The sequence below is a fragment of the Gymnogyps californianus genome, chromosome 14 (genome assembly GCF_018139145.2).
Source record: "Gymnogyps californianus isolate 813 chromosome 14, ASM1813914v2, whole genome shotgun sequence".
NCBI lineage: Eukaryota > Metazoa > Chordata > Aves > Accipitriformes > Cathartidae > Gymnogyps > Gymnogyps californianus.
The window spans coordinates 1,424,934-1,566,628 of record NC_059484.1 but is presented as its reverse complement, the minus strand read 5'-3'; the positions used below and the strand labels follow the sequence as shown (position 1 = coordinate 1,566,628).

Below are 141,695 nucleotides of genomic sequence, written 5' to 3'. Positions count from 1 at the left end.
CGGCAAGATCTCTGCAGCAAGGTGCAAAAAAGAAAATAAATGTTCCCAGCTGTGTCAGAAAGTCTGCTTATGTGAAAGCCCTTGCACCAGCTCCCTATTTCTTGAGAACCCCGTCTTTGCAGCTGCTGCTTGAACTCCCTCACACAATGGGAAAAAAAGAGGTCTGTGAGGACTTGGGTACAATGCTTCCCACAGTGGGTACCTCAGGTGGCTGAGCAGTACTTACAAGATTCGTCTTTCTTCACAGAATCAGCTTCTCGTTCAGACGGACGTTGTTGTGCCATGGTTGAGCTGTTTTCTGGTGTCATTATGTGGCACATGCAGCAACAGGGCATGGCAACATGCAGGCACAGTCCCACTTGGGTAGTGAGAACAGACCTGCAGCGCTGCATCCCTCAACTCAGCAAGCATGAACATTAGCAGGAAGCTGCCGGCTGCGTGAAACCAATTTGTGAGGCTAGCCAACCTCATCTGGAAGACGCTCTTCCTCCTCTTCTCCTCCTGATATCACACACGTTGCTGTTCCTCTCGTCCTGTGGCTGCTCACTGTAGATTTTGCATTAGCTTTGCTCCTGCTCCATCTCTCACATGCCCATGCAAATCACACGTGTGAACAGGTGAAAGTGGCCAGTCCTTCCTCCATCCTGCATGCTTGCTGACCACCATAAACCCTGCTTACATGGTGTAACCGTCAATGGGCCTCCTTTTGGGGATCATCCCCTTGGATGATGGTTCCATACTGGTCCAGCTGATGCTCTCCAGGGGAATATTTAATTGTTCTTTCCATGGAGCCTGAGCTAAGTTTGGCAGGAACATCCAACACTTTCAACCAGGGCTCGATAGTGCCTCTTACCACCTTTCAATGGAGGTTTCTAGTTTAACTTCTTGCAAAGAAAATCCTGTGCCTCATTAACATGAACCTTAGTGTTTCAGGTGGAAACCATCATGCAATGCATTTTCCAGTTTGCCAGGACAGTGGTGCTGGTGTGAGATGCACTTCCAGATGTTGGGGGGAGCTCAGATGACTCCCTCCTCACATCCCAAAGGCTGTGCTGGCCTAGGCTCCTTGGGACACCATGTGTTAACCAGCCCGTGCCTGGCCAGCTTGAGGACCACTGCCTAGATCAGCAGGTGTCCTCCACTGAGCCACCCCCTCGGACCTTGTCTCTTGGTCCATCTGTTGCCCCTAATGACTTGCCATGATGCACTGACCCCCAATGAGTCTGACTTAAACTGCACACCCTGAAACGGCAACCCTCGCAGCACTAGGACAGAGAGAGGCAGAGCCCCTTGCACGGAGCGGATTCGTTCTGCTGCTGCTGGGAAGAGCCACAGCCTCCCTTGGCCAAAGTAAGAGAGAGCTACTTGCCAGGGCTCAGCACTGCTCCTGCTTCTAGCCTGGGACAGCACATGAGAGGAGCAAGGCCCTCCCTTCCAGCCTGCCCCACTCTTTGTCCCTACACCTGGCCATTGTCCCTCTCTGCCCCGAGAAATCCCCCATGTGGCCTCTTTGGCAGGATGGGGAGGAGCTGCATCCTGATTTCTTATGATATAACAAGGATTAAAGTGCGGCTGAAAATCACATGCTTTCCTCCGAGCTCCATCTGCATCCCTGCTAGAGCTTTCTCCCTCGTCCTTCCCTCCTTCCTGAACCCATCAACTCTGCTTCTCTCTTCCAAATACTTACCAGTAACCAGAAAGTGCCTGGGCACAGAGGAGCAGAGGAAGGGACGTGCACGGAGCCACAGGCAGCAACCTGCACTTCCCACCTTAGGGGGTGGCAGCAGCAGAGATCGGGCTGCAGCTCAGAGCGGGGACCGTGCCTGCTTCAGCACGGGAAGCCGGCACACTGATGCAGAAGCCTCTCCATCTACTCTGGCATCTCTCTTCTCCTCACTCCCGAGCCCTCCTCCAGCCAGGAGCATGCACAGTGCACCGCAACCTCCCTCCCGCTCGCATCCCACTGGGAGAGGACATGAAGGTGAGGATGGGAAGCCGGGCGGGATCCGCCAGGCTCTCAGGGCCGGCAGGGCGGGGAGGCTTGAAACAATCCAATTTAGCAGGAGCTGCTCACAGGGACGTGAATAATGGGAAGTTGATGCTAAACTGGAGCCATAATTTTCATACCAGTGCAAACAGATCCAAATTGTGATAAAAGGTTTTCATCTGCGGAGGCTTGGAGAGGCCCCTGTGCTCTGATTTACTGCGCCTCTTAATGTCGCATCTGACAGCACTTTGCAAACAAAATGTTCTGGCCATAAACTAGCAGGAGAGTGAGTTAGTGAGGCTGGGGGAGGGGAGGGGATGAAAGGAGAGGGTGGGAGAGGGGCAAAAGGGATGCCGTTATTGCACTGTTGCTCGGGTATCGCTGCAGTGTTTGCCGATTTACCTGCGAGGGCAGCAGAAGAGCCTGCTGGAAAAGACCAAGGCAGGAGGTAAAAGGAAGATGATGCTGAAGGCGGAGAGGCACCCAGATTTGTGAAACTCAAAGGAAAACACCCGGCTCCTCCTGACAATCTCCATGGAAGCTGCATGTCCAAATGCGAATCTGGACTATCCCTATCCCTGAGGGCAGCCCAGGGGTATTAGTGCCGGCTCCTGCTCTCCCGAGTCAACAGAGACCCAGGAGCAGGGGTTCTGGCTGCTTTGGCTGTGAGGATTCATGGCTTGGCAGGGACACGTGTCAGCCAGCGCTGCTTCGCCTGCCCTTCGCTGCCACCCCCTCTGTGCCTATGGCTGTCCCATCCTCTGCCCCTGCCACCTTCCCCGTCTTCTGCCAGGGATCCTGACCCCAAGCTGAGACCAGAGAGCCCCACATCTCCAGGGAAAAGACCTCCAGACCAAGACAGAGCAAGTGAGAGAGACCACAGAGTCCACCAGGAGAGGTGGACGTCGTGCCTCTTGCCTGGGAAGGGCAGTCTCCTGCCATGATCTCCCCTTTCAGCCCCAGACGTGGCCAGCTGAGAAGCCCACTGCTGGGATAAAGCTGGTCTCAGCAAGTGTGAGACGCTTCAGGTCCTAGGCTGGAGTCTGGCTGGGATGCTGGGTTAGTTGGGAACATGGGTAAAGAAGCAGGAGCTGCAGGCTGATGGATCACAGCCCCCAGGCGTCTGAGCACGCAGGCTGCTACGTTTTGCACCAGTGGAAGCTTTCTCAGCCTGCTTGGCTCCATTCCCAGATATAATGAGCTGCAGTAATTGAGCCCGGAGGTCAAAAATGTACGGCTCACTCTTGCCAGAGTGTAGAGGGCACTGTCTTCTGCACAGGAAAGGCTTGGCAAGGGTGATGCCTTGTCTCCATGGATATTTGGATATTGAGCAGCATGGATGGTGCTGAAATGACCAAGAAACCTTCTGGGAACTGTAGTGCCAGGCGAACAGGCCAGGCCCAAAGTCTGTGTGCAGGGTGGTGCTCAGCTCTGGCCACAATGCTGCCTGGGCAAGCACCGCGTCGGAGCAGTGCCAGGAGGACCCCAGCGTCCAGCCTGTGGCTCCAAGGTGCTTGCAGGAGCTGCGGCACCTGGCTGGCAGGCAGCCTGGGTGGCAGGGAGGGCAGGCAGCCCACGCGTACTGTTTCTGTATCTTTTCTCCCTGCCAGCTCTAGGGTAAGATGGGATTTCATCCAGCTTTTGTTGTGTACAGTGCCGGGCTAGAACTCTGCTGGTCACGCTCAGCTTCCCTAGTCAGGGGAGAGGAGTAGGCGATGGTTTGTCCGACCTACCTGAGGACAAGGGATTTGTACACTCAGCAAGACTGAGTAGGTCTCCATTGGAGTCAAGTGCATGCTGAAATTCAATCAGGTGAGTCCCTTGACCCTGGATCATGGCTTTCTTTCTCCCCAAACCTTGTAACCAAGTTCGGGATGATTTGTTATGCTCTTCCTTGATCTCTCCATCACCTTTCCCTTTCTCTCTGACCTGGGCAGAACCTCCTGTCATATGCACATCATCACTTTTTTAAAAACATCTAGGTGTTGTCAGTTCTTAGTTAGTTCAGAGCTGAGGTTTCTGAGGGGGTCCCATGGCCCAGACCCATGAGATACCAGAAAACCTGCAGCACTGTGCTACACGCTCACTTAGCAAGTAACCTATCCAGCAACGACCTGACTAAGCGCTGACACATTTGTCATCCGAGCTGCCTCCTGTCCCCTGGGAAAAGTAAATGACATTATTGTAACCCAGGCGGTTTAATATCAGGCCCTCCTGCCTCCTGTCCCCCGCATGTGCAATAACCACTCCAGTGCTGAAGGCAGATGAGCATGTTCTTAATGACATTCCCAGCAGCGCATCCTCGCCCCAGAGAGGACTAATCCCTGTAGCCATTCATAATGTGGCTGAAAGCAAGCAGGCTGGGATTTGCTTCCCCATCTTTATGTGTCAGGCCCTGCTCATGCTGAAGAAGCATCAAGCTCAGCAGGGAAGGAAAACTGGATGAAAACACCCCAGGCGAGCAGCCTGCTTTGGGTCCCTCTGCCATGCATGCCCCTCCCTCCCTCGTGGTGCAGACTAATCGGCGCCAGCAAAACACTTCTCCATGTCAGACCTCGTCCCCCCTGCTCTGCAGCACGGCCGTGCTCACAGAAGCTGTGTCCCTCCATGCCTGCATCTGCCCTCTCTTTCTCAATTTTGAGGCAGGGTCTCCCCTACCCTTCTTGGGGATGTCCTCATCTCCACCAGCAGGCTGAGATGATCCCAAGCTCCTCATGATTCCAAGCTCCCACCATGATCCCAAGCTCCTCAGCTTTTCTTACCTGAACTGCTGGAGGTATCTGACCTGGCTGGAGAACTTGTATGGGCCTGGAAAGCCCGTTACAAAATGAAAAGTTTCTTTTTTGGGAGATAGCTGCTGTTGTCCCACTGAGGTTGGCCATGAGTTGTGATGTTTGTTGTGGTCAGCTGGAGGTTGCTGATGTTGCAGCTCTTTTCTCAATCTCCACTTGGTCTCCACTTGGTCTCTCTCAACATGCATTGCCCTGGAGTGAGACGTGGGAATTTCCGTGATGTTGGGAATGGTCCTGGAGAAAATCCAGAACATGAAGGAAAGCAAGGCAATATTTGGTACGGGAAAAAGGACACCAAAGTCAGGGTCCTGGAGCAGAGAGGTGCACAGCCACATCCAAGACCTAGGCACAGCCACACCCAAAGTGACTTGGAAACCAAAGCCAGGGTGAAACATGTAGGCTTCCTCTGTAGAGACCAGGGGCGAGTGGCACTGCAAATGGGCACAGCACAGAGCAATCCCCAACCCTGGCCAAGTGGAAGAGATCACGCTGTCAAGCCCTGATGTATGGCTGGGTATAATGCTTACATCATGTATTCTGTCGCCTGCACCCCGACCTGTTCTTTTCTTTGATCTAGGTGGTGAAGGAATGATGGACCCATATGCTGAGATGTTTTATGTTTCTTTCACCAGCTTGTCTCTAGCAAGGGAACCTGGATGCGAGACAGGAGTCCTCAGACAAAGATATCTTCTCTGGGTTTAGGTGGACCTCTACATGGTACCTTCTGACTGATGCAGCACTGTGTGGCTGAGCTGACAGCTAGACCACCCTGGAAAGCAAGGGCTTTATTTCAGGGACTGGAGCTTTTTAATACCCCTGAGGTATGGTTTGCTCCAAAAAGCAGGTATTCTAAGGCCAGAGATTTTATCATCTGCTGGGGCAAGGATGGGCCTTCAAAGCGAGGCCCATTAGTGGGCACACAAGAGCTGGTGGTGCTGGTAGACACGCTCGTACAGCTCACACTGAGCTCACATCCTCCTCACCTAGGGACCGGGCTGCTTCGGCTGTTGTCAAAGCAACGGCAGCTGTTCTGCAGTTTCTCCTGGCAATAAAGTTTTGCACTGAACCTCAACAACAGTTACATGTACTCCCAGCCCAGATGCTTTCATGATATCTCCTTCTCGTGTTGTTGCACCAAAGAGCCAGCACACATGGCAGCATAAAGCATGTTTTGAATTGCCCCCAGTGACAAACCTCGTGGCAGACATCATCAGGCCAGTAAAAACAACCCCATTCACCAGTTAATTCCCCCTATAAACCATGCCACAATAACACAGGGCAGATCATACTTTATTGCCAGCTGTGCTCCCCACCTGCACGCTGTTTGAAACTGTGGGAAGTCGGAGGCCATGGGATCAGTTCCTTGGAGTCAGGTCTAAGCATTGAGTTTCATTTCACCGCTGAGGGTATGGCAAGTGCATGGTGTGGGGATTTGTTTGTGTTCAGGTCACTGCTGACAGATAAAGTGGAAGGTCCCCATCACACTAGCACCCTCCAGCATTGCTAGAGATAGGAATTAAATGTCCTGTCCTCCCACCAGCACCTGCAAGGAGCTTTTGCTCCTTAGGTGCAACCCTGGCTGGCAAGGAGAGCGCCCATGACACTGGTGCCCGTGAGGGGATCTGGTCCAGTGCAAACGGCCTTTCTGAATACTCTTATACTGTAAAATTTATAACAGACAGGGACATGGACACCTCACCAAAAAAAAAAAAAAATCTTGCAGCCCCAAGTGGGAAGGGCAGCCAGTCTTGCAATGTCTTTGGATGTCTTTGGGGTCCAGCTTACCAAACCCAAGCATGCATAGCGGAGGTCCGGGTTGATGGGCTCTCCACTTCCCCCAGTCTGCTGTTGGTGTCCCCTGGGGATGGTGCGCCAGGCAGCTTGGAGCAGCGCGGAGAGCTGCCAGCCCTCAGGGCTAAAAGCTTTGCTGTGAGAAAAAGGGCATATATCTACAGGGAGCGAAACAAGCACTAGCTTGATTTTGGGGCAAAGCAATGGTTCATGCAGGTTAAACTGGAACAGCTGCCTTCTCTTGGGGTCCTGCTCTGTTCTTTCCTAGTGCTTCTGCCACTCCCTCCAGCCACCATGCCCCTGGGGTGCTGGTAAAATGGCTGGATCAAAACTGCAAACATACACTGGTGGGCAGCTTTGAGAAAGATGGCAAAGAGGCAGCCTCGATTTCTGCCAACGGGAGTGCTCGGCACTGGCCAGCGCAGCGGCTCGATAGGACAAATCCCCCACGTGTGGTTGCTCTGCATCCAAGGAAATCCCTAATCCACCTGCTCCTTGGAGCTTCTGGCCTGAGAGGGCTTAATGCTCCCGGCACAGAGAGCACTGGAGCCCTGCCATCCGCCTCCCATAGTCTGGTGCCATTGCAGCACCAAGTCCTTCCTGAGCAGCACAATAGCTCTCTACAATAGCTCTTCCTCTGCCCCTCTGAGGACAGGGCTGCAATCTTTCTAATGAGTTTGTTCAAAATGAATTTTCTAGGTTTTTACCACAATTGCTCCCCCCGCCCCCTCAGTCCTTCTTTCCAGCTGCCTGACTCCAGCACTCCCCAGATCACCCAGCACCGAGGCTGTTTCTCTCTTCAGTCGCAGTTTAATTTTATGAACTGGGGTTTTTTTCTTCCTTTTAGTTGCTATTTGGTGTGTGAATTCAATGTTCATAATGTACCCTGGGAACCCCTGCTCTGCGTGTGCTCCGCTGGGTCCCAGCACTGCTGATTAGAAAGAGATCCTTTATCCGTGCCGGAGAGGCTGGCGTGTCAAAGCAGCCCAAACTTCACCATTCACATTTCCTCCTTTCTGAAATGCCTGTGGGTCCCTGCCACGCTCGGAGTCTCTTTGAAAATCCCTGCAATTCGAATAGCCAGACCGACGCTTTCATTGCTGGGGTCATGGCTCCTACCAAGAGTTATTAATGTGCCTTTCTCTATTCTTTAAAGCTCTTTCATATAATGTCCCGTCTGTTTGTGTTTAGAAAGGATTTTGTATAGATTTGCCACCAATGCAGCTCTTTCTGTGTGGAGCTTTCTCTGGGCTGGGGCTGACGGTGCCCTTTGCTTCTCCCCGTGGCTGGAGGAATCACTGCCTGCCACGGGCATCCTCCCCGAGGGGCTGTGGGACGGGGGGCTGCTCCTCTGGTGACTTGTGCTCTGCCAGGGCATCTGTAAGCAGCAGGGATTTTGCAGGGTCCCAGATGTCCACAAGGATGTGTCAGGGCTCCTCCCAGAGATACCAGGCCAATTGGGCACTGATACTGGCAGCTACAAGGCACGGGCTCTGCAGCCCGACTTCTGTGCCAGAGGTGTTTCCATCCCCATTTAACTATTGGGTTTTCCTGTCTTTGAGGTTTGTAAGCACAGCTGCATTCTCCTGTCCACATCAGCCTGTCCCCCAAAGGGCCAAGTATCCCTGCACCACCAGGGCTCTTCCCACCCTGCCCAGAGTCCCCCTGCTTGTGACAGCCACATCCTGCTCAGAAACCAGCTCCTGCTTTTTGTTCCCTCCTCGTTTCTGCAGTCAGAAGCAGATTCCTGTTCTCCTCTCTCCACATCTCAGCCAACAACCAGTTTTCCCCAGAAAGAGGGAGCTGGCAGCCCTCGGGGTCCCGCAGCAAGGACGAGGCATCTGGTGGTTCCAGGGAAGGGGTGGTCAGGTCCTGTCTCCAGTGGGACACTCCAGCTTTGCTGCCCTTCTCCATGCCTGTCTTGTTTCCTTTCCCAGTCTCAACTGCTACCATTGCAGCCTGCATCTCCTCTTCAGGCTGCTGTCTGGCCTCGTCTGCAGCCTCCAGACAAAGTTCTGCCATATCCCCAGGCAGGGATCCCTTTCCTTGCAGATGCCTGAGAGCATGAGCAAGTGGTTGGTTTATGGCCCAAAGCATGCAGGCTTATCTCCTGGCTAACCCAAATGTATGATCCTGTCCAAGGGTGGCCATCAGGGACATCATCTAACCCATTTACAGATCTAACCCTCTTCTGATCCCTGCTAAATCCACATCCTTAGGCATGCCTTGTGGCCATGAGTCCCTCCAGCTAAGCTTTTGCTGTACATATGAAACAGTTTCCTTTCATCAGTTTTAATTAGGTTGCCTTCTGGTTTAATGGTCTGGCACTTCCTTTTTCGCTTTGAGAAAAGGCAAGCAGGGGGACAGGCTGTTCATTACATGATACCTGTAATGAACAGGTACCCTGCACCACGTCCCCACTCACCATCTCTTCCCCAAAGTGATCCCATCCCTTTCCAATTCCCTGCATGCCAAGTCCCTGAAGTGCAGCACTTCCATCGCCCTGATGTTGGCTGTTTCCTAGCATGCTTGCTTCCAGGTAACATGACAAAAAGGAACATCTAGCTGTTTCTTACAATTTACCTGCAAGAGAGCAAACCTATGAGCTTCACCTGTGATCAGCCGCAACTCAAGGAGCTTGCCTGTGGCAGCTTTTGCTGGACCTCCAACATGAAGACAGATCCATAGCACCTATTATCCCACTTCTTCTGCATCCTGGCATGGTCGGTGGGTCCCTGATCAAAGAGGGTGCAAGTGGAGGAGGACGTCCATGGTGAACCATGGCCATGGCACATGAATTCACAGTCATGCTCACCTCCTTTCTCAGATGCATGCTCTTTCTCTTGCTGGCGCGCATATTTACACTCTCAGGTCATTTTCATCGTGCTTCTACAGGCCTGACTTGCCTTAATTATTTGTGTCATATGCAAGGTCACTGTTGCCCTTTTTTCCCATGTTATTAGCTAAGGCTTTGTGCCACAGCTGATATGTTGTACCACTAGACAAAGTCTTTTAGATCTTCCCTAGCAAGTGAGAAAACATTTAGCCTTGGGAAGGCAGGCAGTGCCTCTGGAATAAGGGACACGTGGGATGGAGTGGGTGAGAGCAGGACATCTATTAGCTAAAAGCCCTGCAGGAAAAATCAATTCACTGCTCCTGAGTTCCCCTCTGCAGGTGCCGATATTGTGCTATGGTTCCTGGAAAAAGATATTGTCCTGCCTGATGTAGTGTGGGTGTGCATGTGGGTGTGAGTGTGCAGAAGGAGTGTGCTCAGATGCCTGGGCAGAGTTCTTCTCACTTGGCTTTAGATGTCTGTAGTGTACATCTCACCAAGTGGGCCACTCATTTCTGTTTCATTTGCACTCACTGCAGAGAAAAATAAACTTCCAGGCAAGATACGTCTGATGTACTCTGGCACACACCCCATATCTGCTGTAAGAGGAGCCCAGGGTGATTAACTCAGCTGAAGATGCCTACCTCTGGTCAGATTAGACTGACCCTGTGCCTAGTTTCATCTTTCCAGGAAGCATTTTGCAAGGAGGCTCAGTGACAAAAAAAGAGGCTGTACAAACACTGTGTCCGAGGAAGCTGGGAGCTCTTATTCCTAAATAGAGAGGAAGCAAATAGCTGAAGCATATCAAAAAAATCTAGGAGGGCTGGAAGGAGTTCAAGCTCTGTCTAGAGGCTTTCTAGGAGACACAGAGAGATGCCTTACAGCTACAAAGAGGTCAAAGCCAATTGCCTGGAAGTAGAAGCTCTGCTGAGGGCTCAGATGTTCGGGCATAGTTTCAAGTGCAACCTCAAACTGTCCAGCTGTGGCTGGCAAACGCGATTGAGGAGCTGACCCCCAACGGGTCTCACTGGAACCATAAGGCTTCATGGAAACAGCAAGAAGCCAGTATGCCCTGGCCTCCCTGGCACTTGCTAAGAGATGAGAGGCCCAGAGAGCTGCCTTGTGCACGAACCTGAGGGCTGGCAAAGCACAGGCAACCATCCCGCACAGCCCACATGCAGAGCCCGGTTAAGGCACAACAGCCCCTGCTCTTTCTGCCCTCTCTGCATCCCACAAGAGCAAGGTCAGGCTGTTCCCACTCAGGTGCAGGGCACCCCCTTCTCTTCCCACTGCTGCTACCCTCCCCCATGCAATAGTGGCTCAGGTCCATGTTGCAGTGCAAATGGACAAGGCAGGGAGATGAACCAGAAGGGAAGATGAACTAGGCAGGGGCAGGCAGGGAGATGAAGCAGGCAGGGGGCTGAACTAGGCAAGGGGCTGATTCTAGGCTGAGCAGCCAAGCCCTGATGCTGCTGCAGAAGTTCTCCCGGACTGACTTATCCAGAGCTGGCACTGATCCTTGCATGCTGCCTGGGACCAGATGACAGTCTGCATTGGCTGGGACACAATGGAGGTCCAGGCGAGGAGGTTCAGCAGGACCGCCACCTGCATTAGCTGGGGAGCTGAGGAGCATGGCAGGGCGGCACAGCCAGGTCCCGGCAAGGACCCAGGCTTGCATGCTGAGAACAACAGCCAGGACGGCAGCCAAAGTCAACGGAGAAGAGCGGGACCGTGGTGAGGCTGCAGGATGTGCTGTAGAGCTCGAGTCCAGCCACGCGAAGGAGAGGCCGACTTCCACGGGGCTGCGCACACGAATGTGTCTCACGTACAGCGTGGAGCAGGGAGTGCTCATTTGATTAATGGTTCTTTTGGACAGTTAGAGAAATTGTTAGACTCGGCTAGTGAAACAAAAGAGATTGGCAATCATGTGAAAAATAAGGAAAAGGGTTCAGTGAAATCCTGGCACTGTGAAATGAATGTTATTAATTCAAAGCGAGCCATGCCAGAGTGTCACAAACGTCAAGGCCAGGGATTGCCCTGCTCGGGAAATGGGCGGATGCCAAGCAGAGGGAGCAAAGACCGGTCATGTGGGCAGTGGCCCCATGGTCTTCCCATAGATGTGGGCAGCTGAACAACAGGGGTGGGAGCTTGGCCACAGCGTGCATCGGGGTGCCTGGGAGCTGCAGCTGGCGGCTCGTGGGTAACGGTGATGAGAGCGGACATGTGAGAAGTGCCGAGGGCTGGGATGCAGAGCACAGGGATGTTCGGGCAGGACAGCGATGGGGCAGAGCGTGCAGTAAAACAGCACCCTCGATGCTGCAGGGAAGGGATGGTGAGATGCAGGAGAGCTAGGAACTGCCCCAAATTTCATCATGGCTAATTTGACCTATGGGTGATGGGAGCACCTGGTTGGCAGGTGACCACCCTTGCCGTGAGCAGGCTGTCCCACCTCCAGCTGCTCCAGCACCAGTGACACACAGTGGGGACAGCAGGGTCAGGCTGGGAGCCAAGAGCTGCAGTAGCAGTATTAGCTGCTGCTGTGTTTGTAGGCTCAGAGCAGGTCCAGGTTCCCTTCTGGTCACAAAATGATTCAGTTTCACAAGCACTGAAAGAAAAGCCCAAAGCAAAAAAAAAAAAAAACATCCAGGGACAAAGAGTAGTTGTCAGCATTTTGAAAATGAAAAGGAAACCAGCAACAGCCATTTCCCAGGGTGCCTGATGGACTCCTTCTCTAGCAGAGATTTGCAAGAACAGCAGGACATCTGGAGGGTTGCACAGATGCTCTGCCCCAGACAGACACGGGGTGTGTTGGAGTGAGGGCTGGAGGGGACACAGATCTGTGTGCTGGAGCATCTCTCACACATAGCCTCAAAGCACAGCTCAGCAGGGCCTGAGGGAGCACGGGAAGCTCCTCGCCTGAGTGGGGTGGTATGGTCCCTGCTGGACTTCCGTGGAACTTCCCAAAATGCCTCCTTGGATATTACAATCCCCTGGGGCAGGTAGTCAGTTTTCAGCCCTACCCATGAGGTTATCCAAACTCTTCACAGTGCAGACCCCACTGCAGACCTACACAGATCTAATTTCCATCCACGCATGGCTGATTACAAGGGTTTACAGTCTGTGATGTAAAGCAGGGAACAGGTTTGAAGGGAAGGAGAAACACTCTGGTCTCCAAATTATGAGGGAGTTGAGGCAGAAAGGCACCTTTTGGTGTCCCTCTAAATGCGTGTGTCTTTTTGAATGTCCTTTGGACTTGAGGTTGTCAGCTTCTGCAGGAAGATGGGCACATCGCTTGGCCTGGGGAGTTTCTGGCGGCTTTGGAGGCTCTGGAAAGCAGAGCAAGAATATGAGGTCAGTTTGCAGAAGCATGCCAACCTGGGTTTAACACATCACAGCTCCTCACACTGTCCTTCATCGCTCGTGACTCAGAATGCTTGTCACCCTGAACGGCTCGCTCCTGTCATCTCACAGCTGGCTCCCCTGTGAGGGGGCTGTGCCTCCAACACAAATATTTTTGCAGCTGCTGACAGGTAATATTTAAAAAATCAAGTGTTTAAATTGATGAGATGAATACGCCCAAGACATTTCCAAGTAAGAAACTCCAAAGACATTTGTGCCACTTCTGAGACCTAGGACCACCCTGGAAAAACCAAGTTATATGGTTGACGAGGCAGTTGGGAGCTGTATGGAGCACAACAGGCAAAGGTGTCTGTGAGATTGAAGTTCTGGGCTGATGGGAAGGAGCAGAGAAAAGTGAGTCTGGAGCACCTTAAAACCTCAGATCTAAATCACAGGCAACTCTACAGATATAGGGTTTCTGTGCTGGCATCAGCTTAAGTGATTTGGAGGACTTTATGTTCAGAGTTTGACAGATTGTCATGAGGACACTCTATCTAAAATAGCTCGTGGAAGTGTATTTGTGATAATTACAATCACAAGACCTGAAGCAAGGATTGTAGGCACTCTTCTCCGTGCTTCCCAGTGACCATATTTTGCAATTCTTTAAGTGGACCGTGGGTTTTAGCAATATCCGCCAAAGAAGAATGAGCAAAAACCTCTGGAGCTTGTGAGAGCATGCTGGCAGCCTCCTGGGATGGAGGACCAGGTAGTGGCATGGAGCCAGAGGAGCCCTTTGCACCGTACCTCTCTGAGGCATGGCTGTTGCCTCCGGGCAGGATTGCTATTTCCAGCTATTGGGCTGCAAGGCTCCTCAGCTGCTGTTCGTGAGCCAGGGGACTTAGATGTCACAGATAGGCTTTGACAGTCATCCCAGAGGAGTTTTCTTTCTAAAATCTGTCGCCAGGACCTGAGCTGAGAAACCTGTCCTCTCTCCTGGGATTTGGTTGCTGCCGTGGGATTCTTCCTATGAATCAGGGTGCTGGGTCAAATGGGTCTATGGTTCAAGGAGCTTGCTCTTGTTGAGAAGGAGGCTCCTTTCTTTCCCAGGCCCACAGATCCAGCCATTTTCCCCTGCTGTCCCTGAAACTTTAATGAAACTGAGCCCTTTGGACAGACAGCAAATAGCTGCACTATCAAGCAGTAAGGCTATATGTTTTGGTTGATCATAATTCATTAGCGAAAACCAGAGAGACAAAGGCACACGGAAAAGGTTATATGAGCAGGCAGCTGCCTGTTGCCACTTGACTGAGGTTAGCATCACAGTTAAGCTGCTAGTTTTATAATAACCTCATTGGGGATTTTCGACAGGAGGAGTGCCTTGCTGGTACACAAATACTGCCAGGGAAGCGGCCTTTTATACCCACCATAGGAAACCCAAACCAAGCAAGCAAACCCATCCAGACCAGAGAAAGCACAGCTCTGCCTATGAATTGCTTCTGCAGGAGGGGCTTTGTGTGATCCCACACTGTTCCCTCTCCCAGCAGCACTCCTGCCTGCAGATGCCTGCAGGGTTTACCTGCATGAGGAGCTCTGTCACAGCTCAGTTGACAAGCTGCAGTATTGTCATCTAACACTGAGGAGCCCCACAGAAGAGCACTTTTAGTCTGACAAACCCTGCTTCTGGTGCTTGCTTGTACACTGGGCAATTGCACCAGCTGAAAAAAACCCCCGAGAGCCAGGGCTGTGCACAGGCATGCTTGGATGGGGGGACAAGACCTGCTGACACTGCCTGCTAGTTCAGCTGCATGAAAGCGCTGGTTCCTATTTGGTGGTGGCAATGGGGAGTATGAAGGAGGCAGCAGGAGAAGGCTGGAGACTGCAAAGTTGAACGTCCAGTTTCTGAAAGCTGAGGAATGGGAAGTGACAAAAGCCGGGCTCCTTTTGCCAAGGGAGGAGATGTTCTTGGCACTAACGGTCCACTCAGCATTTCTCACGGTTGCAGCTCACTGCTGGAGGCCCTGCCCTGGAGCTGATGCCACTGCGGCACAGGCAGAATCAGAGAATCCCTTTTTTCCTTCCAGCAGATTTGTTTCTGCAGCCAGTGAGGCATAGCACGTGTGTGTAGTAGGAGATCCAGGCATTGCTCGCAGGGAAAGGCAGAACTAGCCTGATGACTGTAACAGGTTACATGCTGCTCCAACACGTTTTACCAACCAGGTTGCAGAGGAGTTTTGTGTCTTTAGCCCGGAGCGCATGGTTTAGCCCCAGCACATGGCTGCAAACTCCAGAGACAAGCAAGTCATCTGGACAAACTCCAGAGATGACCAAGAGGCTGTCTGGGATCTGAACATGCAGGCTGAATTTTCCACCACTGTCCTGCTCCTCCAGTTACCCATACTGGTACATACTGGTACATACTGTGCCTCCACCTTCTGTGTTTAAACATGATAGGGGCAAGGAGGAGAAGAAATGGAAGAGGATCCACGTGGGGAGTGGGACACCAGCCCACAGATGGAGAAGTGCTCCTGGTCTGGGGAGGAGCTGCTCTCCATGAGCAGCCTCTGCTTTGGAGCTCCCTGTGATCCCGGGCTTCAGGGGCCAGGGCCTGGTCCAGTTAAAAGGTATTTTCAGGCTTTTATTAGGAAGAGCTGGCAAATTCTTAGTGTCTGAAGAGCGCATATAAGTAATAGGAGTCCAAAACTGAGGCTCTGGGGAAGCTCTAGGAACTCCTCTGACTCTTTCATTCCCCAGTTCAAACATGTGCAATGTTTTCAGCACTTCAGGCTGCTTTGGGAACTAACCAAAAATTCCTAGGCTACACCTCATTTGTATATAATCTGCATCTGAGTTTTGCTACAAGACAAATGCAGGCTGGCAAGAGGACACAGTTGTTTATACACCGGAGCTGGTAAGCACAGATCTTTGCAAACACAGAGACTTTCTGTGCAGGGCAAAGGGGTTGTCAGGGTGAACATGCAGCTTCCTGAACCGCTGAAAACAAATGTTTGCTCTCCATTTTCCCCTTGGGTCTGCACAGTGTGGAAAGATGGTCAGGCAAAGGCGTCCCTTCTTTGGTCACATTCCCATAGGAAGCATCTGCTACTAAACATATGTTGCTGGAAAAAAAACCCTAAATACAAACACGGTCTTTTAGTTTGTTTCTGGTTCACAGGCACTTCTGTCAGTTCAGGATAGGGTTCTGTGAAGCTGGGAGATGACCTGTTGGTTGTACCCTGCATAGCAATCTCAGAGTCAAGCCTGCTGGGAGCTGGGTGCAGGGTGAGTGGAACCTTTCCGTGGATCCATCAGCTGAAGGTCAGGAGCAAGCTCAGACAAGCCCTAGCAGAGCTGGCGTCTATCCCAACTGTGCCAGCTTCCCAGGAAAACAGAGCAAGAGAGTGCAGAGAGAAGGGTGAGGGAGACAGAGGAATAGGGGCAGGCACGGTGCAGGAGTGGGGGAGGACAAGGGGGGTCTCTGAGGGTCTCCAGTCTGGAGTGCATCTTCTGGGCAAAGGGCTTGTTGTAGCTGCTGCTGCAGACATTTAATGTCCTTATTCAACACTAGGACCTACCAAGAGATGAGAACACGTCTTCCATGCAAAGCTCGGGCAGGAGCATACAGGCACATGATTTTGCACCCCCAGTGTCTATGGCACGGTGCCTCATGCTGTCAGGTAACTTGTGTTTGGGAGGAGACCCAGGCCTGCCATCTCATTCCTGTCTTTGTGTGGGGACACTCAGCCGGGCACAGTGGTGGTGTGAGAGCCACCTCCAGTCACATGGGGTCCTTCAGAGTCAAGGTCATGCCATGCCATGTGGGGCACCCCTGTTCTCTCCTCACCCACCACCCATCACCACCACCACGGTGCCTCATACCCAAACCCAAATAGCTCCTTGGGAGTGATTTCCGTCCCCTCCTGGGTGACAGTGCCAGTGGCTCCAGCCCTGCTCCTCTCCCGCAAAGTGACCACCACCTCTGTCCCTCACTGCTGCACCCACTTGCATTTCAGGGGACCCCTTCTCAGCAAAGAGTTTAGGAATTTAAAATTATTTTGCTTGTCCTGATTGAACAGAGGGCCCAGCTTAGAGGAGAGTGGCTTCTAGTTGTTGCTAATAGGAAAGAAAAATTTCCCTTTTGTTAAGGAAAGAAAATCAGGAGCTGGATAAATAAGGAAAGTGCAATGTTCAGACATGGTAATTCCAGGGGTGCTGGTCCCCACAGGTCTTTTCCCACCTCTCCAGAGGAAAGCTTTGAGCCCCACGGCAAGGCACAGCACAAGCCTCCTGGGGCAGTGATGGCATCTGAGAAGGGCAGAGGGATGGGGAGGCGACAGGGCATGGTGTAGCTCCTCCCGTGTGGACCCCCGGGGTGTGGGACCCTCCCTCCTTGCCTGTTGGGAGCAGGGTGACCTGCACAACCGAAGAAGCTTTGAAGCTCTCTTTCATAAACAGCAAAAAGGCTCTTAGCCAGCCCCTCCCTGCTCCTCTCGGGAGGCTTTTCCACAGCCACCCTGATCTTCTGATGGCTTCAGCAGTTTTTCCAATTTCTACTCAAAATATATTCATGAATAGTTTATCCCATTTGCTCTTGTGCCAACACTGGCCTATAGTTTAAATAACAAGCTGCTGTGCTGATGTTTACCCTTCCCTCACTCTCTTTCTCCCCAAAATATTTATAGAGAGCTATCACATGTCTTTCAGCCATCATTTTTCTGGGTTAAACGTTATGGGGCAGTCCCATGGTTTATACATGAGCTAAGCCAGGAGAAGTCTCCTGCAGGGCCAGCGGCTCCGGTGAGCCTGTGCACTGAGCAGCCTGAGGTGCACAAAGAGGAAAGCATCCCACAACTGAAGTAGCTCAGCAGCCTCATGAAATGCCAACACAAAGGTGCAGAACAGCTTTACCCACTTTTAATAAGAACCCTGTGGGCCCAGTGCATCCCTGCACTGGTTTCCAGCAGGTGGGAGGCTTGGAGGGGGGCTCAGGCCAGGAGTCTCAGCAGGAAAGGAGGGTAATTTTGTGCTGTCCCATCTCACGTGCTGCACAAGTTGCCCTGGTTCCTCCTCCCTTAGGTTCCTTGTTTCAGTATACTGCTAACAGTCTCTCCTCTCCAAGCTCTGCAGGTCTCTGGGCCAGGTGAGACACATGGCTTTCCTTGGCAGGGATCCACCTGGGTGCTGTCCTTACAACTGTCCACACTTTCTGTCTCCTGGATGCCCATCCATTCTTCTTTTTTTAATTTCTCCCTGGGTATTGAAATCAGATGTAGAGATGATGTGGGTCCTTCCAGCCTTACTCTGGTGTCATCTGACGACTGATCCTGTCCAACAAGCCAAGCTTGACCCCATGAAGCCCAAAGCCTTCTGGTGCCCTCTGAAACCTCTAGCACAGAAACATGTCTGCAGATATGTGATATTTGCACACAGCAGCCCTAACTGGCCCCTTCACCTCCTGGGGACACGTGCTCACCTGGGCTCTGAACTCCCCAGCTCCCCTCTATGGAGACCCTGCTACCTGCACAGCACGTGGTGGGGAACCACCCCTGGACAAGAAGCTCCCTCCTGGGAAGGTTTAGATATTTGCTTGCAGTGGGTGTGTGGGCTTCGTGGTTCCCTGCCCCAGAGCAGCCACGCTCTGGGCTTTGATTGTCTGCTTTTACCAGGCATCGACCCCTCCCCAGTAAGGCTTCCAGCTCCCACTGCAGAGCAGGACACCACCAGCAGCTGGCTGTGGGTCGCAGCTGGCTGTGGTCACAGCTGGCAGTCTTCTCCAAGCTGTCCAACCTTGCCCAGACTTTATTTCCAATAACTCTCTTCTTCTAGACCACATCAGTTCTTGTGCCCAAGGAGTCTTTCACCGGGCTGAAGAGCTAGCTGACCAGAAACAGGAAAAAACAGGGTCTGGAGAAAAGATGACTTGAGATCTGACCTGAGCAATAGGCCAGGCTTTAGAATAGACTTTAAAGGAAATTGTAATTAAAAGCATTGAACTAAATAGAAAACGGGATTAAATACCACATGGATTTACCAAAGGCATACTGCAGCAGGTTGGCTTGATAGCTTTCTTTAAGAAGGTATCTGCTTTCCCAGACAAAAGAATTGAAGTAGATCTCATCTCCCTGAACCTCAGTCAAGCATTTGATGTAATGCACATGAGAAATTATTAATTAAACTGGTGAAGATGGGGATTAATGGAGAAATGATAAGGAACAAGGGTAAGATGGGAAATGGCTGGAGGGGAGGCAGCAATGGATAGTGTTAAAACAGCAAGCACTAAGCTGCAGGCAGGCTACTAATGGAGTTTCTCAAAGATCCATTTGGGGTCTGATTTTGCTTAATATTTCCACTAATGATCTTTGCACAAAAGGTAGGAGACTACTAATAAAACCTGCTGAGGATTCAAAGGAGGAAACCAACGCATGGCAGCAGTGGAATATCAAACAGAAGCGATTGGGTGACCTTAAAGACTGCAGTAAGAGACCTGGAAGGAAATTCAATAGTACAAATGTGAGGTCAGGTACTTAGGAACTGATGCAGGAACTTCAGCTGTAGCTGGAAGTAAATGAAAAGCACAAGGAGCTTGCTGGGGGAGTCAGTCACCGAAGGGCCATAAACTGCCAATTTGGTTCAGCAGCGAAAAAGGCATGTGTGAGCCGAGCTGCAATATTTCCTGGAGAGAGACACCCATCAGCGCTGCAGATGGTGCATTAGTGAGGCCCCATCAGGAACAGTCTTTCCAGTCCTGCTCGCTCCAGGACTTTCCCACTGTGGCCCCCTTCCATCTTTGGAAGGATTTGGCCTGCCTGCCCACCAGGATGGCTCCGAGGGCAGTCCACTCCCCAAAAATGCTCCAGGAAGGGTGATGGAGGAGAATCCTTTGAGCTAATGGGTGACATTGGCACAAAGGAAAATAGGTTTGAACAAGCCATGAGTCCTGGAGTAATCTGCTAGCAGCAGGGGGGATGAAAAGTCACAGCAAAATGTATTGAACAGTTTGTGCGATGGGCTAGACACTGTGGTGTAAACACTGGAAGAAGTCTGGGACCCCCCTGAGATCTCCAGCCCTGTGACCATGCAGAGCTGCTGCACACCATGCTCCAGGTTTGCATGAATGAGCCAGCTGGTATAATGCTGTTGCCCTCGCATATCACTGCTCTTTTCACTGCCTGCTGCCCAGAGGTTTGACCCAAACCGGGTGAAAAGGACAGCTATCAAAATATGTCACCTGCCACGCACTTGGCTGCTTCTCCAAACCTGACAAGACAAGCCACTATGTGACATGGTGGTCCAGTCTCAGTGTTGACAGCGGCCAAACGTCCTCCATGGCCGCTCACCGAAAGCAGGCATGTCTTGGCTTCTGCTGATGGGTGATAAAACACCAGTGGACCCGTGCAGGTGTGAAGCCCAGCCATCACCCATCCGCGCTGAAAACCCCACTTCCCTGTGCCAAGCTGCAGCGCTGCCTCCCTTCAAGATGTCATTTCTTTTGACCTCCCCAAAGCCCACGGAGCTCCGCAGCTGGCGAGAGCTGCACATGCCGCTGCTGATGCGCTGAGTTCCCCCCACGACGTGACCTGACGAGGCTGACGTGGCACTTCTCCATCCGACCTGACAGCTCAGGAAATTCAGTCGGGCTGGCAGGACTCGCACGCCACTCGCCGAGCGCAGCGGGTTCCGGCACTGGCGGCCAGCTGTTTCTGCTTCCACTTCATCACTCCTCTTGGACCAGCTCTTCAGCGCTGGCAGCAGCAGCAGCTCCTTGACTCGAGACTTCACGGACGTCAGCTCTTGGAGAAAGCCTGTGCATCTGTGTCAGGCCGGTGACAGGGATTGCCAGGCATCCCGCGGTGACATGGCACTTCTGCAGTGCAGCAAAGCAGCTGCCTGGGCGGGATGCGAGCCTGGCTGCGGGATGCCTGGAGAGGAAACTCTGCTGGGAGAGGGTCGCAGGTGCTCACAGCTCTTGGGATGCCTGCGTCTGTAAAGCCCAGCCTGGAGGGGATGGGGTGCCTCATGGCAGGTTAGAGGAATGACCACTTTCCCTGGGCAGAAGATAGCTGCTGATGCTGCTGCCTCCAGCTGAACTCCTGGAGAAAAGCCACAGGGCAACCCTCATTCACTTCCTCCAACAAGGGTCTCTCACTCCTTCTCTGAAGCGTATTTACTCCATGTTTTAGGGCTGAAAACACAGCCCCACTCCTGTACTTGTGAGCAGAGAGTGAACCCAAACTACCATCATCCTTGGTCAAAAAAAAGCACCTGCCTGGGCTCTGCTCATGGGAGCAGCCAGAGCAGGCACCTGGCAGAGAGAAGTGTTTTCAAAACAGCCCTGGGGTCCGGTTTGGTTCTGGGAGATGCACATCAGCTGGAAGAGGAGCTCCAGATACCCGCTGAGACTCATCCAGTGTCTAAGCTGTCCCTACGAGCTCCCAGCTCCCAGCTCAACAACAGCACCCATCACCCTGTGGCACGGGCTGTCTCAGCCAGTGCACCCACTGTGGGGTGCAGCATCCGCACACAGCCTGACCCCCAAACTGCCTGCAAAGGGGCATCTCCCAGCAGCTTGCCCTGCAGTTTGCTGCAGCCACTACCTCTGCTTCCCATGCTGTTTGCACCAGGGAGAGTTTGGGAACAGGTAAGGGTTGAGGGGTGCTTCTGGCCCCTGGTGCCGAGGGCGCACAGCATCCTTGTTCACTCCTGCAGCTCCCCTGGCACCCACCGCCCTGCATCCTCCGCGGAGTGACCCCAGCTGCTGCTGCAGGTGCAGGGCTCTCTCCTGACACATCAATGATTTCTCCATGTTATTGCTGTTATGATAGTATCCAGAAACCTGATTTGAGATCCTCGAAGCCTGGCTGGGAAGTCAATCCCACACGATATCGGCTTCATTACTTGCTATATATCCCCAAGTACGTGAGAAGAAACAGGGCAGTCATTCAGCGGCCAAGCAATCTCTGCCACCTTGATGTGCCTGCAAGTGCTAGAGAAGCAGGTTTGCAGCTCGGGTGAAAGGATATGCCCTGAGAGCATGCAAGAGCTTGGAGCGAGTCCTTTAAAGCCTTTAGAGCCCATCCTGCAGAGATGAATGTTTTTCCACAGGGTTAAACATCGGATTCGTGGGTTAGGAGGCACTGAAACGATGTCTAGCTGCCTGTGCCGGGGTAGGGAAGGGCTGCTTGGCATGAGGCACGGCTGGTGACGCAGGTACCTGCCAGCACCCAGGTGGACCGATGTGACACCTGCTTGTCATCTCTGCGTGTGCTCACTCCAGCAGACAGGGACATTTGTTCCTTGGGGTCAAGTGAACCATGAGTCAGCCCAGAGCAGCGTTTCCCTGTTTCTTTTGTCCTCCTGCCTTCCACTCTGAGTCTGCCGGTAAAAATACGAATCTTTGCCTGGTTCGATGGCTGCTTTTCTCCTCTCTATAATTAGATCTTCTCATTGTCTGTTCGGTGTTTGTGTGACCGTATCTGAGGTTGGCTTCTGCTGTCAGGCAACCACAGGACATTCCAGTCCAAGTGCTGTTGATTTCTGCTTTTATCCATCTGAAAAAAAATGAATGAACACACTGACATGCCAGTCCTGGCCCTGGTCCACACCGCAGCCAGACACCTGTCACTCAGCCGTGCTCAGGAGGAGCGATGGGAGGGGAAGAAGCCAAGCTGCCCTCTCGCTGCCCAAGCCACCTCTGCTGCTGGTTATGGAAATAAGAGATGCTGTGTGTTGTGTGGGGCTGTGCACGAGAGAGGGTCTTTGCCCTCAGCCTCTCAGTGCCTGTGCTCATCCCTCTCCCATTTTCCTTTCCAGGGGATGCTCTGGGAATGGGAACTGGTGTCTCTTCAGCTTCACAAGCATGGCGGGAGATTTGCAAGTGCATTGATGGCCAGTAATGAAATTACAACAGCTCACATGGGAGACAGGCTCCCATCTGGCTTCTGACCAGGATCCTGGCTGCTGCAGGGGGAATGGTGCCATCACCGGCATGGGGCAGGGCAATGCAGGCAGCTACCGGCAGCAATCAGCAGGCAGGGAGGCACAGCACTCCTGGCCTGCCGTCCTTGGGGATGGCGGGTACGCAGTCTTGGCTCCCTTTTAGGCAGGGTCTGCATTTTACAGCTGCTAGCAATTTAGATGAAAAATCTCATTGCTGCAGTCAAAACACGTTGGCTAAATATTGTGCAACTTTGAGTGGAAAAAAAACCCCAAAGATATTTTAAGTAATGTTTTGGTCAACAGACAGAAAACCTGGGGAGCCTGGAGGCAGAGAGGCATGGTAGCTGGAGAGATGGGGATTTTTAGTGCTCTGGAGCCAGGAGTGCTTGTGAGGGTGGCTGGGCCCACAGAGGGTTGAAGAGAAGACCTGGTGGGTGGCAAGGTGGCTTAAACCCAGGGAGCAGTCCTGGTAGGAAAGGCAGGGACCTAGCACCCTCCACACGGGGGGAATGGGCGCTGCAAATGCGAGGGGCTGTCACGCATGTCGAAGTATGCAGCACGGGGAAGGGCAGCTGCATCGCAGGGAGAGTTCTAAAACAATCCTGAGCAAACAACAAGGCGGAGGAGCCCCAGCTGCTGCCAACCAGACTCCATTTTGCTCAGTTCTAGCAATCTGGGAACACAATTTTGCTTTGACAGTTCACGATAATATTTTTTTCTCCTAACTTGGTTTTGCTCTGAAATGAACTGACGCAGAAGTTCATCAGTCCTACAAGACTGGAGTCGTCCTAGAGAGGCAGCTTCAGGGCGAGACTCCAGGTGCTTTCAGGGTGCCCCGCTTTCGGGCAGGCTGCGGGCATGTGAAAGAATTTAGCTGCAGCACTGGTGAAAACCTGGCAGATCCGAGGTGCTCTAAGCAAAACATGTCTTGCTCAAGAAATCAGCATTTTATGATGTGTCCCAAAAAGGGATGTTTTTTGGTTAGATTATTTCAGAGATTCTTCAGCAGCACAGCATGCAATGCCCATGCGGTCACACAGAGCTGCTGCACCCATGGGATGATACCGTGGGTGCACCCAAGACACCGTGGGCAGAGCCGGAACCTCCCAACACGGCATCCTGCAGGAGGTGGGGTGGTGGAACCCATAGCTGCTTCCCCTCTCCTGACCCAGTCACTGCTACAGCCCCAAAAGCCTCCAGCACAGAGCAGGGGTCCCGTCACCTTGCTTGGAACACACAATGCTAAATGGCTCTCTCAAAAAGTTCGGGATTTTATCTTTTATGGTGGTTTTGCCAGCAAAAAAATGGAATAAAATTTGTCTTTTCCCATCTTATTTTATTTTAATAGGATTAAATATTCTGGTGCTATCAAAATGTCTGTTTCAACATTTCCAGGCTGAGGAATTTCTCTCTTTGTTCAAAATGACATTTAGGAACAAATTTAATTTAAGTGTTCTTTCTACTTCTGTTTGAAAAAGTCCAAATTGCAACGACGTATTTTGGCTTTGTTGACACTGAACATTTGGACTGATCCAAAAGAAATGCTTCCAGAACTTCATTTCTAGAAAAAAATTCAGACTTTGATGGGCCTGTTTCATTTCCAAATGAAGGAAAAAAAAAAAAAGTCACATCCTCAGCATTTCCTGTAAAAATACAGCTCCTTTCCTTCCCTTCCCCCCATGGTCTCGGAGGCCGCGTGGGGCAGATGTGAGATGCTGTCTCCATGGGGTAACCAGCTGCTTCCTGGCTGCGGGTGCATTTGCAGCTGGGGGTGTTGGTGCAGAGCCCCGTGAGCGGTGAGGAGGGTGATGGGGACGTGGGTGCATCTGGGCAGAGCTGAGAGGCTGGGGTACTCCCAGGATCTGGGCTGGCCGGTTCCCCAGCAGTGGGACTTCCCAGTCTGATCCAAGTTGCTTTTCAGCAGAAGCTGCCCCCGGCAGATGCCATCCTTCTCCCAGCCAGCTCTTTGGCAAGACCTGGTTCCTACAAGCTTGGTGACCAGTGGATCAGTTATTGCCGTGTTTCAAGTGGTGGGGAGCTTTCGGGGCCCGCTGCTAGCCCCTAGAGCACTTCAGAGGGATTTGCAGCCGCTGGGATCTTGTGCCATACAGGGGACTTCAACCAGTGATGGATTAAGCCTAATATATTTACTGTTGCAGGTCAGTCTCGGCACTTTTCTCCTACTCTTTAAGTGATGTTTGCTTATCAGTTTACTCCATTTATCGTGTGCTAGCTGGTGTGCGCAAGCAACTCCAGGTCTTGCCTGCAGAGCACAGTTGATTAGGAGAGATTTCTTCTCAAAGTCTAGAGCTGCCTTACCAGCTCAGGGAGGGATGCACCTTTGCTGGGCTGTAATTAATAAACCAGCAAGCTACGGACCCTGCATCGTCCCCCCCGCTCCCCTGCCTGCTGGCGAGAGGAAAGGGTGTTATTTTTTGGGGTGGCATGGGGAGAGTCTGACATACTCCCTCAACAAGGGAGCAGCTTCCAGCAAGTCACCTAACAAGAAGCACACAAAGAGCAGGCAGCAAAACTGCTGGGAGATCTGATGGGATGAGACGTGAGTGTCTTGGAGACAGGGAGTACAGTGACTGACTTCAACCTGCCGGAGACGGGCAGGAAAGGCAGAGTGAACTAACGCTGCCAAAGAGGTTAAGGGGAATGAGATGGTTTTTACAAATATACCAGGGGAGTCTCAAATACTGGAGAGAAAGTAGGAGCCATTAATAAATTAGGAAGAAGATTAAATTAATGATGACTCTCAAATGGCTGAACTGCTGCACAGCCTTCTAAAATCCGCCTTTAACAAAAAAAAAAAAAGAAAAGAAAAGAAAAGCTAAAGAGCGCCTACAGACAATAAGAAAACAAAGAAAACCTTGTCAAATTGTCAAATACAATTCTTGAGCAAAGGCCGGGTGAACCTGTATGGCTCAGCAGGGCTGGGGGCATGCAGCAGGGAACGGGATGGGACTGAGCTTATGAAATAAAGCAGAGACCGACAATAGAGTTGTTTAAGTTACAGAGAAGCAGGAAATTACCAGAGGATTTGCAAAAAGGAAGTACACCAGCCTTCATGAAAAGACAGTGATCCCAGCAGCGATAACTTTATGGCTCCATCTTCAACCCAACAATAGAGCCGATAGCCAGGGAGACTTCTGGAAAATAACAAAATTGTGGCAGCGTCCAGCGGGACCATGAGGGCAGAGGGGGACCAGGCACATGACCCACAGCAACTGCAGGCTGTGCATGTGGTTTTGCCCTGTGACTTACCCCGGTACTCCTGCCCTCTCCCCACACAGTCTTTTGTGCCAGCAATCAGAGGGCTGGTGCAAAACGTACCCCTGGTAATTGGGGAGATGTGTTTTCCGCTTTCAGGCTCCTTCCTTGTGGAGCGGCCAGCTCTGGGGATCTCAGCAGCAGCTACAGTCCTGCTGCTTCGGATGGAGCCACACTGGGCTTCTTGTGCTGGAAATGCATCGACAGCTCTCGCAGGGAATCTGGACAGTCAGAGGCAGCCAGAGGAAGGTCCTAATCAGATAGAGAGGTAGAAACAGCAATTGTAGGTACATCTGTTGGATGACTCTGGGATGGAAAAGTTGAATTCTAGGTCATCTGGACAAAATGTCTTACTGCACAGGAATGGGAGAAGAGCCCCCAAAGCCCTGACCCAGAGGGGCAGGACAGGTCCCGCTCTCTGACCTGTGGTCTTGGTCTCTGCAGGGTCAGACAAGCCTTGCCAGATCAGTCAGACATCCTCATTGTCATGAGATTTTTCTCCACAAGTACGAGAAATATCACTGGGTTTAGCCCAGAGCAGAGATTTTGGCCCAAATTTTGCAGAGAGCAAACGCAGCGGCAGTGAATCCTTGCAAGAGCAGAGCCCTGTGTTTGCCCAGAAGAAGCTCTCCAGTGCCGGGTGCTCAGCTGGGGACAGAGTGGACACTGGGGCGCATGGGGGGCTGTGTCACGGAGGGGATGCTGCAGCACAACAGGCGCCAGCATGGAGTGCTGAGTGATTGCAGCCATGCCCCATGCCTCCTCCTCCTGCCCTGGTCCGGCTGGCTTTGGCAGCTCTTCTCTGCAACGCTCGTCAAGGAGCAAGCGATAAGACGGGTCTGACCAGGGTGCTGAGGACTGCCCACCACATCAGAGGGTCTTGGGCTTGCAGCAGTGTTTGCAAAGGAGGCTTCTACAGGCAGAGGGGATAGCCAGAGTCAAATGGTGCCCGGCATGCAAGGTGCCCCCGAGCATCCTTAGGGACCCTGGGTTCCTGGGACAGCACCCCGCCGGGACAGCCCAGGGACGCGGGGTGCCCAGGTACAGCAGTCGTGCCATGCACACCAGGGCTGCCAGGCGTTGTGCTGGCACCAGCAGCCGCTGCTTGCGGCTTGTATGCCTGGGCACAGCTGGAGGCACTGCTGTCCCAAGGAGATACAGACACAATAGAGAGACACAAGGAAAATGATGAAGGGGCTGAAGGATGGGATTTAGGAGGCAGATTAAATGAACTAAATCTGTCAAGCTTTGCTGATCAATCATGCAGGCAGGAGCCGGATAACTGTCTGTGAGTGCCTGAAGGGTGCAAACACTGAGGGAGAAGGAAATTACTTAGGGGACTTTGGGGTGTCAGCGGGGGAAGAGGAATGCCAGAGCCGCTGACTCAGCTCCTCCTGCTGTTCGTGAAGGGTCTTCAGGGACAGGGGATGGGACTGAGCCCCAACAAACCATGCCTGGGCTGCAAGAGAAGCTTCTGGCCTGTGGCTGGCAGGTCAAGGAGGTCTGCAGAAATTGTATATGGGATGAGGGGAGGGTGATGGTGCAAGGAGAACATGGTGGGATAACGGGGCTTGTGCAAGGAGAACAGCGGGGTGAGGAAGGTGGGATGGGACTGATAAGCAGCTGCAAAGATTGCATTTTCTGTTGCGTCTGTGTTGTTACAGACCCTGACTTTGGCAACATGGCTCCATGGGATGCTGCCATCATGCCTGCATGGAGTTTGTCCGAGTCAGCTGTCTGTCCTGGAGATCTCTGGGCAGAAGCTGTGGTGGGAGAGCCCAGCACAGGGGAAGGTGGTCCTCTGCGCAGCAGTCCATACACAGTCCCTGGCCATACCCTCGTCAAACGCCACAGGGACGGAGGTCACCCAAGTCCTCATCGTCACGGAGAGAGGTCAGCCCAGTTGGTGCTGGGGAAGGGATGGTTTTGGGTGCCCTCCTGGCAGAGGAGAACCATCCCTCCTCCCCAGTGGCATTCACAAGGCACATCTCCCAGCGCCGTGGACCAGACCTGCTGCCCTCCATGCCGCCTTCCCCAGCTGCAGAGCAGGCAGCAGCACTGGCCTGCGGGAGAGATCATTTTAACTTACCCCCCCATGCCGACCTGCCCCCATCAGCCCAGCCTGCTGGTTTATTAGGGCTTCTGGCAGAGCTCTGTCTCGTTCAGGCTCTTTATCTGTTTTCATTTTCTATGCACACCTCTGAGGCACGGTACAGATATAAAATAATCAAAATGACAGTCCCCAGATAAAGGCCACTTTTGTTAGGAACACACCAAGTTCTCATGTAAAAGCATACAAATGGCAGTTTATTTTCTATCTCAGCACCTTTTGGGTCTTGCAAGCATTGAATACCTTGTGAGTCCAAAGAAAAATATCGTGGTCAGCTCTTTCACACCTGTGAAACATGGTGCAGTGCATAAAGTTCAGAGCCAGGAGTGAATAACAGCGACTTTCATTAACTGTCAAGTGAAACCAGAGGCAGGCTGAAGTGCTAATTCCAGTTGGGACCCGTTCAATAGCAAATTAACCTGCCAGTGATCTCCCGGTAGGCTACTGAACAGAGCAGAAGGAATAATTTGAAACTAGGTTTGTAGAGGTAGGTAATATCTTTTTTATTAGATCAGCAGATAATTTGTAGCCAGATATTTATTCAATGAGCCTCTGTGTGCGTGAGTGGCCATGTGCCTCTCCCTCTCTCCCCCCATATCTGAACAAACGATGGGAGACCTTTTCAGATCTTGCCATGGACTGTTTGCACGTAGGCAAAACCCGAGCGGGGGGTCCATGATGTACCTCGCACATGGGGAGACAGGGCTGGCCACCCGCGCCTGGCAGGGTGCAAGAGCACTTTTGGTGCCGACGCTGAAGCTGGTTTCTGCAAACCCTTGCTCGCTGCACCCGTAGGAGGGGAGGGAGCACAACGCGGATCGAGGAAGGCCACAGGAACGTCTGTAAAGGCTTTTGCATTTTCCCCTCCATCGCTGGCAGGGAGAGACAGGGCAGGGCGGCAATGAGCGACGCCGGAGGAACATTACCTCACCAGTGCAGAGCCGCGTTGGCTGCGCAGCGCCCGAGGAGGAGGATGCTGTCTCCTGGCAACCCCCGCGCCTGTCACATACATCAGCATCAGCGGCGGATGCAATGCAGGACCGATCGCCTCTTGCAGCACCCCTCTGCCAAGAGGGGAGCTCGCCGCCGTACAGCAAGGGTCCTGGGGCTTCGCTGGGCGCTAATGAGGTCTCCCATCCGATGTGGCTTCCCGGCTGCGACTCAGCTCCCCACCACCCCTTGAAATGGGCTTTTCTGACACTGTGGGCAAGAGTAAAGGCAGCTCTGGGGCTGGGCAGTGACAAGGCTTCTCAGCCAGCAACAGGAGCAAGCGCAATGTCAGGAAATCAGACTCCAGATAGGATGGCTCACTCCCAAAATTGAGCACCGTGCTGGGCCCAGCTGCAGAAACCCTGTGCTGACAGGTCAAGACATCCACCCTTGCCATCCGCATGCAGCAGGGAGGGGGCTGCTGTGGCATTGAGGGTCTTTCCCGCAATACCAGCTCCGATTTTCTCCATGCTGGGAGGCAGGGACAAGGATGCAGAGAGCTTCCAGCTGCAGCCAGCACCGGGTCCTGCAGGCACCCTCTTTCTCCAGGGTCAGGGGAGGGCAGCAACTGAGCAGATACCATCTCCATGCGGAGCTGCCATCAGTCTGGGCCGATCAATTCCTCTGGGTGCCTGGGGCACGGCAGCCACTGCCAGTCCATTTCACTTTCCTGAGTCCTCCAGCGCTCCAGACTTTCACTTCCTGGCTCCCAAAGGGAGGGAGATGAGGCAAAATATTTGTGCCATCTCTGCTGGGAGATGCAGGGTATGTCTTCATCCGTCCCCTGTGTTTAGCCAAACATGCCTTCCAGAGCATCCCTCCATGCTGTGCCTTCTCCCCGTGCCTCAAAGCTTGAGCTCCATCAGCATCTCTGTTCTCTGTTTAGTCTCCATAGTCTCTGGCCATGCAACTCCATCCCACCCCATGGCCATACCCTTGCTCCGATCTCCCCCATGTGTAGTTAGTGACTGCAGGTCTGTGCAGGCAGAGGCACCCCGGCAGAACCAGCACAGGCGCTGGGATAAGAGGCAATAAGGGCTGTGAATTGGCCTGGGGCTGTCAGCCAGGGCCTCTTCTGGCAACTGGCAAGCTGCCTTCAGTCTCACAGATGAGTCCTACAGCACCAGCCTATTCAGGGACTTCTACTACTAGCTTGGAAGGGGAATGGGGATGAGGCACAAGACGAGTGCTTTCCCTGCTGGAGGATGCGTGCTGGGATGGACTGGAGGAGGAGCAGAGGGATGGGGAAGCAGGAGCAAGGCACAAGCATCCAAGAGGATCTGCCCCCTCTTGAAGGAGATGTCGACTCCTGAGCTGCCTCGAGTCAGGGGCTTAATTTGCAACTGATTCAGCAGCATAGCAGCATCCGTGCCAGTGGGGAGGCCCCAGACACTCAGCATCCCCAGGCTGCTCCTGGCAGCTAGGAAAGTCCCCAGTGCCTGGCAGTCAGGGCAGCGATGGAGACAGAGTGGGAGCACTCGGAGGGCCGGCTGTTGAGCAGCCACCAGCTCCTGGAAAAGAGCCACTATGTCCCCACGCTTCCTGACCACTCCATGCTCACAGGAGACAAGACAGGAGGGAGGAAAGCTGCGTGGAGGGGAGATGGAGAGAGAGGAGGGGAGGGAGAGTGGGGGAGGGCAGGAGAAGGAGCGCCTGATGAAGAATACGGGAATGGGAGGCAGACAGAAAAACTAATCGAGGATGATTGAGGGAGAGAAGGAGGACGAGTGAAAGATTGAGACAGCATGATAAAGAATATGTCAGACGGACAGGAAAACTAATAAAGAATAATAACTGCCCCTGGCTGAATGCAGCACACGCACCTGCCTGTGGCTGCATGTGTGAGCACAGGCAGCGTGTGCCCGCCTGCCCAGGGAGGACACACAGGGACATGCTCTGTGGCTGGCCGCATGCATGGCCCCTGCCTCAGACATATGGTCACACACAGAGCAGCTCTGCCGGCACAGGCTTGCACACACACAAAGCCCCATTGATAGCCCCACGGAGTGCTCTCAGCCGTGCGGGGAGGAGGACGGCATGTATGTGCAAACCCAGGCACCGCCGGCAGCCGCTGCCCACACGCTGATGCTGGTCACTATCCCCCAGTATGTGCTGTATGCAGTGTGCCGTGTACCCCCATGGTACCCAGGCTGCTGTGGACACCCCTTCGTCTCAGGACGGGGGAAGGATGAGGGGGCTTGGAGGAAGGTTTGCCCTCAAGGCTTTTGTCTTGCATGGGTTAGTGGGCAAGACCCAGCTGTACAGCCCAGGATGCAGGACCCCACAAAACCTGTCTTACCCCGTTCAACACTGTCTTTGCTTCAGTGGATCTACACATGTGACCTGGTCTCTGCCCATCTTTGCAGCACGTACATACACTGGCTGGTCCTGACATTGTTTCTCTGTTTCTTTTACAGCTTGAGATGCTGAGGGAGCATGGGCATGCCCTTTCTGCTCCTCCCTCTTCATAGCCAGCCTCCCTGTGCTTCCCTCAACCCCAGCCCTTGCTCGGACACCCTTCCTGCCCCAGGGAGGCTATGGGCCAGGGGAAGAGAGCTGCTCTGGCTATGCCTCCCTATGCACAGCACCAGGGTACAGAGAGATGTCCCAAAAAGGGCTGCATGCCATGTTTGCTGGCGGGGCAGGCTCAGCCTCCCACTCCTTTGCTATGTCCTGTGAGCCTTCCAGGCTGCTAGGTTAAACAAGAGCTGACAGGGTAAGCGGAGGATTGCTCCCAGAGCAATGTCTCGCCTGCATCGATCACCACCTGCCACCACTGACCTCTGGACCTGGAAAACTCCCAGAGAGTGTCCAGCTCGAGACAAGGCAGTTGATTGACTGAGTCCAGCTCCGGACCATGTGGGAGCTCTGTTGTCTCTCGTTTTGCCTTGGGGAGGTGGGATGCTGATTTCAGACTGGCTGAGAAAAGTCTGGTGCCACAGGACAGGAATGAGGAAGGGCAGACCTCAGGCTGGCCAGGCTCTGGCTGGTGACTCGTTCTAGGTCACCAGGACTGGGGACATGCTGCTGAGGTGACCAGGGCCTCTCTCCAGGCACAAGGCAGTCTCCGAGGGTCCTCAGGGGCTGGTGCTGGGCTGCCCTGGAGGAAGAGGATGGGAGGACAAACACGAGGGATGAAGAAAGACAGGAGGGAGAAAGCTGGATGAGACAGCCCACAGTTTCAGCATGAGAACTGTGGTATTTGGTGTTTCCTGGTAGCTCCCAGGCAGGGCGAGGATCTCACGGAGCAAGCGCTCAGCTTTGCCAGGAGTGGGGAAAACCAGTTCCCAGAAGGCTCAGCTGTGGCTGATTTTATTTCACGTATGCATGTGACCCATTTGGGATCTCACCGTGTCCCAAAGGCTGTTTGACGGGCAACATCTGTGAAGGGTTCAAGCGCTGCCTCCGGTGCGCTGCTGCGCTCAGCCGTTGCTGGTGGCTGTGCTGTCGGAGCGTATGCCAGCATCGCATCGGGCTGGAGGCGGAGCCCCGGAACAGCAAGTTGGATTTTATCATCTCTTCATCTCCTGCAAATTTGAGTCATAAGCATAATTCAGCAGGTTTCAGGCTACGGAGAGCTACACAAGGCAGGGGAAAACAACCTCTCCTTTGCTTTTTGGAAATGGCCAGTCCTTCCCCACCCGCCTTACCCCCAGCAAAGCATTTTGGGGTGCAGGTGGCGTCGTCAGCATTTCGGATGAGCTTGTCCACATGGTGAGGGAGCTGTGCCATGGCAGACCTACTCTGGCAGCCAGAGAGGCCCTGGGAAAGATGCCATCCTTTCCAGCAAGCTTGGAAAGGGCTGGCATGAGCACAGCTTATCCCGGGAAAGGAATGCCGTGCCCTCGCAGCCCTGCGTGGAGGTGGCTGCTGGGCTGTGATATAAATAACGCAGGGGGTGTGGTGCCACCGGGCCTCCCACGCGTGAGTGATGGGTCTGCTTGCAGTGAGCAAGCACGGCGCGTGGGAGCCGCTCAATCTGTGCATCGAGTGTGCATGGAGGAGTCTGACCTGACAGGGCCGGAGGAGAAGGTCCCCTGCGAAACCAGAGACAGCAGAAGCACTGGCCAGGACCAGCAGCAGAGCAGTGAGTGGGACGGGATGGAGAGCATGGGGGAAGGCTTTAGACCGAGGTAAGATAAGGTAGGGAAAGAAGCCTCCATCCCTCCTGACACCTTCCTACTCTCCTCACTGCTCTGCATCTCCCTCCTGCCTCGTTGCTTCCCCTGGTCATCCCTTGTCTGCACACAAGCCCGGCCCCAGCACTTTGCAGGTCCAGCTGTGCCCTGCACCTTCCCCACTGTCCTGCCCAGGCTTGGCGCAGTTAGAGCTGAGCACCGCTGGCACACAGCCGTTTGCTTCCTTCAAGGCTTTCCTGCTGGCTTCTATTTTTGTTGCAGCACAGCAGTACGCGTCGGGGGGCCGGTGGAAGTGGTTGCTCGGAGCGGAGCACACGGGATGCACCGTCAGGGTGATGTGTTTAGTGTGTGGGCAAGGCAAGATGACCCTTATTATCCATTTCCTAATGAGGTACATCCTCCATTTGCAAACCTCCACTGTGCTTGGGTAGAAAGCACTGAGCTTTGGGGGTTTCCCCAGCTTTGCGAACGGTTTATGTTTGAGTCTGCCTGGGTGAAGGATGTGCCACTGGGCTGTGGTATCGCCATGCAGGCAACAAATTGTGAGTGGGCACAGTAGCTTGCCCCGACAGTTTCTCCAGATCAGATCCACATATTCACAGGGAAACTGAGGCCTGACCCGCTCCAGCTGATTCCAGAGATGTTGCCCAAAGGCCACACAAAGTCCTGGGAGAGCCCTTCATCTGCTGGACGAGCAATGAAGGACTATCCCAGGTCTGTGTGGTCTCTGGAAAAGCTATTTAAGTAAGTCACTCACTCCCTGCTGCCTTTCTGAGTCTGGAAAGCAGCCTGTGCAGCCCTTTCCTCAGATCTGGAATTATTTCACAGGGCAGGAGGAGAAGTGAAAAGCAGCTAAGGACAAGGCTGGGAGACACAACAGCAAGACATCCATGAATTTCCCCTGCTGACTGCAAAGAGGCTCAAAGCTCGTCTTCAGTGGGTGTGGAGATGCTGCTGCAGCTCACCTCCGTGATCTGGCCATGCAGCTGCCCACAGACACCTTCTCCTGCATGACGGGAGACCCAGGAGCAGTTTCTGCAGCAGCATTCCTCCATCCTTTCCAAGCTGCAGCAGCCAGGAGAGGGTGGCTGGCACCACACCGCCAAGACACCACCCTGCCCACAATGGCCTTGTCTGACAGCCACTATCAACTTTGCCTAATTACAGCCCCCCTCCAGCTGACAGCCATCTTTGTGCCATCTCCAAGGGCTCATCTCAGCTGTAGAGTTACAACCCCTGATGCCCAGGTTCAGCCTGCTCGCAGGCAGCTGAACTTCCCAGGCAGGGTAGCTGGTGGGGAAGTTGTCTGCTTGGGGTTGTGGTTGCATGGGTTGGTAGCCTGCCCACAGCCCAGCATAAGCATGTTATAAATCACACCAGTGTGGCAATGCCAGAAAAGCAAACACCTCTGGTCAGTGTTTGCATGGTGCCCAGCGTAACACCACAGTGGTTTATGGTGGGAGCCTTGGTGTTATTGCAACGTTAACTAGTCAACAGTCGGTGCTGGTGGTCCTCCGGACCCTTCCCCTGCTGCCCAGAAAGGCAAGCAGAGCATCGCAGGGGTCCAGAGCACCCCGGCTCCCAGCAGCACTGGACACAGCAGCACTGTGACAAGGCTGCTGCAAAGAGAGAACTGAGGAAGGGTTTGGAGTCCACCCTGACATTGCAAACCTCCATTTTAAAGCCTTTTGAAAAAAATTCTCTCTCCAGAGTCAAATCTGGTAACTTCGCAATTTGGTGCTGTTTCACAAGTGAAAGTGGGACTCAACCGGGTTCTGCAACAGAAGCTGGCTGTCCATAATGAGATCAGGGTGGAAAGATAGGCTCAGGGAGCTAAGATATCTGATGCATCGCATCTGTTAATTTGGAGGAGCCCAGGACAGTGAGTTTTAGAAAGCTGCCTTTTCTGAGGAGTATGGGTGCTGAGATATCTGGTGATTGGCACTCCACTTGGAGTTGATGGACAGGCGAGGAGGGAAAGGCAAGCTCAGGGAGGGAGGGCAGGCACGCTTCCCTCTCCGCTGGAACAGAGCGTGGCTCCCATTTGTGCTAATCCCATTAGGTCTGTTTGCACTAAGCCCCCGCGAGCACTCCCTTGTCGAGAGAGTGTCTGCCTTTGTGTGGCCCAGGCTCAGCTCCACGACCGCCACAAGCAGATGGGGAAGAACATCACGGTCCAACCAACTGTGCCTCCTTGTGTGGTTAAAACACGGTGCCAGGCCATCCTGGTGTGGGAGCTTGGAGGTTCGCGCCAGGCTAAAGGGTGCTTGCAGCACTGCAGAGGGGCTGGGGCTGGGATCAGCTCAAGAAAGGGATGGGAACAGCAATGTGGGGTGAAAGCTGCTGGGGGCTGATCATCTGGCCATGGAGGAAACTGATAGACTGTCCTTGTCTTGGACGATGCCAATTCCCTGCTAGCAGAGGGGGAAAAGCTCCTGCTCTTAGATTAGCTGCTGTTAGCAGCACCCCAGCCTTCTCTCTATCAATTTGCCTATGGGAATAAACTGAGCTATGTATTCTGCTGGGGCTTCAGTTCAAGAGCCCCCTGGAGAGGGAGCTGGGCTTGCTTTAAATCTCCTAATCCCCTTCATCGTACTGCCAGACAACCAGAGACACTGCAGCAAACTGCCTGGGGCTGGGCCCCCCTGCCTCCCCTGAGCTGCTTGCAAATCCCAATCATCCTGCGGGCGATTACAGGGGCTTCTCCTGTAGCACAATACCCAATCTCCCCCAGAGGCCACCGCAGCATATGCAGGGCCAGGCTCCATGGCCCCCGTGAGCAGAGGCAACCCTGCTCATTCTATTAATGGCAGTACACGGGAGGGATGAGTGGGCAGGGGCGACCTCCCCGCAGCCTGGAGCCAGCTGGGAAGGAGGGCTTTGCAGCTTCCCCATACCATGGTCCCGCTCCTCCTGCACGGTGGGCTCTGTTCCTCTCAGAATCTCACCGTGGGGTACGGTTGTTGAAGCCCATCACTACCCCCTCCATGGCCAGCCCCCCTCTTGTGGCTCCACAGCTGTCCACAGCTGCTTGTGGGCATCGTGGCATAAAACACATCCCCTGCCAGAAGAGATGGTGTCAGCTCTCGAACTGCTTTCAGCTCTTTTTGAACCTCTACCCCGAGCATCAGGCTGGCACAACAGTGGCCCGGCATCCTGCTCCCGTGCCAGGAGTGCATCTGTGGCCACCATCACAGCACAGGTAGGCAACAAAGGCTGTGCCCGTCCCATTGCTCACCCAAGCAAGAAAGCCACCCTGGTGGGAACTCACTGTCTGGCCACTTCAGCCAGCTCTGTGCAGAGCTCTACTGGCTCACTTTGTCATCCCACCAGATCTGCTTGGCCCAGGAACCGTCTCAGGATCATTTTATTTCTTTAAAGATTCAGTGAAAATAGATCAGGCAGTTCTGAGATTTCCACCTGGTTCCCTGGTTCTAGCTTGCAGAAATGCCCATTACTCTAGGAGTGAGGAACTGAGACAAGGAACTGAGTAAGCACAGATCTTCTGTGGTTACTGACAACACTGCTTTAAACTTCATGGTGCTTTTTCCTGAGCAAAGCCATGCTGGGAGAAAGCCTCAGCAGAGGCAGCCTCCATGAGGAAGACAGTGCCGCTGCACCTGGTCACTCCTGGTCAGAGCCAGAAAGAGATCCCTAACCTCATCCACTTTACCATGCAAGCACTGAAAATGAATCTGCCAGATCTGTGCAGGCAGCTGGACAGCCAAAGCTGCAAGGTCAGGCCCTCAGGAGACATGAGAATTAAGTTTTCTATCAAAATGGATGTCCCTGGCCTGGCACATTCCCAGTTCCTGCTGTAAGCCGAGGACCCTATTAAACCAGATGTACTTGAAAAACCCAGGTCAGAACAAAGCTCGTGCAGCAAGCGGTTCCTTGCCCAGCCCATCTCCCTTCACATGCTGTCCCCAGCACACGCCATCCCCCACACAGACTGGCAGCCAGTCTGACCATCGCCCCTCTTTGCAGATGCCCCCACCCCAGGGGAGGCTGCCAAGGAGCAGGCAGGAGGAGCAGCTTCCCATCTCCTCCACCTGAGGCTAGGAATGATTCTTGTGGAGCCCCAGGCTCTGCAAACCTCCAGGGACCGGTGGACTTGGCATGGACACTGAGGCCATGTCACTCAGCTCCATTTCGGTTGCTCGTGCACAGCCCGGTGGGGCCATCCTGGGCTGGATGAGACCTTTTCCACATCCACCTGCGGGGCTCACTGGGCACTGAAACCCATCCCAAGGGCAGTACTGACCGGGGAGCCTTGCATCCAAACCTCAAGCCATGCCAGACAGCAGCAATATCCTCAGCAGCAGCATCTGCGAGGGCCCTTCCCACTCGGGTAATTGATGCGTGCTGCCATGGAAACCAAACAGTTTCCAGACCAGCACATAGCTGGCTGGATGTGATGCTCAGGGCTGTGCCGGAGGACTGGGAAGGCTTACTGCACTGGGGTGGGGCGAGGGGAGGGCAGGGGGTGCCGGGGGGAGCACAGTGGAGTAGGGGAGCAGAGGCAAGGAGGGAATGGAGGAGGTGGGGGAGTGGGTGGGATGGGGCATGCTGGGGGGCAGAGAACGGTAGAGCAGAGGAGAGCACAGGGGGGTCTGCACAGCCTGGGCTGACTGGGGAGGAGGAGGGAGCATGAGGAGCAACTGTAGGGCATGGCACGAGACCAGGCATGTTCAAGAGGGACAGGAAGGTCCTGGGACTGTGTCTCTGCTTAGGAAGACACTCTTTGGTGATCCCGGTTATCCCGGGGCAGGTGGGTGCTGACAGCTCTGCGTGGGTGCTACCTGCCCCCCTGCGCTAGCTGTGGGAGTCTGGCACCATCCTCAACATCTGGATCCTCTTTCCCTGGGATGGGGCATCAGCAGGCAGCAAGGCCACTTGCTTGCCCAGGACCCCTGGAGACACATCCCTGCTGCCCAGCTGGCGTGTGCCTGCACAGAGGGGCAGCTGAGAGCCCCCCAACTCCTCACCCATGAGGACATGATCCCTCGGGAGTGGGGGGCATTGGTTCCCCTCTGCATGGCCCAGAGCAGAGCCCAGGGAGAAGGGGATGGTAGAAAAGGAGTCTCTACAAAACCCTACCAAGGGGACAATGGTCTGCATCTTCACTTGGAAACTCTTCCTTCCCAGGGACACTTGCCGGTGTCTTCCAAGCTGGGGGTGAGTCTTGCCTTTGCCTGGTGCTAAGACCATGGCAAGCCCAGTGCCTGCAGCTCAGCAAAGAGAGAGGCGTGGTGCTGTGTGTGAGCCCAACACAGCCGAGACAGGTAGCACCCGTATGTAACCCGACTAATGAGGGAAGCATCTCTACTCTGAGCTAAGAAACTACCCTGTATAGCTGTTGATCTTGCCTAGCACAGTCCTGTGCAAAGGCAAGCAGGAAAACACAACAGCCACAGCTGAGCAAGCTCCCTGCAGCTGCAGTAGGAAGCAGCCGCAAATGTGCCCTGATCTGAAGTGGCCCAGCTGTTTCCAAAGGGTCTAAACCACCTAAAAAAAATCAACTACACTTGGTAAAGGAGATGGTGAAATGGTGGGAAATGGCATCAGGTCTCCAAGGAGCAGTGATGGAGGTGGGAGGGAGTCTGGGGATGGTTGGTGGGACTTTCCCTGGTTCCCACCTTAGCTGGTGACAGGCACAAGTGCAGGCAGCCTTTGGGCTGAAGATGTCTTTTCACTGAAACATTTTGGTTTTAAATAAAGGAGACTGGTCTGTGGCAAACTGCTTTGTGGGGCTGTCTTACTCATACCTGTGCAGAAACATCCTTAAGCTGCAAAACAGGAGCAGGGAGACAAGAGCGGCCACGCAAGGACTCCTTGCACCCTGGAGGAGGGCAGCAGGAGCAGGTATCTCCCCACAGCCACCAAGGCTCTTCACACAGCCTCCATGTGCTTTCTTCCCCGAGGATGCCCGGGGCTGCCCCCAAGGATGCAACACGTGGGAAGAATCCACCAGGCACAGGCACCCGGGTTTTCACACTTTTATTGTAAAGCTTTAGGAAGGGCTAATTACAATGGAGTTGGTCATCTGACAGCTCAGCAAACAAACAGAACAGGAGAGAACGGAAAGGGGATCACGACGGTGTCATGCTCACTGCTCTGAACAGAAAGAATTACAAGGGAATCAATTGTGCTCACAGCGCCCGGGGAAAACCAAGCCCAAGGCCCAAAGCCTTCCCCGCACAGGGAAATGCATCACACATTGAGAGCAATACAACCTTAGCAAGAGGCATTGCCTTAGACATAGGTCACCATCTGAAAAATAGTTGGGTACTTTACTCTGCCATAGGATTTCTCCTTTAAAAAAGCTACACCTGCATGTACATAAAACTGTACAAAAAACAAGGCATCACAAGCAAGGAAATGAAATCTCGTATAAATAGAACCAACACTGAAGAGCTACAAAGGGGTCGCTTAGATCCTTCCCACGCAGCCCGCCTGCTCCCTGGCTCCCACCTTTGGTTTTACCCCTGGCTTGTCCTAGTGCAGTGTGAGATACAGTGAACCCCTCCGCAGAGGCGTCGAACCTCCCTCCTCTTCCCTGTGCTTGTCTAGACTGGAGCCCGTGGGGAGCTTCCCACCCCCACGTGCACAGAGGCTTTATCCTTCTGGCTTATAATTGTGCAAATGAGCTTCTTTCCGACAGCACCTCTTCTTCGCCCTCCCCCAGGACTGATCCCCAGTGACACTGTCAACTTCACCCCGGGACAAATCCCCAGCACCCCCTCTCCCAGGACCGATGTCCAGCACCTCCTCCTCCCCAGGGACCCATCCCCGCTGCACCCCACATAGCCTCCCGCCCCTTGGCACCCCACCAAGGACCCACTCCCACTGCCCCCTCTGTTCTTCCCCACAGACCCGCCCTCGCCCCCCCCCCCATGCTCCCCCAGACACTCATCCCCTTTCCACCCCCCAGATACAGATACCCATGCCCTCTCCCCACCGTGCTCCCCTCCAAAAACCCAGCCCCACCATCCCTCTGTGCACCCCCACAAGACTCATCGCCCCCACCCTCCCTCCCCATGGCACACATCCCCAGCACCCATCCCTCCCACCCCTCGGGGACCCCCTCTGCGTTCACACACCCCCCTTGCACCATGCTTGCACTGAGAACATCGCCAGGTCCTCCAGGAGACAAGACAGCAACTCCAGTCACAGGGCTTCAAGCTTCAGGGTCCCTCTGGTGACCCCGAGCCGAAGGTAGGGAGCCCACCCGTAGGCGAGGGGCCGGGGGAAGCTGGTCTTGGACAAGCACCCCTCAGATGTGGCTACGTCGCTCTCCTGGGGGGTCCCCAAGAGGGGCACCGAACACTGCCACTGCCTGAGCCAAGGGGAGGCGTGAGCAGTCGAGTTGGCAGTGGAGTTAAAGATCCTGGCCAGCGCGGCCAAATTGCACATTCTGCCCAGTTTGGCCCTGAAACTACAGAGCTACAATAAAAACAAGTTCAGGAGCGTGACCTGCTCAGGCAGCCAGACCAGGGGAACGTGGGCCCCGCCGGGCAGCCACCGTGGGCAAGGGTAGAGCAGGGATGCCCAGACGGGTGGGCGGACATCCACCGGAAGCATCGCGCCCACCTCGAGGGACCCCCGGCCGGTCGGCAGGGAGCAGCAGCAGGAGGCCGGGAGGAGGGTCCTGCCTCCTCCAGGTGGCACCCCGAGGTGCCAGGGCCGCGGGCGATGCAGTGCGGCGCGGTGCCGCCCAGGGAAGGCGAGGAGCAGGGCTGGGGCACAAGGGAGCGGGTGCAAGCAGGCGCCTTCTGCCGCCTTTCCCTCGTCACCCAGGCTCGGCTTGCACCGCATCCCCTCAGGTCAACCGGAGCCGCACCGGGAAGCTGGCCGCGTCTTGCCACCACTGCCGAAGCAAAGGGAGAGGAGCTGCTCAGAGAGAGGGATGCTGGAGGGTGGGAGGAGGCTGGGCAGGGGGGGCCCCGGCACGCTACACCCCAACAGGCACTACAGCTATGGCAGGGCAGTCTCTGACCCACAGCGGCTGGGGTGCCCTGTCCCTGCGGTGTCCCTGTGCCGGTCGAGCCCGGCAGAGCCATCCGCGAGCCCCACGGTGATGGACCGCATGGACTGAAGATGAGCCGTGGGGGGAACCGTCCTGCAGTTACCACTGGCCTCGCTCCCTAAGGAAGATCCCAGAGATGAAGACGATCAATGCGCGCGCGAGTACGGGAAGAACAACGGTGCAGCACAGCCCCTCCCCGCATCCTGGCAGGGGAGGACCGGGAAGGGCTACCCAGGAATGAGGCGCGAGTCCCCCGGATCTCTCCTGCCGGGGGTGCACATGGAGCCCCCTAAACAGGACTGTGCCCCGGCTTCCGAGGGAGCAGAGAGGCTCAGGGAAGTGCCCAGGCGTCCCCCTCCAGGGAGTCCCTTGAGGGGCGAGGGGGTCCTCTCCCCGCCACGTGCACAGCGTTGCCCCATTTGGGTACCCTGCAAGGGAGCTGAGGATGCCGGGGCAGCAGGGACCTGCTGGGGAGACTGGTCGACCTTTGACAATGGAAGAGAAAGCTGGATCCCATGAGAGTGGCCCTGTGGCCTAAGGGCAGCAGGAGTCCAGCAGGCAGGGGCTTGGTGGCCCCCGGTGTGACCCTGAGACAAAGCTCCTCCTCACAAAGGCAATGGTGGCTTACAGGCGGACGGGACGGAGGTCGAAGGCATGGCACAGCCGGCCTCACGGGCATCCCCTGTCCCGGAGGAGGCACAAGGCGATGGGCTGAGACGCCACAGCCGATGATGACCTCCCTGCCAGCAGAGTCGGACTGAGGGCTTCTCCGGACCCAGCCGGTCCCTTGACTGGGGGCTTCCCCATCCCTCCTCCACCCGCCAGGCACAGGGCCACCACCAGGGAACGCCCCCCCCCCCCCCCAAAAGCAGACCCTGCCTATGGCACCGGGCAGTCCCTAGGGACCCTGCAGCTTGTGGGCACAGTGACAACGTTCAGAAAGAGATCCAGGCTGAAAAATAGCAAATTCCCTACAGTCCGGCTAGGATGCTGCCCCTCTCCTCCAGCTCCCCAGCTGCTGTTTCAGGGACTGGTCACGTCTCTATTTACAATATAGAACATGAGTGTGGGCCGGACGCTGCGCTCCCGCGGGCTCTTCCACGCAGCAAACGATTCAAAGCTGGAACTTGCTCCCTGTGGTTTGTTTCTGTTTTCTTTTTTTTTGTGTGTTTTTTGTTTTTGTTTAAACGTCTTTTGTTTCAAGGACAATAAAAAGTTTCAATCAGGCAGGACTTGAATGTCATTCCTAAGATTCGTATTTACAGGAGTCTACAGCAAAGAGACAGGCAGCTCGCTCCCCGTGCGTGGGGACACCCCTCGTCCTATGCCCCAGGAACTCCACCAGCTCTGCGTGGACCTTTGGTACGTAAGCCCTTCTCCCCAGCCGTGCCCTCCGCACCAGGAGCCTGCCCAGCCCTCCCTGGCGACGCAGCAGTTCGGAGACATGCACCCGCAAGTGCTCGGAAATCGGGTTTCGGATGCTTTCATCCTTCCCACCCACCCCCGGCCCCAGGAAACAACGGGTTAAAAAGGCGCTCCTCTCATCCCTGCCTTTGCCCTGCCCTGCCATCCGCAGAGCCCACTGCCTGGAGAACCGGCCGCCGGAGCAATAAAGCATTGAAGTTTAAAATGTTCCTCTGGACACTGGCCTCAGAAGCGCGTCTGCTCCCTGCCCCTCATGCCCAGCCTCACAGGTATATCTCCCTCTTGGTGGTCTGGGACGAGGGGGTGGTGGCTGGCTGGAAGTCCGAGGTCTGGGTGAGAGGAATTTCCTCCATGGGAGAGTCCTTGCAGGGCTCATGGCTACTATTGGAGAAGGCACTGTACGTGGGGAGCAGGCGGAGGTTGGCCATTTTGGTGCTGCGCTCTTCTGAGAGTCTGGGGCTGCCATTCCCGACTTGCTCTTGACTCCCTCTGTCTTGGTAAGGCACAAAAGTGGAGAGTTTGAGGGCATTTTTGGGCCTGCGGCTGGGGGAGGACTGGCCGGGCATCCAGCAGGTATCGGAGTGGCCGAACTCTGTGCACTCCCGGGTACAGGTCCCAGTCATGGCTACATCGGGCAGAGGCCGGAGATCTGCAGGGAAGCAAGCGAGAGCATCGTTACGCACACCTGGGTACCACCGGCTCGGGACGTGAGGACGGAGCACAGGGACGAGCAGCAGAGCCTGGACGTCTCCGTCCTCCCCGCACCCTCCCGCGGTGGGAGGGGACAGCCGGACCCATGGCCACCCAGGGAGCCGGACCCACGGCCACCCAGGGAGCAAAGGCAGAGCTGGGAGGGGAACCCAAGGCTCCTGGCAGCCGATGCCTCCCGTCCAAGCTCACAGCCCCAGCTCCTCCTGGACAAGCATCCTCTCTGCAGCGTGCAGAGAAATGGGAGGCAGAGCATGGTGCAGAGCTCACTGAGCACACCCCCTTTCGAGACAAGCATTGCACAGGAGTGGCTCCACAGCCTGGATTTGCAGAGCAGGAGAGAGGCTGCCACCGGACTCATCACCCCATGGCTGTGGGCACCACCTGGACCCTGCTAGGCTCCAGGAACTCCCTTGGTCCAGCACCTTCGGGCACCACTGACAGCTTCACCATGCAGAGACAGGGAACTGCCCTAAACACAGTCAGGCTCTTCACTGCCCTGAGGTAGAACCATATTTCCTGAGCACCACCTTTGGGCAGCCCTGCCCTGCTCACCATCAGGCACGCCAGGCCACCTGCAAGCCTCCCCAGGCACCCATCAGCAGGAGCCCCAAGCCCAGCCAGAAGTCCTCAGACATCAGCTGGTCTCCCGCGGAGCCTGAAATCCCCGAGCGCATCAAAGCACACATGGGCAAACCCATGTCTGCCCCCAGAGAGGCTGGACGTATCTGATACTCGTGAGTCCCTGCCCCAGGAGCACCCAAGCCTCTCCGTGCACCAAACACCTGCCCCTGAGAGAGCCAGGTATCTGAGGCATCAATAGCTCCCTGCTCCTGGCATAGCCAGGGAACTCTGACCACCAGCTACACCAGTTCATGGTCTGGTGTCCTCACCTACCAGCCACCCTCTACCCCAGACACTCCAAGGCCTTCCTGAGCCTTGGCCATGCATCCTTTACACTGGGAGTACCTGTCACAAGTCTTCCAGGCTGAAACTTGTCATTTCCATGCAGAGGTGAGTGGCCCTCCAAGAGCCATCCCAGACACAAGCCATTCCTTGCCATCTACCCCAACTTGGGGCACAACATAGCCCCCCTGCCACTGCCTGGGACGCATCGCTGCCCACTACCACAGGCACCTGCTGGTAGATCAAGCCTGGTGCTGATGCTGGGATGAAAAGGGGGGCTGCGCATGACCTTGAGACTGCTCTGACTTGCAGACGTCCCTTCTGGTTCAGAGAAGTCCTCTCCATCTCTCCACTCAGGAGCTCACTCCACTGCGTTGCTGACAAACAGCCCTGCAGACTGACTGAGGGGGATACTAAGGAGCTCTGTCTCGGGGACCCGAGACATATGCAGCTTTCACCAGCTCCGGGCATGCCCCTTCCCACCAGATACACACCGGTACACATAATCCCCTCCTCCGAAAAAAGGACAGACCCACTGGCACTCCCTCAGCCCTGGGAAGAAGCAAATCGGAGCCATTCACAACATGCTGGGGGCTCTGCCCTCGTCAGCACATCCCTCCTGCCACCAGTTTGGGGCTCTCGGACACAGGCGTCCCCGAGTCACCCTGGCACAGCTTTCACACACAGGCAACCCCAGGATGAGAGGAAGGTCTCTGCAGGAGAAGGCTCCACACAATGCCGGGAACAGTTGACAAGGGTCAAAAGTGAGAGCTGAAGAGATGGGCATGGAAGAAGGTGCAAAGTTAGCAGCAAACGTGAGCATATCTTGCCCTAAAACAACCCCCAGTGACTGTATCCCAAATTCTCAGCTCCTCTGGGGGCTGAGGCCCCCCAGTTTTTCCCCCTGGTTCCTGTGGAGGCTCTGACACCCACGCTGCTCCCCGTGCTGGGAGCTGCCTCCTGTGTCCCGTCCCCTGGTGCACACGTAAGCTGTGATATCCTGGCAGAAGCCATAAGGACATACCTCAGCGCAGACCCCCTTCACAGCCTGCTCCGCTCAGGGGACTCTAATGAGGAGCAGAAAAAGGACGAGAGGGTCACATCATTGCACAGCCCCAGCCTCCACACCCACCCCTAGGATCCTCCTGGACCCTTCAGCCTCTGCCAGCCCTCCCCGTCGCATCGCACCGAGCCCCACAGCATCCCTCTGCTACCCAAGGAGTCCCTTGGCCTCTCCTGGCCCTGCTCCAGCGTCCGTGAGGCCGCTTGGCCATCACTGCTGATGTCTCACTAGTTTCTCCAGCCTTATCCTAGCCTCCCTGGAGCCCACTGGCCTTTGCAGGACTCACACGGGAACCCGAGGCAAAGCTTGAAGCCACCTGGCTTGTAGCACCCCGAGCCCCTGTGTGCAGAGGGAATGGGGCTGTGCATCACACGGCAACGTGCACGCACACACACACGGATACAGCCCAGCTGGATGCGCGCTGGCGTGCTCATGCACCGCAAACAGGCACACTCAAATGAACTCGTGCGCAGGGGACAGCCATGCTCACGCTGCAGGATGCAAAAGCAGGAGCCCAAGCATCACAGGGGACGGGATGCCCGCACAGGCCAGTGTGAGAGCATAGCTTGCCAGTGCATGTCTTCGAGGTCATTCTCAGGGCTGGCCACAGACCAGCTGCCCTATTTCCCGAGCATGTGGAAAGTTGCCTCATTTCTTTCTCCTAGCTACAGATAGAAAGCAAGATACAAAACCAGAGGCAAGACAGCTCAGTTTTCATCTCTACTCTGTGCAAGTCAAAGCAGAGACTGGAGCCTGTGTCCTAGATGATCTACCAGGTCTTCCTCTCAGGACAACAGGACGCCCCAGTGACCACCGGCTTGGTCAGTCTGAGGTCGTGTTACATTGTCTTTCACTTCTTCTGTTCAAGAGGCAATATCACTGTCTCTCTCTCTCATCTACTTTCCTACTGGACAAGTGGGACAGCTCATCATCATTTCCACTTCCAGAAATGCCTTGGTGCTGCGCGGTCCCAGGGTGGGGAGTGGACAAGTGCCATCACTTCTTGCTCTGGCAGAAGGTGCTTTGCTGAGTCTATGGAGGGTACTGGCTGGACCGAAATAAAAGCTACCTCTCCAGCAAACAAAGCTGTGGTGATTTCCTCGTGCCAATGGCAGCTTAGAAATCGCAGGATCAAGCAGGAACGCTGTGTTCAGGGTCTTTTATTCTGGTTTTCCCATTGTCTGTTTCTGGCACTAAAGTCTTTTTCCAGCGTTGTTCCTTTGCTTGCAGTGAGATGCTGGCATCAGAGCTCTGCCGCTAAAGGAGCGTATTATGTGCCATGAGCACAACCCGCTCCGCTTTAAGAGCCCGGGAACGGGGCAGGGTGTAATTCCTGAATAGCTGTGATTTAGAGCAAACATGACCCTACAGCCTAATTCTCAGCACATGCCGGTGGTTCAGAGACTTCAATGTACCACCACAGACAAGCAGAAATCTTTCTTTGGGGGTCAACACCGGTGGAAATTTTGCCCACAAAGTGCTGATTCTGGATGCCCTGCAGTGTGGTGAGGAGGCAAAGCCCAAACCTCACCTCGGGGTCGAGGTGGCCGCTTCACCTTACAAAGTGTACTCAGGATTTCAGATCCCTCCTCTACCCCAGGAATGCAGTTTTGTGACTCTGAACCCCCGAGATCTGACAAAGTTTCCAGGTGATGAAGAGGATGGCCATACCCTCTCCAGCATCTCATTCCTCCACAGCATGCTGGCCATGCAAAGTAAAAGTTATGTCTGTGCAGCTGCTGTGTTTTCCTGAGCTTTGCCCTCTCGCTGAGCTCCTTCGGAGGGCTGGTCCATCCTGTTATCAGCATTTCCATGCCAGAAGGCTGTACTTCACAGCCAGGAGGGTTGCGTGGTTGTTTGGGCATTCACAGTCCGAACAGCCTTCTGGCTCCCCCCTTCCTATAGCTTTACATTTCTCTGGCATCCTCTTGTTAGCTGCCTCGGGGCTGCCCTGCCTCAGCACATTGCATAGGAATGAATCCGGGGTAGTAAAAGTCACATCCCTTTGAACTTTTGAGATGAAAAGGGGGCACGGTTGGGGCTTTACACCGAGATGCATTCAGAGATGCATCCTAGGCCCTCCTTCTGGCTGGAGGAGGGGAAGCTCGCTCAAGCGGCGGCTCCGTTCTTGTTCTTGATGCTGGCATGGCTGTTCTTGTCTCCTGACATCCAGGGCACCTCTGCTCTTTGTGAAGGAGACTGTGCCAGGCTGTCTCCTCCGGGAAGAGGCACATATTTGTGCGGCTGCTAATTATTTCTCTCTATATATCCCCATGCAGGGCAGGAACACATCCTGTTGCAGCCACTTGCAAGGGCTCCTCTAATAATATTATTGCTTTTAGTGGGGGATTTCAACAGTGCACTTGAGTGCTATTAGACAGGAGACAAAAGCAGGCAGCCTCATTCAGCAGGCACTTCCACCTCCTGAAGTAGATGTGCAGAGGTTCACTCGCCCACTGCAAGCCAGGTAGCTTCAAGCAGAGGCTGAGAGCCAGCCTCAACCACTTTTTTTTTTGCCACCATCTGCAACGTCCGCAGTCTGGTTTGGCTCTCCCTGTCTTCCATTTGTGTCAGACATCAGCACCGTATGTGTGGTGCGCAGCGCTGGGTGAGCAGGGATGATGCAGCACAGGAGGCCAGATCTTGCGGGTGAGGGGATGTAGTGGAGCAGCTCTGGGAGGGAAGACAGCGGGACTGTGGGGACGTGACACAGCAGAGCACGGTGGAGGATGCAGAGAAGCCCGGAAGGGAGGAGGAGGGAAGCGCAGCATGCTAGGAGGGACTGGAGAGGTTCAGTGGTACGGAGAAATGGGGAATATGACAGTGTGGGGAGAGCAGCTTGGAGGCAAAGCAGGATGCTTTCCTGAAGCGTTAGATCAGAAAGACTCATCTTCCCTACCTGGCAGCACGGAGAACATCGGCCACTAATTTCAACCAGCTACCCCTGTTCAGAGCCCAAAAGCAGTGTACCTCTTCCAGCCTCAGTCAGGCGGTAGCAGGGTGGAGCATGCCCCACACTGCAAACTGGGGGCTGGGCTACAAGGTATTTCTTTCAAAATGGCTGTCTTTCAGCCAGGGAAGGATGCAGTGTTTCCTGTACAGGCAGCTTTACCATCCCTATTGCCCTGGTGTGGACACCTGGAAACACCCCTTCTCCTACACCGAGCCCTCAGGTCTCTGCAGACCACTCCTGGGACATCCCTTATGGCGGTGACCTCCCATGACATCATATCCCAGCAGCACTGCCTTCCCTGCCTGCCCCTGCAGCATCTATGCAACGGGAACGGCCTCCTTGGTGCTGCTCTTTCCAACGAGTCCCTTCCTACAGCACAGCTCCTGAAACTAGGCACCATTCCCCTACTCCACCATAGCTTACTGGTGCCGTTCTCCTGCACCATCACCCCCTCCAGGTACCACTCCCTGGAGTGCTCACACCTATGGGTACCATTGCCTACAGCGCTGTTCCCTACAGGCACCATTCCCCTACCGCGGTACTGCTGACAGGTACCATTCTCCCATGCCACTGTTCTCTATAGGTACCATTCCCCTACAGCGTGACTACCTACAGGTATCGTTCCCCTACAGCGCTGTTCCCTGCAGGTACTGTCCCCCATGGCGTGGTTACTGAAGGTACCACTCTCCCGCGGTGTTGCTCTCTACAGGTGCCATTCCCCCGCAGCGCCATTCTCGGGAAGCACCATTTCCCCATGGCGCTGCTGCCTACAGGTACTGGTCCCCCACAGTGCCACGTCCTCCAGGTGCCATGTTCTGTGCTGCTGCTCCCTCCAGGTATTGCCTCCCCCCGCTGCCATCTTCCCTCCAGGCACTGCTGTTCTGATGGTGCCATTTCCTCCAGGTACCATGTTTTACAGCGCTGTTCCCTCCAGATACCACTCTCCTGCAGTGCTGCTTCCTCCAGGCACCACTGCTTCGTGGTCTGTTCCCTCTTCACTACACCCTAACAGTACAGCTATTTGGATAGTGTGCCCCAACATCCCGTTTTCTTATACCAGCAGCCCCATTGCTATGCTATGCTATGCTATGCTATGCTATGCTATGCTATGCTATTCTTCACTTCTTTGCATCCCGGCACTGCTGGACTGAGTGCCTTGCACTATCCCACCCCTTGACTTACCCCTCTCTGTGCCTTTCCCCCGCAGCAGCATGCCCGACCCAGTAGCTTGGAGGAGCCCCCCCACATTGGCAGCAAGAGATGCTCAACAGCCCGACCCCACCTGGCCAGCTCAGCGTGAGCTTCCTTTGGTGTACAGGCGCTCGGTGGCTCCTTCCCAACACGTCTTCCCCTTGCAAGGGCTTTTGGGAGAGGGGAGCTGTGCTGTGGGTGGCTGTGGAGCCACGATCTCCTTTGCAAAGCCCAGACACAAGATCCCCCTTCAAGGTCCACAAATGAGGTGGGCACAGCCACTGCATTATCCCTAGCAGGGAACGCCCACCCTCCGGACACAGAGGACCAGAGCGGCAAGCTCACCTTCTGCAGCTCCTCAGTCCACCTCCTTTCTGGCCCCTGATTCCCACATCAGATGTGGACGTGACCAGACCCCTCTACCTCCAGAGCAGCACAAGCACAACATCAATTTCACTTTCCAGGCCTTGGGGAAGGCTGCTGGACTGCTGCCCATTTCCACAGCAATGCTCCAGAGATCAATGAGTACAGAAATATCGGAAGCTGAAAGCACAAGTGGAGAGCTCCCCGCAGTCCACGTCAGTCCCTATTTTTCCTAGACTGAGCTAACATCATCCCTACAACACCCAGGCAGACGGTTTGCAGGACCATTCCTAGCACTACAACACCCAGACAGACGGCTTCGGGGACCAATTCTAGCACTACAACACCCAGACAGATGGCTTTCCAAACTTAACACCATCACTACAGCACGCAGACAGATGGCTTCTGGTATCTGAGACCGACCCGACACTGCCCATAAAGGTGGTTACTGCAGTTCAACGCCACACCTATAGCTCTCAGGGCAATAACGAGCAACACCCGCTCTTACAATAAACACTGAGAAAGATCCTCAGACTGATGCCAGCACGCAGATGGATTTCTCCTAGGCACCAAAGTCAAGAGATATAATGTGCACAGCCATCTCCCCCAAACCCTACAGCACTGAGCATCTCTCCCCTCCTGCTAAACAATGGTATCGAAACACCAGTACAGACAGCTTGCTCCAAAGTTAATGGCCTGTCAGCCCCTAGATGCACACACGGATCAAACCATGGCCTCTGGAGTATATTACAACAGCACACACTAACTGCAGCACCAAAGCAAATGACTTCCCAGATCCTGCCAAGGGTATCACAGCAGAACCAGCACGTAATTAATGTGGACAGATGCACCCACCAGCCTCAGCCTCACCAGCACAGGTAGCGCTAAACCACTTTGTCGGCAGCGAGGGCCTGAGCCCAGGCTCCCGGAGGACATGTTCTTCCCTTGCTCGCCGTAGCTGGAGCTTGAGGGACCACCTCCCCGCTGCCGTTACGCCTGCAAACTGCAGGCAGCTGTGCGACAGTGGCAGGCTGGCTGGGAAGCGCAGGCATCCCACGGCCACATCGCCACAGCAACAGGAGGCGATCCATACCCTGCACCAGCGGCAGGAGCACCCGGACAGATGGCTCTGGACACTGACCGTGTTCCTGCAGGGACCAGGCAGGGCTCACAGGGCTCAGCAACAGGCTACGGCACCTGCGGGACTCCCAAAAGCACCATCTGCCCCCCCAGCTTCGCTGCAATCCCTGTGATACCCAGCGAAACAAATTCAATCCCCCTGTAACAGATTTTGTGCTTGTGGTGCCACTTACATGATCTCCTACCCTGGCACAGTGGGGCTTCAACCTTCGCTGGACTATAAAAAGCAGAATTATTACATTAAATTACTGAATAATTATGTTAAGAACTACCTTAATAGGATTACAGGGTTCAAAGGTTAGGAAATGCCAAAATTAGGACTGTCTATGCAGTCTTAATTTGCTTCATGAAAGTCTGCTTCGTGATGCAGACCAGAATTATGCTCTGGTGGAAAATATTTTCCCTGGAGTCCCTTTGCGCCTCCCGGGGAGGGGACAGAACCACCTGGGAGATATACCAGGATTTTTGGGAAGAAGAGGCTTTGCCAGTGAGACTCTACCTCACAGGCTGCAGAAATTGGGGAAGGTACAATGAAAGGGTCAAGAGATCACAGAAAATTACTTCTCTAAAGCATGGGGGTGGAGGATAGGGGGACTGCTTTACTATTGAGAAAAAACTAGCAATTTCCTTTCCTACCTCCTTTTGGAAGTGAAGTATCTGGACAGATTTCACTGCCACTTTTCAAAATATTTGCTAAATGAAAAATTGTATCCTTGCAGTTAAAGTTTGCCAAAACTTCAAGCAACTGAAAATAAAGTCAGGTAATGAACATTACTGGGCAATTCTCTTCACCTACGTTGTATAGAACACAGTAACAAGTCTAGCTCCAAAATGAAATCCTGGTTCCTATAATATCCAAACACTGTCCTCTGGCCAACGAAGAACTTCTCATGACACCTACAGACAACAGACATTCAACAAATAACCACCAGAAAGGTCAAGGAGTCACGCAATAACAAAACCAAACCATGCAATAACCAAACCGTCTTCCCAGTCTCATTATTTGCTCCTGCAATAACCAGTGCGGGTGAGTAACAACTCCTGTAGTACCTTCAGGAGTGCACAAAGGTCTTGACAAGAAGTTGTGGGCAGCAGAGCAGCCGCCATTCTTCCCCCCCCCCCCCGCCCAAGGAGGAGGGGCAGGTCGAAGCACAGGACTCTTCTGGCTTTTGAGTCCTCTCTTGCAAGGGCTAATGATGGTTATGTAAATATGCAGAGGAACACCACCCGCTATCCCCACAGGCTGTCAGTTCATGCATGCCTTGTATGCGCATTCCTGCTACCCAAATACCTACACAATTGCTTCTTCCACATTCCCACCTTGCCTTTGCCTCCCGAACAGAGGGTTCCTCCCAGACCGTCCTGGTGGGGGTCCCAGCCTGGGTCTGTGGGGCTGACCTGTCCCCCTATCCAGCCAGGGGCTCTCCCGGGACACATGCACGCATGGCCCAGAGCCTCCTGTCATGCCCCGGCTACCAGTGTGCTGCCAGCCGATGGGAGGGCGGTGACCAGCAAGGGCCAGGCCACCAGGACCAGGAGCAGTGCCACCCATGCCGGTGAGAGCTCTGGCTACCTGCTGACCTAGCCACAGGGTACCTACAGCTGAGGTGCCCTTGCCCAGCCCTCCACTGCAATAAATTCTCCAGCCGGGCTCTGCTGCGTCTGGGCGAACAGCAAGAGAGCTGAGGTTGTGGCCCTTGTGGCAGCAGGTCCTGGGGAGCTCCTGGTCCATATTATTATGGGTTGCTGATATACAGTGGTCCCCTTACCCCATCTCCCTCCTCCCCTCTCAGAGCATCACTGAGATGCATCATGGCTTCTGGAGGGGACTAGAGACCTGTCCCATGGCTCCTGCAGGAGAACTGTGCCCTGCACTCCTGCCACTGCTCCAGAGGCTGGGGACACTCGTCCGCTTGCACTTGGGGCAGCAGCGAGGGCAAGCGCAGCAACCCACGTGCCCCAGGCCACCCCACAGCTGCCAGGCATAGGATGTGTTAAAGCAGCAAATACTTCTTACAGAAGGAGCCTGAGTGGCTAATCCTGGAGCTTTACCTTGTGCCTGAGCCTGTGAAAGGCAGAGGTCTAATCCTCTCGGACCCAGCCCCTCCGCCCAGGCACGGGGCTCGGGGCTCGGGGAGCGCACGGAGGGGTCCCCTCCAGCCCACATCCCACACACGCTTCCAGGAGAATTGCAGCCCCCCCCATCCCTGGGGCTGCCCTGAGCACCCTCCGTCTGCTGCAGCCCACCGCTCCAGCCAGCCTCCCTCCAAGGGTTAATCTTCCTCTCTAGAGCTTCTCAAAGCTAATTAGAAAGAGCCTGGGCAAGTGTGGTGGCAGACATCGCTGCACTTATCTCCCCACTTCCGGGGCTCTGCCTTTATCATTTAATTAAAGCTGCAGTCGCGCTTCCCTTCCTGGCAGCAGCTAATCAGGGAGGGCACTGGAGCTTGAGGCAGCCTTTGCCAGCTCGCCAGGGAAGAAGCGGGAGAAGGGCAGGGAACGTGCCCCAGGAAGGACAATAAAAGGGAGAAGAAGATAAAGAAAGAGTCCCTTTGTGCTGGCAGCCCGGGGACAGGGAAGGCAGCGAGGGACCGAGCCCCAGCCCCAGTGCTAGCTGTGGTGCTGTGCATGGGGGGATGCAGGCTCCTCTCAGCTCTAGATGGAACTCCGCGATGTCAGCCTGGGAGTGAGCCAAGAAAGCTGCCTGCACCACAGGCAGGCTGGGAGGCACTACAGGCTAGCTCCATCTCCCAGCAGGAACAGGACCCTGGACCCCCCACCCTGCCCCAAAGCAGCTCTCCCAGCAAGGCACGCTCAGATGCACCCTGACACCAGAGCCCATGCGTGCCACATGCCCCAGCAGCAGAGCAAGCCACGCTCAATCCTCCCATAGGCAAGGAACAACCCGTGCCATACAGTACCCAGCACCCCAAAGAAAACTGGGGATCCCCAGAGTACTGGAGAAGGGGCACGTCCAGGAGGGATGCCATCAAGCAAGAGGAGGTATGGCCATCAAGCAACAGCAACTGCAGCAATCTCCTGCACCAGGTCTCTGGGGGAGGGCAAGGATGCATAAGCCCTGAGAAATGCTGTTGTTTGAAGGCCATACAATGGTGTGTGGGCGCAGCTACACAGGGATGCATGCTGGCATACATTCAGTGAGAGACTCGGGCATTTTGGGGCAAACAACCCCCAACCGATGCTGACAGCTTCCGTGCCAAATTCCACACCTCTCTTCCAAAGCATGGTTAAGCTAATGGGCCTTGAAAAGAAATTCTTATAACCAGTTTGTTAGCAGGGCTGAGACAGCGTGTCTTGTTCTCAAAAAAACAGCTGGAACACCTCTGCTAAAACTTAAGAAAAAAAGAAAAAGAAATCAACCTGAGGGAAACCCAGCATGGAAAATTTAAGCGTTAGTGTTGGAAATCTGCTGAAGTGATAAGCAATCAAAAATAAGTCTGTATAATACAAAACGTCAAGCAGCCTGAGGCTGCACAGTCTATATAATGATCCTCATTGCAGGTTCCAAAAGCTGCTCTGAAGGCGCAGCCTGGTTGGGAGATGTATGCGTGTGCTTGGCATGCTCCGAGCGGGAGGAATAGAGCAATTGTTTCAATCTTATGCCAACACCGTACAGTCCTTCCACTGCTCTTGAAAAGGGTGGTCCTCTCCCACCATTGCTCACCTGCTAGTTCCTCAATCCTCCTCGTGTCCTAATCATATGAGCAAGAATTAACGCACGATATTTTGATTTTTTTTTTAATTAATTTTCAGCAAGACCAGTTTTCTCACCTCACCTACAGGCTTGTGTCGGACGGGAGCGCACGGGTAGCCACAGGCACAGCCTAGGAGTGCATTGCAAGGTGCGCCAGTTCACGTGCACAGGGACTTAGGAATACTGGTCTGGTTTTATGAGCACTCTGTGTTTGCTCCTTGGTGGCTGCCTTTCACTGTATGCTTGTATTAAAGCCCTGTGTCAAGGAGAAAAGAACTGGCATACGCATGTCTGCCTTTGAACACAACCATTGTTAAGCTCCATCAACAATTTAATAATCTTTCACTAGCAGGACAATGAATCTGGGGAAATTATTCTTGCAGGGGGGCCAGTAGCCACACAGCAAAGTGCTGTTCAAGGCCTTTGAAGTCACATAGGTGTTTAACTGACAAAAGAAAACACAACTTTATGAAAAGGGCTTGCCTCAGCAAGAGGATCTGGAAACAAAGAAAACCAAGACCACTCGGAGAGAAGCAGAGCAGGGGAGAAGGAAGAGCCCTTGGAAGACAGTCAAGCCAAACCCCAAGGAAACTGGGAGAGGAAATGACAGTATGGATTTGCATGCATATGCTTTGTTTTCTTTCCACAGATCTTCCCTGGGCTGCTTAAGAGTAAAGTGAGCACATTCAGTTGTCTTTTCAGCTTTTTTACAGTCTGTTCTGACTGTAGAAACGTGCTGGTTGCCTGAACCATAATGCAGACGCTGAGGAGGAAGAGGCCAGATCCTTGCCAGAATTTGCGGTGGATATGTGAAGGACCAGCGGATGGGCACTAAATCCAGGGCTGATGCTCCTGGGCTGCCCTGAGGAGGAGATGTCTGTCTGCTGATGGAGGATGCACACATAGACCCAGATACCACACCCAGCCACAGAGAACCAAATGCACGTGAAATCCAACATACAGCAGTTTTGTGAGCATTAGACCAGGGGTATGGTCATGAAAATTTGGAGGGTGTCTGCTGATTGCTTCAAGATCAAGAGCAGCCCACGCAGGAGAGTCTGAACCTCTGAACTACCCAGCCCATTTCTCTGCAGCGAAAAGACATGCCATAAACCCAGCTGAAAATGCACGTTATTGATGCCTCAAACACCCACAGACTCAGAGGTTGAAAATCTGCAGTGGAAGCTAAATGGGGAGAGATTTTGTGGCTGGCACATGGCAGAAGCAGCATATGCACTGGTCAAATCCTCCTGTGGTGCAGCCAAAATACATGCCAAGAAATCAACCCAGGTGGTTAACATTTCTGAATTGAACCACTTGCCATCTTGCTGGCGTGATTCTCCACTGAGGCATTGAAAGGATTTGCAGCACTGATGGCCACGGCCGGGGAGAAGTCACCTCCTCATGTAAAAATAGGAGGTATCAACGCCAATGCAGCTTGCTAAAGGTGCAGCTCTGAGCAAACAGGAGGATATCAGTGTGCTGATGCAAATGGGGACGTTTAGGAACAGGGCAGACTGGTTATGGTTTGTTTGGGAAGAGCCAGGAAAAAAACCCAGATCCTGATGAATACTGCTCTGCCCTGTGTTTGTTATTAGGATGGCAGAAAGGCACTCTTGTGGGAGAGTGGGAAAAAGAAGGATAATCGCTTCCGATAGGGAATATCAACCTCCAGCTACCCCTGGGTGCTGTAGTTTACAGACTGCTGGAGGTTAGATGCAATAAAGTTTGCTCCACTCAAGGGAGACCTGCCAGAGGCAGTCCTAAAGGCGCAGAATGAATAAAACACGCTTTAAAGAACGAGCGAGGATTAAACCTGCTGCCTAACATCCTGGCAGGACAACGGGGATACATCATCGCCTTGCATTGGAGGCAGATTGGCAAAGGGGATTTGCCAGCTCTGTCACCCCCAAAGCACAGCACAAGGGAACAGCAGGATGATCATGAGAAGATTTTGATTTCACGGTCCAAGAGATGGATGAAAACTTGCAGAATCAGTCCAAGGGCATAATTTTTACAGATTACTTTTCAAAAGGGAGAAGACGGTAATAGCAGGTCTGCTCCTTATGCATAGTCCATAGCAATAGAAAATATGTGTGTGGCATTGAGCAAAGCAGCGGTGTACCTATTTGAAAGAGCAGCCCAGAACTGGACAGGTAGAGAGCTCAAAAGGACCTGTGATTTGAGAGGTCTAGGATCAGCAATTGACCCTTTGAAGGAAGCCATTAATCATCATTAAGGAGGTTTATATCCTGAGGGACCAAGAGGCAAAACAACGCGAGTCCTGTGTCTTATGATGTGGGTTAGCAAAGAGAGAAAACGGGGGCTGGAGAATGAAAAATAAAATGCATGTGGGCAGCAGGGTTTACCTGCAGCGGGGAAGTGCCTGAACATGGGAAGGGTTCGGGATCTGGCTGCTGAGGGAAACTGATAGGGTGAAAACAGCATCGAAGCAGCATTGTTTTCAGGAAAGGCAAGATATTTGCCTTCTCTCACTGATTTATCTGCATCTCTGTGGGTGCCCCTTCCTGTGTGGCTAATAAGCAGCAAGACGCTAGACAAGGAATACACAATTTCTTTTGCTTTTATTCATTTTCTTTCTAGATATAATAAGTCTTGCTTTTGTCAAGATCCCTGTTGTCTGGGTAATTTCATCTAGAGATCCTCAAGGAACAGAGATCTCCATATCCCTCAAAGTTTAATATCTTGGTTTTAGTTGGCATATTTTCAAGCAATAACTTATACAGCTGAAGAAGAAAAAAAAAAGATTGCTTATGTCTAATTGGCATTATACTAATTACCAGCAAAATACATCAGGCAAATATCACATCTACTCACTCTCTGTCATTTTACATTCCCTACTCCATCTTCTCTTTCCTCAGCAGCTATAAAACAACACAACATGCTGTTCTGACACATCCCTGAACAAAGATCATATCCTAACCCACTCCTTCTTTCTCTCGCTGCCTCCTTGTTTTTTCATTTCCAAGCAAGGTTGTTTTAAAACAGACACAGAAATATAACTGATTGAGAACTGCTGGTTTTATGAACTTGTGCCCATGCATCCTGCTCTTCTCTGTCAGATCCCTTCCCTAGCCTCTCCCAGAGTTTCTTGTACTTATGGCCACCCATGTAAGAACGTTTTACCTTTTATATCTGAATAAGTATATGAACACAGTTAGACTAAAACAGAAGCACACATCCTCTCACACATGGGCCATCTGAGCTGATTTATTCCTGACTCACAGCATTTTTGCTGGTTTACCCTAAATGATTTTAAAAGGCAAATAAGTTAAACCTGATAACACCAGTCTTACGCTGGAGTAAGGGTCCTGAGCGTAAATCTAAGCATCTCCAAGACCCACCATGAGCACTGTCCTCATCGTCTGGCTCATTTTGAGGCTAGCCTGCTTTCGCCTGGTTCAGAGCAGCTCTCTGCCAGACAAAAGCCCTGGTGCAGTTTGGGGGTGAGCACTGTGGATGAACCCTTCCCAGTGGACAGGATGGATGAAGCAACACTGACTGAAAGAGTTTAGCCTAGTAGACATGAGCTGTGCTGGGGCAGTTGGCCTCAAAGCCCAGGAACAAGATCTGGCTCTTTCTTTGTTTTTAGTGATACAGCGGTGGAAGGAGCACCCATGTAGGACTCAGTATCCATCAGACCCTGGGCAGTCCCGTTCTTTCATCAGTGAGGTGCAGCCCTCCTTTCCCATGAGGAGCAAGGCTGAAGCCCATCACAGAGATTATCTGGGAAGCCTTGTACCAGTGCAAAGGCACAGCCCCTTCTCCATCCCACTGTGGTTTCCAGTAACAACAAACATGGACAACTTGTCACTGCACGCCTCTGAGACCTGTCTAGATGTGCCTGCCTGGGAAAACGGAGCCCACCAGCCATGAAGCACATAAGTTTCCCCTATTTCTGCTTGTTGAAAGCTTCTTGTCCTGCTCAGACCAGATAGAGGGCTGAGGTGTTGGAAAGGGAGCCCAGGTCCAACCACACTGCCCAGGGAAGAAGGAGCTGACTACCATGTGGCTTCTGTACACCGCTGTTGTGTCAGCACTGGCCCTGAGCAGACTGCATGGTTGCATCAGCTCACATGAAATGAGCCCTGGTTCCTGCAGGGGAACCTCAGCTCTCTGAAAGGAAAGGCAAACGCAGGGGCTGATACGGTTAGATAACCTCTGAGTCAAAGCAGCCTATCCTTGGTATCTCTCGCCAGATGCCATGACTAATGTTAGATTTATGGAGTGTCCTCTCTGCAAGTAAAGCAAAGAGCTAGCGTTACAACCACTTAATGGAGGTGACTTCAAATCAGGATGGATGAGAGCTTGTGGGAAGGAGACAGGAAGAGAGATTCATTAATAGTGAGAGCACAAAGGATAAAATCCTGGGGAAGAGCGAACAACTGAGACTGACATTTGACCTGTCTCAATAGCAAAGCTCACATTGATTTCACTGAGGACAGGAAGGAATCCCTTATCCTCTATCTCATGTCTACGAGAGGGATTTTCCACCTGAGGGATCTACACCTGACCGATCCTTCAAACTCAGGCACATGCTATTTTGATGAGAAAGAAAATGCAGTGTGAAGTCCTCAAGAAGCTCAAATGAGAGACTTCATAAGCTTCTCTAGCATTAAGTTTAAAACCCACACTAATGCAGGTCCCTCTACATGGGAAGAGGTACTGCCAAGCAGGAAGGTTTACAGAGACATTCAGGAGCATTCAGAGGCAGATAAAGGGGAAATAACTGAGTTAGATCACACAGGAGCTGGAAATGGCATGTCAAATTACTTCAAAAGGAGCTTTCTAAGGAAGCAGGTCTTTGAAAACAACAAATAGTCTGAGACTGCTGAGGGATCCTAGTTGTCTATTGCTTTTACACTTGGTCACTTTTTCTGGTTTAGATGTATTCTAAACCTGAATGCTGACCTCATCCGGCTGCTCACTGCCCTTCTGCAAAATCCCTGCTTTCTGCAAGTTCAGCTCTTTGTGGAGCCACAGAGTAGTCAGGTTAGGAAAATTGCTCTGACTGAAGAGTAATATGGCAAAAAGAAGTGACCCAGCAAAACTTCAGCCTGATCAGCTCCCCGGTCCAGTTCACCACGCAGCCAGACAAACAGCTGTGTTGGCACAACAGAGCACATGGCACAGGGACAGGGATGAGCAAACCAAGACAGAGAGGAGAGGAGCTGCCTATTTTGGCACTCTTGCTAACAAAACACACAGGGTGCTGGCTGTGGTAACAGGTTCATCAACAGAAATGCTCATAACTGAGCTGCTGGCTCTCCCCGATGGATGTCACATGGACCATCTGCAATTGCACCAGAGCACCTGTCCAAAGGCAGGACACTGGGTCTCAAGCCCTGTTCAAATGCATATTTTAAAATGTTACAGAAAACACAAAAGAAGAGTCTGAAGGAGCTTCATCCGACCCCTCATTCTGAGGAAATGTCCTCTCTGGAGGGAACATGGTACAAAGAGAGAAGGGACTCACCCTCTTGTTCCTGTTGCGGATCTGATTCTGAAAGCTTCTTCCTATAACACAGTTTAGCGAACTTGAGTTGAACCCATGAATAGTTTGAGGATGACATAAACTACTCTCTGGAAAATAGACTTTATACCAAAGAAAGGGTGTTTAGATTTGGTCCAGATAAGAATAGCTGTGCGTGACCATGTGCATGGGCACTTGCACGGGCATTTGCAACCCTTGCCAGGCAAAAGCAAAAAACCTAAGTCCCGTGCGAACTGAGTGGCAGTAACCTGTATCTCACCTTGCAGCCACCTTGTGAAGGTGAAGAGTTCCCTGTTTAATGTCACTAAGGCTGCAGGAGTGCATGTCCTGCCAGGTGAGAGCTACAACCCAGCCCCAGGCCTGCTGAGATGAAATGGTGGTGGAAAGTGTTCCTGCCCTGGACTGGAGGAGGTACATGACATTGCTTGGTCTTCCTGGTCTGGAGACTGGGAAATCCTCCTTTCCCTGGACAGTAGACGTCGTCTTCCCTGCATAAGCTCATTTATAGTTCTTAGATAAAAATTATGTGCTCCCATCTGTTTGCAGTTGGTTCCTATAAGAAAAGTCTCAAAGTTTGCTGTGGAGCTGACCAAGCCTAGTGAACAGGGAAGAGTGGTTCCAAAAAGCAAGGTGAGTTTGGGGCTAGCTTTCAGCGTATTCTCCAAGCCTGTCGTCTCTGCAGTATTGCCCAGTAAATCAGCAAATTTAGAGCAGGGTCACCTCCCTGAGATGTGCACTCATGGTAGCGCAGGGAGAGGATCATGCTGGGCAGGGCTTCTGAATGGAAGAAAGATTAAGACAAATGACAGGATTTTCTCCATCCAGTAGGTTCAAAGCAGGAAGAATGTGAAGGACATAAAAGAAGAGCGCTGACATTCACTAATTTCCATTGTCTTGCCACAGACAGCAAGAGGGAATGGAAGATGTCACAGCCCAGCCCAGGATCGCAAGGAATAGCAGAAAACCCAAAAAATCCAATCTCGAATGCAGGAGGCACACATACAGCCATAGGGACCTACATATTCTACAAGAGAAGGCACCTTCCTACTGAAATATAAAGCTTTTTGTCTCTTGGGCATTGACTCAGAACGACTGTCCTGCCTAGATTTTTCATAATCACATAATGCAACCACAGTTCAGGGACAGAAAGAGTGGAAAAAGTAATCAGAACCCAACAGGGAAATTTGGTTCCTTCAAATAACTCCTCTAGAGATATGCAGGATCCACCAAGGATCTTCGGAGAACTTGAGGACAATCTTACCTGTGCACTACCACATAATCCTGTGAGACAAGAAAGACACTGTCAAATAAATTATTAAAGCTATTTTGGACAACGTCTGAAGCAAGTAGCATCCTTCTTAGAAGGTCTTGAGAGGATTAAAGGCATTCTCTGTAGTTAGTAGCAATGTACTTGTTAGTCTGGGGAAGAAAAAACAGCTGTACCCTGTTTACCCTGGGATCCTCGGTACAATTAAGGAAGGTGACCTGGTTGACGTGGCATGCCACAACCGCTCTGACCTGAACAGCTCTTTCGTAAGAGAGAGTTTACCCAGACATGGGTGCTGGAAAATACGGAAAAGAAGAAATAGGGTGAGAACAAGTCTGAAATTACAGCTCAGACAGAAATGGCGTGTTGAAACCAAGATGGTGTAATCCATGACCATTTGCTGCAATCTGTCGGACGTTGTCTCTCATGATAAAAATCTTTTCCCACATCTCTCTTCAGCAGTGATTAGGAAAATCAGAAGCTGTCTTTGGGGATGAACCAACATTAAGTGAAGAAAGTAGAGAAACTCACAATTTCTTAGGAAGAAAAGCAAATGCCTGTAGAGGTGAAGATCACTCAGAAACCCAGACATAATTGTAGAAGTAGACAAGATGCAGAAGACGGTCACAGAGAGTATGCATACCCTAAATAAGAGCAGGACTTGAAAACTACTAGTAATGACAGAACATCTGCAGTAAATAATTCCAGCCCTGATGTCAATAGTCAGTGTTAAAAAGGAAAGGGCTGCAGATCAGTTAAAAATAATCCCACAGTGTCTCAGCTAGAGAGGAGTCCAAGCACCAGTCAGACCCAAGCCAACGGTCCTCAGCTGCTCAGATGTGTGACCTGCTGGTTCTCAGTCAGCAAAGGGGAGATCGGTGCACAGTGCCAGCCAGAGACCATCTTTCTTTATTCCACGGACAGCAGCATTTATCCTATCCTACACCATACCCTCGGTTTTCTCCCACAAGGTGTGACATCTTTCAGTAACAGAAGAGGTCTGTGTACCAGACAACCTATCTGGGCTAACCGGCATTTGACCAGGAATCGCACAGAGCTAGCTCCAATCCCACATCCCAGATGGGAGCCCAGTCAAAAGCATTCCTCAGCGCTCTGCAACAAAGCAAAAATGCTGCAGAGTACGTTTGAAAAAAAATCCGCAGACTGAACATGTGCCTGGAACACTTTCATGAAGACAAAAGGGACATTGAAAGATAATGCAAAAAAAGAAGAATAGGTTTTAAGATCTGGAGACTTCACTCTGCCAAAGGAGGAGACAGAAAGCAATTTTTTTTGTCCCATCTGCTGGCTGGAAGGAACTGCACAACAATAGCAGTGAGAACCTTAAAAAGAAGCTCATGACCAGACTGACACGAAGCAGGAGGTAGTGGCTCCCCACTGCTGCAAATCCATCTCATCACCATGAGCAGTGAGAAGGGACCGTTGGCTTGGGAGTTCTCTTCTGAGCCACCCGCCTTCTCAAGGTGCTGTGACATTGCAGGGTGCACGCACAGCCCAGTGCTAGCCAGAAGCAGCTCTGTTTGCATGCGGTGGACACACATGCCTGTCGTGAGACTATGAAGACAAACACTAGCAGTCACATTATCTCTGTGCCTGGTGCTGCTATGGATGCCACTGAGTGCTGCTGGAGAGCTGTGGGCTATCATCTGGACACATGCACACCGCTAAAAGGTTGTTGGCAAATTGGCGATCACGCAGAGAAAAAATGATATGAAGGAACGGAAGACTTGAACTATAATCAGAAGTGTAGCAAAGGGGAGCGGGAGGAAAAAATCTCCCCAGGCTGCTTTTGCAAGGGTTGCCAAAAAGCAGCACATACATCCAAGATGTGCCAGATGTTGCTGCTGCCCAGGAATGGGGCTGCATGTCTGTGGTGGCACCATGAGCAGATGGCAATGGCTGGGAGGAGCGCAAGGAAAGGTGGGAGGAAAGGAAGAGAGACCCAGCTGCCAAAATGTCTTGCCTTGGCTCTGCTCACTGTAAGGAACTTGACTCAGTTTTTGAGTGTATCAAAAAGAACTTTAAATGTTGACTTGCTTGCATGCGATCTACACGTACGTGTCGCGTGAAGTGTCTTCTAATATTGTAAGATTCAATGGAAAGAAATGGGAGCCGGAGCAGCTCAAGCAGAATTTTAGTGTAGGCTTGTGAAACTGGGGCTGGAGAGGAGCTACCACTGGAAGGGCTCACCAGGGGTCTCACACGCTTGCCACCATTTGCAATCTGCTGTCAAAATGGGATCTTTCCAAAGGAGTGCTCCCGCTCAGCCATGGTGAGATGCAGAAATCACAGGGTGAAATTTTATGGCCTGTGTCACGCAGGTGTTAGACAAGCTGCACCTTCTGGCTTTACAATGCACCAATCTACCAATCTTTCTCGAATCGAAGAAAAATCTGGACTGAAAGGGTTTTACTAAGTCCGGCAGTCAAACCCTGGAAATGGTATCTCAATTCATTTGCTCAAGCTGTGCTGAGGTGTACAGAGGAGGTAGGAAACCATGAGAAAAAGGCTGGTCTTGTCAGAAAAGCCTATGGCTATGAACCAGGCGAGAGGGTTTTACATCTAGCTCTGCCACAAAGTCCCAAAGCCATGCTGCTCTCGCCTCGTACGTCAGCAGCTGCCCGGAGGCGGCCGAGGCAGCCTCGGCTTTGCCATCCAAGAGCAGCTGGAGACCTGCCTCGTGGCTTAGGAGCACTGGGATGCTACAGCGGCTCTCGCCTTCCGAAAAGAGCAGACCGAGGAGCTGCCAGCTCATCCAGTGGGTCACTCAAAGCTAGCAGACATCTCAGAAATACAGATTACAATTTTCTGTTTCATTCCCCAACTATGGTGGAATTTCTTCCCTGGAAGGGGAGCTGTGAGGATAAACTCATTAACATCTGTGAAGTACAGATACTACTGCACTAAGTGCATTGCGAAAGCTCATGAGATGATCGTTAATTACATATTCAACGCGGGGTTGTAATGGCATGCATTAAAAATGGCATGGGGTCCCCACTTTAAATAATGGGGATGCAACAGATTAAACATTTACCCCTGTTCTGTCGGCTGAAGAACGCAATTCAGAAATACTTCATCCAATGTATCGTCATCTCAGGTACCTTTGTACCACACAGAGACAGAGTGAAACAGCCTTCATGTAACGTTTCCTAAATTGCACGTATTTGGTCCTGTAATCTTACTAAATTCTCTCCATCGTCAATGGAGAGAGACTGGCACTTTCATAATCCAAGCTCTGCATGCATTATGGCAGGGCAGATCCTCTGCAGAGCAGAATCACTCCCAGGCTCCTTCCAACTAAAGCAAATCTGTGATACAGGGGGAGCAGATGTCTTTAGCGAAAGCAACGGGTGGCCAAGTGGGAGACTAAGCTCAGTTCCCAGCTCAGTGTACCCCACAGAAGTGGATAACAGCACGGCAAAATGTTGGGGAGGAAACAGTGGGCAGCTAGGTAAAATACCAGGGATGACAAATGCCTGGGATGACTGAGGAGCTGGCACATCAGTGCCAAGATACTGGAGAAGTCTTCATCAGAAACATCGTAATTCCTCCTGAAAAGGACCTGGCTCAGCCCCTGCAATACAGCATTTTGCTGCAGTATGCACAGTAAAAAGTGTCCAAAAAAGGAGGACACTGATATGTGTGTTAATCAAGTGAAGAACCATCTACAAAGAAAAGGCATGGATCTGTCTTCCAGTTGAAAAGCTATAAATAGCCTTGCATACTTGCTTATCAGATTGGTTCGGCTGCAGGGATAATCTCCTGGAGAAAGCAATGGAAGCCCTGTTATGTTGGATATTTATAACTAGATGAAAGCCTTGAAAATGCACAGTCGTGTCAGTCTCGCGCTCGTGCCGCGAGATAGGGTGAGTGGGATCCAATTTGTCTCTTCAGTTTAATATAAGGTCAAGAATGGCTTAGTCTTCCTAGCTTCACAAAAAACAACATCTGATCTCTTTGAGGGGCTGGTGCCGCTTGAGCAGCTGCAGAAGCCAAGAGAAGGGCCTGGTGAGACAGTCCCCAAACAGGTCATGATGGTCCCACATCACTGGAGACTCTTCACAGGAAGCAAGACATGATCCTTCTCTGGACAAACAAGACAGAGAGGTCTTGTTTGCACCACAGAGAGGTCTGATGTGCCACATCTCGGGCAGGTGGACCGTGGGAAACGCAACTCTGATGAACTGATCTAACACAACCAGTACCTCCTAACCTCCAAGTCACCTGGCCTGGTGCCAGGGTCCCCTAATAGTCTGCTTAACGGATCTTGACCCTGACCCCAGCCCCTCAAGTTCGTTGAACTGCCTTTCTTTGCTAGATTATCTGCAGAGCACCAGGACCAACTAGGGTTAATGCTGGTGGATTCCCCAGAGCCCTGGCCTGCCGTGGCCTCTGCACTGAACCTGGTTTATACAGGTCAGGACGGCTGCTGGAGGCACTGGAGCCTGACTTCCCAACCACTGCCACGTGAAGGGAGCCGAGCCAGGACAGGCTGGGGGACAGCGAGCAGAATAGGGTTACGGTTATCCCCTGGGAGCCTCTGCACATGTCTGTATCACACGTGGATTTGTTCATAGATGGGTATGTGGTGATCTCCGTCCTCCTGGGCTGTGAGCATACACAGGGCTCTTGTGCAAAGGGAGGGAGCTGCCTAATTTATAGGGCAGGTTGGGTTTTGTGATGCTGTGAGCAGGGAGCCATGCCCGGGTGCTCTATCCCTGTGAGAGCCACTGCTCCGGGCAGTGTCCCCTAGCCTTCCTCGGGTCTGCTCATCCCCATCGGGCAGACAACAAACATCCCAAGGACTACAGGCAACCCTCTCTGCCCTCCATCTCCTGCTGCAGACCCTCCAGGTTCTCTCTCTCTCCTCTTTCTACTTTTAGCCCTGCTCCTCCTTCATCACCTCTGGGTTGCCTGTCACCTTCAGGGGCTCAAACTTTCCTCTTCCAGGCCCATCATCACCACTGCCCTGCTCTATCCTTCAGCACAGCCATGTGGCATCTCCTTGCCCACATGCCCTTCAAGCCTCTCTTGCAGGCACAGGCTGGTACGCAAGGGCACTTGGGAAGTCCAGTACTGTCGTCCTGTGCCAGGACTCCAGGAACCTTTCCATACCACTCTTCCCAGTTGACTGGCTGGTACTTTTGGGAAGAAAGTGATCTGCACAACACTCCTAGACAGGAAGGTGCCTCATATTGCAAGAGCAACAAATGGATTTGGGAACCCTGCAGACCTGGCACAACCATGCTTTGCTTCAATGGTTGTAGCACAGCGAACTCCAGTGTTACTCCATGAACTAACCTGGGAAGAAGGAAAAGATGTTCTGCTAGACCTTCAACACCACAAATTACCGTGGGCTCCATGTGCTGCTTAATAGGAGGACCTAGCGGGTTTGCAGCTCCCTAGACCAGCTGAACACACTCTCAGCCATTTTCACACCACATACAGACCTGTCCCAAAGTCAAGAATGCTCCCAGAAGTAGGAGGAGACTTCGGCAGAACCCTTTGCACCTCCTTTTCTTCCCTCCCAGAGGTTTCTTTGAACTTGCCAGCTCCACTGCAACCTCCCCTCAGTACAAGAGCACAGAAGGCAGCAGGTACAGGAAAGTAGATGTTATATGCACAGCCAGAGCCAAGTCCGAGGAAGCAACTTAAGCTGGCCAGAGAAGATAGCTTGGGGAGTGGGCTCATTGAGGGTAGTCAGGCAGGCAGCACAGAGGCAGCACAAGGAGCAGAACTGGGGTTGAAGCTGCACCAGGGCAGGGGAAAGCCAGCTCTCCCATGGCGAGATTGCAGTCACCTCTGGTGGGGTTCTCAGGTAAAGGTGGACCCGAGCAGGAGGTGACCTGAAGGGCCCAATGAAGGCAGGACACGTCGCTCTCGGGTTTGCCACCACCACGCTCTCTGATCCTCCCCTCCATGTATCTCCTCACCCATCCGCACCACTAAACCTGCTCTCCCCCTCTGCTCCCCAGGAAACTCCCACGGCTCCGACACCCACCACAGCATGGAGAGCTGCATCACACCCTGACCGCCCCTACACCCCTACCCTGCCGCAGGGGCAGGCACCCGTGGGACCACCTGACTGCGGCACGCAAGCTCAGCGTCGGCTGGGCTACAACTCCCTCCGCATGCCGCCTGTGCTGCCATCTCGGACCATCCTGTTGGGCCCCCTGTCTACATCATGCCAAACCCATCTGCCTCCTGCCAAACCCATCTGCCTCCTTGACTCTTCCCACCCCCACATCTCCTAGCCTCCCCTGGACCTCCTCTCCCTCACCCACCTCTCCCCTCCCCACCATGTCCTTGCTGCTCTCTTGCTTTGAGCCTCACCTCTTCTCCAGCCTCCCAGCCCCACCAGACTTGAGCGTGACAAGCCTGTCCCAACCGAACTCCTCACCCCATCTCACCCACACCAGGGGAGGTGCGGCATTGAGGATGAAGAGCCTCAGGTGCAGAGTCCCTGGGGAGGGGGCAGGCACGCGTGCCGCGAGCACGTACCGTTCTCAGGGTGCTCCATCTCCCCGATGCTGCCATCGGGCGTGGTGCGTTCATAGTGATCCTCAGGCAGGGCTAGCGGCCCAATGCGGGGCCCCGACGATGATTTGCTGCTTGGGGTCTCCGATTCCTCCAGCCCGCTGTCGTAGTAGCTGTGCTGGGAGGGATCCTGCAGGTCCTGAGCCTGGCTGGCTGCAGAGAACGTCACTCGGCGATGAGGTAACTGGGAGAGAAGAGAAAAGCTGTTGCATCATGCACCCAGCAGATGAAGGCAAAGGGGGGTTCACCAAACCTGACCCCTAAACAGAGGCAGATCGCTCCTGCCCCGTGCTCCTGACACCAGCAGGGTCCATCATCAGCCCCCCGCAGCCAGCCCAACAGACACGGCGCCAGGCTCCACCCCAGCCAAGAGCACCCCATCAGACACCACCCCATGCGGGGAGCACACCTTGCGTGGTCCCTGCGCTCCCCTGACCCAGCAGCTCCCTCCAAGGCTCATGCCCCAGCCTCTTTTTCCACCCAGAGACAACCCTGGGCAGATGCCCTCTCCCATGACAGGCAGGCTCCAGAAAGGTACCCCGTTAGCACAGCGTCCTGAATCTTTGGCCCCCACCCGACCCTTCATCTGGGGTCTCCATTTTGCACTCAGACTCTGCATGCACCCTTGGTGCCCTCAGAGACCCAATCTCAGAGACCGACCTGGCTGAGCCCACCCGAGAGCCTCTCTAATGGGATCACTGCCCAGCACAGAGCTATGGTGACATCATCCCTCACCTTCCAGCCCCTGGCCTGACACCATCTCTCATCCTAAGAGGTTCTCCATCAAGGGTCACCATCGCTTCTTTTGTCTGCTTGTTAAACGTTTCAAAGACCCTACTTCACACTTTCTCTCCCCAGCTTTGCCTCATGCTTGGGAGGAGCTCCCTGCAAACAGCCATTAAGCTACATCATTATCCTCCTCCAAATCCTTCCATAATAACCCTTCTTTGTCGTGATTACTGAGGAGTGGAAAGGGTAGCACAAGTTCATAGGGCAAGAGCAGGATGATGAGTGCAGAGAATGAAACACAAACACCAAGAGAGAGAAAAAGACACAAAATCACCCATAAATGTAGGAAGGACCCCAAGAAAGGACCTGTTTGATGGGGATCAGAAGGCGATCAGGAGAGAGAGGAACCAACACACAATTTAGGCTGAATACCTTTTTTTGCTGATGTCTTTGCTACAACTGAGTGGCAATCAGGCATCCCACACGGCTAGCACCAACGAGGAAGGGGAAGGAATTGAGACTAACTGAGGGAAGGAACACACAGGGAGCATTTAGATGAGCTAGCTGCTTTTAGGTTGGTTGGACCTGATTAAATTCACCCCAGGTGCTTAGAGACCTGATTTAAGTAACTTCAGAGCTGTTAGGGCTTTTTTTTTTGCTTTCTTTTTTTTTTTTATATACTTTTTTTAAAGAATTTGTAGAGAATCAGGGAGCTTCCAGAAGACTGGAAGTGAGCTAGTGAGCTAAAATAGCGTCTGTCTTTAAAGATGAGAAAAAAGAAGAGCTGGAGAATTATAAAACAGTTAGCTTAATTTCAGTTCCTGGAAAAATACTGAAACAGATAAAAGAACTCTTTGTAAGTACCTACAAGATAACAAGGAAATGAGTAACAGCCACTGTAGGTTTGTCACAAACAAACATGTCAAGCCATTGAACTTCTTCCTTTGAAAAGACATCAGGCCTTGTGGATGGAGGAGGAGCAGTAAATGTTATATCTTGACTTTAGGAAGTTTTTTGACACTATTTTAGATGATATTCTCATAAGTAATGCAGGAAAACAGTGTAGGTGCAGCATAGTACTTCTCTGCTTAGGTAATATAGTGCAATTCACTGCAGGGTGGATGCAAAGCATTTAGAAAGTTGTGTTCAGAAAATAATTACTGCTTTCAGCTGGGACGATGTATCAAATGAAATTCTTTGGGTTGTGTCCTGAGTCCATCGCTAGCCTGTATTTTCATTAACTGCTTGGATGACAGATGTGGAATATATCTGTCACATTTGCACACTTGGGAAAAATAATCACCGCGCAAGCAGCAGGCTGGCTGAAGGATTGGGGGTTACAACAGATCACGGGTTGACTATCCATCAATGGTGTCAATCTCTCACCAAAAAATGCATCTATATTGGGATGCGTAAACAGGCGCTTTGTCTTTAAGTCACTGAGGGATCTGTCTGCTCTGCTGGGCTCAAGTAGGACTGCAGAGGCAAAGCTGTGTCCAGTCTGGGCACCACTTTCAAGAACACGTGCACCAGCTGAGCAGAGAGGAGTGGCAACAAGCTGCTGTCAGAAATCATGACAAAACATAAAAAGACTGAGGAAACTGGTTTGGGGAGGTGGAGGCTAAGGGTGGCAAAGGCAGCACTCTTCAAGCTCATAAAAGCCTTCTGCAAAGAGAAAGCTGCTGCTTTTGACCATGGACAGACAAGAAGGAATGGCCTTCACCCGCAGCAGGCAAGACTGAGGTTAGCCGCTGTGGAAAAAAATACAATGGTAGGTTTAGCCAAGTGCGATAAGATTGCCAAAGCAGAAGGTGCAATCTTTGTCATGAAGGGACAGGCAAGCACCTCTCAGGAGGTGCACAGCTCTGGAGGAGCTGAGGTCAAGGCAGTCCTGCTTGCAGCAGAAGTGTGTGCAGATGATGCCCCAGAGGTCATCTCCCAGCCCACTTCGTAGGCTGTGCAGCCGTGTAAAACCTGCAAAAGCCTTCACTGCACAGAAGTCACTGCCCACCATGCCAGGCAATGCTGTCCCACAGCCTCCTCCTGCACCCTGACTACCTGTCTGAAACTGCTTTCCTCCGTCACTGTGGATCATCCCTGGCTCGAAGCTTATGCTTTCACTCTGTGCTTGTAAAACCCCAGACAAACAACTAGGGCTCCTTGGGGTGCCTGCAATAATGCAAACAAACAGCCTCAGAAACCCATCCTGTGACAGCTACTATCCCTCCCCTGAGGGGTCTTCTTCCAAATAGCATCACTTTTACCTAAAAAACACCTCCTTTAAATGTCAGATCCTGCCTGGCAGCCCTTGAAAGGGCTCTTCTCACTGCAGGGCGAAGGCAATCCACACTCAACCCCACTCCCTTCCAACCCTGCACGGCAGCACAGCACTGGTGGGGGTTAGTGCCCTCCTCTTACTCTGCGCAGTCCTAGTAGCTTGTGTCTGGCTGAAGCTCTCCACCCGGAGAGCCTTGTTCTGGAGTCACGGAAAGACACTGAATCCATTTGTCTGGCACTGACTTACAGAAATTGGGTTTTGTTTGACCTTCCTCTGCTAGGTTAAAGAGCCTTTCAGCACGCAGCGTTTTCTGCACAAGAAGTTGCTTGTACAGTCCAATCAAGGCACGCCTCAATCTTCTTTCTGAGAAGTTAAACAAACCGGGTTCCTTAAGTCTCAACCTGCAAGCCAGCGAATCAGTTTTGTGGCCCTGATCTTTTCTTGCCCCAGTTTTTCTGCATTCCTCATCAGAGGCGATCCCTGCAGGACTGCTGGTGCCATCTCACCAGGGCTTTCTGCAGAGCCTTGCTTCTCCTCCTACCTCTCAGGTTTTTTCATCTGAGGACTGTATTAGCCCTTTGGCGGGAGCACCGCGAGTGCTCACGCTGAGCTACTCATGCGGTGTGACCCTTAAATCCATTTTAAAGTCAGTGCTTTCCAGGATATAAACCAGCATTCTCTATTTCTCAATGTACAGCTTTGCATTTGGCTGTGTTAAAATGCACTTTGTTTAAATGGGCCCGGTTTACCAAGCAATCTGGATCGCTCTGCATGACTGCTCTATCCTCATCATGATCTCCCACTCCACCAATCTCCGTGTCAGCTGCAAATTTTATCAGCAGTGATTTTATATTTACTTCCAGATCGTTGATTACAACGTTGAATGGCAGCAGGCACAGTACTGCTGCCGAAGAGCTCCTCCAGAGAACCTCATTCCGCAAGGACTCCCAACCAACGACTGCTTTTCTTCGCTAACCTGTTGATAAACCAGATCTTCATCTATCTAACAATGCTTAACATATAATAAGTAGTGTTAATTCAAAATAATAATAATAATAACATAATGCATTATCAACTCGGCATCTTCATCAAACTCCAAGTTGATCAGCTGCACGCTGTAATCTCACACCAGCATAAAACCAGCTCTGCTGCTTCAGACCCGCAGGTATGCCTAGAGCAGATCCTGTTCCTCGCGGTGGCCAGGAGCAGATGCCTAAGGAAAGGTTTAAGAGCTGGACCTGTCATGTAATGACACTGCCCAGTATCCCTTCCCATCAAACTGCATTGACTGACGTCAGTGCTATTTCCATCACTGAGTTTCCTGCCTCAGCTATTAATCCAGTTGCTCCCTGGGGCTGACGAGGACAGTGTGCGGTGCACACAGCATCCCCATCACTATTCCAGCTGGCTCACGGCACCACTGCCCTCCCACTCCTCCTGGCCCATCCTGGGGTCCCCAGCTCCATTAACACCTCCGGATCAGAGAGCTCCTACTCCAGCCCTTTGAAGATGCTTTGGCACAAATTATTTTATTCGATTATTTTAAACATCACTATTTCAAGGAGGTGATATTTTGAATGTTTTTACTGGTGACCAATGCATTGACATTTATTGAATACTTTTGCATTTTTCTACATAATTAACAATTTTACAGTCTCCCTTTGGAAATGACAGTCACTGGATTCCACCTAGCACATTTTTTAAAGTACTCTTTATTGTGTTTAGCTTGTCAAAATTGATTTTCCCCCAATATTTTTGGCTTTCCTTGTCAATTTTCTATACTCCATAACTACTCATTTCTACTAATTGCTATACACTCCCTCCCTTTTCCCTTTTTCCTCCTCCAGTATTTATTGCTTTTCTATTTCTAACTGCTATCTCCACTTTGCCACTGCACTAGAATGGGATTTGGGGCAAAATTGTCTATTTTCCTAGCTGAGGAATTGTGGCTCTGAAAAAAATCCTTTCAAGGGCTCCCCAGTGCTCGCTCTCATCTTCCTGATGGAGAGACCTGCCTGTGCCAGCCTGTACATCTGAGGAGCAAACCCAGCCCCTGTCCCCGACTTTCTGCAGGGAGCACCAGCACCGGCAGCTGCCTCCAGCCACGGTGGGTGCTCTGATGAAGACATTCATCCCCTAGTAAATCTTGTGGGTTTCTGTTGTGCCGCAGCTCAGGTTTTTTCCCTGAGCAAGGAATCGTTTGCAGCTCATACGTTTAATGACCCCCATCCTCTGTGAAGTGCTCTCACGCCTTTTTGAGTCCACGCCTGCTTTTGGCCTCCGTGGCATCCTGCAGCAATGAACTCTCTGCCCGTGTGCTACGCAGAAAAGCGCTTCCCTTTGGTTTTACAACTGCTGCCTGGTAATTTTTCCTTGAACTTCTCCTACCTGCAGGGTTATGAGAAAACATGAGTAATTGCTCCTCGCTCTACCCCTTTCCAATTTCACAGATCCGCGCTGCATCCTGCTCCACTGTGTCCTCTGCGAGCTGCAGCGTGCGAGTACGTGCAGCCTGTCCTCCTGCAGACGCCGGGCAGGTCGGGCCAGCTTTGCTGCCCTTCTCTGTGCCTGTTCCAGCTCTGCCACAGCCTTTCCACAACGGGGAAGCCAGGCTCACACCCACGGTTCCAGTTTTGGGACTTATCTGACAGTAGCAGGGACTTGTTTTGATGAGAAATTTTCTCGGGCTCTCCCCGACAGCCTTCCCCAGCCTGCCTGGTCCTGGCTGCACACCCCAAGAGCCTCCAACACCATTCCCACCAAGGGGCTCCTCTATCCTGATGCCCTCTACCGTAAGGGTCCCCACCCACGGATGCTGGAGGGGGACTAAGGGGACCCCCTCCCGCCTCAGCCCCGCTCTACTCCCTCCTGCCTCTTCCCTTCATTGCAAACATCTCCGGCTCTCATCAGGACCCGCACCAAGCTGATTCTCCTTGCTAAACCCAGGGAAAACAAACTCAGCCAAAACGAGAGCAGTCCTACCAGGGAACAGGGCTGCGGGGTGTCACACCGGCTCCCCCCAAATGCACTGCATCACCCCCTGCGCAGACGGCACGGACTGAGCAGCAGGAGATGCGGTCCCATCTGACGGACCAGAAATTGCGCTGTTCACAAAGGAAACCTTAAAATCGCCCCAGGAACCCTTTTCCTGCTGACAGGAATGGTGCGGTGCAACAGCCCCCCGGAGGTAAGCCGCCCTGCTCCCCCCCCCCGAGCGCCGATTAATGCTGGAGTGGTGGAAATATCAAAATTGTTAACTACCTCACTGCTGATCCGAAAGCAGGATCCGCGGCTAATGGGCTCATCTGGCAGCCTCCAATTGCTCCTGCGCCTCCCCACATGCCAGAAGCCTCAACGGCCTTTCAGCCAGCTGCCAAAGGAGCTTGCTTCCCCAACAGCCGCCACAATGCAGCAACTCACAGGGCTGAAAGTGAAAGGCAATGTCAGACCCAATGCCCAGAATATAAAAATAAGTGACAAGGGAGCCATTGTAGCACATGAGTTAGTCAACTTCAGATTAATTCATGAACCCCTCTCTTTTACCAACCAACCTGGAGCTATGCAACATCCCTGGTCACTGAAAAAAAAAAAGATAAGCCCAGGGACCATGCCCCAAACTACACTTCATGTCTGAAGGCTTTGCTGCTTGTGGGAATTATTTTGCCAGTATCACGTCTGGAGAGGAGCACGGCTCCAGCGCAATGCAACACAGGCTTCGGAGCAGGAGGCTGAGGGGAATAATTATGCCCATGGAAACCAGGGCAAGCCTCGAGGAGAGCTGGACCTGAATTGCCAAGAACCATCCAGGGCAACACTCTAGCTCTAGGACACAGGAGACAAGCTCAGCTCGTGGCCATAAGCAGTCAACCATTTTACAGCTTGTCTGAGCAACAGCATGTGCTTCTGCTGGTGTTTTGGGGTGAGGACGGCGTCAGAGCAGACAGCTCTTCCCATTCTTTCCCATGCTACCCCAGCAGCACACTGTCTGGCCGCTGCACTGATGTTTGGAGAAGAAACCCCCCAAGAGAATCCCCCCACTCCTCCTGCACCCACCCTCACGCCCGGGGCTGCCATACCTGCACGTGACGTGAAGAGCTCACAATGTTACATGGCACCAGGCAGAGCAGCACGATGAGAGAGAGTGTTTGCATACGAGCAGCAAAGGCAAATGCTGCCCTGGCTTGGTGTCAGCCTCCTGGCACCTATGGTAACCCTCTGCTCCTCAAGGCCTGCGCTTCTCCCTCCTGTGCCTCTCTGGTCTCCTTCGTGGTCTGGGCATCCTGTCTGCCCCAGAGGTTCCTCCCTGCCCTGCTACAGCATCTTCAGGTCCAGATTTTCAGAGGCACAAGGGCTAACTATCACCTCGTGAAGTGGACCGAACCACTCCAGAGCTGCAGTTCCCAGCAGTACTGGATCACTCCCTTTTAGCACAACACGAAGAAATTGAGGAAAGAGCTGGTGCAGAGCAAGGGAACAGGTGCCGGGGGCTCTGCCTGCTTTGGACAAGGGAGGGATGGAGCAACCAGGCAGGACAACTGCCTGCCTGGAGCTCCAGCCAGCACAAACAAGGGAGGGAGATAGATGGACCCAGCTCTAAGCAAAGGTGTGGTCTATGCATACTTGTAAGACCCCTCTTGCATTCCAAAAAAAATGTTCAGGCCTTCCCAGAATTTTGTCATTGAAGGTGGTGTCTCCAAACAAGCACTGACAATTCTGGACAGGACTACGAGCAGACTTAAAGGCCCAGTTTTCTGATCTACCAGTCTGATGATTTTCTGGGATCACCTCCATCACAGCTACTGTGGTTGCACAAGGCACATCAGCAACGTGGCTGACAGTTCTGGTCCATCTGATGTTCATGAGGTCTTGTTTGATGGCTGTGCTCTGCCCACTGTCATGGTTTAACCCCAGCAGGCAACTAAGCACCACACAGCCACCCGCTCACTCCCCCCCAGTGGGATGGGGGAGAGAATTGGAAGGGTAAAAGTGAGAAAACTCGTGGGTTGAGATAAAGACAGTTTAACAGGTAAAGCAAAAGCTGTGCACACAAGCAAAGCAAAACAACAATTCATTCACCACTTCCCATCGGCAGGCAGGTGTTCAGCCATCTCCAGGACAGCAGGGCTCCATCACGCGTAACGGTGACTTGGGAAGACAAACACTATCACTCTGAACGTCCCCCCCTTCCTCCTCCTTCCCCCAGCTTTATATGCTGAGCGTGACGTCCTACGGTATGGAATATCCCTTTGGTCAGTTGGGGTCAGCTGTCCTGGCCTGTGTCCCTTCCTAACTCCTTGTGCACCCCAGCCTACTCGCTGGTGGGGTGGGGTGAGGAGAAGAAAAGGCCTTGACTCTGTGTAAGCACTGCTCAGCAGTAACTAAAACATCCCTGATTATCAACACTGTTTCCAGCACAAATCCAAAACATAGTCCCACGCTAGCTACTATGAAGAAAATTAACTCTATCCCAGCTAAACCCAGCACACCCACAAATCCTTGTGTCCATTCCCATCCCAGTGTCTGAAGTGAGGGTTGTTCCAAACAACCCTTTAGCTCTTTCACTGTTGACAAATGAAGCTACAGAAGGAATCCACAACTGGAGGAAAACAGCACAGGAATCTGTGTGAATCACACCTCCCAAACCAGGTATTATCTGAAAAGCAACTGCTCACTCTTCTAAGTGGCTGTGTGCATGGCTTCCATTGCTGACAATTAGCAAGTGCTGACCTTGCAGTCAGAAGAGAGGTGCTACAAGTCCTGCTGAAATAATGATAGCAGAACAGCCATCCTAAAATGGACATCAGATCCCGAGGCACTATTTAATGAATAAATCTGGGTAAAATGTGGGCTGACTCCACATAGGTGCCCTGAAGCCTTCTGAAATTTGCATGATGCTCAAAGAAGCCGCCAAAGCCCGGTGCCAACCTGCCTGGTCAGATCGAATTTATCTAACTCATAGCAAGATCTAACGCAATTAGAAACCCATTTAGACAGCCTCAGGACAGAGATTGCCTAACCTCTCAGCCTATCAGAGCTCTGAACCCATCAAGGATGTGCAATTTGGCTTTTCTTTGGTTGAAATGAAGACTGGAAAGGAAAATATGGAAATAAATCATCTGAAGGGTGAATCATAAAATCTAAAGGGGTCATAATCTTTATGGAATAATGTCTAAATTGGACGGACCGTGGTGTCCTGAAATGTCTATCACCTTCAAGCTGATAATAGAGCCATTTTGTAGATAGTTGGTATAGAGCCAAAATTGCTTGGGACACAGAAGGAGGTCTCATAATCACATTAAAACCATCTGAAGATCCCAGGGAGAAAAAGGTTCCAGGACTGGGAGTAACGCTTGAATAAAGCCCTCAACGAATCCAACAGCTGTAGAGTGGGGAAATAATGCTGGGAAAATAATGAGCTAATCTGGTTCCCAGTTGCACCTAGTGGAGCTGAGAGATAGTATTGACAGCTCTGGGGAGAGCAGGGGCTCCCAAGCCATAGACTCAGGACTCTAAAAAAAGAGAGAGAACCAGGAATGCTTCAACAGATGACTTTGCATGGAAAAAAATGTCAATTTCTTGAAATCAGATCATTTTTCAAGTGAGTTTCTTGTTTCACAGTTGGGGCAGGGGGGATATCTTTGCTGACATGTAAAAATGAAAAAACGATGCTCTTGCAAAGGTAACTTTCACTTCAGAATTCAAGCCAAGTATTAATTATGAAGCTAAATTCAAAAAGGTCAGTCGGAATTGTGCCTTTAGAAATTATTAGAAAATATATATATATTTATACATCTATATCTGTTGATTGACTTCAGCCAAAATAAAAAAAAAAATGTCAATTCTTGCTGATTTATTTTCAAATTGAAAATTTTCCTCTGATGGCAACCCTATTTTCTAACCACCTCTATTTCCATAGGCAAACGGCAGAAGCTTTTCCTGCTTGGTCAAGGAATTGTGTCTATTCCTTGTGTCTGTGCACCAACACGCTCTAGACATCGGCAGAGTCCTCACTTCAGTGGTCTGCAACCAACCTGCACCTAATGACAAATGATGATACTGGGTAAGACACACCTTCATCTGGAGAGGTCAAACAGGTAAGACAAGTAATATTGAAAGGCTTGGTAAGGCCACTTATCTTGCCTGCGCTGCTCTGGCATTACCACTCTTACTGGCACAGGACCCCTGGTATGGATAAGCTGAGGACAGCTTTCTTTTACCCTGTCCTCAAATCCTGGGTGAGCTGTTAAGACCTTGAGCCAGACCTTGCAGATTGCAGCTCACGAAAAATTTCCTCAATGTTAGAGAAGGTTTCTGAGCTCTCTTTGGGCAAGAGACGTCCTGACAGTCCCTAATAAACTGTGATCTACTTGAAATCCTTGGAAAAAACAGCCCAAGCTCCTCCAGGCACTCCCAGGGCCTTGAATCACAACACCTTGCCCAGCCTGAATAATAACGAAGGGCTCTTCAAACATCTGAAATACTGATTTTGCTTTCTACTGGGCTTGAGTGCTTTTGATGAAGAAGCAGAAAGATTAACAGATTAGTGTAAGAGGAACATCAGACATCACATTAGCAAGACATTTAGAGCACGATCTCAGTCCCCAGCTCAGACAAGAAGCTCCCCCCACAGCAGGGACGGATATCTGTCAGAGTCTCCCCGGCAGCAGCTTTGCAGCTGCTCAAGAGCATCGGGGAGTTTGGAGCATGTGAAAACCAGGCCACACGGGAGCTAAATAGCTCCAGGCTTTCAGGTTGCTCGGGCCTTTAGAGATGTCCCAGAGGAGCTGAATCAGGGCACTCTGCTCCGACAACTTTGCTACGGAGCAGGATCAGTTCCAAGGGCGAGGTGGTGATTTGCTGCCCTCCCAAAATGACGGCTCTAAAGACAGCTTTGATGAAACCTACCAAGATCAGCGGCTGCCCAGCCGTGCCATGTTTAGATAGTAGATCAGGAGGCGGGTATTTTGCAGGTGAAGAGGTGCTCAGAAGGATGTTTACCTCCTGGGGCAGGGGCATCTTAAGGGATCCTTGGGCACGATCCACAAGGCATGGCTGTGAATGCCAAAATGTATATAAATGATGAGATAATGTACGAGCTTTCTCCTGCCCTCCTAGCAGGTCACTGCCACAAACCTACTCTCCCACCCACTCTTTCCTGTGAGCATCTGAAGGACTGAGGCAGTAAACAGCTTACGCCACAGGAAGACATTGATGCAAAACAACTAGGAGATGTTTTTAAGGGATCTTGGGGAGTTGTTTTCTTTCTGTTCCTTTGTTTGGCCTCCTCTTCGTCTTGTGCTCTTAACCACAGGGTTGAGTCAGGAACCCCACTAGGAAAAGAAACCTATACTGCTGGTGGGATACGGAAAGCAGGTCCTCAAGGGTGCAGACTGAGACCTCCAGAAAAGTCCAGAAAGTCAGAGAGAAGACAAGGTCAACGGGGACCTACTGGGGGGAGGCTGAGTGGGTCCGAGTCACAGGTGACCCTGGCTCCCAGAGGCGAAACCAAGACCGAGCTTCACCGGGTTGGACTGACGGACGCCGCAGCTAGCATCAGAAGTGACAAGAAGAGAAGGACCAAGGTGCCAGCGGTGGCCTGTGCCCCTGCAGCCAGGCTCCTCCTCACCCATGTTCAATCCCTCTCTGCCTCAGCCAAGCAGACCGTGTGCTTTCTGGGGCACTGAAGGAGCAGGGGACTGTGGGAAGAGTCCCTTTTGGAGTAATCTCCATCTACCATCTTGGTTTCTCCCAAGAGCAGAGCTTGGGTTGTGTAACTGCAGCTTGGATGGACCGGCTTGCAGGGCAGTACGTAGGAGCACAGCTCTCCCATGGAGATGGGCTGTGCCCAGGGTTTCATGGGCAGGTGCTCTCACGCGACAGGTATGCGTGGGGATGGAGGGTGGAGGGAGAGGAAGGTGCTTTGGGCTTGGCACAGGGCTCAGCTCCAGGGGCAGCGTTCAAAATAATAGGCCAGCAAGAGAGAGATTTGACAGGGTACCGCAGGGCCTGAATGTCCAAGACCCCACAAACCATGAAGGGGAGCTCCTGGTCTTTGCGACGCACCCCAGCACAGCCCCACATGAGTCAGCTGCACAGCTCTTGCACACGATTCATGCCGGGGCTCCCGGGTGGACACCAGCTCTGGGGACACAAGCACACAGCATCCACCTCTTCACTGCTGCCCCACGCCCTCCGCACCTTGAGCTGACACAGTTCCCAGGGACAGAGCCGCTCTGTGCCCCTTTGCTCCACGCATCCTCTAGCCCTCGCTCTCCCCCGCAACACCCCACCCCATCCTGCCCTACATCACGCACCCTCTCATTACCCCAGCCTCCTCTCCTTCCCGTCCCAGAACATCCCAGCTCTGTCCTCACCGGGGAGCACCCCACCCTCCACCCCCTTCAGCTGCATCCCACCCTCCCCCTTCACCCCATCCACAGCCTCCTGGCTGCTCTCTGGGCGGAGGGACCACAAAGTGCCCAGGGACACACCCCGTCGCAGCATCGGGTTTTGCCCCAGGATTTGGGTGACTGATGAAGCAGGCTGCAGGGCTGGGCCCCGCTCCAGGCTGGTCTGTGCGCACAGGGAACAGCACTGCAGCTGAGAGCCCAGCCGAGCAGGCAGAGCAGTGCTGGGAATATCAATCAGCGTGGCTTGGACCAGGCGGCTGCCCACACAGCCAGCGCTTTCTTCGTGCAGAGGTTCCACAGCTCGGCTGTCGGAGCCAGCCGGGGACTCAGCCCTGCGCTGCGGAGGGCTCAGCATCCCTCTGTACTGGGGCCAGCAGACAGCCGGTCAGGAGACTGATGGGGAGGGGAAAGCAACAGGGAAGGAGGAGGTCACTGCCCGAGCAGAGCAGGAGGAAAGATCAGGAGAGAGGGATGGAAAGGAGCAGATACAATTGTGAAAGAAAAGAGGGGAAGGTGGGAGGAAAAAAAAGGAGAAGTCTCTCAGATCCAAGCTAGGGAAGCCCGTGTTCACCACAGACCAACACTGGCTCCACGGGCATCAGGCAGGGAGAGCCTGGGGGTGTGAGAAGTGAAAGGAAAAGGAGGGCAGGGAGGAATGAGCAGCATCTGGCTCAGCAGGGTGGGAAGAGGGGAACTGGCTGGAGCTGCAAGCCATCCAGGCAGCCCAGCCCGATGTGAGGAGGCCCAGGCAGGCAGCACAGGCTGGGCGAGCCTTCAAGGGAGCAAAGGACAAGGTCCCTAGTGCTGGTGGGGCCAGGGACCGTCAGGCAGGAGAGACCCGATGCTCTCCTTGATGGGATAGGGACAGTAAGCACCACTGCCTCCTTGCAGACACGCTGCTTACAGAGGAGTCATCACCTGCCCAAGGCTGCACGCTATGTACACCCCGCTGTCACCTCCTGCCGCGTACAGGCTGTGCACACCCTGCTGCCACCGCTCCACACAGTACAGCTTGCGCACAACCCTGTGCCACCTTTCCCCGTGGTACCAGCTGTGTACCCCCCCATGCCTCCTCCCGCTGCAGTACAGGCTGCACGTACCCGGCTGCCACCTCCTCCCGGGACAGGGGTTGTAGCCCTCCCTGTGCCACCTCCTCCCAGAGGAGACACAGGCTGCACCCCCCTGCATCGCCTACCCCTGCCACACAGCCCATGCACGTGCCTCCGCCACCCCCGGCCACAGAGACCGCGCACACCTCTGTGCCACCCCTCCGTGGGGTACAGGCTGCGAGCACCCCGCTGTCACCTCCCACACGGAGCGCAGGCTGAGCACACCCCGCTGTCACCTCCCCTTGCAGCACAGCCTGCGCACACCCGCGCTGTCTCTGGCTGTACAGGCCAGGCTGTACCACGGGGTTGCTCGTCTCCCATGGCTGAAGCTCTTCATTTTGAGGTCCCAAATGCCCCACGGTGCTCTCCCAGGCATAGGCACCCTTTCCTGCCATAAACCGAAGTCCCCCAGCACAGACCTGCCAGGAGCCACTGCACATTCCTGCCTTGCTCGTGGGGCTCTCAGCATCCTCACCAGCTCCCCAGAAGCCGGCACGGTGTACGACCCACTCCTCGCCCCCTCTTGTGCTCCCCCAGTGCCCACAAGCACCCCATTGATGCTCACAAGCCGCTGTGCATTCATAGTTGTTTGGCAGAGCCCAGCCGCTCTTCCCAGCACAGCTAGGGCTCAGCCCCCGCACTGCAGCCCCCGGAACCTCACCGACACGTTCCCTCATTCGGTCTCTGCACGTCAGAGCCAAATCTGAACCAAGTGCAATTGATCCCGGGAGCGGGAGCTGATTTGCAGTGCCTGGGAACTGCTCCCAGCACAGTGTCTTTCTGAAACTGGGGAAAAACAGGGCAGGTCCCCCATGAACCCTCAGCTCCATCTGCAGCTCGTCGCTGGATCCATTTATCAGCTCATTCCACGTGAACGACCTTGAGAAAATCCACTGACCCAGGACAGTAGGAGACTTTCCCAGACATCTGCCAACACCTAAACCTGCAATTTATGGAGACTCTAAGCTAAATTCTAAAACAAGACAATTTCATTTCTGTCCATTACAGTTAAAATATTCCTCTTATCCCCCCCGCCCCCCGCAGAGAGTAATTAATACTGCACAGTGCTCCTGAGCCTGCAGGCAGGTGCAGGCACCTCTGCTGAGCTCGCAGTAGCACACTGAAGTTAACACCACTCCAGCCAGCTTCTCAGATGGTGGGGGGCTGTAAGGACCCGGGGCAATCTTGGGTTTGTGCAGCCAGGAAAGGATGTAGTATAGCCCCCTCCAGTATAAAAAAGCCCCAAAGGATGAAGCCTGGGAGACGGGCAGAAGAAAGAGATGCTCCCCACGCCAGCATCTGAGAGGTTGCGTTCTCACCCCAGGTTCATCAAAGAGCTGCCGAGGACAAGGAAGGAAGGGAAACTTCTCTCAGAAAGTTCCCAAAGGGAAGCAGATAGCAACGCTGAGCCAAGCCCCAAGACTGCCCTGCCCAGCCCTGCGGGGACTAGCTATTTAGGTGGTTGCTGGTGTCTCCTTTCCTCCTCTGCAGCCATCGCATCTCCCCGCAGGTCCCAGCCCTGCCTGCCTAGGAGGCCCAGACACTTCCTGGACGGTTCAAGATAAAACCTTATGCTGTTAGCAAAACAAACTAGGAGGCTGTGAGAGCCAAGGCTGGCACAGGGCTGAAACCACCGAAGCCAGAACCACTGGTTTCCCCGGATGATCTAATCTCTCCCAGCGCCAGAGCTCCTCTTCTCCAGCAGCCTGGTGCGGCCGGTTGGAGCCCCTGGGGAAGAGGTGAAGCTGGTGTGACGGGCACAGGGATGTCTGCCCAGTTTGAAAGAAAAACCGTGAGAAAGAGGACGGAGTGGCTGGGGAGGGGGTCCCTGAGATGTGATGCTTGGCTGGGGGGAGGGGGGTGTAGGATGGCCCCATCCAAGGCCTGGGAAAGGGGTGCTGTGCTGCTCCTGCCTACCAGGATCCATCCTCTCTCCATCCCGCTGGAGACAAGAGCCTGAGCAAGCCCCACGGCAGCAGCATCGCCCCCAACCTGCCTGCCAGGAGGGGCAGAGCCATCTTTAGGGGGAGCGTGGCTGCCTGGCTCCAACGCCCTCCCGCAGCCCCACCGCCACCAGCAAAGCCTGCCTGGGAGGACCTCTCCTTCGCTGCAAGGGTGCCCATCGCATCCCAGGGTGGGGGAGCGCCTTGCTTCAGGTGCTTCCCCCCGGCGCTGCTGACGCACCGAGGCTCCATCTGCAACCGCTTGCGTCCTCATTCCAGCACTGCGGCGGGCGAGTGGCAGGCGTCTTCCAGCCCTCACCGGCAGGATTTGGGTCATGCTAGCCAGGCACCGCGTGGCAGGGATCTGCTCCTCCATGTGCTGGCTTTGGGACATGGGTGGGTCTCAAAAGGATGTGGGGATGAACCAGGAGAAGCTATGCAGGGGGATGTTGGGATGGAAGAAAGCTGGTCCGTGGCTCAGACTGCCTCCACATCCACACATGTACATGTGTGTGTGTATGTACATGCATGTGTTCTGGAGGAAGCTGTCTCCTTAGAGGGCCAGGCAGTGACTGGAGATGGGAGTTGTCAGTCTGGGGAGGGGGGTCAGCGCCATGAGGCCTCTGGACTGGCCATGCTGGGGCACAGTGGAGGGCTTGTGGAGATGGCTGACCCACGTGAGCATCACTTCTGGGCGCTGCGGGGCCTGGGTGCTCTGGTGGCTGAGGACATGGAAAAGATGCCTGGGAATTTGCTGGGAGCAAGAGCATCTTCAGGGGCAGCAGGGAAAATAAGGCACAACGGCTCAAAAATAGAAAACTTTATTGAAGTCAAATCCAACAGGGCAGCTGAGCTCAGCCCCACGGCAGGAGCCCAGCCTGCCGCTCACCGGGGTACAAAGAAGGGAGCATGGGTCTCCACAGGGCACAGAGGGTACAGCACGGTGGGGGAGTGGGTGGTCCTCACCCACGGGGCCCCAGGAAGAAGGCAAAGCCACAGGCACTCGTCCCCCCTCTCCCTCCCTAGCTAGTTAAGGATAGACCCGACAGGCGCCAAAGCAGAAACGTGGTGCAAGCTAACTGGCCAGACAGCCTGAGGAGAAAGAGGGTCCTGCAAGCTCCGGGCTCATCCCACGACCTCCTGGGACGGCTCCAAGCTCCAGTGCACACCAGCGAGCAGCCCTTCCCAGTCCGCAGCCAAGACCTACCTCCGCCCTGCCCCGCACGCAGCAGAAACCCCTGGCTGGACCAAGAGCAGTGACCCGATCGCAGCACGCAGCAGAGACCCCAGTGCCCCGCTCCTCCAGCCCCAAGCACGAGACCCAGCCCCGGCACACGGCCGGACCCGTGCCGCCTGAAGGAAGCTCCCTGGCTGCCGGGATCCGTTCTCCCCCTCTGCAGCGGCTGCAGCACGGCTCCCGCAGAGCCATAGCTCCGGGCCCGATGCTCGCGCTAAGGGAAGCCCGGTTTTCACCGCGCCGGCTATGGCAGAGGGCCCAAGCCTGGGGGAAGCCAGAGCCTGAGCCTGGGAAAAAGGTAGAGCTTTGCTCCTCCACCCAGCCCCACCTGCCTGGGCAGCCACAGCGGGTGCAAAACTCCCTTTTGGGCAGCTTTGTGCAGGGATGGCAAAAGATTCAGCCGCACCAGCAGAGCCGGGCTGGCAACAGCAAGGCTAGCGCCTTCCTCGCTGCTCCCCGGACAGGGGCAGGGCTGGAAACTTGCTGCCCAGAGCTGTGGCAGGAGCAGGACCGGTCTCTCCTCCCCACGAGTCAGCCCAAGCAGAGGGATGGATGGGAGGGCGGGCATTGCCCTCCTGGGTGCTCTTAGAGCCGGTACCCAAAGGGTACCCGGGTGGGTGGGATTCCCTCCCCCGAGCTCCACATGCAGAGGCACACGCATGCAGCGCCCTTCACATCACCGTCACCCAGGCAGCGCCGCCAGGACCCAGCCCCGGGCGCTCTGACAAGGGCTCGGACAGTTTTTGGCCTCCCACCACCACCATCCCCATCCCCTCCCCGCCCCACGACCAGGCTCCGTGGCTCGGCTCCGGGGTAGTCCTCTGCCAGCCCCCCAGGCCGCGCATGCAGGGCTGGGGGCCAGTCCACGCTCACTCCCACACCTCTGTCCAGATGGCTCCCCGGTGCAGGGGAGGGGCCGCTGCCGGCCTCAGGATGAGCTCTCCTACCTGCTTGTTGGTGTATTTCTGGGGATTGGTGCGGTAGCTGTAGTCCGAGTACTGCTCGGAGCCCGTCGAGTTGTTGTCTCCGGTGCCAACAAAGGTGTTGGTGGCCGGCAGGTCCTGCACCACTTGGTGCTTCTTGGAGGCAGAGGGCGACTGAGGCTGCAGCTGGATGGAGGGCAGCGGCGAGTTAGAGCGGTAGTGGCGACCCAGGTCTGGGCTGCCTGGCGGGTAGTTGAGGGGCAGGTGGATTCGGGGGCTGTCGCTGACAGAGTCGTTCATGAGGTTGAACTTGAGCGATTTCTGCAGCCCCGTCTCCTCCTCATCCTCCGTGGGCTTGGGCGGCTTCGGAGACTTGCTCTTCTTCACCTTGCTCTTACTCTTACCACTCTTGCTGGCCTGCTTGGGTGCGTACAGGTCCTTGGTCTCCTTCTTGCCTGCCTGGTAGCCACTCTTGGCCTCCCGCTGCCGGCAGTAGCGCACCAGGACGACCAGCACAATGACCAGGGTGACGGCCACAATGCCGGCAATGACTCCGAAGAGGATGTTGCTTCGCTGCTTGCTGCGCTCGTATTCGGGGTCTCCGGCGATGTCTATGTCGAGCGGTGTGTCCAGGCTGTGCCCCACCAGCGTGTCCAGCAGCGTGCGGTTGGCCAGCGTCTCGTTGACGTAGAAGTGCACCAGTGCCGTGCCGTGCCGCGAGGGCTTGCCCTTGTCGTTGACACGCACTACTAAGCGGTGCAGGCCATGGTGCTTGCGCAGGATCTCCTTCTCCAGGGTGATGTCTCCACTGTGCGGGGAGATCTGGAAGAGCTCGAAGGGGTTGCCTCCTGTGATGCTGTAGGTCAGCTCTGCATTGACGCCAGAGTCAATGTCCTCCGCCTTGACCTTGCTCACCTGCTGGCCAGGGCTGGTGTGGGGCAGGATGTGTTTGTAGGTGGCATTGGAGGGTGAAGTGATGAAGGGAGCATTATCATTCTCATCCAAGACATTGATGGTCACCCCTACGTAGGCAGACCTGGGAGGATCCCCACCGTCCACTGCCTTGAGTCGGAAAGTGTATGTACTCTGCTGCTCCCGGTCAAAAGAGATGCTGGAGAGGATGGTGCCAGTGCCATTCTGGATGACAAAATCCCCGTTGTCTTGCTCCACCGACAGCTGGATGCGGGCGTTTTCTCCTTTGTCAGCATCGATCACCGTCACCATGCCCACAGGGCTGAGGGGCGGCATGTTCTCCATCACTGAGAAGTTGTAGCCGCTCAGCATGAACTTGGGGTCGTTGTCATTCCTGTCCATGACGTTGATGGCCACAGACGCTGTGCCCTTGAGGCTGGGGCTGCCCTTGTCTGCCGCCACCACCAAGAACTCGTAGCGCTCCCGCTGCTCTCGGTCCAGCACCGCCTTCACCCGTATCTCCCCGGAGTCAGGGTCAATGGTGAAGGAGCCCTTGGAGGAGGGGTCCGTCACCAGGGAGTAAACCAGCTTGGCATTGGAGCCACTGTCAGCATCGCTGGCGCTCACCTCCATCACCAGGTCGTCGGGCTCGTTGTTCTCAGGGAAGGCCACCTCGGTGAAGCTCTGGCTGAAGACAGGCGCATTGTCATTCACGTCCACCACCTGCACCTTCAAAGAGTTGGTGCTGGAGAGGGGCGGATTCCCCGAGTCCACCGCCACAATCTCAATAGTGTACTCCTTCACCGACTCGTAGTCCAGCGGCGTGGTGGTCTGTAGGAAGTATTTCTTCTTGCTGTCGCTCCCTGTTTCACTAGCCTGCCGCAGCTGGAACGGGACATCACCAGCCACCACGCAGGTCACCACGGCGTTTTCTCCCTCATCTCGGTCGGACACCTGCACCAGAGCCACTGCTGTCTCTACTGGCACGTCCTCCGAGATGTTCGCCATGCCATCCTGGTGGGTGACGAGCCCAATGCCCCGGATCTCTATGGAGGGCGCGTTGTCGTTCATGTCCTTGATGGTGACCACCACCTGGGTGCGGGCGCTCTTGGGGTTCGCCCCCTTGTCCTTGGCCATGACGGAGAACTTGAGGATGTTGACGTCCTCGCGGTCGATGGGCCCCTGCACGGTGATGAGCCCCGTGGCGCGGTCCAGGCGCAGCAGCCGGCGCACCATGTCTGAGGCTTGGTGGAAGGAGTAGTCAATTTCGGCATTGGCGCCCTGGTCCGAGTCGTTGGCTTTCACCTGCGGGATGGAGGGAGAAACGGTGAGCAGGAGGGCAAGGCGGTGCGAGCCCCTCCGCAAACCGCCGTGCTGCCCGCTGCGGTCTCCTCTGGGGATGGCTGGGGGGAAAAACCAGGATTTCCTCTTCTGGGGCCAAGGACTATGGGGCAAAGAGCCTGGGACCGGCAGAGCAGCTGGGAGTGGCCCTCCGGCATGGAGGCTTTTTCCTTGCTCTTCCTGCAAAACCGGCTGGGCCGGTTGGCCATGCTCCTCTCCCGGCCAGCTCCGGCACGCAGGGAATCCTCCAGGAACCCGTGCTGCTGCGACCCAGGCAGCAGCGGGGAGGGATGTCTCCAGCTGTGCCCCGTCCGCAAAACCCTCCCCAAAGAGGGGCTTGAGCAGCTGCCTGGCCGAGGTGAGGGTGAGGAGGGAGGCGAGGCTGTGCAGAGCTGCAGCAGCTCCATCCTGGCACTCAGGGATGCAGCCAAGCGGGGACCAGGGCTGCCTAAGCTCTGCACGGCACCAGCAGTCCCTGCCCGCCCGTCAGGAGCTCTGCATTCGCATAAACCTGCCTCTACGCCTATTATTTGCTTTCTAAAGAAGATGAGGTTTGTCTAACATTTGCCTCCCTAATCGGCTCTCCGAGCAGCCTCTTCTCTGCACCATTTGCTGCTCCGCCGTTATCTTGCTCAGCAGATTTGGATGGAGAACGAAAGTTGTTAAATGTAAATTCCACCTTTTACCTCCACTCACAAAAAAGGCGGAAGTCATTTTCCCCCTGAAAGATAAAAGCTGAGCAATGGCAGCAGCGGCGTCTCAGCCCATTCTCCTCCCGGCCGTGCAGCTCCCTTATCTGCTTCCAACTTCCATTCTCTTAACAGTGAAAAATGAATTCTTAAAAAATTCACATCAGAATTAGCAAGCAGATGAGAGCTGGCTGCGCTCCGCTTATTAAGATGGCAGCGGCAGATAAACAGATGTCGGCTACTATCATCTCAATGCCCCCTCCAAGCCAAATCCACCGAGATCCACCCCCTCGGGCTCCCTGGGCCAGTTTGCACCGCTGCCTGAGATGGGGCAGAGCCCCTGGCCCCTGCCGACAGCAAGGTACCCCGGAGTCATGGGCAGCCCCCCAGACGGGCAGCAGGGATGCTGCCTGCCCCCCATCTCCTGTGCGGGCCTGAGTTTCCATGGAGCGGCCAAGGGAATGCCACTTATGAAAGGGTCTATGTCTTGTGTGCGGGCAGCATTGAGACCGGTCTGGCATGAAGCCAGACTCCCCGTGGACTTCAGGTCCCAGCCCTCCCCGTAACCCAGAGCCTTGCTCCCGCATACCCGCCAGCCCTGCTGCTGCCCCTCAGTCACGTCCTGCAGCCCCGGCTCTGGCTGCACCTTCCCGCACATCCTTTCCAACCTCGCTTTAGCAGATGTGACATCCCAGGGACCTGCCTGCCCGCTGGCCCCGGGTGACACTGTGGGCTCCTATGGCTTGCAACCCTTCTAGGCTCCCTCCTCCTTTGAGGAACCGTGGCAGCAAGCGGCCGTATAAATGCTCCCAGGGTTGTCCCTGCTGCAGCCAGGCAGGAGGGGAGCTGGAAAGGAGAAGAAAGCCCCCACACTCACCTGGAGGACAGAGTGCCCCACGGGGCTGTTTTCGGAGAGCTCTGCCTCATACAGGGCCTTCTCGAACTTGGGTGCGTTGTCGTTCATGTCCAGGATGGTGATACGAAGCAGGGCGCTGCTCGCCCGCGGTGGGTTGCCTCCATCCTGCACCTTGATGGTCAGATCGTAGGAGTCCCACTGCTCCCGGTCCAGGTTCCCCATGACGATCAGCTGTGGCTGCTTCTCATCCTGATCCTCAGCCACCTGCAGCCCAAAGAGCTCCTGTGCCTCCGGACCAGCCGTCAGCTCGTAGGAGGCAACGCCGTTGGGGCCTGAGTCCCGGTCCATGGCCAGGGGGATGGGGAAGAGCGTCCCGATGTTGGTGTTTTCGGGTATGGAGAGGGTGAGAACGGGCGAGGCAAAGTTGGGGGTGTTGTCGTTGATATCGAGCACCTCTATCTGCCCCTCGAGCAGGCGTGGGCTGTTGTTCAAGATGAGGTCAGTGATGGACACTTCAAACTCTAGGAAGCAGGGCTGTCCGGGCAGGAGGTGCTGGCACTCACGCAAGCTCTCCCGGTCGATGGAGGTCTCCGTGGTGTAGATGTCCCCAGTCTTGCCATCCACACGTAGGTACGGGGCCCCCACTTCCAGCTTGTAGAGGTGCCCCACGTCCGGGAAGCCGTAGTCAGAGGCCAGGCTCCCTATGAGGGTGTTGGGGGGTTGTTCCTCCTGCACTTTGTAGACCACACGCGTCCCAGAGACCAGGGAAGGGAGCTGGAAGAGGAGCCACAGACCCAGGCAGGATGCCAGCGGTTTCATCCTGCGCTGCAGGGGAGCTGCAAGGAGACGGACACCGGAGGTTAGGCAGCCCCAGGCCCCTGGGATCGCTCCGCCCCAGCCCACTTCCCCTGGCGTATCCTTTTGGGTGCATCCCCTGTGCCATGCAGGACTGCACATGGTCCCAAAGCAGCCCCCCGAAGGGAAGGGGCTTCAGGGGCTCGCCTGGCAGACCTGGCCCCAGCCATGGTCTCCTGGCAGCCTCTGCAAGCAAGTGCCCAGGAGGACCGGTCCTGGCTTGCAAAGTTCCTGCAACGCCCTGCTCGAGTGAGCAACCCAGTCATTGAAACCTCAGCCCTGGCTTCCTGTCACTTGCAGGAAGGCACTCCTGCCACTGTCCACCCTCTTCGTCACCACGCAAACTGTAATTAGACCCAACGAGGCACACTAACAGGGTGGACTGCACGCAGCCTGCTGCCAGCAACCCGATGGGAGCCGGCCAGGCTCAGAGACAGCTTCTCACCACAGAAACACAGGAGCATTGTGTGCCACACAGTGCAGGGCCACTGCCTGCCACGCACAGCGGAGACACAGAGGCACTGCATGCATCTGCCAGCCCTGCAGAAACAGGAGCACCAAAAGGGGGGCAGGGGCTCTGCCTGCTCTGCAGGGCTGCAGGGCTGCCACCCATCCAGCACTGCAGGGACATGGGGCACTGCCAGGATACAGAGCTACCTCCCATCCATCACTGCAGGGATTCAGGGCACTGCCTGCACTGCACAAATACCACTCATCCATCACTGCAGGGACCCAGGGCACTGCCATGGCAGGGACAGAGCAGCACTGCCCTCCCTGCACTGCCGACACAGCAGCACTGCCAGGCTCGCACTGCGAGATGCGAAGGCACCACCCATCCGACACTGCAGGGATGCAGGAGCCCCGTGCATCATCCATCCTGCACGGCATGCGGGGCACTGCCATCGACCTGTGCCCCTCACAGAAAGAGGGGCACTGCCTACCCCTGTATTAGAGGGACACAGGCTCACTGCCCACCCTGCACTGCAGTGCAGACGTACCCCACAGGGCAGACCCTGTGCATCCCCGCGGAGCAGCGGCACTGCACAGCCCCAGCACACTGCAATGGGAGTCACAGCATCTCCCCTCTGCTGCACAGTCACTAGGCAACCCCATACCCTGCACCAGCAAATACTGTTCCTTTCGCTTACTGCAGACACTGTTCCTTCCCATTCCCTCCCACTCCAGACTGGGACACTGCACGCACGCACTGAGTGCTCACCCTGCCCCACATGGGCAGCCCTGCGCCACCCACCCAGTGCCAATGTCCACCCCACCCGCCGCAGAGGCAGTGACAGAAGTACTGCCCCCCTGCATTGCAGAGACGCACACTGCACACGCTGCACCGCAGGCACCCAGCCACTGGAAACCTCCTCCCAGTATGCACACACTGCAGAGGCAGTGCCAGGCGCACCGCCAGCCCCATAGAGACCATCCCCTTCTGCGCCAAGCCACACGCTCTGTCACCAAGCCCCTGCCTGGTGCTGTGCTTGGCCACCAGCTTTCCCGTCCCCCACTTTCCATTCCGGGAACAGACCTTCCTCCTCCAGCGTCCAGGCGCACCCACGCAGCTTCTGCTGAGCCGTGAGTGTGAAGGGGTGCAGCCCAGCTCACCGGCACCCAGAAAGCCCAGTGGCTGGGTGCCCTAAAATCAACAGCCACAAGCATCTGCCACGGCCCCACAGCAGCAACCCTTTCTCGGCACTCCCATCGCTCGCTCTCTCCATGCTCTGCACCCAGCCTGTGGGATGGGTGAGTGCTCCTCCACCATCTCCCCTCCATGGTGCCACATAGCAAGTGCCTAATTCCTGGTTACCCTGGCATCGTACAGATCCTCAACAAGTGGAGCATCCTGCGCTGTCCACCCTGGTACTTCCCGCAAGCCAGCAGCTCCCAGTCCCTCCACCCCTCCGCTTCCCCACGGACAAGTGCCTCATCGGTGGCACGGAAGAGAGGAGCTCTCCCTCCGCAGGTGAAAATACATCTCTGTTTCTGGAGACAAAACTATGGCCCTGAAGCCTAGCTTGACTCTGCTCCCTTGTCCTGCAAGCATCCTTCATGCAGAGAAGAGGTATTTCCACCTTGCTGAGGGCATGCATAACTGTCCAGACCAGCGCTGTGTGCCGATATCTCTGAGATGTACGTCCCCAGGAGGAAGGGAAGAGGCAAACAAGACTTCTTCCACCCCTGCACAGGGCTGAGGACAGAGGAGGTAAGAAGCTGAGCAGAAACACAACGCATCTCTGCATCAATACAGGCGAAACCCAGCAACGTGTGTCCGCGCACACGTGTGTGTCTGCACTGAGTGTGCATGTACCCGCGTGTGCACTATGAGCATTTGGGTGGATGTGCACCTGCACAGAGCACGACTGTGTGTCCGTAGGAAAAAGCATACATGTGCACACATGTGCACTAGCAGGGTGTGCAGGTGTGCCGCATGCGTGCATGCACTGCGAGGAGCACATCTATGCCTGCACAGGGAGAGCCTGTGCACCAGACACGAGTTCGCATTCCTGCACCGAGCGCTCGTGCGTGTGCACTGAGCAACGCGTGTGCCTGCGCGGGGGAGCATGTGCGCATGCCCCTGTCACCGCCGGGTGTGCCTTTGTGTGATGTCACCCCGTGCGGGGGTACTTGCACCATGTGCGTGTGCATGCCCCGACTGGGTCACGCGCGTGTCCGCCCGCAGCATGCGTGTGCGCTCGCACCGGACGCCCTCCACATGCCCACCTGCCTTCATGGGGTGTCCGAACCCGCACTGAGCTTCATCACCCCGTTGCCCTGCGCTCCGTTTGGAAATGGCTGTGCGGCGAGGATGGGGAGAAGGGGAAGACGGGCAGCCCCAGCCGCTGGGAAGGCGCTCCCGGAGGATGCCCCGGCCGGGAGAGGCACCCGCGCTCGCCGCCAGACTGTTTGCACAAGCCTGTTTGCATTGGGCTGGGCCGTGACTGCCGATGACGTAGCGCCGTCCTGACTAAGCCTTGGTGTGAGGTGGAAGATCTCAGGTAAAGGTGGCAGTCCCAATGCAGTGCGATGCCTCACAAGGCCCTGACTGAGCCGGGAGGGAGGGCCCCAGGAGCTGGAAACGCCAGGAGCCCTGTGCCAGCCTGGAGGAGGAAGGGAGTCACCCAAGGGTGCCCAGCACCCATGCTTTCTGCTCCAAAAAAGGGGCTGGAGCCTGAACCCAAGCCCCATTCCCACAGGTGAAGGAAACCTGGGAACCCAAGCGGGACCATCGCCCTGCAAGGGACTGCTGGCAGGCATGAGGGGCCCCGGGTTTGCCAGGGAAAGGAATCCTACTTGGTGTCTAGGGGTGCGAATGACACAGCGCAGACGTGAGAGCCCAGAGCTGGGCGTGAGGAGGAGGAGGAGGAGGAGGAGGAGGAGGAGGAGGAGGAGGAGGAAGCCTCCACCACTGGGGAAAAGCACGTCTGTGCAGGAGACAGAGGCTTCCCAGGGGCCAGTCCAAGGCATCGGGCTATTTTCCCATGGGATCTAAGGACCATCCCACACTTTTTTCTCCAGTGCCAGGCACCTTTTTCCGACCTGCTGGCAGAGCACAGAGCACTTAAAAATAAAAACCCCTCCCAAAACAACTATTCCTCCGCACACACAATTCTCCCTACGGGGAGAGTGTGAGAGAGACTGAACCACATGAGAGAGGCGTTAGTCACGCTGCTTAATGCATGACTGGGAAGCTCTCGGAGGACAGTGGCATGCAAAATCCTACAGAATTCAGCCATCCCCCCCCAAAAAAAACAAGCCCTAATGAGAGAGAGGTTATAAAGCGCCGAGAATTTAAGCAACTGCTTGAACAAGCCTGTGCTCCCTGTGATTCCCACAGCCCCTTGGCCCCGTTCCACAGAAGGCAGCACCGCTCCGGGAACGGGCACCAAAGTCCACCCTCTTGTTGCTCCCAACGGCTGATTGCATGGCTCGGAGCCATGCTTACAAGTCTATCCAAACCCTGCACTGAGCACACAAGTACTAATCCCCCACACCCCCCCAAGCTCTGCTCTGATGCTTGGAGTCGGAGCAACATCCGAGCAAGCAGCAAATGCTGATCACGGCTCCACACCGCGCGAGGGGCTGAGATCAAGGACCATATTGTCCAAAAATCGGCCACTGATGTTCAGTCCTGCATCCAAGGCACGGATGGGCTGAATCCTGGGCATTTTGTGGCACGTCCACGGTTTCCTTCGGCTCCGGCTGCCACTGCGGCTGCTCGGCATTTATGCAGGCTGGGCCCAAGTGCCCCGAGCTGGAGCACCCCGTGAAGAGGAACCTCACTTGCTTGTGAACAGCTTTACCCCAAAATCACCTCTCAGGAGTTGCACAGTGATTCAAAGAGGGCGAAACCCGGGGCCCTCCCTCCTCCTGCCTCCTTCTCCACATCCTTTCCAACTCTGGCAGCCAGCGAAGCAGAGACCTGTCAGAGCCTCCCTAGGGCGGCAGCCCCCATCCTCCCACCCCGGGGGTCCCCCACAGCCCCTCCGGAATCCTGCGGGGTCCTGTCCCATCCTGCCACCACCCCACCCGCCATCCCGGCCTGGAGGGGGGCCCTGGGGGAAGACAAATACATCGCGGGCCTGAAACACCCCAACAGGGCCGCAGGGAGTCGGCAGCAGCGGGAGCGGCTCTCCCTCAGGACTGCAGCCCGGAGAGGCTGGGGGGGACTTGGGGAGGGGAGACAGGGGACCCCCCTACCTCGCAGGGTGCCGGGGTGAGTCGCGGCTCCCGGCCCCCACCCGCCCCCGCCGGCGGGGAGGGAGGATGGAGGCCGGGCTCCGCTCCCGGCCGCTGCGGCCGAGGCTCCCCGGCCCCCGGCGGGGCTGCCCGGGCTGAGGCTCCCGCAGCCGGCAGCGCCCCGGCAGCGCCGGCTCCGGGCACGGAGCATCCCGCTCCGCCGCTCCCCGGAGAGCCCCGGGGGACGAACGGGGCGCCTCCCGCCAGCCCCGCGCACACACACACACACACGCATACACACACACATACACGCACACAGACACCCGCGGAAAACACACGGGAGCCGCTTTCCCGGCACCGGCTTCACGCTCAGCCTCGCGTACAGGCAGGGAAACGGGGATTTTCTAAGGCGCAGGCACGCACACCCCGCTGACACACTCACTCGCGCACACCCCCCGCTCCTGTAACACACACCAACGCGCACCCCGCTCCCCGCACACAAACGCAGCCCGCTCCTCGACACGCACACCACTCCTGTAACCCACACCCCAGTGGCACACGCACACACACACGCAGAGACACCCCGCCACGGACACAGGCGTGCACACCTGCCAGACCCCTTCACCCCGCTCCTCTCGCACACACACACACACACACACACACACGCACACGCACAGCCCCGCTCCCAGCACCCAGCGCTCGCCCCGGCTCCCAGCCGGCTCCCAGCTTATCCGCAACTTATCTCTCGCTCCCACGCACCAGCGCACCCCGAGCCGCGCTCACACCCCGGGCGCACACACCCAGGGCTGGAAGGGGGACACACACCCAGAGCCACCCCCGACAGGAAAAAAAAGCCAAAAAACAAAAAACACGCGCTCACCCCGACACAGCCGCGCACACCCACAGCCACCCCACGCCACCCACCCTGCCCGCGCCCGGGCTGGCCCCGCTCCGCGCCGCACAACAAGTGGCAGCGCCGGGCGGGATCGGTAACCGGGAGCCGCCCGCCGCCGCTGCCTGCGGAGCCCCGCGTCCCGCCGCCGCCGCCCGCGCACCCCGGCGCGGAGAGGCGCGGAGAGGCGCGGAGAGGAGCGGGATGCTCGCCAGCGCCGCTCCCGCCGCCGCCCGGCCCCGCGCTCCCGTACAGCGGAGGGTTCCCGCCCGGAGCATCCCGCACCGCTCCCCACCGCCCCGCACCGTTCCGCAGCTCTCCGCGGCCGCGGGCGGGGGCTCCCGGCCCTGCCGCAGCTCTTACTTGGATGCGGACGGCGCTGCGCTCCGTGCCGGCCCCTTGCGCGCTGATCCAGCGGCGTCTGCATCGCCTCCTCCCCGCCGGGACCGGGCTCCCCCCACCCCCCCGGCTCCTCTCGATCGTTATCCACGGATGAAAACCAAATTTAAAAAGAAAAAAAAAAAAAAGAAAAAAAGAAAAGAAAAAAGGGGAGGGGGAAAAAAAAAAAAAATGTCCCGTGGGAACCGCCCCCCTCCCCCGGGCCGGGGCTGCGGCTCCTCCGGCGGAGCGGCGGCGGCGGCAGGGCTGGCGGCAGCCCCGGTGGGCAGCTCCGTCCGTGCCCGCCTCCGTCCCTCGGTGTGTGTGAGGATGTGCAAGGGAAGCGCAGCGCAGGCACGGCCCCTTCCCACCCCCCCCACCCTCCCCCCCCCGCTGCCTCCGCCTCTCGCCGCCACCACGGGGAGGTGGAGCTCCGGCTCCTTATCAGATCCCGAGCCCGGGACGAGCGGGCATCGGCTGCCGGGCAGAACCCGCCCGCCCGTCGCACCACGCACCGCCCGGCTCCGGGCTGCGGGCACCGCGCCAAGCCCCGTGGAGGTGGAGAAGTGGGGGTGCCCGCAGACCCCCTCCCCCCCCCGCCCTCCGGACCCCCGTCACCCCGGGGACTCCTCCACTCCTCGCCCTCAGACGTGTGGGACGGGTCTCCCCTTTCGCACCCCCCCCGCCAGTGCTCTTATTTATTTATTTACTCATTTATTTTTCCACCCGGCGCTTCACACCCCCCACAGCCCCGCTGCACGGGGACAGGGGGCTCGGCCAGCAGTGCACCCCGCTGTGCTGAGGGGAGGGTCCCTCCGTGAGAGCGAGCACACCGGGATCCCCCCACAACCGAGCGGGGCTCCTGGCATGCTGTAAGCAATGGCTCCTGCAGCCCTGCCCAGGTGAGGTAGTGGGGCCCGGAAAAGCAACTGTCCCCTCCCGTCACACCTTGGTGAATCATGCTTTTATTGCAGGGTGTCGGGACTCGGGAGCAGAGAGCACCTGTGAGCTCCCAAAAGCACCTGCAAGCTCCTGGCTGCCCTTGCGATGCCTTCGCAAGCTGTGCTGCCTCAGCTGGGTCCTCACTGGCCTCCTGGCCCCCGTGGGGATCCAGGGGGGCCTGGGGACAGCGTGCTCCTGGGGTGCCCCTTCCCTCGATGCCTCCACTGGCCTCTGCGTTCCCGAGAGGAGAGCCAGTGCTTCCTGCCAGCGGGCTGGATCTGCAGCCTGGCCCTGCCAAAGGCCTCGGTGCTCTCAGATGGAGACGCTGGGGTGGCTCTCGGCACCATGCCAGGGCCCGGCACCCCACGGGGCTGCAGGGCCCCTCATCAAGCAGCACCCGCCTTCTCGGCCGGTTGCAGTGCAGATTTCTCGCCAGGATGCTGGAAAGTCCTTTCTGCTTCGCCGCAGCGTGAGGATGGGAGCATTGCTTCCCGCTGAGCTACGCCAACCTGTTGCGCAGCTCCCTGCGCTGCACACATGCTCAGCTCGGCTGCGATGACTGCACCATCTAGAGGCTGCGCCGGCCTGCTCGGAGGAGCCCTGGCTCCGGCTCAGCCCAAATCGCCCCGCTTTTCCCCTGCAAGAAGGGAGCTCAGCCCCTGGCAGGGCTTCTTCCTGCTGGGCAGGAGAAAGGGGCTGGAGGATCATCCCATCTGGGTAGAAAACCCTGCTCTCCTCTGAGACTTTCCTGTAGCAGGGCCATCGCTGCTCCTGCAGAGATGTCGGCTTCTCCGCGTCTGTGTGTTGGTTTTTTTTTTCTGGGTGTCAATTCTCATGAAGCCGATTTAGCAGAAGATGGGAAGTGAGAACCCAGGGAAGGACAAAGCCCACCGTGGAAGGGCAGGGAAAGGAGCTGTGGGGTTTGTCAGGGTTTACCCTGCTGATACAGTGTGAGCCGGGGATCTGGACAGAGAGAGGGAATTAAACTCTCTGCAGACAATGTGTGATTTAATTTATCAGTCACTGGCGGCCCTCCTTGGCGGGCTGGAGAGCTGTAGCAAAGGGAAGAACTGAGGAAGCGACCCTGTGGATCCAAGGCTGGCTGTGGAGCGGCGAAGGCAAACTTAAGAGATCGCTGGTGACCAAAGGTTTCCATTTCGCAAGAGGCACAGGCAGGCTGCGCAGGGAGCAGCCGGGGAAGCTGTGCATGCACGCAGTTTACTAGATGCCGCCTATTTGTGGGGGACCGGTGCCTGCCATCTGCAGCCTCTGCTCAGGCACGTTTCTGAGAGGCAGGTCCAGGCTCTAAGAGCGTGGGGGGGAAAAGTGTCCCAGCCTCAGGAGCCACCTCTCTGCAGCCCAGAGGAGCCGCCCGGCAAAGCCCTCTGCAGTGCCAGCAGCACCTGATGGCCAGGGGAGCTGGCGGGACGCCGTGTCCAGGCCACCAGAGGCCTGGCATCCTAGGGGTGATTTGTCTGTCTCTACCTTCCTCCTCTGCCCGCTGCCTTTTGAAAGCAGCCAGGCTCCTCCCAGAGCGCTCCTTGCTCTCTGACAGCAAGGGAAGCCTGATGCTGGCATTGCCTTTCCCTGTCCTCCCTTCGCTTGGGCGTTACAGAATGAGTCACCAGTCCTTACCTTGTCTTCGCCATTTCCCAGAAAGCAGGGCCAGTCTAAGCAACAGGAAACCCATCAAACTGCACCTTTGGCCACAGAGTTATTTCATGAGACCCTCCAAATCCTTCCCACCCACCTGCCCCGGTGCTGGCAGTGCCACCGACCCCGGGATGCTGCTGGAGGCGCTGGCTTGCCCCGTGCAGCGGGTACCCTGTGCTGGGATGCTCTGGCGTCACGCAGAGACAGCTGCTTTGTGGTGCCAGTGGGGCCTTGTCAGAAGAACAAAGCCTGCGAGGGAAGAGCATCCAGCTAAAACTCTGGGAAAGCGAGAAGAAAGGGAAACACGGAGAGCAAATGAACCTTACAAGAGAATAAATATCCCCTCCCCAACACACAAACACACAGCAACCTGGCTGCCGTCTGCTGCAAGGAGTTCAAAGGCTCTTCTGTTCTCTCTCTCATCAGCTCTGGGCTCCACAGGAGAAGCAGCAGCGTGGATTTGGGCAGCAAATGCTAATAACACAGATGTTCTGACAATTCGCTTGTTTCTACAATTAAAAACAAAAAGATCCTCAAAACCCAAATGCAAGGAAATGAGCGCATTAAAGAACTTCTCCTCCGCATGCCTACCGCGTAATGAAGGGCTGCAGGTTTGCGGGGGAAGGGGCTGGGCGGTTTCAGCCCGATCCGGAGCGTAAGCGGGATGCTGCGGGAGAGGGGCATCCCTTGGACTGTGCCGCGCTGGCGAGCGCAGCCAGGAGATGGGCTGGCCACGGGATGCGGGCGGCCGACCCCCACGCCGGGATCCATGGAGGGGCTGAATGGCTCAGATGCTCACTGCCTGTCTTGCCTGTGGGATGCTTGCTGCCGAATTATTGGGAGATTGTTTTTATTACTGTTTTAACTCTTTTTTTAACCTTGTTTTTCTCTCGACTGCACTTTCACTCACTCATTAATTTTGGTATTTTTCTCACGGTATATAACCCCTGTCACGGCTGCCATGGCAACAGGAGGGAATGTGCTCAGCGCTAAAATATCCTCTCAAAAATAACAAAAATAAGACAACAGAGGCAGCTTCTGTGGGCTGCTGCAAATGCAGATCTGGCCCGGCTTTGTGGTGACGGAGGATGAAAGATCCTGCAAGCCGGGGAAGCCCCTGAGCTCTGGTCCTCCCACGGCGCCCAGCCCACCTCGCATCTCAGGGCCGCATGAGCTCCACCATTGCCACGCTGGAAGCTCCTCCTGGGACGGACCCTTGGGGCTAAGCATCACAGGCCTCCTCGTCTAGCCTTGGAAGCTCATCCCTTTCCTCAGGGACCACCGTCCCCAAAATATCACTGCAAATGAGGAGGAAACATGGGTATAAGCTAGGAGAAGGGAGTGAGGGTATTGCTCAGGGGGTTTTGCTGGTCTCCAGTGGGTTTTCGGTCCACGTGTGGATCCCTGGGTCGAGGAACAAATGGTGATGTGAGGTCCCTGGAACCAGGAGCTGCAGCCGGCACGGTGGCAGGGCTTGTCACACAAACCTGTTGTCTTTTTCTGACAGGATTACCGGTCTGGTTGAGAAAGGCAATTGTGTTGATATAGTACACTCGGATCTCTCCGAGGCATTTGACTTACTTCCACCTGACATTTTGATTAAAACTTGCATTATAAGGAATTAACAGGGCACATATTAGATGGATTAAAAATGCTTCCCTGGCAGATCTCAGAGGTAGTTGCTAATGGGTAGGTATCAGTAAGTAGCGCTATTTCTACCTACCTCCCCCCAGGGACCCGTTCTTCGTCCACTGCTATTAAACATTTTTATCAATGATGTAGCTGAACATATGAAATCTTTGCTGGTAAAGCTTGAAAATGACACCCAGAGTGATGAGGTAGAAAGGAATGAGGACGGTTTCATGCTGAATCACCTGGTTAAATGGTCAGGGTGCATTTGAATACAGATAAACACAGGAATATATCTGGAAACGAAGCTTGCATGTTAAGCCTGCAGGCTAGATCTTGGAAAGCAATGACTCTAGGCATGCCTATACAGGGTGGAGATATGAACACTGGCTTTTAACCAGCAACCAAGGGAGCTCATTTGAAGCCCTCCCAGGAGCATCTGCCTCATCCAGCGATGCAGATTTGTCCGCAGAAGAGGAATTAGGGATCAGTGTGAATGGGCACCCCAAAATTAACTTGGTGCGCCCTGCTGTGGGTGTCTGAAAGGGGAGCGCTAGTGAATTGCCCAGTGCTGGAGCGCTGCGTCTGGCACCTACACTCGGAGGAAGGCAGGGAAATACCAGGAGAGCTTGAAGGAGCACCGCAGACCTGACCACAGGCTGGAAAGCCAGGCCTAATGACGTGATGCTTGTTAAAAAGTATGTTGTCAGGTGATCTGAGGACCTGGCATATGTCCTCCCACGTGGAAAAGATAGTGGGGAACCGTTAAATCCCACATAAAGGTGTAACAAGAGCAGGGCTGGAGCTGAAGAGAGGCGGGTTCAGCCTTGAATTGAAAGCCAGTGTCCTAGTGGTGAAGACATTTGAAGGTTGGAAGAGCTTTTCTCAGGGAGATGATGGGCTCACAGCATTGCTCAAGCTTTTGTAAAGAGATTAGATCTCTTTTTTAAAAAGAAACCATTTAATCCAGCTTCTCGGAGCAACTCTGAGGCTGATGTGCGAATGGGCTGGGGTGAGTGACCTCCCCTGGCCCCGCAGGGGCCCAATCGTCCACCTCATCCCTTCCCTTCACAGGCCGTTGGGAACAGATTGTCTGCAGTGCCCTGCAATTATTCAAGCAATGATTAATCAGCCTCTTGCTTCAGGGTTCAGGCGGACTTCTGCAGAGAACAGGAAGGTTTCTCCAATCTCCACCCATCGTCTGCGGCACCAGAGATTTCTTCAAGTGGAAACAGCAGAGCACCAAAAAATGAAACCCTGCTGGCAAATTGAGCTTTGGTGCTCAAAGCCCCAGCTGATCTTGGGATTCAGACTCAAGAGGAGCTTCCCAGAGACTATGAGACTATCAGAAGCCCGCAGGGATGCTCAGCTTCCCTGGGCTGTGAGCCAGCCCCAAGGGGCAGCTCCTGCTGTTCCCAGCACCATGCCCAGGCCAGGGACTCGGGCTGTGGTGGCCTCCCTCCCATCCCCTGCCTCTGTTTATTCCCCTACAGACTCAAATTCTTGCTCATGGGGCTTAGCACGGGGGCTCCTGGGTAGGAAGCAGTGAGCTGTGCTATGCATGAGTTGTGGGGGATCCTTTGGCCCCCTTCGCTGCCTCCCCACCCCTACAGCCCTGGACCTGGCAGGGTGCAGGTCTACGAGCAGGCGCCCTCAGCCATGCCCTGGCCAGGACACTGGTGGGTTCATGTCCTGCTAGCGCAGGAGCTGCTGAGGGTTTGGCAGAGCTGGCCCAAAGGGAGGAGAGGCTGGAGAGGAGCAGGAAGAGGGAAGCTCTCTGGAAGCACAGCTTTGCAAGGAATCAGCTGAATCTACCATGTCCCTGCTGCTTTCTAAGCTGGCCTCACCTCCTCTGGGGATCTGCTATTCACACCTCCTCCGCAAGGAGAATTACACCCATTTCCTGCCTTTGTTAGGGTCCAATGGTCTCCTGCTTGTAAGCCCACCTCCAGCCAGCCTCCAGCTGCTGCTGGGAGATGGTCCAGCCCTGGAGACAGTCTTTGCGAGCAGGCACCAGTGAAAGGAGGTTTCCACATCCTCAGAACAGGAGCTGTCGACTGTCAGGGCAGCCGTGACCTCTCCCCACAAGATCCTGCCTTTTGGCTGCAGTCTAAGGGAGGCAAGAGGAAACTCGGGGAGAGGAGACCAGATCAGACTTGCCCTGCCCGGCGTGACTTACGCAGGGGACGGGAGACACAACAGCAGGAAACTCAGCTCACGCTCTGACTTGCCAGTGGAGACTGGGCTGGGCAGGAGAGGAGCTGGTCTGCGTGTGGAGAGAGGGAGAGGCTGGGCTCCCCTCACCCCCACTCCTGGCAGGGCAGGCACGTCTCGGGGAGCCCTGGCCAGCCGTGCCGTCAAGCGTGCTTCTGTAGGGCTCAGGGTTGCATCAGGGGCAGGCATCATGGCAGGGAGGGTGCTGGGTACCAACCGTGGGGCCGGGACCATGGCGGGGGCAGACAGACCATGCGCAGGGACACCAGAAGATGGAGAGCTCAGGGTCAGCATGGACTGGGCAGGAGATGGCAGGGACAGACTGAGAGGTGGGGGCCCAAGGCAAGGTTACTGGATGGGGACAGCAAAGGAGAAGGGAGGTGGAGGACAGGGACCACAAGGTGCCATGAGCATCAGCAGGGTAGAAACAAGATCACTGTGGACACAGAGGGCAGGAACAGGCAGCCCTGGCACTGGGACCTCATGGATGGGGGAGACCAGGGCAGCACGGGCTGGGAATGGAGAAGCACTGAGGCCACGCGGGCAGTATCTGGTGGGAGGTCAGTGTGCTGCCTTGCTGGAGCCGCACGTGGCCTGCCTGCACCACCAGGCAGGAGCACAGGCAGAGGCTTGGGGCGAGGAAGGGGCTGGGGTGGGAGGTGACAGCAGTGGTGGACCTGCGTGGCCTTTGCAGTCACTGGGATGGAGGTTGGAGAGTTGTGTTTGCTCTGACGGGAAGATGCTGTCCCTTTATCTCTGCTCTTTGTTTGCTTTGCAATATCCTAGAGCCAACAATCTTCCAGGGCAAAATCCAGAGACACTTGAGTGAGATTCCAAGGGGAATGCAGTGCTAAACAACTGACAAACAAGCTGGGCTCTGCTGAAAAGGCTAACCGAGACCCTCTCACAAGGGATGCAGTTCCCAGCAGTGGGAGACCTCCACAGCAGGGCTGGCCACAGTGGCCCTGATAGAGCCCCACACAGAAATGGCATATCCCTAGGGAGAGAATGAGCCTGAACTAGGAGGTCTGGAGGCCTGGAATGTGGGATCCTTGTATCGGGATCTTCGTGTGGGGCTGGGGCACACGAGGATGATGGATGTGCCAGGGTGCCCTGTGCTGGTGTGGGGATCGGCTGGACCTGGGATGCAGTGGGTGACTTAGTGGGGGTGGGATGCGTGTGGTGAGCATCACCGTGCTCTGTACACTCCTTGCTTGTGCCCAGGTGCCAGGATGATGGACACATCGCTGACACAGAGCGCACAGCGCATCCTGCTTCCCCTTGTCCCTGAGCATCACTGCCCCAGGCTGGGATCCAGTGTGGGCCTTCGCCCCTCCTGCCCCTTGACAAAGTCCTTCTGTCCCCAAAGCCCAGGAGACCCCCTGGCCTGTGCAGCAGCGTGTCAGCTGGTTTGCTTGGTGCCACGCAGGTCACTGTGCTCTCCCCATAAGCAGGAAGGCTAGGGAGGCAGAGGAGAGGTGGCAGGGCTGTGTGAGCAGGGTGGTGAGACAGCTTTGGGGCAGGTTCATGAGGAGCTGTGAGTAAGATGTGTCCAGGGAGACTAGACTTTGCCCATCCTGGTAAACAAATAGCATCGATTGCTCCAAAGCAATAACTGACTCAGTCATCCATTTCTCTTGCTAACAGACACAACCTGCAGGGCCCTGAACTTTTGTGTATTTATTTTAGGACAAAAGCATTAAAGGGAAAATATCAAACAACAAATAATAATCTACATGCATACTGGCTTCCCAGGCATTCTCGGCTCCCCAGGGCATGCTGGCAAGTACAACCTGTGCTGGTGAGTCCCAGATCACATAAGCATGTCTGCCTGTCCCCAAGCCCACAGCAACATTGTCTCTAGTCCCTCCACATCTACCCTTCATCCAGCATCTCAAAGCAGAACAACCCAGTCTGGCTAGTTTCCTCCAGGAGGTGAGGCTTTCTTCAGACTCGTTTGCTGTGCTGGCCCCTGCATTTATTTTTCCCCTCCACATGGGCCCTGTGGGTCCTGGGGACTTGAGGATTTGTGCAGCGCCTTATTGCGCAGGGTGCCCTTTGAACATCTATAGCATCTCCACGTAATCCTCTAAAACGTTCCTTTGTTGGTTGTCTTTCATGCCACACAATTGCCAGCATGCAGCCAGTTGGAAATGAATTAGAAAAGCCCTGTGTTGGTGGGCTTTGTCTGAGGGGGAAAGTTTCAGCCTGGAGGATGGCTTCTTTGGCCTCAAGCCTGCTAAGGTCACCAAAGTGTCCAGCTTGGGGTAGCCCCAGGACCACTGACCTGGCCCAGTGCTCACCAGCAGCCCAGTCACTGTCCCGTCAGGAGCTCCAGCTTCAGCAGCGATCGCTCACGCTTGCTAACAGCCTTATTTCATCTCCAGAGGAAACTCTTCAAAGCCACCCAAGCACTTTGATTTGGGAAAGGTTTTCATTCCTGTGAAGATAAGAAAATTCCCTTGGCATGGTGCAAGGGCCCCTGAGAGGCACTGCAGCCCACATGCATGTGAGCCTGGCAAGCGAGGGGGTGAGAGAGCAAGGCAGGCAAACAAGTCCATGGCCACCGCCTGCAGCATGCATCACTGGTGGCCTGGCACAGGACAGGAGCTGGCCCTGCACTGCTGGAACCGGACCGTGCCCTCTGCCAGGGCCAGCGATGATGTGGGGTGACCCAGAGGTAGGCTGGCTCAGCCCCTGGGAAATGGGGTGGCCACTTCCAGGCACTCAGGACAGGACTTGCAATGGGTGACAGGGAGGTGTCTCCTCGCCAGGGTCTGGGAGGGAGGTGAGCAGCATGCCTGGCGTGGCCTCTTGCAGGGATGATGGTGCGGCGGCCCCGGGTGCTGCACCCAGCTCTGGACTCTGCTGCCCGGGGGCTTGTTTGGAAACGGGTGGAGTGTGTCTGGATTTGAGAGCTGTGAAATGAGAAAGTGCAAGAGGGACAGATTGATGGGATGGACTGAGAGCAGGGAGTGATGGGATGTAAAGAGCCACACAGGGACTGGAGAGGATAGGGACCGGGCTCTTGGGACCGTCTGTCTCTCTCTAGGGAATGATGGGGACAGTCACCACCATGGCAGGGATGTTCTTCCCGTTACCCCTCCTGTGCCCAGAGCCTTGCCCTGGCCCTCCAGCCTCATCCTGGCCCAGAGTAATCAAGGCTTTAATCACAAGAGGCTTTGAGCTGCAGGATCTAGGAGTCAAGAAGAAAAAGCAATCTTGGTGTCTAGGTCTTCTCCATAGCAAGAAGTAAAACTAATGTCCTTAGGCAATTTGGAGGGAAGGTTTGGATACCGAGATCCCATCCATCTGGCTGAGGTCCCTGGCAAAACCACCATGACCTGGCCAACAGGCAGCAAGGAAAGCCTTTTGGAAATCAAGACATCCCAGGCCTGAGTATGGAGATGGCTCTGTGAGTCGGAGGGGTGTCACAGGGAGCTGCAGCCTATGGCGAGAGCTGGAGGAAAGTGAATTCGGTGCTGCGTGGCAAGAAACCGTGGTCTCTCCCACCCAGCAAATTCAATGGCGCTGTGCATGAGACGTGAAAGCAACGCAAGTGGAGCCAAGCGTGGGAAGTGCCACTGGGGTTAGAGAGGGCTGTGCGTGCCAGATACACGTTTTCAAGCAAAGGGATAGACAAGCAGAGAAAGGAAAAACACTGGAGAGGGTTGGCCTGGCTCGCAGCGAGACATTTTTAGTGAACCTGATGGCATTACGTTTTGCTCACAAAATTAAATCTCTTGGCCTGATTACAGCAGTGGCACTTGGACCTGGAGTGGGCTGAAGAGCCACACGCAAAGGGCATTGTGAAGTGGCGCAGGGAGCTGCGCAACCCCTCCCGAGTGGTGAGGAAGGTGAAGGGGGCAGCGTGCCGGTGTCACCGGGGTGCTCTGTGACAGGAGGTGGTGGCACGGGGAGGGAGAATGCAAGGCACAGCCAGCACGCAGGCTGCTGAAATGCAAGGGGATAGGGGATCCTGTGCTCCCCTTCCAGCTCCTCTACTCCATGCAGGGGCTGCCCTGTGGGTTCAAAGCCTGTCAAGCTGAAGCAGGGCTGGTCCCAAGTGAAAGCTCAGCTGTTGGCCCTTGTACAAAACCCACTCCATTTCAGTGCGGCCCCGCAGACGGTTGTGATGGTGCAACTATGGAAGGCATAGGAGATAGGGGGAGGACGGGGCAATTGTAACACCATCGCTCCGCCACGTCAACCCTGCGGGGACACCAGCACGAGATCCACTGGTTATGTGCATGGTGCTCATCACCTTCTGGTCCATCTTGGGGATGCCAGAGAGTGCAAGTGCCTCATTGAGCACCAAGAGGCTCCTGAGCTGCCTGCAGTGGCAGTTCTAGCTGGACTGAAGGGGCAGTTCCCAGGCTGGGCAACGTGTTCCTCTTCCCTGCCCTTCTTTTGCTCTTTGTGACTCCATGCCTGCAGTATTAACATCCTGTGAGACACCAGACAGGCCCAGCTGAAAGGGGGTGCAGTTAAATCGGGGACACTATTAAGTTTGAGGATTACATTGGTGGAGCAAGAGAGGGCAGGGTTAGGCAGGAGTGAACTGGAGAGGTGTTGGGAGTGATGGAAGGAGCACAGGAGAGCCTGGGAGACCTGTCCTACTTTTTCAACAGTTAAGAGCAGGGCGGGGGGGGGATGTCCCTCCTGATTTCTTGTCCTCAGGCCCCTTGGCATCTGCTGTGGGAAGCTGCAGTGGGGATTTCCAGACTAGCATCCCTCCAGACTAGCCTGCAGTCTCTGTGGTGCCCCGTGCAAATGCTCTAGAGAAAGGTGCACGAACGCCCCGGGGCACAAGGCAGGCAGAGGAGGCCCTTGAGGGAGGTGCTTGCTCTTCTTTCTGCCAAGAAAAGCCCAGGGCAGAAACATTCATCTGTGCCGGCTTCCTGCCTGTACCCCCATTTGTAACAACCAGGGGCTCAGAAGGGCTGGTTTGTGGGCACGGTGAGCTCCAAAGGACTGAAGCAGGCAAAGAGGTACTCTCCGAGCATCAGGACCTCTGCTGATGGGTCCCGAGGGCTTGAGGTTCCTTGCAGGGGGCTTTGTCACAAAAGGTATTATAGAAAAGTCTTTCTCAGCTGCTTTTTTTGGGTGGTTTTTTTCAGCCTGAGTCAGGTATTTAAAACCCTGTGGACTTTTCCATGCCTGTCCTCCTATTTAGGAAAGTGGGAGGGGAGAAAGTGATACAACAGATCCCATAATACATTTTGGTTTTGCAATCCTATTGTTAGCACTGAAAAAATACAACCCAAACCAGCGTCAATGGAAGGCAGCACACCCAGTCTCTGCTGGTGAAACCAGCCCACTCAGAGACACCCTGGCTGGCCGCAGGGGACCGATGGCTGTTTGGTCATTAGGGTGTTTGGTTTAGGCTCCTTATATTTCAGCCTGTTTTTCTAAGGGAATGAGGCAATTTTAGTTCTTGGCTGATTTCACCAATAGGAGGGAGCTCTGCAGGATCTACCTTCCTTTAGGTGTCCCCAGAATTGGTGGCTGGATATGGGGAGGGGCAAAAGGTACCCCGAAGGAGAAAAAGACACAACATGAGCGAATGGCAACCTCTTGCATGGCTGCCAGCATCTTCCCGGCACTGCAGTACCCCTGAGCCATGGTGCTGGTGGCAGGGGCCAATTCTCAGTCAGGGGCCAGATCCTGATGTGCAGATGTGCAGAAACACTGGGGACGGAGCTGCTCAGTGCTCCTGCGGTGTCTTACTTGTCTGTGCATGAACAGCAGGTTCCCTTCCGTGCTTGAATGTGCTCCTTCCTCCCAGCAAGCGCCTCCTTGTTTGCGCAGAGCATCCGTGCTGGGTGCGTGCATCTTGGGGAAATGAAGAGGGAAGTGACTCTTCGGAGCACAGGGGCAAAGCCGCATGCCCTGGGCTATGCTGGTTCTGACATGCTGCTGTTAGCGTGGGTGCCAGCAGCTTGGCAGAGTCTAAACCCCTCCGTCTGATAAGGGTCCTGCTGGCCCCGAGCCCCTCGGGTCTGCTCACAGCTTCAGTGGCAGCTCTGCTTTGCTGCCAGCCCCTCCATCCTGGCCTCAAACCGTGCCTCCTGTTGCACGGGCACAACTTGTGTGTCCACGAGGGGACCAGACCTACAAATAACCTGGCCTGGAAAAGAGGAGCTGCTTGGGCGATGTGCACTCATTTGAAGTGGCTGGATACGGCAGCTCAGGAACCCCTGCTCTACGAGATTTCTAATTACGTTTCTGCATAATTGTTTCAACCATTTCCTCGCGCTGAAGCAAAGCTTATTGGTTTGTAATCCCTAGCACACCCCGGGGCCTTCTTTAAAATGTAGGCCCAGCATTTACTGCCCCCGGTCCAATAGTTGGAGGATGTGAATTTGTGTGTTATTGCTAAGAGCTTAGTCACTTGGTTTTTAGCTCTTTGAAGACTCCAGATGTGTCATCCGGGCTCGGGGATTTGCTACCTTTTGTGTGTTCCAGCATCACGGCTTTGAATCCTCCATCTCTGCCTTTTGCTTCCCCACCTGAGGAGGATGAGTTTGGGAACACAGCTCCCTGCTCCTGCACAAGGATTTCATTTTGGGATGCCCCCCTGTTTGGCCATGTGGTCCCAGAGCTCCACCACTTTTCCTCCATGCCCCCGTCCCCAGCAGGCTCCCCTGCACATGCATTGTATGGGCTGTGTGTTCTCTCAGCCATCTCTGCCTCCCAGTTTCCATCCCACATTTTACCCGCTACATTTTCTCTTTCTTTCTGTTAGCTCTCTAGAGGTTAATATCTATTTTCTCAACAGCATTTGGCTCAAACAATCTCATGCATCTGCCATAAGAGCAATATGAACCTTCCCTGTTTCTCTTCCCAGTTGTCCCCAAAGCACTGCTAAGCAGGCTCGAGCCCGAGTCCCATCACATGGCACACTGCCACATTCGGGTCTCTGCCTTTCCTGCAGCTCTGCAGGGCCAGGCTTGAGCTTCCTTCATCTCCATCCACCACTCCTAGGAGATATGTCACAGTGAGAGCTACCCTTCCTTCAATCCCAGGCATGGCAGCTTTAATCACCTGCCTCCATGTCTCTGGGATTGCTTTGTGGGAGTCACAGCATCCCTGAGAGCCAGGATCGGAGGCAAAGTCACAAACAGGGACTGAGATTAAACCCGGCTCTGGCTTGTGCCCGACTTACAGGGCAGGACAGCCTAAATGGGAACCTCCATGGGAAGGGAGAGGGCATGCCACCCTGCTCAGGGAGAGGGCTTGGGCTCGTGCTGATGCTAGGGCAAAGCATGAGCTTTGGGGATGCATAAATGACGTGCCCTGTGTGGCCTTCCAGCTGAGGTGGCACGGCGAGGCTTGGGAAGTGGATGCGCAGGGGTGCACAAGCGGGGAAGGTGGTATCACCCGGCATGGACAGTACTGGAGCAGCAAGCTGATACCCTGGCAGTAACAGCTCCTCCAATTGCTGTTTCCTCCCACCTCCACCCTGCAGCCTCCTCTCATTTCACAGACACTGCCAGAGCCTGCCTGCCTCCTGCTCCATGTGCCCCTCTGCAGAGACCATGCCGCATGCCCAGGGGGCTGCTCCCAGCAGGATTTTGCAATCTTTCCCCATGACTTCCCCATTTCCATAAGCCTTTGTGGAGGGATGGGAAGTGCTGAACTTCAGGACTGTCTGCCAGCAGGCAGGAACCCGTGCAGGGTGGAAAGCTCCCAGGAAGGGAGGCTGACTGTGTTCAGCACAGACAGATTGCTTGCAGAGCACCAGCGTCTTCAGCCAGAGGACGGGGACACCACAGACCACCAGTGTCTTGCCGTGATTTCTGCTGATGAGCACGGGAGGGCCTGGCACAGGCACACACCCCACCTGCACAGCCCAGGTCAGCGATGAGCTGTTGAACACACGAGCTGCCCGCACCCTCCCAGACTGTCAGGAGTTAGGAAAGCATCCCTGGCAGCCCCCTGTGCCCTGTGGGTTCACACCTGGGGAGACACAATACGTGATGGAGTAACAGAAAACTGGGAACGTCTCTCCACCGAAGTCCTGATGAGGCTCGGGAATGTGGTGCCAAGAAGCCGCCTGTGAAGTCCTGTACACTTAGAACCACTGGGAGCACGGGCAAGTGTCTTCCAAATGGCTTCTTCCACCAGCCCCAAATCCTGGTGCTGCTGTCCACATTGGGATGAAGAAAGGCTGTCTTGTGTTAGACCTGCTGCAGCTCTTGAGAAAACAGAAGGGAGCAGTTTTGGGGTCCAAGCAGCAGCAGAACCGATGGGGCAGCAGCACCAAGGGGAGATGTGTGCCAACAGCAACAGCAACAGCTTCCCCCTGCTCCAGAGATGCTTCACACTGCTTGGTCTGGGGATCCAGCTACCCGGGCTGGAGCTCCCAGTGCTCTCCTCCACAGACAAAGCCTCTTGAGAGGCTCCGACGTTGCTGATTTCCCCAGAGGAGCCCTGAGCACCTCGGCCAGGACACAGCCTTCCTTCTGTTGTGCATGTAGCATCTCCAGGCAGGGATCTCTTCTAGGAGACAGGGCCACCACAGGGTCTCTGCAAAGCTCCCAAGGCGGGACACACATGGCTGTGGCATGATGCTGCCCAGGCAGAGAAGAATAGCAGCAGCAGGCCTGTGCACAGTTATGCAGTAATATCCAAATCTGCTTACTGTCTGCCGCTGTGATTGAAGGAGTTTCTGTAATAATGTATTAGCTAAAGCTTCCAGATTATCCCAAAAACATCAGCTTTAACAAAGGGGTAATGCCTCTTTAATCCCCGCATGATCCCGGTTCCCAGTCTCTGCAGGACATTAATTCACGGCTAATACACAGACTCCAGGCAGGCTGCTAATGTGGGCTGCATTCAAGGCTGGGGCCAGCCGGCCACCTCGCCAGGCCACCGCTTTGTTCCCCCTGCTCCCTGGGAGCAGCTGAGATCTCCAGCCTGGCCCTGGTTTCTAAGCAGGGCTCCCGGCTTTGGCTGGCTGCAGTAGGTCTCAGGGCGATATGGGATGCTCCTCTCTTCCCTGCAGCCGAGACAGCCAGGCACTCGACGCTAGGTGTAGGACATTTGTTCCTCACCCCCATGTCCCTGGAGGAGGACAAGCCGGTGTAATCACCTGCGGCTGGTTTTGTTGCTCTTGGGAAACAGCTTCCTTGAGGCTTGCTGGCTGGAAATGCCATGGCCAGGGCTGATGGGGGCTGATGGGCAAGCGCAGAAAGGTGCATCCCTTGTGAGCACCAAGACCTCAGGAGGGCTTCACCCTGGCCCCATCCCTTGTGCCAGAGAAGCTGTCCCGGGAGCTGGTTTTTGGAAAAGGACAGTGCAGGCTGCTGGCGGTCAACAGCCTCCTCAGAGCCCAGCGAAGGCAGGGCTGCAGGTCTGAAACCCAGTGTGTGTGGAGACTAGCTGGGCAACAAGACAAGACAGGAGCCGGATGGACAAACGTGTTAGCAGACGGGGACCACGCGATGGCTGTCCCCTTCAGCAGGACCTCAAGAGCCAGTCTGCCCCACTGACAGGTTGTAAAACACCACAGAAATGGCTGTTGTCATCCTGGAGTGCTGCAGCCAGAGCTGCTGAGCCCAGGCCTGCAGCTGAGCCTCTGCTCCCACCCTTTGCCAGCTTAGCCATGCACAGGATGAAGACTGTTCAAGGAGAGGCCCCTTGTGAAACAGCTTCTCAGCCTTCTCCTTCTGCACCCCATTCTTGTTCTCCTCCAGGCCCAACTCCATGAGCAGAAGAAGGAGCTGTAACTGAAGCTGATGATGATGATGGTCCAAAATCTGCTTTATCGGAGAAGATATTTTGGCCTGCAAAACTATGGTGGCAACATCTGGCTGGTTCCAGCCAACCCTTCAGAAAGCTTTTTTTCTCCATGGCTCAGAAAGCAATCCCCTCCATCCTGATCTGCTAGGGGTGTGCACGTGGTGCCAGCTCTCTTGAAAACGCTTGATGGTGGGAGGGCAAGAGAGGAACGATGGGATTTTGTAGGTATGAGCCCTGGGTGGGGAATGCCCCTTCCACTGCCCATCCCTCCATGAAGCCTGGGACAAGGCCACGGTGCAAAGCACGAGACAAAAGGCTGAGGAAAACAACCCCTCCCGCGGCAGCTAAGTCATCAGAGACAGTGGCTGTCAGGCTGCACACGTGTGGGATCCCTGGCCATGAAAACTTTGCGGTGGTGCTTTCCATCCCACCGGTCGTTCCCTCACATAGCCAAGCCCCGGGATCTGCTCCAGAAGCAGTCTAGAGTCCTGTCTTGGAGCTACCTGAGAACGTTACACATTGTCTTCCAGAGGTGTCCGTCTCCCCCACAGTCTGTAAAGGGACAACTCAGAGCAGACTCAACAGGGAGGCAGTTTGAGCTGGGAGGAATGCATCCTACCCCATCTGCTGAGCCCAGTAGCTGAGGCCTGGGTGAGGACCTGAGCACAGTTCAGCTGCAACCTTTGGGCAGGCTTTTCTCGGTTTCCTCTTTTGATGTGTAAATCGGCAGCTACCTCAAAGAGCTTCGTGATGGCTGAATTCAGCAGCAGGCGCCTTTTTCAGATTTTTCCTTTCTCACCCATTACCTTTCTGGTATCCACGGTTACTGCATCACCCTGCATCAGGAAGGTTTCTCTGCCTGCTCGTCCATCACCCGGCACCCATGTGGCGTTGCTCCAGACCCAGTGCTGCAGATACCCGGCTGCAACAAGAGCAGGAGCCTTGAGGGTCCCCAGGGAGAGGATCTTCCCTGGTTGCTCATGATGCCTGACTACCTTGAGATGCAGCCTGGCTTGCTGGGAACATGCAGGCACCTGCCCTAACCATGCCTCTGTTTCTGCCGCTCCACTGTGTGCATACAGACACTGGTGGTGTTGAGGCACTGGCATTGGCTGAGCTCCTGAGAAAACACATACATGGATCCGTATGAAGGTGTAAGCTCCCACCCATGTGCGGATATCGTTTGGACATGCAGAGGCCAAATGCACTACCGTTTGGCAGAAATTTTGCCCTCAATTCTTCCAAGGCAACGTGAAGGCTCTCAGGTGGAGCCGCACACAAGCAGCGCGACTGTGAGACACCACCTTTGAACCTGGGTTCCTGCTACAGCTGGTGGTGTAGGCACAAGCCAGGAGCCATCACTGATCATCCTGGGAGCCTGGTGGAGCCAGGACCTGAAACCAGCCCTCCCATGGTGTCTGGACCTGCAGTGAGTTAGTCACCTCCTGTCTACTCTCTGCCACGCAGGCACTGGAGAGGCTGCTGCAACAGGTCCTTTCTAAGGTGGTTACCCATGCCTGGACATTCCCCAGAGCTGTGTCACTGCAGAGAAGATACCCGTGAGCTTGCACACACAGACACATGCACGTACATGCACACAGATGTGCACAGAGTATGTGCAAGCACACATCTTATCGTGGGGTGAGCGACAGAGGGTCCAGGGCAGCAAAACAGCCAGAACACCCTCCTGTTTAGCTCTGGGAGACATCTCCAAGGTTCATTTTAGCATCTGCTTTCCCGGCCTCTGTTTTCTCCCCGGTGCTCCATTCCCGCACAGTTCCCGCAGCCAGTACTCTCACGAACGCCGGTTAATGCTCCCCCTGCCTCTGATCCAGGTTTCTAATGCCAGCACAAGGAGCTGCAGCAGCAAACCTGGGCCGGCGCCAGCTTCTGAAAGTCTGGCTCTGACACACCGCACCTCAGCACGCTCACAGGGAATCAGCCCCGGCAATCAGGTTGGGGGAGAGGGGATGGAGGGGGAGCAGCGTGTGTCGGTCCGCTCAGTGGAGCCAGAGGTGTGACACCCGTGCAAGAAGGAGCCGAGGCTGGCAGAGAGGCTGGACTCACCCTCCCCACCGCGCTGCAGAGCGCAGGGCTTGCCTGCAGCCCCGGCAGCCTGGCCGCGCACCAGGACGGGGCCGGTGCAGCCAGCAGCCTGCATGCACTCCACGTGCAGGCGCAGTGCTCCCCGCTCGGGTTCCCAGCAAGCGTGATGCTACGCCTGGCCCCGTGCCCCGGAGCTGCCTCCAGCAGGGCTCTCCCCTGTGCCAGGGAATGCGTGATCCTTGCAGCGAGGACTTCATGTGCCAGGGAGGCTCCAGCAGCCTGCAGAGGTTTAGGAGAGGCACGGGGCTCCCTGCAGAGAGCTACCCTGACAGGTTGGATAGCATTTTCCTGCAGGGCACCATTTCACAGCTACAAGGCGTTTTCTCCCCAGAGACACGTGTGCAGGAGGTGCACAGGCAGGCATGGAGGAGCAGGACAGGCAGGCAGGGAGCTTGGATGCAGGCTTGGGAATACCAGGAGCCGAGCCAAGGGGCTGGCATGAGAAAAAGTGGGTCCGACCTGGGCATGGACACATGGAGGCTAGGAAGAGGAGGCAGCACTTGCCTGATTAGAGATGGCATCTCCCAGGAGTGCAGGACACCCAAATGCTTTCACATAGAGCCTGAGCATGGCTTCAACAGTGGTGCCTGTGTCAACACAGATGGATTTGTGACCCTGGAAGTTCACCTGTGCTCCTCCCTACAGCTTATGACCAGCTGACTTGGGTCTCTTGCATTTCTAACCAAGCCATCCAGCTTCCCTCAGATATGGGGAGAGTCAACTGGACCTTTGGGCACAGGAGTAGGGAGAGCCTGCAGGACTGCTGCCCCAGCACCCAGGGGCTTGGGGGTTAGTGATGGTACCTTTAGCACGTTTCAGCTCCGTGCCATCACTCCTGCCGTGTAAGCAGCCTGCCACCCTAATTACAAATACTTTAACGACAAATAAATGCCACATACCGCCCACAGCAAGAGGGAGTGGAAAGCTAAAAATACCCTCCCCTTATGGCTGCCAGCAAACCCCAGCGAGCCACCTGCTAGCGGAGAGCCAGAACCACCCAGAGCAGAGACGGGCACCCACTGCACGCTAAGGAATATAAATATATAAGGAATATAAATGAGTCTTGCAGCATGACCTGGTGCTGCCTGCGTGGGCTCCGCGGCGCGGCCCTCGCAGCAGAGATGAGTGCCCAGGCAGCTCAGCCCGGCTGGCAGCTCCCCACGCTGCCTCCAGATGCAGCGGGAGGTGCAGCTCATGGGGAGACAGGCTTGGAAAATACCAGGGGGGTTATATCCTTCCCTGCCTCCTCCCCAGGGTGGCAGAGAGGAACCACCAGGCCAGGGGGAAATGCATCAGCAAGGGCATCGGGGGTGATGGCAGAGGGGATGGGGAGCTGGGGGGACACTGCTGTAGCGGGGGGATATTGCTGGTGGGGTAGGGGCGTTGCAGTGGGGGCTACAGCAGAGGCATTGCTGTGGGATTGGGGTAAGGATGTTTGCTCTGTCGGCGCAGCCTGTTCTGCACTGGAGGCAGATGAATACAGCACCAGCGGTGATGGAGGTGTAGGGATGAGGATGGTGGGGAGATGCCCCTGAGCCTGCAACGCCCTGGACAATGTATCCCCAGGTCTAGATGGTGAAGATAGCACATTCCCACCAGCGGCTGGGCTGCGGGGAAAGGCATTGGTGGCCTGCGGAGACCCATGAAGCAGGAAGGCATGGGCAGCACAGGGACACATGGAGATGCACGGAGGTGCAGATGGAGCAGGAGCTGCTGGTTCCAGCCCTGCGTGGCACCCCCGTCCCCAGGAAGATCCTGCAAACTCAACTCCTCCCCACCCTCCTCTGACCAGCACTCATCAAAGTGCCCATAAAGAGCAAGGTTTGCTCCCCACTTTGAAAGCTCCTGGACTCTCAGGGATGGCCGATAGACTGAAATACCTCTGATATCTGGGTAGGCAGCACCTCAGGAGCTGCGGGAAGCACAGGGGCTGGGTATGCTGGAGCTGCTCCCTTCAGCTCCCCTTGCTCAGGTAAATATCTGGGACCTCAAGGAATGGATCTGAAGGGTAACAGTGAGCCACATGCTGCCTCTCATCCAACAAAATGGAAACAAGAGGTCCTGGAGGACCCATCACAGTGTAAAAAGCATGAAACTAGAAAACATCTTCTTGCAGTTCCCTGCCTGCCTAGCTCTGGAGAGATCTGCCCACTCAGCCTGGATGATGAGAGATGGAAAAGGAGCAAGCCAGAAGAGCTTTGTCTCTGTTCCAACCCATTGGAGATTTGAAACTTGACAACAACACAGGAGAGATTTTCACCCCATTGTTACAGATTATCAGTGCATGAAAATGCCTGCCACACTTTACCAGACCCACAGAGCAAACCTGCTCTGAATGCCCACTTTGAGAAAATGCAAGCAAGCCCCAGCGAGCAGCATGCATTCCATCAGCACCAGAAAGTCCATGGCTTCCTGCAGCAGCACCAGACCACCAGATGAGCAGGACCCAGAGCCCTTCAGAAAGCTGCAGGCAGGCTTTTGCTCAGGATGGCTTTGCTTGGGCTGTGTTTCACTCCCCAAATGTGATCCCTCTTCCCCCATACATCCTCCATGGATTCAGGCTTTCACGTCCTACTGCCTGCGTTTGTGAGACCTGGGGGCCCACACAAGCTCACCCCATCCTCCAGCAGGACAGGCAATTTGCCCAGGGGAAGTTGAGCCTGGAGGACCCTGCATTTCCCACAGAAGAGGAATTTAGCTAGAAAGACAAAACCCACATAGCCACCCTCAGCCAGTGGCAGTCCTCAAGACACAGGAAGCCACAGAGGAGCTGCATTGCAAAGAACTGAGTCATACAGTCTTTCTTGCTGTCTCATGTCGAATATAATGGACATGAAAAAAAAAAAGAAAAAGCAAGGACTAGGTTTTCCCCTCTTTCACACAGCGATGATGCTGAAGTGTGTACTGGTGGCATGGTGGGGAACCGGCCTGACTCCTTCTGGGGCAAGGCTCAACCCTGCAAAGCCTGTAAGAGTCTCACCTTGCTGTCTGGAGGTTTTCTCACCTGCACAGGGTTTCCTCACAAGGGACAGAGCAGGTGAGATGCTTTCTGCCGGTATCTGCTCCCGGATCAGGGCGCCTGCACATAATGGGTGCCACATTACAGGTTATGAGCTGTTATTATGGCGTGTTTATTCAATCAATCGGTAGTTGAATACCCGGGGTTAGGAAAGGCTCTGATTCACCACCCGGGTGGGCTAATTTGAGGGCAGCGTTTCCTGTCCCTGCTCCCTGCTCCACCCTCTGCCAGACTGGTTGTGCTGCTGGTGAAGCAGCCGCTGAACCTCCATGCAAACACATCTCGGGTCTCCTCCACGTGCCGGGCGGTGATTTACAGCCACGCAGCAGCTCTGCGCGGGCAGTGGGGTCACCCCGCAGTGGGAGCACCCATGGGACCAGGCAGGGTGGTCACAGCAGGGGGTGTCACACCCAACAGGCCAAGGCGGTCCCCTCCACTCCCCTGCACCCCGAAACGCTCACACTGGAAACTTCCCCAGAGGACGTGGGGATCAGCAAAAGTGCTGTTCATTGCTATGCCACATTTTCATCAGTGGTCTGGAAGTAAATCTAAAATCTTGCTGCTAATATTTGCAGCTGACACATGAGCCTGGCAGAGCAGTAAATAGTGATGAAGAGACGGCAGTCTTCAGACCAGCACAGGCCAATCCAACCGTCCTATTTAATACAACCAGCTGAGAGTTATAACTAGGAACAAGCAGTGCAGGCTGTTCCTGCCAAACTGAGGTTGGTGTTTTGAGAAGAAATATGCGGGAGCCATAGCAAGTGAGCATTAGCATCCCTGCAAGCACTGAGGAAAGGGCAGCTGTGGTCCTGAGCAGAGGAGGGGAGAGTTGCTACTGGTGGCTCATGCATGTGCTAAGAGATGCTGAGCCTCAGCCCCTGCCCAAGGCGGCATGTGAGGTTCGCAGCATTAGCTCTTGGCTTTCCCAAAGGTGCACGCAGCTCCACGCCAATGAACCCCCCCTGCCTGGCTAGGAGATAGTCAAGCCACAGAGAAAGACAAGGTAGGCGTTTGCAGGAGCATCTGCCCTGGCAGCACAGCCCTGGCCAAGGGGCATGCACAGTCCCGTGACCTGCTGATGAGCCGGGCATGGCACAGGCTGTGCCGTGCAGCTGATGTGAGATGCAGTGCCCTCAAATGCATCATGGATTTCCCTCTCAGCTCCCTGGCACTCCGGGCAGGAGGCTCCTGCCCTCTCTGTGTTTCTGAGGCTGGAGCACTGGCCAGGCCCTGGCTGCCAAGATGGGTTTAAGTTCCCATGAAAGACAGATAAATGTGTCCTGAAGAGCAAGAAAGCAATGGGAGCAGTGAGGGGGGTGTGGCTACTGGATATAGCCCTCGGGAAAGGGCTGCAGAAATACTCTCATCTGCAGGGAATGCCCACCTCCCCCGAGAATAAACAGTCTCACTCCCTCCTTGTGCTGGCACTGGCCACGGGGAGGCTGTGGAGCAGACAGCTGAGCAAGCTATCCAGCTAGGAAGTGATACAGCAAAGGAAAAAAGAGAAAAGGAGCATTTTTTTCACAAAACTGACTCATGTCTGCCTTGCCATGAGTGGGGGTGGCAGGACCATGCAGCTAGGGATGGGGTGGCAGAGCAGCTCTGCCCCTTCTGGTGCTGCGGCTGGCTTGGGCAGGCTGCAGCCTGGTGTAAACGCCTCTGGGAGGTGACCCTGTGTCCTGGTGTGTGTCCTGCCTGCATTGGCACAGATGCCAGGTCAGAGTACCCCGTCCACGTCCCCTTGCTCCTGCCCCAGTGCCACCCAGCACTTCTGGCACAGCCATGCAGACTGCTGGGGGGGTCAGATCCAGATCCAGGATCTAATTCAGGCTAAAAATAGCCCTTTCTTTTGCCATATATATACATGTATTTTAACCCGGCTCAGTTCTGCGAGGTAGTTCCCTGCACAACCCCCAGTCAAGTGGTCTGGCACGCTCTGGGAGCACACAGCCAGGAGCAGGAGAGCCCAACGCTGTCCCACTGCTGCCCCAGTTGCCCCCACTGCTGAGTATGCCACCACTGCCAGTGCAGTGAGCAAGCCTAGCAGTGGGGAGAGGCTCCTCCAACACAGAGGACCCACAAAATCGCAAAGCCTCTGTAGCCAAAGTAGGAATCCCCCGTGCAGTCGGTTGCTCCATCTCCTCCAGCCAGCACTCTGTGATGGAGGTGAGCTGCATTCAGCCCAGGAGCACGTCCCCACGCTCACTTGCACATAGGTTTAAAGAGGGTGACAAACAGCGTCTGCTTTCTCACATTTGCCTTTGGGAGAGCAGGCGTGTGCACAGAGCCATGTAGGAGAGCTAAGCAGAGCGGGTGAACAGGGCTGAAGCAATTTGCATCTGCTAACGCGCCTGAGCTCTGCACAGCCTCCCAAGGCGAACTGCAGCCCTGCGCCGAGCGGGGCTCCCACCTCACCTGCCTGGCACCCTTCCTTGCTTTTCCACCCTGGCTTTCTGCCTTCTCCCACTCCCACTCCAGCCGGCTCCCAGGGCTGCATCCCTGCAAGAGCATCCTCCTCCTCGCACCCCAGCCCCCGGCTGGCCTCCCGCCGAGCCGTGGCAGCTCCCCACCCCGCTACCAGTAAAGCGGAGAGTGCTGGGATCCCTGCCAGACCCCCGTCTCCTGCACTTCAGCTTCCAGCTAAATGCCAGAAACGTGATCTCCGGAGCCTGCCAGGTTACAGGGAGGGACGTTTTCTCCTGCCGCCCCACGCTGCCGCCTGCAGCTATGGCACTGGGGCGGCTGGCGTGGTCCACATATTGCTGTGGGGTGCATTGCCAGAGGTCCCGCTGCCGTGAGCACCTGGGCCTCCCCTCTCCCCCTGCCTGGGAACTTTCTGGTGAACCAAAACCCACCGGAGCCTGCGGAGTTTCAGAGCTGCTTGCAAGAAAAGGCCTTGATGAGCACCAGCAGGTTGGGGATGCAGAGGGAGGCAGCTCACACTTCAGAGGCATTGGGGGGAATGGGGCAGGACACTAAAAAGCCTGAAGAGAGCTGAGATCGTACCCAAGCCAGGAGAGTCTCCTGCTCCCCGTCTAACCCTTCTCTGGGCAAATCGATGGTGGTCATCCCCCTCCTTGGAAAATCACCGGCTGGGCAAGTAACACCCAGGACGTGGGTCACTTGGCTGGGTGCATGGGGCACAGGCACCGTGGGGTGCTCAGACCCCAGCCCCACATCCCCACATCCCCACTGCCCCCATTGCCTCCTGGGCTGTGGGCCCAGGGATCCCAACGGGAAGTCGGATGTTGCATGGACCTGGGGATGGAGCGCAGCATCACTGCTGACTCCCACCGCAGTGCCCACATGCCTGAGGGTGCCACGGGGACACCTGCGGGAGCTCCTCTGGCTGGCATCCTCTTCCTCAACCAACATGGAAGAGGCAGCAGCATGAAGCAGAGGACCGGTCGCCGCCAGCCACGCTCTGGCAGGGAGCTCCATCAGGCTTTGTCATGGAAACCTTCACCTTGTCTGGGCAGTGCAATGCTCTGCAGCTCAGCAGGGCTTGACCAGCCTCCAGAGATGTTTGGGTGATGTCCCCTCCCAACCCTGCTGCTGCCTGCCACTGACATACACGTCAGCAGGCTCTGCAAGGGCATGGAACAACTCTCACCCACCAGTTCTGCGCCGGCGGACAAAGCAATGGGAGGAATGGGCATGAATGGTCCCTGGGTGTTAACAGCAATGTGTGCACTTACCGACATGGGAGTCTTTCATCATAAAGCATGCAAAAAGCAGCATAAAGCATGCAAAAACATTGCAAAATGTCCGATTTTCAAAAATGACTGTGGGAAAGACAAGAAATGCAAAGTCAAGGCTCTGCTTTCAAACCTCTTTCCTCCACCTGGGAATAGGAAAGCAAGTGTTAGTACAAGCTGCTCTGGTCTGACCCTTGCACATGCCAGGCTAAGGCACTGCTGGCAAGGCAGGCTGGTATTGAAAGCTGAGCACACCTTGCTGACATTGCCTGAAAGGGCTGTGTTACCCCTCCCGAGGCCAGAGGAGACCAGATCCTGCCCTGTGGCCAGCCCTTGGATGCAACATTGCAGCCAGGCTGTGTGTACATGCTGCTGGTTTCGCAACGTGGCGTATCACCTGGCTTGGTGCTCACACGGCAGTGGGATCCAGGATTATTGCCAAAAGCAGCGTCTTCCTCTGCCTTGGTGAAGGACACAAAGTCCACATGAGCCCTGGTCAGCTCCCCACGGCACGTGGCCCTTGATCCCCTTTGTTCATGGCCAGCAGAGCCGGAGCCGCTTGGGGTGAGAGCAGCATTATCCAAACACTGAGGCAGCATCGGCAGCACTTGCCGAGTCCCCAGAGCACCCGGTCCCTGGCTCTGCTCGTGGGAGCTGGCATGTCACCTCCCACATCCCCGGCCACCCGGCTCTGCACAGCCACGCCACGCTGGTCCAGGCTGTGGGATGCATGGGGGCCGAGTATTTTTATCCTCTGCATGTGTGCGTGAGTCACTCATTTGTCTCTCTTCGTTATTAAACCATTCCAGCACAACACAAGCTCGGGGGGGGAGTGAGCAGCGGAAAAGGATTTAAATAAAGCTCTCCTTACAGGCTGGAGGAGGGGAAAGGATGAAAATCTTCTCCGCTTACCCCAGCCCCCAGGCAGTAGCCCCCCACCCCCAACTCACCCAACCCTCCCTCCTCTGCAGATCCCCTCCAGCTCAATCCCAGGCCTGCAAATCTTTCTCCAGGCATGGCCAGTCCCCAGCACAACCCGGTCCTCTCCCAAAGAAGTGGCTGGGAATGGGCTGGCCCTCGGCAGAAGCCGGGCACTGACGCATGGCCAGGGGAGACCTGAAGTCCTGGTTTGCTGGGTCTGCCCTGAGGTCCGAGTGTGGCCGTGCCCAAAGCAGCATCTACACATTTTCTTTGCAAAGGAGAAAATTTCCCTGAATGCAACTTATCCCGCTGCAAAATGCCCGTGGCTGGGAGACTCACAGCAAAGTGACATGTTGGCAGTTGCACGCGTGTGCTTCCCGGTGTGTTTGCTGGTGTGTGCCTCCCCCTTGGCGTGTAAAATTGTGTCTCTGCAAGTGTGAATTTACACCTGCAACTTCCCTGGGGGTGCACGCCTGCACGCACGTGTGCGCTGGGGGTGTGCTGCCTGTGGGTCTTTGTGCGCAGTACTATCGCCAGCACCAGGCAAGGTCAGCCCTGGCTCTGCCCGGCCAAATTTCCAAGGAGGCAGATCCTCCCTCCTCTCTAACAACCTGCGCCAGGGGAACAAGTATTTCCTTACATCCAGCACAAGTTGCCAAGGTGCAACCTCTGGCTGCCTGGGCTACCATCTGCCACCACGGAGATGTTTGCTTCCAGCATCTTTGCCACTCCTCTTTAGGTAGTTGCATGCTGCTGTTAGCTGCCTCCCAGCCAGCTAAATCAGCCAAAATCCCATAGCCTCACCTCATGCAATATGGGTAGTGGGCCAGTAAAACCTTGTAACCCCCTCACAGGGTGTTACCTGCGAGGCAGCAAGGGGAGAGAAGAGGGTGGTGGGACTCGAGCAAAGAGCTCTGTGTCCATCCGATACGGTAAGGACAGATGTGACTTTGGGATCTTGGCTGCAGGCAAGGAGCAGAGGGCTGGGGGGTGCTCCGCTCCCTGCAGCCCCCCAAGCTCCAGTGCTGCTGGCCCAGGAGCATCAGCCATCAGGAGCTGCAGGGCAGGGATCCCACTGCACCCCCTTCTCTCGCCGCAGCCTCTCGCCTGCCCTCAGCCATGCTGCTGGTGGGGCTGTGCCAGGAATGGAGCCAAGTCCTTTGTAGCTGGATCAGTTCAGTGATCTGGGCTGCAGCATAACGCAGCAAGCAGATATATTGGCAGAGGATGAGGGCTGAGACGTGGGAGCCCAGAAACTGTCCCTGGCGCTGCTACCACCACGTAGGGCTGCCTGCTGTTGCACCCAGTTACACGGAGCATCTCACCCAGCCGGAGACCCAGGGCCAAAGCTGCTATTCCTTGGCTTTTCCAACTTCTAACCTTAGGTGGGTTTTGCAATTTTAGCTTCACTCCTGCACTGACAGACTGGGGAGAGCTGTTCCTCTGGTCCTGCTTCCAGCCCTGCTGAGCTCCTCGTGCTGGGCTCCAGCAGTTCCTACCCTGCGGTGGTGTTTCAGAGAGGGACCTGGGGTCCTGGGGACAGCTTGGGGAGCAAGGGACTCACAGGAGCACCTCAGCTCACTGGGAAACCAGGCAGAGAGAGCACCTCATGTGCCCAGCAGCCTCGAGTGGCAGGAGGTGAGCATGGGATGCAGGAGCCAGCTCTGCCCGCTGCAGCATCCTCGCCGTGGAGGGCTGCATGGGGCCAGCCAGGAGCTGCCGCACTGACACACAGCCTGTACCCCAGGTCTGCTGGTTTGCAGTGCTGGGGGGGGCACAGAGGGTCGCAGGGCTAGAAGCTGCTGGCCAATATGTCAGGGATGAGAGGTCCCTGCTGGGTGTGGGGACTTGGGGACAGCCCCTAGTGTTGTTTTTTCACATTTCCCTGTTCTCCAAGGGCTTCCCACATGTTGCCTCCGCTCCCTGCCTGCTGCATGGGTCTCTGGGCCAAGGTCGTGCAGGAATGGGATAAAAGGCAGCTGAGCTGTGTGGATGGGGAAGATGTGGTCAGGCCAGGCTTGGGTTTGGCTAGCATGGTACAGGGTTGGTTTGCATCCCACCGAGGGTGCTAGGCAGAGTGCGTCTTCTGCAGCTCTGTGCATGGCCCTGATGCCCCGGGCATGGACCCATGAGGGACCAGCAGCCCTCAGAGATGGGAGCATGAGTTTGGGGCATCTCCAGACCCCTCCCAGCCAGTCGAGGGACCGAGTCCTTTTGACCCAGTGTTTGTTTGCTGTGTGGCACCAGTAAGCAACCGTGCATCCTGCAGCACCCCCCACAACACTCCTAATCGCCCTAATCCTTTGAAACAAAGTATTAATCCCGCAGAGCTCAGTAAAGCAGAGCGGGGTTACTGCGCCGTGCTATGGCTAAACAGTGGTCTAATCCCAGAACAAACTGCTCTAATCCTGGCGCAAGGCTCCCTGCCCCCCACCTGCCAGCGGATCTGTAACCGATCTGCACCGTGGGTCAGGGATGCAGCTTGGGGCACCGATGGACCAGGGCCACCCTCGGCTGTCACCCCAGGGATGCTGTGGCCATGAGGGAGGGCTTGGGATGATGGGGTGTCCCCATGCAGCTGTGTGGGTGCACTGGCCAAGGGGAACGGGGCTGGGGACATCTGAGGTGACGTTGCTGGGGCTATGGCTGAGGCAGCCAGGCACCCGAGCCCTCTCCCCTCCGCGCCGGACAGTTCTTGGCAAGGGCCACACTGGGCTCCTGCCCACCCCATCGATTGGTTTCAGCAATATTTAAAGCTCCCGTTTAATTTCCAAATGGAGAGGAGTGGTTTCCACTTGTCTGGCTGGCTGCGAGCATTTCCAGGTCTGCTGCGCTCCAGCACGCACGCCTGCACCAGCACCGATGGGGAGGCGGGCAGGGAGGGGGGGACAGAGTGCCTGGTGGGGGTGATGGGGGTGTCAGGGTGCCCCAAACCAGCTCCCTGCTTTCGCAGCGTGGCCAGCTGTGCCTTGCTGGGACGAGGCAGCTCAGAGCAGCGCAGGGTGTGAGCGATGCCGGGAGCTGCAGAGCCGGAGCTGGCCAAGCCACGCATGCCTGGCAGCCTGCCCGTGGGGCCATTTCAGTGCACAGGCAGACGGGGAGGGCTCTGCAAGCGGTAATTGCCTCCCTCTCCCCACCAGGCAGGAGGAAGATGATTCCCTCGGGGCTTCGTGCCCCCCCCCGCCGCTGCTCAGCTCATTTCTGCAGCACCAAGGAGCACCCCGGCAGCAGCGGGTCCTGGTCCTCCCAATGCCTCAGCCCCCCCCAGCCCCACAGCAGCACCCAGGTCTCCCCATCGCTTGGCAGCGGGTCCCAAAGCAGCCTGCAGAGACATCAGTCACATCAGCTTCTTCCCCTGCGCAGGGCAGCACCTTCCCTGGGTCAGAGCTGGGCTCACACGCCGTGTTGCAAATCCCCAGCTCAGCATGCTCCCCAGTGAGTGATGTCCTCTGGCATTTCAGGTATGTGAGTCCCAGGTCCCATCCCTACCAGTTTGCAGGAGAAATTACTTTATCCAAACTGGACAGTGGCAAGAACAGCTCCCCCGGAGCAGTCTTCATACCTCGGTCCATAATGTGCTCTGTCCAGTGTGATTCAGTGCCTGTTTGTATAAATCCGTTCCCCTAATAGCCTTTGAAGCCCGCGCATGCAGTTAAAATACCGGCTGAAATATTTATTGAGTCAATTTTCAACTAACATAAACTCTCTGCTTACTAAGTAAAAAAAAAATCACTCTCGTTTTCCGTGAATCCCAGAAATGCAAATACAGCAGTCAGTGCCAGGCAGGCTGGGCTGCCATCTGCCCCAGGGCTGCTGCTGACCACGGAGCCTGCCCGGAGCCCGCCCCATCCCTCGGGATGTGGGGTGAGAAGGGAAGATGCTCTGCACTTTTGCACTGCCTCTGCCAGCTTCTGGTGCCTGCCGGTGCCCGTGGCCTCGACGGGCTGGGTGTGCTCTCCCCCATCCCCACTTTCTGCCTGGGTACATCTGCTCCTTGCACAAGGGACCTTTGTTCGCTCCCCCAGTGCTGGTTTAGCAGCTGCTTTGGACCTTTCCTTTGCAAACATCCAGGCCATGTGTCTGCAGCCTGCTCCGCCTGGGCTCGGTCCCTGGCAGCGCTGATGGTCCCTGGGAGCTGAGGTTCCTCAGCCAGAGCAGCTTTGCTGGGACTCTGCAGCCTTTGTCTTCCTCGCAGGGGGGAGCGGGGAGAGGGGAAAAGATTTGCAATGAAAATGGAGCGGTTGCTATTTGAATATCCCCAGCAAAAGAGCCATTAGCGCTAATAACAGCTTTCAGCACAGTGCAGAGGGCACTTCCCATCCGCAGCCTCAGAGCACTTTGCACAGAGCCATTTCCCCATCACATGAGATACGAGGAGCGCAGAAGCACCTTACCCGGAGCACTGGCTGGTGCGGGGACGCCAAGGCTGCCCCTTCCACTGCCCTCCCAGCGGTGCCAGGGGCTGAAACGGAGGGTACAGGGGCTGGGACCCAGCTCCCTGCCCCACAGCCATGGCTCTGGGGCAGCCAGTGCCCTGGCATAGCTGGCACTTCACTTGTCCTCTCCACTGGGGACTTTCTGTCACCCTTCAAAGGTCTCTCAGGGACTCTGGGGTTGGAGATGGGTTGCTGAGTTCATCCTGCAAGGGCTTCCCTCAGCTCCGAGAGGTGACCTGGCCTGTGGACAGAGAGGGTGCAGAGGGACACTTGCCAGCCCAGAGATGCCAACAGAGCCTGGCAAAGGCCAAGACCTCATCCCACCCAGTGCCAAGGGGTGCAAGGAGTGGGAGAGGGACAGGCAGGGAGCTGACGTGGTGTGAGCTTCCCTCGCCACAGTGCAAGCTGGGGCAGGGGCTTGTGGGGAGATTTTCCAGGCAAAAACCACAGGTCTGAAGCTGAGATCTTCCTGTAACGGAGCTGAGCTGAGAGCACCGCACTGAGAGGGGCCGGGGAGACAAGCTCCGACAGGCTCCAGCGATAAGAAGGAATTAGAAATGCATTAGAAGCCGCTTCAAAGCCCTCCAGATCGGAGCAGCACATCTGATGCTGCTAATGCTCTCTGCTGAAAGGCAGGCAAAGCAGGCAGTCACATGGGCGCTTCCAGCTCTGTGTCCCCAGGGTGACATGGGCTCACCGGCCACCACGCTGCCGTCTGGCTGGTACCAGGACTGTGCATCCATCCTGGTCCCTGGGTGCCCCGACAGAAGTGCCACGTCCTGGGAAAGAGCCACGCTCACCGGCACCCACAGGCACGCTGAGGGTGCCAGGGGATCAGACCCGCCTCTGCACCCAGCTCCTCGCAGGTCCCAGCCCCTGGTGTGTTTGCTCGGATGCGGGTCCGGTATGGATGCTCCTGGTAAGTCATCCCTGCGTGCTGGGGGCAGATGAGATCTGGGGGTGGCACACAAGGTTTGCGACCTGAGGCTGCAGCTAGGAGCAGGTCAGTTCTCCTGGGGGTGCTGCCGTCAGGGCACCGATGGGGAGGTGACAGATGATGCTGCCATCCTGCTCTGAGTGGCTGGTGCTGGCCTCTCACCTTACACAGCCGGGCTTGCTCATGGGGTTGGGCTTCTGTCTGGCTTTCTGACATACAGAGTGCGTAGAGCCTAGATTTTCTGGGCTGGACTCTCCAGCCCCGTTCTTCCAGCCAGATGTCGAGTGGACATTAGGCAATGCTCCTTGTTGCATTGGCCCTGGGAGAGGATGTGTCCAGCTGGCATATGCCCCCTCTCCAGAGCAGACATCCCGGCTCTGTTTAGGAATCACGCTCCCCCTCACTCCTCAGAGCAGGACGTTTACCCAGGGTCTATTTTATAAACCTTGCCAGGGAAGCAAATATGCCAGCTTTGCGTCCCACGGGGCGATGCAGAGGCCCAGGCACAGCAGTGGGATCTCAGCCAAGGACACTTCCACCGGAGAATCTCGTAGGGGGGAGATGCCAGCCCTCGGGCCCCATCCTGCACAGGGCTGATCCCTCCTGTATGTAAGGGGACTGAGGATGCTCAGCCCTGTGAAGCACTGAGCTCCAGCCCTGAGGGCGAAGGGAGGGTGCTGTGTTGGGGTGCGGAGGTTAACGCCGGGGTCCTGCTCCTCCCGCCAGCCCCGGGGCCCGTTTGTATGCTGTTTATTTTTATCCTGCGCTTGATGGATCGGTGCACGGCTTCGATGTTGCCAGATGATTTTCCATCAGTTCCATCACATAGCAATTTAAGGTTAGCCCTGACTGCCAGAATGAGTCAAAAGCTTTTAAAAAGCCTATAAAACAGGCATCTATCTTGCCCTGGTTTTATTCCACTTCTTTGTTTATTGCTGAGGTCACCGGCTCATGTCTCAGGGAGGAATCCAGGTCACCAGTGGCGGTGACGTGGGGCGAGGGAGGCGCTCCCTGCCTGGCTCTTGGTGGAGCTGGGACACCTCTGCTTTTGCCTGCGTGTCCACGTGATGGCCGCTCGCCTCTTGATGCACGCAGCGCAGGGCTGCACACCTAGGAACGGACCGTGCGGGACAGCCGGGCCGGAATGGGGCCCGTGTTTTCAGAGAGCAGCGACGCTGAAAGGCTGTGAGCATCAGGAAGCTGCAGGAGCCAGGCCTAAAAATACCTCCCCAGAGAGGAGCTTTCTCCTTGCAGAGTTCAGCAGGCGGCAGCGAGGCCCAAGCAGTGGCTGGGAAGGATTCAAGGGAGCAGGAGGCTTATCCCCATCAGGGCAGGGGCTCACCTGGGGGCACCAGCTAGAGGATGCTGGAGATGCCCTGCTGCTGGGTTTTAGGAGGTGCTGAGTGTTTTTTCCCCAAAACCATCCCTATCTCTGCTGTCGGGTCAGATGGTGGTGGGACCCTCTGCTAAGCAGCAGCTGGATGCCCCTCTGGACCGCTGTCGGGAGCAATCCGGAGGGCATGCGGAGGCACAGGGACACCCACTGTGCTTCACAGACGTTCAGGTGATAGCTTAGGATCAGCATGGCCAAAATGCATCCCTTAATCCTCCTCCCAGCCCTCCCTCCTCCGGCTCCGGCAGTTGCCATGGAGAGCACCACAGAGCACTTCTCACCCCCTACCCTGGGTGAGACCCTCCTCCCAGCCCCCTCTCTCTCAATTTTCCCATTCCAGGTGTAAATCCTGCTGGTTTTCCCAGTGCAGCATCTCTGCCAAAGCCCTCAGACTTTTCCAGCCTGGCTTTCATCATCCGCCTCCCTTCTTCTTGGCTGGGACAGTCCTCACCTGTCCGTGCCCTCACCCAAACCTGCCACAGCCATCCCCACCCAGCCAGCACCCTCAGCCAGCCCTCCCTGCACAGACACCCACCTCACTGCCCCCAAATCCCACCTCCTGCCGGGCTGGCACGTGTCCTTGCTGTGTCCCTCCTTGCCTTTCCCCTGGGATGGGGACCGTGGTCCCTTGGGAGAGGTGTCACTCTGGCACCAATGTGGCTACGTGGCCCCAGTGCCAGCATTGTGGGGAGGAAATGGCAGCTCCAAGACCACGGTGGTGCAGAAAGCCCAGGCTATATATAAGTGCATAGTTATACGGGCGAGTGCACACACCCATCCGGGCAGCCAAGACGGCACAGGGGCTCAGAGGCTGCCACTTGCCGAGCTGCATCCCGGCTCCTTCTGCTCACTCCCAGCCCTGGGCTGCGCATGTGCCAAGCCAGGCTGGGGTTTTTGGAGAGTTATTTTTAAGACAGCTGATTTTGGGATGTGGCTGGCAGTGAGGATCCGCAGGGCCAGTGCAATTTAAGGGAGAGCAGACTGCAGTTTGGAGAGGGGAAGGAGCAGGCAGATGGGCGGGATACTTTTATCTGGCATCTCTGATGTTTCCAGGGGATCTCAGCTCGCTTTGCAGTCAGGGGAGGGCAATAGGGAACGGGTGGGCACCCAGGCTGTGTCAGGAGGAGAGGACACATGCCCACACATCACCTCTCTGCTCACTTCCAGTGACCCCCGGGCTGCAGCGCAGCTCTGCCTGCGCTTCGCTTGGCGATCCCTGGGGAGGATGCAGCGAAGTGGTGCCAGCAGCACGCTCAGCCCTGACGAGGAGGAGGAGGAGAAGGAGATGCCCTCCAAGGTCTGGGCTAGGTGCATGACAAATGCGGCTGGTACCCTCACAGACTGGGGTGCCGTGGGTGTTTATAGGGGTGTGACGTGGGAAGTGGCTACAACTCCCTCCTGGCCTCACAGCTCAGCTGGTGATCTGTGCCCTCGTATGGAGCGTGGACTCCTGAAATCCAGCCAAACCCCAAGTTTTTGGTCTCTCTGTAGCCCCCTGTTTGGCCCCTCCAAGGGAACAAGGGGAAGGCACAGCTGCCCCATTGCCATGCAACATGGAGATGCGCAAACTACACGTGAATGAGCCGGTTCTTCCTTGCAACGCTACAGAGATCCAAGCCTGCCTCCTGCACCCTACATCCCAGCCTGCATTACCTGTCCAGCATGTACTGGGATGGGGAGGCTGGTGCCAGAGTGAGCAGGGCATCCTTTCAGCTACCTGGAAGGCTGCTAGTTGCTGCCTGCTGCCCACCTCAGGAGGGGGATATCACAGCTGGGATGGTATTGCAGATAACTCCGGTAGCCAACAAATGGCTTTTGATAAAAGCTTCGCAGGAAGAGATGTTATAACCTGCTGTTGCCCAGCTGCCTCCCCAGGGAGGCACCCGTCTGGGAGCAGCAGTCTCTGCAGGGAAGGGCCCTGGCGCAGCTGTGGTCGCCGGTGCCAGCTGTCTGCTGCACCCTGCGGCCTGAGCACCGTTTACTGCAGCCTCCAAAACATCCAGAGGTTGTGTGCAAAAAGCCTGCATGCCCCTCTCCACCCTCCCTCAAGCACACAAGTGGCCCCAAGGGAAAGCAAGTGGGAAATCATCAGCCGTTAGCTGCTTGCAAAAGCAAACCTGCACACGATTGCCTTTAAAAAGTGTTGCTCTAGAGCAGGCAGACCCTGCCCGAGCAGGGGCTGGTTAGTTGGATGATGTCCCAGAGCTCAGAGGTGAACTGGGGAGGACAATAGATGCTTTCTAAACCAGCCCAGCATCAGAAACCAAGCCTGGAGCTCAGACGGTTTCCTTGTGTGATGGAAAGAGTGATCAACACATCTGCCTGTGCCCCAGGCCAAACCGCTGCCCTGGGCGTGCTCTTGACACCAGGATCAGAGAAGGGGAGGTCTGCGCGGGCTCCAGCAGCGCCAGAGCAAAGATGGGCTGTGCAGGAGGGGTCCCCATCCAGCTGCTCCCCTGGTTTCCCCCCCCGCCGATGCCTGGCTGCAGAGCGTGCTGCAGGCTGTGGGTCAGCCTGGGGCTGTCGTCCCCATGGCGCAAGGTGCCTCAGCACCGGCCCTGGCACCTGCCTGCACACCGCTCCCTCCGAGGGTGTGGATTTTATACCCAGCCACTCTGTCCCCCCTTGCTCCTCTCTGCAGCCAGCTGGCAGGACCTGGCTACCCACCTCACTGCAGATGGGCAGCTCCAGGCTCTGGAATTGCACAGGCACCGGGCTGCTGGGGTGTCCGGTTTGGGCCAACACCTCTGATTTTGGGTAAAGATGGATAAGCAGTGGCCATCTGTCTGCACAATGACCTTCAAGCCCACACAGCTGCCTCTCTGTCGGCACACTGGGAAGAACCAGGTCCGTTCCAGGATCCTTTGGTTTGACCCCAGCAAAGGGCTGAGTGTTTCCTTGTCCTCTTGTCCTCATGAGCCGCAGGACCCCAAGGCATGGCAAAGCGGGTCAAGGATGGCTGCGGTCTGTGGCTGTGGTCCAGCAAGCATTTATGGAGGACACGGAGGCTTGAACACCTTGAAGCAGGGTCTGCGAGACTCCAGGGGAAGGAGGAGGTGCTCGATCCGTGTCACCTCATGTACTCACAAGGATTTGACCCACCCTGCCAAGACCCCAGCCTTAAAAGTGGGGATGGGGCTCCTACACCCGGCTCCACGCTGCAGCAAGCCGGCAGTGCTGGGGCTGCATCTCTGCTGCTGGAAGGTCCCTGTTCACCCTGCAGGTGCCCAACACCTCCAGCATCCCCCCTGTCCCTGCTGCCCTGGGAACCCCCACATCTCAGGCAGCCCCAGCCTGGCCACGGGCTCCTCTGGAGGTGAGGCAGAGCTGGACTGGCAGGAAGCACCGGGAGCTGGTAATGACAACGTGTCCACCCATTTGTCTGTAATTAAAAGTTGTGTGTAGAGATTTCCTGTGACACGTCCCATGAGTCCAGCTGCAGACACGGCGCCGCTGAAACCAGGAGATGCTAATGAGTGCTTCTGCATATTAAATACCTTGTTTACACTACGACAACAGCCGGTGTAGCTGGGGGAGGGAGAGGAGGTGGCTGTAATCTTCACTCATGCTTTCTGCCCCAGCAGCTTACTGCCTGCCAGCCCCTCAGGAAGATGCTGAACCTGAGTTTGGCCAGAGTCTGGCTGCAGGGATGGTCCAGGGCTCTCAGCAGCGATGCTACCACCCTGTCTCAAGCCCTGTGTGTTGGCTTCATCATCCCATCTCTGCTGTGATCTTCCTCTCCACTGTGGGCCAGTGAGGGCAGAATGCTCTGCAACACTCGGGTCTGCCCAGGGGTCCCCTGCATGGTGCTGAGGTTAGGGGGCTCTGGGGGACAAGGGGCTCAGCTGCCCACCCTGCCTTGAGCCTGCCGGCATCCACTCTGCAAAAGAGCTGGTCTCAACTGCTCCCTGGGCATGGGGTCCTGGAGGGAAGCAGTAAAGGGGAATCCCTACCCAGGAGAAGGATGCAGGATCAGGGCCACAACAGGACTCACCATGACCAAGACCTGGCCCCAACGTTGGTCCCCACTGCCTAGCACCTCCCGTTTACAAGAGAAGCAGGAAAGGTGCACAGCCCTTCACTGCCCCATGTCCCAGGGCGGGAGACCACTGCACCCTGTGCACAGGACAGGCAGGATCGCACCATGCCAAGACGGGGAGCACTGGCACTGGGATCCAGCCGGGATGGGGGATTTGCTAGCACAACTGGCCCTTCCCCACCAGTGTGGGGGTCCAGGAGGTGAGGGGCTGCAGGGTCTGTCCTGGCTGATGGTGGCCTTAGGCTGTTGTGAAGGCACAGCCCCTGTCCCCTTCCCACCCATGTGCCCCTCATTGCTCTGCTGCAAGAACAGCACCCCAAGCCCACGGGTCCCTTCACAGCCCCAGGAGAGCCCCTCATGTCCCTGCACAACAGCTGGCAGGGCAGGCACAAGGGAAACAGCTCCAGCCCTGCTGACCCCCAGGCTTGCCAGGTTGGGGGAAAAGCTCTCAGCAGGGCATGACACAGGCAGCTCCCTTCATCAGCACATGAAGAGCTGGACAAGCCTGGAGGGAAACAGCTCCAAGGACAGCAAACAGCCTCAGGACCACAGTCCTGTCCCTAGTCTGACAAGAAGGTCCCTGCCCAGGCTGTGGGTCACCCTTCCCTAGGCGGCTGCCACGTGTCCTGCCAGCAGCCACAGTCTCCATCCTGCACCCTGCAAGTTCCCAGACCCCGTGCCACCCCAGCTACCAGGACGTCTTGGGCTGGAGGAGCCCTGCCTGCTCCCTCATCGCTGGGGCACCCTCGAGGGACTGCTGAGTCCCCATCACCCTGAAACTGCAGCTTCAGCTCTGCTGCCCATTTCTGCTGCCTTCGGGAGAGCATCTCGCTGCCCTGCTGCTGGGGCGACACGCACGCAGGCCTCACGTGCCGCTCGACACCCTTGCCCAGCATTATTCCAGATCCTCCTGCTAAACACGTCCCGAGAGGCCAGGCTTGGCTGAATGATTGATGTGATCACTGACAGGTTGCCTGAGCTGGGCACTGTGGCAGTGTTTCTTCCTCCAGCTTCCTCCAGGGACAGGCGAGCATCACCACCAAGAGCTGCAGGAGCAGCCAGAGAAGGGCTCTGCTTTGCAAAGGCGGACCTGGTGTCGAGGGAAAGCTGAGCCCAGGATCCTAGGCGACACGCACCCCACGTCCCAGAGGCAGCAGCTGGACCAAAGCATCATTGGCGTTGTCTTTTCCCCTTGTTCTCTGTAGTGCCTGGAGCAACTTCTTGGAGTGTGGTCCCCTGCCGCACATGCCTGAGCAAGCCAAGCAAGGCTAAAGCCTGCAAACGAGGCCACAAATGCCTCCAGTGGAGAAAAGACCGCAGGCAGATGCAAGAGCAGTGGGACCACCGGGCTGTGTTAGCTTGTGTCGGGCTGCTGAGGAGTCAGGGCAAGCAGGCAGTCCTCTGCAGTGCAGAGGAAAAGGCGAGGGGCCACGGGACCCCAGCATGTGCAGGGTGACAGCAGCAGGTCTCCTCTGCAGCCGTATTTAACCCTGCTCTGCTCCCAGCACCTCGGAGCCCCAGACCTGTGCTGCCCACACTCCAGACACTGCAGGAGCCTGCCCAGAGCCCCTGACGCCTTACCCTGCCAGCTGCAGTGGTACCCTGGGTGAGAAGGACCCTTGGGGATAAGAGATGCACCGTGGGGTGACCTTGGAGGGGCTGGGTCAGAAAGGCTTGCTGGTCCGGGAAGCATTCCTCATGTGTGCCCACAGGTGATGGATGATCTGCACATAGACTGCACCAGCCAGAGCCTGCTCAACCCTGCTCTATGCTCCAGGGCACTGTCTGTTCCCACTCCCATGAAAAAGCCCCTTTATCTACCTTCAGGGCACCACGACCTCTTCCCCAATCAGTCTTACAACTTATATGAGTGAGGGGCATGTTTGCATCTGTGCCTGGTCCCCTCCAAGGTGTTCCCCATCTTCTGCAGGGCTGCTTGGGCAGAGGTGTGCTGGGGCTGGACAGGTCTGCCTGGAGGGAGAAGCACCGGGGGCTGCTGTGGGGCACACAGTTGGGTGCAGGACTGAGACAGGCTTGACCCCAATGCTCATGGTCTTCAGATGCTGTGGTGCAGTGGGAAGTCTGTAGCAAAGCTTTTTGGGGGAGCGGAGGCTTTCTGGCATTCAAGAGAGTCCTGGGGAAGTGCGGTGAGCCTCTGGGACATGTCCCCTTCTCCTGGTGCCCTGTGTGCACGGTGTGGGGCACGGCAACCTGCTGTGCTTGGCACATAGGTGCCCCTGCCCGGGGATGCATCGCTGCCTGGGTGATGGGTGTCCCCCGCCATGGGTCTGCCTACCTGCACAGGTCCGCAAAGGCTGCAGCTCACATGCCACTGCGAGCAGCCAAGGTGCCACCAAGTGCCAGGTGCTGGTCCCTGCCTGCGCTCACCAAAGTGTCTGGGTGATGCATTTCCCTGCCACCCGCCCCCGTGATGGGCTGGGGGCTAGCTGGAGTGGAGTGGAACAGCTCAGGGCCAGGGTGTGTGGGTATCTGGCCTTGCCCCCCGCTAGCGGGTTCCCCATCCCACCTGCACCCCTGAGCCTTGCCCACCCTTCCCACAGCTCCCCCCAGCCCACCCAGGCCTTGCTTTATATGGAGTTGCCAATAGCAAGCGTTTTAAATGTTAATGACGACGTTTCAGATTTGTAGTGGAAACTAATTAAAATTGTTATTGTTAGCGGGTTTGAATTGCCCAGGTGTGAATCATTATCCTCATTAAAATAATCAGGGAGATGGGGATGTGACAGGAGAGCAGATGGATGAGAAGCAGCCTGAGCCAGCGACCCGGGCGGCTGGGGAGCCCCGATGCCTGTGGGGAGTGGGGGCAACCCTGCTCAGGGTGGCATGACCCCCCAGGTCCGGTCAAGCCCAGCATCCTCTGAATGGGGGATGCCCCACGGAAGGTGCCCCACTCACGGTCCCACGTGCCAGGGGCTGCAGGGTGCTACGAGTGGGGTGCTGGGATTTGTCAGAGCAGCAGCAACAGTGGGGAGAGGCTGCAGGGCAGGATGGGGTCATCACTACATCAGCCCCCCCCGGCATCCCTCCTGCTTCCACCTGAGCCAGCCTGCAGCGCTTTCTCACTGTCCTGCTCCATGTCCACCCAGCGTGGCACGTGCCAGGGGAAGGGGACGGTCCCCTGGCTGCTGGGATTCAACAGAGCAGCGCGGTCTGGTCCCTGCCTGGTGATGGAATGGGACTGTATGTTCCAGCACAGCCTGCCTCAGCCTTGGAAGATGAGTGGGTGCTGGAGGCTGTGGAGCCCTGCCTGCATCCCTGCCCGCAGCTGCCAGAAGCGGGAAACGTCATGTAGCTCATCGGCCAAGCCCTGCTGGAGCCAGCCGGGCTGCAAAGTGCCCGGGGCTGGTCCTGCCCTGCGTGGACCCGCGCCGCCGCAGCTGGTCCAGCCCCTGCAGCCTGTCTGCAGGGAACAAGGGCCCCTTTCTGGCAGATGAATGGGCTCAGTGTGTGCGGCCCCCCGCGAGACCCTGCAGCCCCAGACCAGCCGCTGCCGGGCGGCAGAGCCGGGGTCAGGGGTACCCCGCGGGCACGCCGCGGTGGGGCAGCTATTCAGGGAAAGAGCATGGCCCTCCCAGTGCTCAAGGTCGCCTTTGTGCCATGCATCCCAGAGCAGGGGCTCCCCTGGGGACGGCGGTGACACCAAACGGAGGAATGATGGCACATGGCCAGCGCCGGGGCTCTTTACCCTCAGCCTCTCCTCCCTGCAGCCGGTTGTGTCCCACCCCTTGTCCCTTGTGGGGCCAGCTGTGTGGAGTGGCCCTGGAGATGCCCTTGCTAGTCCCCTGCCACTGGCCACCAAGACTCCAGCCCTGAAAGGTGGCACTGGGAGCTGTGGGGCAGCTGGTTTGCCAGGGCAGATTGGAGCCCATCTCTCGGGCACTGGCTGCGGATGACTGCGGGGATGTGCTGGCCAGGTGGCACTCAAGGCTAGCTTATCTGATGATGTTTTCATCTATTGACAAATCTATTATTGATGATACACTTCCCTGGACTTGGCAGAGCTTTGTCCATGCTCCAATCATATCCATCAGATAAATCTCAGCCAGGCTTTGCCATTGCTGCTGAATTAATTATCCCCAGATTGTTTTTTCATAAATATTTGACAAGCACTAACAATGCAAGGCGTGAAGGCCCCTGGTAATTCTGTGGCTCCAAATTACCCTTAAAAGGTAGCTGTCACCTCCAGCACTGCAGGGCTAGGGCTGCTTCAGGGGAGATGTAAAGGCTGGGGCAGGACCTCGATTGAGGACCGGCTGCTTCCCCCTGGGCTTTTGGGATGTCACACAATTAGGTGTAAATGGGGCACAGCACTGAGACCCATCTAATTCATGCATTAAAGGCAGCCTGAAGCAACAAGGACAGCAAACTGGTCCCAAATGGATGGATGCACGCTGTACAGGACAGGGATCCTTCCTGCAAGGGTGCGGTGCTCCTGTGGCTCTGCACAGAGGTGATGCTCAATCCCCTTCTGCGATAGCACAGCCAGGCTGCTGAGCAGTGGGGCATATGCTTGGGATGTTCGGATGTTATTCAGCAGAAATTCTTGGCACGACGCTTGCTTGGTGTCGGAGCTGTGATTAGGCATGGGGTGGAGCCCCTGAAATGGGTAACGCAGTACAGAGGCATGTCTGCCTCTGCCCCCCAAGCCTCTCTTCACACTGATGCCTTCAAACTGTCCTTGCCCTTCCTGGAGACCCCACAAGCTCTCTTCAGGGCACAGAGACACAACTTCCACGCCAGGCCACTGAAAAATCTGTGGGGCTCAGCCTTGGGGGTGGGCTTCAGGCATCCAGCCTGCGCAGCGCCTGGATGGAGGGCTGGCTGCATCTGGGACGGGCACCTGGGAGCAGGACGCAAGCCTCTGCCAGGAGGCTGGCACCCTGCTGAAGGAGGTCCAGGGCTGTACGGCTCAGGGGCTGTACACCCCTGCACGTGCCCACCATGCACACCCACCCCAGCCATGCTTCAGCAGTGGTGCTGGGGTGCCGGGAGGGAGCGGGCACCCGAAAGCAGTCACACAAATCGCCAGCGGTCAGAAGGCTGGCAGAACCGAAACAAAACCAAAGCAGTAACTGGAGGCATTACAAGTCCGGCTAAAATTGAATCTAGGAGAAAAACTGGAAGCTTCCCAGAAAAGCTTGCGAAGCAGCCTGCAGTCAGGAGGGAAATCTTTGCTGGAGCAGAACCCACCACGAGGCAGCCCGAGCAGCCGGTCTGCAGATCTCCCTGCTGGGCCAGACCGAGGACGCAACCAGCAGCCAGGATGCTGTTGGCTCAGTGGCGTAGGACAGCAGATATCAAAAGAGTCATCAGAGACTTCCGAATAGCTCACAGAAATGAGCAAGCATGAGGACTTCAGGAGCTAAAGTGAAAAATGGCCTCATTGTGTTGCACTCTGGTCCAAGACCAGTTGTCAGCCTCAGAGCACAGACTGAACCCCTCTTCTGGAAAGACCAGGCTGTCCCAACACAACAGCATCCTTCCTCCTCTCTCCTACTCACCTCACAGCCCAAATGCAGGCAACTAGCGGGTGCCATGGACCTACCTGCACCAGAGGCTGTTCACACCTGGCAGAAGTCCTGGCGTTTGCTTTGGGACAGGCATGAGCTGAGAAGGACACAGCTCAGAGCAACCTTCTGTAGGATAACGCCATCTTTGCTGGCAGGAGGAAGACTTCCGGGTGGACCCACACACACCGCAAGGACTCCCAGGATAAACTGGCAATGGACCAAAGTATGGATGCTGAGCTAGGCTGGGACTGGCAAATTAAAATGAGAGAAAGGAGGCCAAAAGCACCCGAGAGATGCTGAGACTGGCTCTGAGGCTGGAATCTTCTTTGCAGATATGTGCTGGGAGGGGACGAAGACACGTGCCGGGGATGGGAGCATGAAGCCTGCACACAGAGAACAGGGCTGGCATAGGGAAGGGTGACTCTAAGCTGGTTCTAGGAGTTATCAAACAATTAAAGGTGTGATAAATTTAGTCTGTGGAACAGGAAATTGGCAATAATGCAGAAATGAAAGGAAGCAGTTGAGCTAACTGCTGGGCACTCTACAAAATTGGCTATAAAAAAGAAGGACTGCCATAAACGTAAGAGCAGCCAGGAGAGGACATTGCTGGTAATGAAACCCCTGCTCCCCATGCGGGAAACGGGGAGACACAGAGCTGAAGCTATGAAGATATCAACCGCGGCTGTGCTCATTCAGGATGCACAGCTGAACAGCGATAATGGAAGGCCAGAAGCAAAGTGTGTGCTGGGTTCGCTCACCCCTGCTCTGAATTGATGGTATTACACCAAGCTGCTTCAAAAACTAAAAAAAAAAAACCCACCCATCATGCTAAGGGTGCTGACCAGAGTGTTGGCCTAGGCTCCCATGGAAAGAGTCCCCGAGGAAAGGTACCCATGCACGAGCTGGGAAAGTGCCGCTCTGGTATTGGGACAGGCATCAGGATAATGGGTGAGCTAATTGCCTTGGAGTGCATTGCATCAAACAAGCACATAATAAATGCCAGGATTGGGATCAGGCAAATGCAGCCTGTGGAAATTGCCTTTGAAGCTGAAGCCCCAGCGAACAACGGTCTGTAGGGAAGCTCTCGGCAGCAAACACAGTGCTCTGCCACCACTGGAGCGATTCTCCTCCTGTGCAAGCAACAGCAACAACAGTTTCACGACAAAACTGAGCTAATGAATTGTTAAGATTGACTGGAGCTATTTTCAGCTGATCCAGGACAAAACATTCAGCAAAATTCCAGCTACAGGAGGAAAAAAAACCCAGCTGCTTTGTGTTCAAGAGGCAGGAAACAGACTCTCGTGAGACGCATGCACATGAAGGGCCTCTTGGGCTGGTGCCCACGACTTCTCCTTTCCCTCTGCCTTTGTATGGAGATGGCTGCAGGGGATTTGCTCTTCTCTGCTGCCAAGCACTGAGCCTGGTGGGGTCTGACTTTCCTGGGCCACCAACAGACAGGGCTGGTGGCCATCCCCAGCAGGGCACAGCTCACCATCCTCTGCAGCTCCGCCATTTGCTGATGGCTGGGAGCTTGAGCCTGGCTGAGCTCTGCACCGTGGAAGAGCTTCACACCAGAGGACGTGGCATTGCTCACCATGGATGTCCTTGTGCCGGACAAGCTGTGTTTCACTAAGGCGTGGTGACTTCTGAGGACGTGGCCCAGGCAAAAAAGCTGGTCTGGGGAAGTCCGCTGCAGAGAGGTGGTCGCTCTCACGGCAGCAGACCTGCTCAAGACCCTGCATGGTGGCCTCCACCCAGGGCACTCTCCGAGCCTGCTTTCAGCCCACTCCTGACTCATCCCCCAGGATGGTGGCGTGGATGCCAGCCCGCACTCGCAGCCTGGCTGTCCTGCTGCCCTGCAGCCATCCTTCAGCCCTTCCCTGCCCTGCAGCACCCAGGCAGTGGGTCTGACCACCTCCGTGGCCAAGAGAGTGTCTAAACTTTCACGCCAGGCTTCATTTCAACAGAAATGAGGTTGGCTTCAGGCACAGAGACCTCAGGAGAGGCAGAACAGAGGAAATACTGTTCTATAAAGCCCCCCCCACCCCATCTGCTGTGGGCCTGTACCTCCATCTCAACAAATATCACTTCCCTGCACCAGGGCAGCCCCCCCTCAGCTCTCTGCTGGCTCCCTGCCCCTCTGAGCAGCCCTTAGCCCCACTATGCCGCACGTTCCCCCAGGCTGAGCGATCCCGCCCCATCTCTTCTCTATGCCTGGCCTCATCCCCACAGTCTGGGTGCTGAGCTGACAATATGGTCTGCTGCAGGCTGGATGGTTGCAGAGGGGTTGACACAACCCTGGCAGCGCTCAGACCTCCCCCAGCATCTCTGCAGCCGCCTGCACCATGCCTTGCCTGGTGTGCCTGCAGGAAACACCAGGGTGAGCACGGTGCGGGGTATGGACTTGGGGGCAAACCCCTCAGCACCTGGGGAGCAGCAGCATGTCAGGCTCCTGCTGTTTGCAGGGCTCCTGGCTCAGAGGAGGTGTTGCTTTGGGGACCTCTGCAGTCCTCAACACCCCGACACAGCCAGAGGAGAGCCCCAGCCGTGGGGGAGTGACCTGGTGCTACACGAGACCCACAGCATAGGCTAGCGCCTTTGCGGAAAAATTGGTCCAAGACTAAAAATACTCTCACCTTTTAGTGCAGACTCAGGCAGCAAAGCAACAGGCTCATCGTGTGGCAGCAGCCAGAGCTGGGAAGGGAATTTGCATCAGGCACTCACCGTAGCACAGTCCACAGGGGAGTGGTGGGCACGTGCCAGCTGCTCTGCGGAGGTTCCCCGGGTGCAGGGGGACGGCTGAGGCTAATGGAGCTACAGCAGAAAGTCTGCAGCGAAGAAGAGGGGATGGATGAGTCACCTCGTCTGCGGAAAGCTGGAGCTCACACTCACCCCGTCTCCCACCACTAATTAATGCCAACACAAAATACAAACACATCCATGTTACTCACTAATGGGACGTGGACAGGCTGAAATGCAGAGCCTTCACCAGCACTTGCTTTAAAAACGAAGCAAACTCCCACGTGGAAACCTCCAGCTCCACTTGAAGCTGCTAATTTATTCCCCTTCCTGCTGCTCAGCCTGCAGACATGCCCCAGCATGTGTGATGAGCCCCAGCAGCCAGCTCCGGAGCTGCCCGTGCCCACCCTTAACTCCGCTGTGCACTGTG

At 55.4% G+C, this 141,695-nt stretch overlaps 1 protein-coding gene across 1 annotated transcript; it reads right to left on the bottom strand.

Annotated features, from left to right (window-relative positions):
- Positions 1 to 42,747: 42,747 nt before the first annotated feature.
- On the bottom strand, positions 42,748 to 96,307 carry PCDH1 (protocadherin 1). The gene is made up of 5 exons (XM_050905182.1): positions 96,244 to 96,307; positions 89,472 to 90,286; positions 85,677 to 87,869; positions 67,988 to 68,207; positions 42,748 to 43,293 (listed from the first exon to the last, which is right to left on the bottom strand). The coding sequence occupies exons 1-5, from the start codon at positions 96,305 to 96,307 to the stop codon at positions 42,908 to 42,910; spliced, it is 3,678 nt and encodes a 1,225-aa protein (XP_050761139.1). The 3' UTR covers positions 42,748 to 42,907.
- Between the last annotated feature and the right edge of the window lie 45,388 nt (positions 96,308 to 141,695).

Excerpts from the sequence above, each read along its gene's own strand:
- PCDH1 (XM_050905182.1), bottom strand. The coding sequence starts at position 96,307 with ATGCAGACGCCGCTGGATCAGCGCGCAAGGGGCCGGCACGGAGCGCAG. Across the intron at positions 87,870-89,471 it reads TGGGGCACTCTGTCCTCCAG|GTGAAAGCCAACGACTCGGA; the intron begins GTGAGTGTGGGG and ends TCCATCCCGCAG. Across the intron at positions 68,208-85,676 it reads AGAAATACACCAACAAGCAG|TTACCTCATCGCCGAGTGAC; the intron begins GTAGGAGAGCTC and ends CTTCTCTCCCAG.